The sequence below is a fragment of the Arachis stenosperma genome, chromosome 3 (assembly GCF_014773155.1).
Source record: "Arachis stenosperma cultivar V10309 chromosome 3, arast.V10309.gnm1.PFL2, whole genome shotgun sequence".
In the NCBI taxonomy this organism is placed as follows: domain Eukaryota; kingdom Viridiplantae; phylum Streptophyta; class Magnoliopsida; order Fabales; family Fabaceae; genus Arachis; species Arachis stenosperma.
In genome coordinates this window covers 28,060,553-28,204,731 of record NC_080379.1, presented here as the reverse complement: position 1 = coordinate 28,204,731, position 144,179 = coordinate 28,060,553, and the positions used below count along the sequence as shown (strand labels likewise).

The window sequence follows — 144,179 nt, the reverse complement described above, 5'->3', positions numbered from 1 at the left end:
ACTAGTGTTTGAACGCCAATAAGTCATTCCTCCAGGGTGTGATTTTTCTTCTACTATTTTTTATTCTGTTTTTAATTTTAGTATTTTTTCGTGACTCCACATGATCATGAACCTAATAAAACATAAAAGAATAATAAAAATAAAATAAAATTAGATAAATAAAAATTGGGTTGCCTCCCAATAAGCACTTCTTTAATGTCAATAGCTTGACAGTGGGCTCTCATGGAGCCTCACAGGTGATCAGGTCAACGTTGTAGACTTCCAACACCAAACTTAGAGTTTGGATGTGGGGATTCAACACCAAACTTAGAGTTTGGCTGTGGCCTCTCAACACCAAACTTAGAGTTTGATTGTGGGGGCTTTGTTTGACTCTGTACTGAGAGAAGCTTTTCATGCTTCCTCTCCATTGTTAAAGAAGAAGATCCTTGAGCCTTAAACACAAGGTAGTCCTCATTCAATTGAAGGACTAATTCTCCTCTGTTAACATCTATCACAGCTCCTGCTGTGGCTAGGAAAGGTCTTCCAAGGATGATGCATTAATCCTCCTCCTTTCTAGTGTCTAAGATAATGAAATCAGCAGGGATGTAAAGGCCTTCAACCTTTACCAACACGTCCTCTACCAATCTATAAGCTTGTCTTACTGACTTGTCTGCCAATTGTAATGAAAATATGACAGGCTGTACCTCAATGATCCCCAGCTTCTCCATTACAAAGAGTGGCATAAGATTTATGCTTGATCCCAGGTCACACAGAGCCTTTTCAAAGGTCATGGTGCCTATGGTACAGGGTGTTAAGAATTTGCCAGGATCTTGTCTCTTTTGAGGTAAGGTTTGTTAAACCCATGTATCTAGTTCACTGAGGAGCAAGGGAGGTTCACCTTCCCAAGTCTCATTACCAAATAACTTGACATTCAGCTTCATGATAGCTCCTAGATATTGAGCAACTTGCTCTCCAATTACATCTTCATCCTCTTCAGAGGAAGAATAGTCTTCAGAGCTCATGAATGGCAGAAGGAGGTTTAATGGGATCTCTATGGTCTCTATATGAGCCTCAGATTCCCTTGGGTCCTCAATAGGGAACTCCTTCTTGCTTGAGAGACGTCCCATGAGGTATTCCTCATTGGAATTCACGTCCTCTCCTTCCTTTCTAGGTTCGGCCATGTTGATTATATCAATGGTCTTGCACTCTCTTTTTGGATTCTCTTCAGTATTGCTTAGGAGAGTACTAGGAGGAGTTTCAGTGATTTTCTTACTCAGCTGGCCCACTTGTGCCTCCAGATTTCTGATAGAGGACCTTGTTTCACTCATGAAACTTAAAGTGGCCTTAAACAGATCAGAGACTAAATTTGCTAAGTTAGAGGTACTCTGTTCATAATTCTCTGTCTGTTGCTGAGAAGATGATGGATAAGGCTTGATATTGCTGAGCCTATTTCTTCCACCATTATTAAAGCCTTGTTGAGGCTTTTGTTGATCCTTCCATGAGAAATTTGGATGATTTCTCCATGATAAATTATAGGTGTTTCCATAAGGTTCACTCATGTAATTTACCTCTGCCATTGCAGGGTTCTCAGGATCATAAGCTTCTTCATCAGAAGATGCCTCTTTAGTGCTGTTGGATGCATTTTGCCATCCATTCAGACTTTGAGAAATCATGTTGACTTGCTGAGTCAACATTTTGTTCTGATCCAATATGGCATATAGAGCATCAATTTCAAGAACTTCCTTTCTTTGAGGTGTTCCATTATTCATAGAATTTCTCTCAGAAGTGTACATGAACTGGTTATTTGCAACCATGTCAATAAGTTCTTGAGCCTCTGCAGGCGTTTTCTTTAGGTGAATGGATCCACCTGCAGAATGGTCCAGTGACATCTTAGAGAACTCAGATAGACCATAATATAATATATCTATCATGGTCCATTCTGAAAACATGTCAGAAGGACATCTTTTGGTCATCTGCTTGTATGTTTCCCAAGCTTCATAGAGGGATTCACCATCTTTTTGTTTGAAGGTCTGAACATCCACTCTAAGCTTGCTCAGCTTTTGAGGATGAAAGAATTTAGCCAAGAAGACCATGACCAGCTTATCCCAGGAGTCCAGGCTATCTTTAGGTTGAGAGTCCAACCATGCTCTAGCTCTGTCTCTTACAACAAAAGGGGAAAGCATGAGCCTGTAGACTTCAGGATCTACTCCATTAGTCTTAACAGTCTCACAGATCTGCAAGAACTCAGTTAAGAACTGGTAGGAATCTTCTGATGGAAGTCCATGAAACTTGCAGTTCTATTGCATTAGAACAACTAATTGAGGTTTTAGCTCAAAATTGTTTGCTTCAATGGCAGAAATTGAGATGCTTCTTCCATCAAACTTGGAAGTAGGTGTAGTATAATCACCAAGCATCCTTTTTGCATTATTATTGTTAGGTTCGGCTGCCATCTCCTTTTCTTGTTCGAAAATTTCAGCAAGGTTGTCTCTAGATTGTTGTAATTTAGCTTCTATTAGTTTCCTCTTCAGAGTCCTTTCAGGTTCTGGATCAGCTTCAACAAGAATACCTTTTTCCTTGTTCCTGCTCATATGAAAGAGAAGATAACAGAAAAAGAAGAGGAATCCTCTATGTCACAGTAAAGAGGTTCCTTATTTTTAGTAGAAGAAGAAAGGGAATAAAGAAAGGAGAATCCAAACACAAAGGTGAGGATAGGGGCAGTGATTTGAGATGAAGAGAAGTGTTAGTGAATGAATAAATAAATAGAATAAGATGAGAGATAGAAGTTTTCGAAAATAATTTTGAAAAGGAGTTAATGATTTTCGAAAATTAAGATAAGAAATAAAATTAAAATTAAAATTTAAAACAATTAATTAATTAAAAAAAGAATTTTTGAAAAAGAGGGAGGTATTTTCGAAAATTAGAGAGAGAAAAGTTGTTAGGTGGTTTTGAAAAAGATAAGAAATAAACAAAAAGTCAACTAGTTAGTTGAAAAAGATTTGAAAATCAAATTTGAAAAGATAAGAAGATAAGAAGATAAGAAGTTAGAAAAGATATTTTAAAATCAAATTTTTGAAAAAAGATAAAATTTTGAAAAAAGATATGACATAAAAGATAAAATAAAAAGATATGATTAAAAAGACATGGTTAGAAAAGATTTAATTTTTAAAATTAAAATTAATTACTTAACTAACAAGAAACTAAAAGATAAGATTCTAGAATTTAAAGATTGAACCTTTCTTAACAAGAAAGTAACAAACTTCAAATTTTTGAACCAATCACATTACTTGTTAGTTAAGTTTCGAAAATTTTGAAATAAAATTAAGAAAAGATTTTGAAAATAATTTTTGAAATTTTCGAAAATCATGAAAGAAAAATGAAAAAGATTTGAATTTTGAAAAAGTTTTAAAAAGATAAGATTTTATTAAAATTTAAAAATTTGACTTGACTTATAAGAACTAACTAATTTTAAAATTATTTTGACTAAGTCAACCCAAATTTTTGAAATTTTGAGAGAAAAAAGGAAAAGATATTTTTTTATTTTTGAATTTTTAATGATGAGAGAGAAAAACACAAATATGACCCAAAACATGAAAATTTTGGATCAAAACCAATGATGCATGCAAGAACACTATGAATGTCAAGATGAACACCAAGAACACTTTGAATATCATGATGAACATCAAGAACATATTTTTGAAAAATCTTTGATGCAAAGAAAACATGTAAGACACCAAACTTAGAAATCTTTAATGCTTAGACAATATGAATGCAAAGATGCACATGAAAAACAATAAAAGACACAAAACAAGAAAACATCAAGATCAAACAAGAAGACTTACCAAGAACAACTTGAAGATCATGAGGAACACTATGAATGCATGAATTTTCAAAAATTGCAAGAACAAAATGAATATGCAATTGACACCAAACTTAAAACATGACACAAGACTCAAACAAGAAACACACAGATATTTTTTATTTTTATAATTTTATTATGTTTTTTGGATTTTATTTTATTTTTTCGAAAACATATAGGAAAAAGGAAGTAATGAATTCAAAGTCCTCAATCAAAATTCCAGGAATCATACTAGGTTAGTCTAAAGCTTGATGGCCAGCTAAGCTTCAGCATACCATTTTGAAACTCTAGAATTCATTCTTAAAAACTCTGAAGTATTTTTCGAAAATAGAGGGAGAATTTTGAAAAATATTTTTGAAAACTTTTTGAAAAGAAAATAAAAAAAATTACATAATCTAAACAACAAGATGAACCGTCAGTTGTCCAAACTAGAACAATCCCCGGCAACGGCGCCAAAAACTTGATACACGAAATTGTGATCATTAACAATGGCGCCAAAAACTTGGTAGCGCTCTCAAACGTGAATCACACTTAGTCACAACTCCGCACAACTAACTAGCAAGTGCACTGGGTCGTCCAAGTAATACCTTACGTGAGTAAGGGTCGATCCCACGGAGATTGTTGGTATGAAGCAAGCTATGGTCATCTTGTAAATCTCAGTTAGGCGGATAGTAAATGTTATGGAGTTTTTGAATAATAAATAAAGCAGAAAATAAAGATAGAGTTACTCATGTAATTCAATGGTGGGAATTTCACATAAGTGTATGGAGATGCTTGTCCCTGTTGGATCTCTGCTTTCCTACTGCCTTCCTTCAATCCTTCTTATTCCTTTCCATGGCAAGCTGTATGTAGGGCATCACTGTTGTCAATGGCTACATCCCATCCTCTCAGTGAAAAAGGTCCAAATGCTCTGTCACGGCATGGTTAATCATTTGTCGGTTCTCGATCATGTTGGAATAGAATCCCTTGATTCTTTTGCGTTTGTCATCACGCCCAACAATCGCGAGTTTGAAGCTCGTCACAGTCATTCAATCCCTAAATCCTACTCGGAATACCACAGACAAGGTTTAGACTTTCCGGATTCTCATGAATGCCGCCGTCAATCTAGCTTATACCACGAAGATTCTGATTAAGGAATCCAAGAGATATGCGCCGTGTCTAAAGTAGAACGGAAGTGGTTGTCAGTCACGTGTTCATAGGTGAGAATGATGATGAGTGTCACGGATCATCACATTCATCATGTTGAAGTGCAATGAATATCTTAGAACAGGAATAGCTGAATTGAATAGAAAATAGTAGTAATTGCATTAAAACTTGAGGTACAGCAGAGCTCCACACCCTTAATCTATGGTGTGTAGAAACTTCACCGTTGAAAATACATAAGTGATGAAGGTTCAGGCATGGCCGAATGGCCAGCCCCTAACGTAATCAAAAGACCGAACGGTCAAAAGACCCTGAATACAATAGTAAAAAGTCCTATTTATACTAGACTAGCTACTAGGATTTACAGAAGTAAGTGATTGACGCAGAAATCCACTTCCGGAGCCCACTTGGTGTGTGCTTGGGCTGAGCTTAAACTTTACACGAGCTGAGGCTTCTTTTGGAGTTGAACACCAAGTTGTAATGTGTTTTTGGCGTTCAACTCTGGTTCGTGACGTGTTTCTGGCGTTTGACTCTAGAATGCAGCATGGAACTGGCGTTGAGCGCCAGTTTACGTCATCTAATCACGAATAAAGTATAAACTATTATATATTGCTGGAAAGCTCTGGATGTCTAGTTTTTAAAGCCGTTGAGAGAGCGCTATTTGGAGTTCTGTAACTCCAGAAAATCTATTTCGAGTGTAGGGAGGTCAGATTCCAACAGCATCAGCAGTCCTTTGTCAGCCTCCTTATCAGAGTTTTGCTCAGGTCCCTCAATTTCAGCCAGAAATTACCTGAAATCACTGAAAAATACACAAACTCGTAGTAAAGTCTAGAAATGTGAATTTAGCATAAAAACTAATGAAAACATCCCTAAAAGTAACTATATTACACTAAAAACTATCTAAAAACAGTGCCAAAAAGCGTATAAATTATCCGCTCATCACCAGACCTAGTCAGACATTTATATCCCTTGTGTTGATTATCATAGCCAAGAAATAGGCATAATTTTTATCTGTAGTCCATCTTTCGCTTGTTGTATGGTCTTAAATATGAATAGCAGCCACACCTGAAAAATCTTAAAGAATGATAATCTGGTTTTTGATTGAAAATTATCTCACATGGTGTCTTTGATTGCAACACAGGAGTTGGTAGTCTACTCATGAGATGTATAGTAGTTGTGAATGCATCTTTCCAAAATTGAAATGGTAGACCAGCTGTTGCAAGCAAAGACAAGCCAATCTCTATGATGTGTCTATGTTTGCGTTTAACACTACCTTGTTGCTCGTGTGTGTATAGACACACCAACCTGTGAACAATACCCTAATTTTGAAGAAAAGAGGTAAAAGCTTGTGGCAAGAATTCCAAGCCATGGTCAGTTTTAAGAGATTTTATCTTGAAATATGTTTCTACTTCCATTAAGTGTTTGAAGTTTTGAAAAGCAAATAAAGCTTGGGATTTATTAGTTAAAAGAAAAATGCAATTAAACTTAGAGAAAGCATCAATAAAAAACGTAAAGTATTTGAAGCCATTCTTAGAAGCTATTGGTGAAGGTCCCTAGATATCTTTATATACTAATTCTAAAGGATGAGTGTAGGTATGTTCAGATGAGTGAAAGGGTTGTTTGTGCAATTTAGCAAGGGAACAAAACTCACAAACCATATAAATGTTTGGATTATAGTCAGATTTTATGTCTCATTATTTAAGAACAGTTTTAATCTCACAATGTCCAAGTCTCTTATGCCATATTTCAAAATTATTAGGTGAATACAAAATAGCATTAAAGGCAATAAGAGAGGAAATAGCAGTGGAAAGAGCATCATTATGATGGGCAGTGTTAATATTTGTATGTAAGAATGGTCCATAGCACACATCAGAAGCATTATTAGATCCAAAATTCAAAGAACTATCAATCTTGACATCATAATTGAAATGGTTTATAGACTTGGACTCAGATTTATTCGTATTTATTGAAGACTCATGGATGCTTCTGGACACAGCATCCAAATTTGGAAACAAATAAAGGTTATTATGACAAGAATTATACTTAAAATCAACAGAAGATGACACAAGAAAATTATTCAAACTAAGTCTTAGAACAACTAAATCTCGAAGCTTGTAGATTTCTCCCTCAACAGTGTCATGGAAAAGAAGCTTCTGGGAATCCTGGTCACAAACAGCACAATATTTAGGCCAAAACTCAAAATAAACGTGATTATCTTCTGTGAATTTTGATACACTTAAAATATTTTGTGTTATAGTATGTGCATGAAGAAGATTAGTCAGTTTATAATACATATTATGAGAACGATCATATAATAAAGAAAAACCGATAGTAGGAACAGAGATACCTTGTCCATTACCGACAAAGAGGTCTGGACCCTGAGTATTATAACTGAAATTCAGGAGAATAGTGTAATCATTGGTGACTGGCACCAGAATCGGGGTACCATGATGACCATGCGAGATATAATAGTGCTGTGTAATAGGGGTGAGGTTGATGGAAAGTGGGTGATGGTGGAGGTGGTGGGGCTGAATTTTCATAAGGAAATGGAGTGGCATTTGCATTTTGGGAAGGATTATTCTGGAAGTTTTGATCAAAGCAGAAGTAGCATGTTTGCATAACATGATCGAGACGGCCACAAAGTTGGCATTGATGGCGAAGAGAGGTAAATCTTCTTCCTCTCCCAAATCTGCCACCTCTCCCACGACGAGCAAAAGTGCCTTTGCCATTGGTGTCAAAAAACATAGAGGATTGAGTTAAGTTGGCCATAGGTATACCTGATTCTAGTCACTTGAAGTGATCTAGCGTATCTTCATATGCTGTCAAGAATGATTCTGCCTCAACTATAGTAAAGGAAGATAGTCTAGACATTACAGATGAGATATAGCCAAAATATTTCTTTGGAAGCCCATCAAGAATAATCTGGATATGATCATTATCTGGAACTTGATATCCAATGGAAAAAAGGCATCAACAATCTATCGAATATTTGCAGGATATTCCTTTACAGAACCAGTTTTTTCCCACAAATCTCAATTGCGACTTTAGATCTCATTTGCGACTTTAGACTTTGAATTTTGGTATTGGATGTGATGTTGAAGTAAGATTGGATGATGATCCATGCCTCATGAAATTGAGTGCACTAAGTAACCTTTTTCTTGAACAAAATGGAGATGGAGGCAAGGAGCCAAGTAAGAAGCGCAAGATCCTTCTTTTTCCATTCTTTGAAAATCTGATATTTAGTGTTTGCTGCTTTTTCGGCATCGGTGCTGAAGCATGGAGGAACTTTGATCCATTGAGATGATCTTGCATCTCAAGAATCTCTACTATTAAAAGAACTTGTTGAGACCAGGTGGAGAAATTATTCTATTTCAATTTATCAGCTAGTAGTACGAGTGAAGCTTTGGTTTAATTGTTAGCAAGAATTAACGCTATTGTTGAAGAAATTACCAAAGAAATTTTGTGCAGTATATAAAGAATAGAAGGGAGAAGAGAAGATGAAAGCAATAACGAAAAAAATGGAGAGGAATTTAGGCTCTTGATTCTATATTAGGGTTTGTACTAAGAAGTATGAAGAAAACAAAGAGAAAAATAGAGAAGAGAAATGGAATTGTGAATTGCAAAAATAAATGTACTCTCCTTTAATAACGTATACTCAGCCAATATATATACAACACCTTATGTACACTTAATCGAACTATGACTAACTTACTCACTAATCGGAAGAAAAATATAATAATAAAAAATACAATTATAAAAAATGAATAAGAATAATGAAAAAAATAAAAAAATAAGTTGTGTCTTTTGTTAGTGTTTATTTGTCTTTCCTGTCAAGATAGATACAAAATATACTACTTCAATATTTTTAGGTACAATATCTCTGTTAATGTCTTGTACCTGTAAACAAACACAGCAGTAGGGATAGAATGGAAATAAAGATATTTTTGCGAAGAATTTATAAATGGAGACGAGGACTCTATCTTCCATTCCCTAGAAACCACGCCCCAAAAATAATTATATATTAAACCAAAGTATAATAAAAAAGAATTGGTTGTGACGTAATAAAATTTAAATAGTAGACACAATTTTATAAGATATTGAAGGTTCTCAATGGCATAGAGAAGGGGGGTTGAATCTATGGCCTCTTTTAATCTTGTACACTTTAACTTCAAACTGGATTTAAATCAGAATTGCTGTTGAATTTGCAATGTTGATTATGCAAGAGACAATTTTATTTTGTTTCATATCGAATGAAAACAGAAATAGAGTAGAGAAGAGTAAATGACACAGCCATGTATCTTAGTTCAACCACTATGTGTAATGTGGCCTCACATTATCATTTGGTTCTTGATATTTGCACCCATGTTGGCCATTGGATCTTTGCTCCAAATTGTGAAGCTTGATTTTTTTAGACCTGACTCTTGATACCAATTGAAGGTTCTCAATGGCCTAAAGAAGGGAGGGTTGAATCTATGGTCTCTTTATATCTTGTACACTTTAACTTCAAACTGAATTTAAATCAAAGTTGCTGTTGAGTCTGCATTGTTGATTATGTAGGAGACAATTTTATGTTGTTTCATATCGAATCAAAACAAAAACATACCAGAGAAGAGTAAATGACACAGCCATATATCTTGGTTCAACCACCATATATAATGTGGCTTACATCCAGTCTCTACCACAATTGTGGTGAAATTTTTACTATCTTTCTCAAAGATTACAAATATCGATTTCCAAGGATTCTACCCAATCCTAGTAGGAACAAACCAAACTTCAACCCAAGCTTGATTTGGCCAGGTTCACTTCCTAGACTTTCAACCACTAAGTGCTCACACAATTTAGTAAGAAAATCCTTTCAAGATCATGAATACAAAACAGAAATATATACAAAAGAGTTTGACATAATTTCTAAATTTTTTTCAAGATTACTCTCTTTGTCATTCTTCTCAATGGCTTTTCTAATACCTCACATATTTGTATTTTTCCATTGAATGAAAAAAAGAAAGATAAAACTGAAGAACAAAAATTTAAATGTAAAACCATGAAGGAGAAAAGGGTATAGTAAAAATGCTATGAAGACCCAAACAGTATGCTTTTTTTCCTTACTTCAATTTTTGGTCGTTTATCTTTTTATGCAAGAGTAAAGCTTTCAAAACTTGAGTTTGATTGAACATATTTGACTTTGTTTTTCTTCTCCATAAATCAGAGTAGACACAGAGAAGAAATAGAACAGCAGTAGTGATTAGAGTTGGCTTGAATCCTTACATAACTACTTCTCTTTCTTCCTTTTTCATTGACTTCAAGGATCTCTCCAAGTTTTAATTGTGACCTTTGATTTGAAACAGAGAAGGACAACCTCTATTTTCTTCTTCTTATCCGAAAATGTGTAGCAAAAAGATGACAGCTTTAATAAGTTAGAGTGGTTATACAAAGATGACAACTTTTTTCTTTAATTTGCCTATGAACCAAATCAGATTTGATTTTATTTTTTGGTTCCAACTCTTAACTGTTTTCTCTCTTGTCTTTTTAATGTCAAGACTTGGTGATTCACTTTTTTTCATTACTTAAACCCAATCTGAAGATCTCTTTTTGCTTGTGAAACTTCTTTTCTTCCTTAAGGACAAAAAAGAGAAGTGAGTACTTGGTTAGAGAGATAGACACAGTTACGGACTTGAAAAGAAGGAAAATAACTCTTACGAGTAACTGATTAGGTTTCTACCATTCGGTTCACGATTGTTTAAAATATTATAGTGATGGTTAAAGATATTTTATGTTGGATTTATTTCTTACTAGGTGAACTTCTCTTTTTTTTCTCTTTCATATCCCAAAATTGATATATATATATGATGTGTTAGAAAATTATTATTTATATATATATATATATATATATATATATATATATATATATATATATGATGTGTTAGAAAATTATTAATTTTTTAATTTATTTATGAATAATATATATTAATTATAATTATAAATTAAATTATAAATTAAATTATTTTACATTAAATTACTTTTAGAACAGTAATTTTATTTATTGTTATAAATGGTAAATTGAATACAACAACAAACAACAACAACAAAGCCTTGTCCCACTAAGTGGGGTCGCCTACATGAATCAAACGACGCCATTGTGCTCTGTCATGTATCATGTCTACAGAGAGACCGTTTACATGTAGATCTCGTTTGACCACCTCACGGATGGTCTTCTTAGGTCTTCCTCTGCCTTTCGCTCTTTGTCCATCTTCCATCTCATCCACCCTCCTGACTGGATGTTCTATCGGTCTTCTTCCCACATGTCCAAACCACCTGAGATGCGATTCAACCATCTTTTCCACAATGGGTGCTACTCCAACTCTCTCCCTTATATCTTCATTCCTTATTTTATCCAATCGCGTATGACCACTCATCCATCTCAACATCTTCATCTCTGCCACACTCAGCTTATGTTCGTGCTCCTCTTTAGCCGCCCAACACTCCGTACCATACAGCATAGCCGGTCTTATAGCGGTGCGATAGAATTTACCTTTAAGTTTTAAAGGCACTTTGTTGTCGCATATAAAACCAGATGCACTCCGCCATTTTGACCAACCTGCTTGGATCCTATGATTTACATCATGTTCAATCTCTCCATTATCCTGTATGATGCACCCAAGATACTTAAAACTTTTAACTTTTCGTAGGATGTTTTCTCCAATCTTCACCTCTATATTGGAGTTTTCCCTTCTCAGACTGAACTTACATTCCATATATTCCGTCTTGTTACGGCTTATGCGCAGACCATACACTTCTAGAGCTTCTCTCCATAACTCCAACTTCTTATTTAGGTCTTCCCTTGACTTTCCCATAAGGACGATATCATCGTCAAAAAGCATGCACCATGGCACAGGCTCTTGGATGTGCTCTGTGAGTACTTCCAAGACTAATGTGAAAATGTATGGACTTAAGGATGATCCCTGGTGTAATCTTATACCAATAGGGAATTCCTCTGTCACACCACCTTGAGTCTTCACACTAGTTGTGGCCCCATCATACATGTCTTTAATTGCCCGTATATATGCGATCCTTACTCTCCTCTTTTCTAAAACCTTCCATAAGACCTCCCTTGGTACCCTATCATACGCTTTTTCCAAATCAATAAACACCATGTGCAGATCCCTTTTATTACTACGATACCTCTCCATCATCCTTCTTAATAGGTATATCGCTTCAGTGGTAGATCTGCCTGGCATAAATCTAAATTGGTTCTCTGTTACTTGTGTCTCTTTTCTCAACCTCCGTTCTATCACCCTTTCCCATAACTTCATAGTATGACTCATAAGCTTAATCCCTCTATAGTTTCCGCAACTTTGTATATCCCCCTTATTCTTGTAGATAGGTACCAAGGTGCTCTTTCTCCACTCATCAGGCATCTTCTTTGACCTTAAAATCTCATTAAAAAGCTTGGTTAACCAGTTGATGCCTTTTCCTCCAAGACCCTTCCAAACCTCAATCGGGATATTATCAGGTCCTACTGCCCTGCCATTTTTCATCTGCTTTAGAGCCTCTTTTACCTCGAAGTCTCGAATCCTTCGATAGTAGTCAAAGTTTTGATCTTCTTCCCTTGTGCATAATCGACCAAGGCTCAGAAGAGTCTTCTGTCTCTCATTAAATAACTCGTAGAAGTAGCTCTTCCACCTTTCATTAATCTTCTCTTCTTGAGCCAACACCTCTCCATCCTTATCCTTTATGCACTTAACCTGATCCAAATCTCTCGTTATTCTTTCCCGACTCTTTGCGATTCTATATATACATTTTTCTCCTTCTTTCGTGCCCAAAGACTGGTAGAGACCCTCATATGCTCTTGTCCTTGCTTCACTTACAGCCACTTTTGTCTCTTTCTTAGCCGCCTTATATTTTTCCCAGTTATCTGCATTGCGGCATAAAGACCACTCTTTAAAGCATTCCCTTTTTATCTTTATCTTTTCTTGTATACTCGCATTCCACCACCAGGACTCTTTGTCTCTTGGTCCTATTCCTTTAGATTCACCAAAACTTTCTTTTGCTGTTCTTCTAATAACTTTTGCCACCTCCCTCCACATCTCTTCCACGCTTCCATTCCCATCTCACTTTGCCTCTTCTCCTACCCGTCTTAGGAAGCTTCTTTGTTCCTCACCTTTCATCCGCCACCACCTCGTCCTTGGGTTCTTCGTGTGATGTCTTTTCCTCAACTTTTGCTCAACGTGAAAATCCATGACGAGCACCCTATGTTGTGTTGTCAAACTCTCTCCCGGGATAATTTTACAGTTAATGCAAAATTTCCGGTCGACTCTCCTCAACAAGAAGAAGTCGATTTGAGAGCTTGTCATGTCACTCTTATAGGTTATAAGATGTTAGTCTCTCTTTTTAAAACATGTATTTGCGATGAGAAGATCAAAAGTTGAGGAAAAGTCCAAAATAGTTTTACCCTCGGCATTGATCACCCCGAAACCATGGCCTCCGTGAATACTCCCATATCCAGTCACTTCTCTCCCAACATGGCCATTTAAATCTCCTCCTAAGAAAATCTTATCTCCCAAAGGTATGCCTTGAACCAAACTCTCTAGATCCTCCCAAAACCTTATCTTGTGTTGTTCGTCCGAACCCACTTGCGGTGCATAGGCGCTAATCACATGGAAAGCACCTCCCTCCACCACAAGTTTGATAGAGATGATCCGATCTCCCACCCTCTTGACATCCACTACGTCCTTCTTCCACTGCTTATCCACAATTATTCCAACCCCATTCCTATTCTTCACCTTTCCTGTATACCAAAGTTTGAAACCAGAAGTATCCAACTTCATAGCCTTTACACCAACCCATTTCGTTTCTTGTAGGCACATAATGTTAATCTTCCTCCTTGTCATGGTGTCCACCACCTCCATGGACTTTCCTGTTAGAGTGCCTATGTTCCATGTCCCAAATCTCAACCTTCTGTCGCTTCGACCTTTACCTTTTCCTTTGTGAACTAGCTTATTTACCCTCGTCCGTTCACGAAAACGCGAGAACCCTTGCTCATTTAACACTACATCCGGGCACCGATGCAGCGGCTCTTGCTTCGACACCGTACTCGAGCCATACGGCGCGTTGCTTCCGGGCAACAACTTAGCTTTAGCGCAATAATGTCTTTGATTCATGTCATGGGGGTTCGGCTATATTTTTACGTTGGTTGCCGAAGACCTAACACAACCCTCCTCCTTTATCCGGGCTTGGGACCGGCTATGTACCGCAAGTGTAACATAGGCGGAGTTAAAATGGTAAATTGAATAAGTTATTATTATTTTTTATTTAGAATTAAATGAGAATAAAATCAGACATACTATTTATTTAGGTTTTAGTGTTTAATGAGTGTCACATTCAAATATAAATAGTAATTTTAGGACTTTGATCCCCAAATAAAGTTATTTTCGTAACACTTATGACGATGTGGATGACAGGGGCTTGGAGAATGGAGCTCGGGCTATTGATGATGAAGCCAGTGACAATGATGATTTAACGTTGGAGGAGCAGGTGCTAGAAAATAAAAGAACATGGGACTTAGCAAGGGAATTAGGAGCAATGCTGTATAACGAAGAAGATGACATTATAGCGATCCTTCAGCAGTAGAACAAAGAAATTGCTCTGAAAAAAAAGCTGGCGAAACAAAGGGTAAAATCGAGGCAGAGTAGACCCAAATCTTATAAAAATGTGTGCTATAAATTATTTAAATGATTTTTAGCTCTTGAAATATTAGGGGATTGAGGGGGGATGGGAAGCTCAGGATGATAAAGAACCTGAGAAGCAGTTGTAGACTAAACATGCTAGGCCTGGTGGAGACTAAGAGACAGGTAGTGGTGCGGGTTGGGATTTTATTGAATCTAATGGTGCATCTGGTGGGTTGTTATTAATATGGGATGATGAATTTTTTAAAATAAGAAATAACCACAAAGGAGAGAGATGGTTGTGTGTTGAAGGGGAGATGTTGAAGTATAATTTTAATTGTGCTTTCATTCTGGTGTATGGTGTGCACACTAGAGATGAAAAACTTGTTATTTGGGAGGAGTTGAGCTACATAGCTGGCTTATGTCAGGTTCCTTGCTACTTCATGGGGGACTTTATTGAGATTATACAGGTGGAAGAAAGATGGGACACAGATACTTTACCCTTGTCAACTGAAGACTTTAAGAATTGGATACATGACATGGGTGTGGTGGACTTGCCGATTACTGACGCAAGTTTACATGGTTTAGAGGTCGATCATGCAGCCGTATTAATAGGGTTCTAGTTAGCTTGGAATGGCTTGAAAAATTTTCCGGAGACTCGGATGCGAGGTGGTCCTAGGGGCTTGTTTGACCATTGTCCTATTATAGTGGAAGAAAGGAGGCGAAGCGATGGGCCGAGGCCGTTCAGGAGTCTTGACTCGTGGTTTACCCATGAAGGTTTCCTGAGAATTGTCAAAGAGGAATGGAGAGACTTAGGAGAGGCACAGTTCACGGATAAATTGAAGGCTATGACAGTTTCTCTAGGAAGATGGCATAAAAATAACTTTAGGGATATGGATAAGAAAATCATGAAGTTTGAGGAAGATATCAAGAAGATTGATGACATGGTGGGTGATGGTGTTTGTGATGGAACAATTGAGGCAAGAAGAAAGGCGCTTGTGAATTGCTATGAGAAATGGTATGTAAGGAAGGAGCTTGGTGGACGAAATTATGATTCGTACTCTTTGTACTTGTACGAAATTTAATTCGAGATAATAGCTCTTTACTATGTGTGGATACAACTCTGTTCAACTAACCAGCAAGTGTACTGGGTCGTCCAAGTAATAAACCTTACGTGAGTAAGGGTCGATCCCACAAAGATTGTTGGTATGAAGCAAGCTATGGTCATCTTGTAAATCCCAGTCAGGTAGAGTCAAATGTAATTGGATTAGATATTTAAAAGATAAATAAAATAAAGGGATAGAAATATTTATGTAAATTAATAGTGGGAATTTCAGATAAGCGTATGGAGATACTGTGCCCTTTCTTTTTCTACTTTCCTACTTCTTCCTTCAATCCTTCTTACTCCTTTCCATGGCAATCTATATGTAGGGCATCACCGTTGTCAATGGCTACATCCCATCCTCTCAGTGAAAAAGGTCCAAATGCTCTGTCACAGCACGGCTAATCATCTGTCGGTTCTCAATCAGGTTGGAATAGAATCCCTTGATTCTTTTGCGTCTGTCACTAACGCCCAGCCTTCAGGAGTTTGAAGCTCATCACAGTCATTCAATCCCGGAATCCTACTCGGAATACCACAGACAAGGTTAGACTTTTCGGGTTCCCATGAATGCTACCATCAATTCTAGCTTATACCACGAAGATTCTGATTAAGGAATCCAAGAGATATGCGCCCGGTCTAAGGTAGAACGGAAGTGGTTGTCAGTCACGCGCGTTCATAGGTGAGAATGATGATGAGTGTCACGGATCCTCACATTCATCAAGTTGAATTGCAGCGAATATCTTAGAACAGGAATAAATGAAATTTATAGGAAAAGAGTAGTAATTGCATTAAAACTTGAGGTACAGCAGAGCTCCACACCCTTAATCTATGGTGTGTAGAAACTCCACCGTTGAAAATACATAAGTGAAAGGTTCATGCATGGCCGAATGGCCAGCCCCCAAAACGTGATCAATAGTCTCTTAAGATGAAAAATAAAACAAAACTGAGACCAAAGATGTCTAATACAATAGTAAATTATCCTATTTATACTAGACTAGCTTCTAGGGTTTACATGAGTAAGTAATTGATGCATAAATCCACTTCCGGGGCCCACTTGGTGTGTGTTTGGGCTGAGCTTGATCTATCCACAAGCTGAGGCTTCTTTTGGAGTTGAACGCCAAGTTGTAACGTGTTTTGGGCGTTCAACTCCGGGTCGTGTCGTGTTTCTGGCGTTTTACTCCAGACAGCAGCATGGAACTAGCGTTGAGCGCCAGTTTACGTCGTCAATTCCCGAATAAAGTATAGACTATTATATATTGCTGGAAAGCTCTGAATGTCTACCTTCCAACGCCATTAAGAGCGCGCTATTTGGAGTTCTGTAGCTCTAGAAAATTCATTTTGAGTGCAGGGAGGTCAGATTCCAACAGTATCAGCAGTCCTTTGTCAGCCTCCTATCAGAGTTTTGCTCAAGTCCCTCAATTTCAACCAGAATTTACCTGAAATCACAGAAAAACACAAAAACTCATAGTAAAGTCCAGAAATATGAATTTATCATAAAAACTAATGAAAACATCCCTAAAAGTAGCTTGAACTTACTAAAAACTACCTAAAAACAATGCCAAAAAGCGTATAAATTATCCGCTCATCACAACACCAAACTTAAATTGTTGCTTGTCCCCAAGCAACTAAAAATCAATTAGGATAAAAAGAAGAGAATATACTATAAATCTCAAAATATCAATGAATATTAATTCTAATTAGATGAGCGGGACTTGTAGCTTTTTGCTTCTGAACAGTTTTGGCATCTCACTTTTTCCTTTGAAGTTCAGAATGATTGGCTTCTCTAGGAACTTTAGAATTTCGAATAGTGTTATTGATTCTCCTAGTTAAGTATGTTGATTCTTGAACACAGCTACTTTTATGAGTCTTGGCCGTGGCCCTAAGCATTTTGTTTTCTAGTATTACCACCGGATACATAAATGCCACAGATGCATGACTGGGTGAACCTTTTCAGATTGTGACTCAGCTTTGCTAAAGTCCCCAGTTAGAGGTGTCCAGAGCTCTTAAGCACACTCTTTTGCTTTGGATCACGACTTTAACCACTCAGTCTCAAGCTTTTCACTTGGACCTGCATGACACAAGCACATGGTTAGGGACAGCTTAGTTTAGCCGCTTAGGCCTGGATTTTATTTCCTTGGGCCCTCCTATCCATTGATGCTCAAATCCTTGGATCCTTTTTACCCTTGCCTTTTGGTTTTAAGAGCTATTGGCTTTTTCGGCTTGCTTTTTCTTTTTCTTTCTATATATATATATATATATATATATATATATATATATATATATATATATATATATATATATTTTCGCAAGCCTTTGCTTTTTCACTGCTTTTTCTTGCTTCAAGAATCAATTTTATGATTTTTCAGATCATCAATAACATTTCTCTTTGTTCATCATTCTTTCAAGAGCCAACAGTTTTAACATTCATAAACAACAAGATCAAAAATATGCACTGTTCAAGCATTCATTCAGAAAACAAAAAGTATTGTCACCACATCAATATAATTAAACTAAACTCAAGGATAATTTCGAAATTCATGTACTTCTTGTTCTTTTGAATTAAAACATTTTTCATTTAAGAGAGGTGAAGGATTAATGGAATTATTCATAACTTTAAGACATAGTTACTAAACACTAATGATCATGAAGTAGAGACACAAAACATAGATAAACATATAATATAAAAACCGAACAGCAGAAAAGTAAGAACAAGGAATAAATCCACCTTAGTGGCGTCTTCTTCTTGAAGGACCAACAATGTCCTTAAACTCTTCTATGTCCCTTCCTTGCCTTTGTTGCTCCTCCCTCATTGCTCTTTGATCTTCTCTTATTTCATGGAGAATGACGGAGTGCTCATGATGTTCCACCCTTAATTGTTCCACATTGTAACTCAAATCTTCTAGGAAAGTGTTGAGTCGTTCCCAATAGTTGTTGGGAGAAAAGTGCATCCCTTGAGGCATCTCAGGGATTTCTTGATGATGAGCTTCCTCATGCATCTCTTGAGATCCGTGGAGGGTCTCTCTTACTTGCTCCATCCTCTTCTTGGTGATGGGCTTATCCTCTTCAATGAGGATGTCTCCTTCTATGATAACTCCAGCTGAGTAATATAGATGGCAAATAAGATGAGGAAAAGCTAGCCTTGCCATGGTGGAGGGCTTTTCGGCTATTTTGTAGAATTCATGGGAGATGACTTCATGAACTTCTACTTCCTCTCCAATCATGATGCTATGAATCATGATGGCCCGATCCACAGTAACTTCAGATCGGTTGCTAGTGGGGATGATGGAGCGTTGAATGAACTCTAACCATCCTCTAGCCACAGGCTTGAGGTCCAGTCTTCTTAGTTAAACTGGCTTACTTTTTGAGTCTCTTTTCCATTGAGCTCCTTCCACACATATGTCCATAAGGACTTGGTCTAACCTTTGATTAAAGTTGACCCTTCTAGTGTAGGGGCGTTCATCTCCTTGCATCATGGGCAAGTGGAATGCCAACCTCACATTTTCCGGACTAAAATCTAAGTATTTTCCCCGAACCATTGTGAGATAATTCTTTAGACTCGGATTCATACTTTGATCATGGTTCTTAGTGATCCATGCATTGACATAGAATTCTTAAACCATTAAGATTCCAACTTGTTGCATGGGGTTGGTTAGGACTTCCCAACCTCTTCTTCGGATCTCATGTCGGATCTCTGGATACTCATTTTTCTTTAGCTTGAAAGGGACCTCGGGGATCACCTTCTTCTTTGCCACAACATCATAGAAGTGGTCTTGATGGCTTTTGGAGATGAATCTTTCCATCTCCCATGACTCGGAGGTGGAAGCTTTTGTCTTCCCTTTTCCTTTTCTAAAGGATTCTCCGGCCTTAGGTGCCATTGATGGTAATGGAAAAACAAAAAGATTATGCTTTGACCACACCAAACTTAAAATATTGCTCGCCCTCGAGCAAGAGAAGAAAGAAGAGAAGAAGAAGAAGAAGAAAATATGGAGGAGAGTGAGAGATGGTGTTTCGGCCAAGGTGTAGAAGAGGGGGTTTGTGTTGTGTGAAAATGAAGTAGAATAGAAGGGTATATATAGGGAGGGGAGAGGGTGTAGTTTCGGTCATTTAGGGTGGGTTTGGGTGGGAAAGTTTTTTGAATTTTGAAGGTGGGTGGGGTTTATGGGGAAGAGTGGATGGATGTGAGTGGTGAAGGGGGTAATTGGGAAGAGAGATTGAAGTTGTTGGGAAGTGTGTTTTGGGGAAGAGTGTTATAGGATTAGGAAGTAAGGTGGAAATATGTTAGGTGGGGATCCTGTGGGGTCCACAGATCCTGAGATGATCCTGTGGGATCCACAGATTCTGAGGTGTCAAGGATTTACATCCCTGCACCAATTAGGCATGTAAAATGCCTTTGCATACCATTTTGGCATTTAAACGCCGAGGTGATGCACGTTTTGGGCGTTCAACGCCCAGATGTAGCATGTTTCTGGCGTTGAACGCCAGTTCCATGCTTGTTCCCGGCGTTCAGCGCCAGCTTTCCCCAAGACACATTCCTGGCATTCAAACGCCAGGATGTTGCTTGTTTCTGGCGTTTAGCGCCAGATTCATGCTCTGTTCTGGCATTGAACGCCAGCCAGATGCTCCTTACTGGCGTTGAACGCCAGTATGTCTTCCCTCCAGGGTGTGATTTTTCTTCTGCTATTTTTGATTCTGTTTTTAATTTTTTATATTTTTTTTCGTGACTCCACATGATCATGCACCTAATAAAACATAAAAAACCAATAAAGAAATAAAAATTAAAATTAGATAAAAATTGGATTGCCTCCCAATAAGCGCTTCTTTAATGTCAATAGGTTGACAGTGGGTCTCATGGAGCCACACAGGTGATCAGGTCAATGTTGTAAAACTCCCAACACCAAACTTAGAGTTTGGATATGGGGTCTTAACACCAAACTTAGTGTTTGGTTATGGCCTCCCAACACCAAACTTAGAGTTTGACTGTGGGGGCTCTGTTTGACTCTGTACTGAGAGAAGCTCTTCATGCTTACTCTCCTTTGTCACAGAGGGATGGCCATGTGCCTTAAACACAAGGTAGTCCCCATTCAATTGAAGGACTAATTCACCTCTGTTAACATCTATCACAGCTCCTGCTGTGGCTAGGAAAGGTCTTCCAAGGATGATGCACTCATCCTCTTCCTTCTTAGTATCTAAGATTATGAAATCAGCAGGGATGTAAAGGCCTTCAACCTTTACTAACACGTCCTCTACTAATCCATAAGCTTGTCTTAATGACTTGTCTGCCAATTGTAATGAGAACAAGGCAGGTTGTACCTCAATGATCCCCAGCTTCTCCATTACAGAGAGTGGCATAAGATTTATTCCTGACCCCAGATCACACAGAGCTTTTTCAAAGGTCATGGTGCCTATGGTACAAGGTATTAGGAATTTGCCAGGATCTTGTCTCTTTTGAGGTAAAATTTTCTGAATCCATGTATTTAGTTCACTAATGAGCAAGGGGGGTTCACCTTCTCAAGTCTCGTTACCAAACAACTTGGCATTCAGCTTCATGATAGCTCCTAGATATTGAGCAACTTGCTCTCCAGTTACATCTAAATCCTCTTCTGAGGAAGAACAGTCTTCAGAACTCATGAATGGCAGAAGGAGATTTAGTGGAATCTCTATGGTCTCTATATGAGCCTCAGATTCCTTTGGATTCTTAATAGGAAACTCCTTCTTGCTTGAGAGACGTCCCAGGAGGTCCTCCTCACTAGGATTTTCGTCCTTCTCCTCCTTTGTGCATTTGGCCATATTGATCACATCTATGGCCTTGCACTCTCCTTTTGGATTCTCTTCTGTATTGCTTGGGAGAATACTGGGAGGAGTTTCAATGACTTTCTTACTCAGCTGGCCCACTTGTGCCTCCAGATTTCTAATGGAGGATCTTGTTTCACTCATGAGACAGAAAGTGGCTTTTGACAGATCAAAGACTAAGTTTGCTAAATTAGAGGGGCTCTGTTCAGAATTTTCTGTCTGTTGCTGAGAAGATGATGGAAAAGGCTTGTTATTACTGAGCCTATTTCTTCCACCATTATTAAAGCCTTGTTGAGGCTTTTGTTGATCCTTCCATGAGAAATTTGGATGATTTCTCCATGATGAGTTATAGGTGTTTCCATAAGGTTCATCCATGTAATTTACCTCTGCTATTGCAGGGTTCTCTGGATCATAAGCTTCTTCAGAAGCTGCCTATTTAGTACTGTTGGATGCATTTTGCCATCCATTCAGACTTTGAGAAATCATGTTGACTTGCTAAGTCAACACTTTGTTCTGAGCCAATATGGCATTCAGAGCATCAATTTCAAGAACTCCCTTCCTCTGAGGCGTCCCATTATTCACGGAATTCCTCTCAGAAGTGTACATGAATTGGTTATTTGCAACCATGTCAATAAGTTCTTGAGCTTCTGCAGGCGTTTCCTTTAGGTGAATGGATCCACCTGCAGAATGGTCCAGTGACATTTTTGAAAACTCAGATAGACCATAATAGAATATATCTAATATGGTCCATTCTGAAAACATGTCAGATGGATACCTTTTGGTTAGCTGCTTGTATCTTTCCCAAGCTTCATAGAGGGATTCACCATCCTTTTGCTTGAAGGTCTGAACATCCACTCTAAGCTTGCTCAGCTTTTGAGGAGGAAAGAATTTATCCAAGAAAGCCGTGACCAGCTTATCCCAGGAGTCCAGGCTATCTTTAGGTTGTGAGTCTAACCATATTCTAGCTCTGTCTCTTACAGTAAAAGGGAAAAGCATGAGCCTGTAGACTTCAGGATCTACTCTATTTGTCTTAACAGTCTCGCAAATCTACAAGAACTCAGTTAAAAACTAGTAAGGATCTTCAGATGGAAGTCCATAAATCTTGCAGTTCTGTTGCATTAAAGCAACTAGTTGAGGTTTGAGCTCAAAATTGTTGGCTCCAATGGCAGGAATGGAGATGCTTCTTCCATCAAATTTGGACGTTGGTTTTGTGAAATCACCAAGCATTCTCCTTGCATTATTGTTGTTGGGTTCGGCTGCCATCTCCTTCTCTTGTTCGAGAATTTCTGAAAGGTTGTTTCTGGATTGTTGTAATTTAGCTTCTCTTAGTTTCCTCTTCAGAGTCCTTTCAGGTTCTGGATCAGCTTCAACAAGAGTGTCTTTTTCCTTGTTCCTGCTCATATGAAAGAGAAGAAAACAAGAAAAGAAAGAGGAATCCTCTATGTCACAATATAGAGATTCCTTTATGTTAGTAGAAGAAGAAAAGAATAGAAGAAGGAAAAGTGAAGAATCCAAACACAAGGGATAGACTGGGTTCGGATTTTTGGGTGAAGGGAGGTGAAGAGTAGTGTTAGTAAATAACTAATAAAATAGAAGAAGAGAAGAGAGGGAGAATTCGAAAATTAATTTTTGAAAAGGAGTTAGTAATTTTGAAAATTAAAGATAAGATATAATTAAAATTAAAATTTAAAACAATTAATTAATTAAGAAGAATTTTTGAAAAAGGGATGAGATATTTTCAAAAATTAGAGAGGGAAAAGTAGTTAGGTGGTTTTGAAAAAGATAAGAAGCAAACAAAAAGTCAAATAGTTAGTTGAAAAAGATATTAAGATCAAATTTGAAAAGATAAGAAGATAAGAAGTTAGATAAGATATTTTGAAATCAAATTTTTGAAAAAGATAAAATTTTGAAAAAGATTTGATATAAAAGATAAGATAAGATAGATTTAATTTTTAAAATTAATTTCTTAACTAACAAGAAATTAAAAGATATGATTCTAGAATTCAAAGATTGAACCTCTCTTAACAAGAAAGTAACAAACTTCAAATTTTTTAATCAATCACATTAATTGTTAGTGTAATTTTGAAATTTTGAAATAAAATTAAGAAAAAGATTTTGAAAATTTTTTTAAAAAAGAATTTTTTTAAAATTTTCAGAAAAAAGGAAAAAAAATGGAAAAGATATGATTTTTGAAAAAATTTTTGAAAAGATAAGATTTTTAAGATTGAAAATTTTGACTTGACTTGTAAGAAACAACTAATTCTAAAAATTTTTGACTAAGTCAACTCAAATTTTCGAAAATTATAAGAAAAATAAGGAAAAGATATTTTTTATTTTTGAAATTTTAATTATGAGAGAGAAAAACACAATTATGACCCAAAACTTAAAAATTTTGGATCAAAACACATGATGCATGCACGAACACTATGAATGTCAAGATGAACACCAAGAACACTTTGAAGATCATGATGAACATCAAGAACATATTTTTGAAAAAAAAAATTTAATGCAAAGAAAACATGCAAGACACCAAACTTAGAAATCTTTAATGCATGGACTCTAACAAACGAAAAATGCATATGAAAAACAACAAACAACACAAAACAAGAAAACATCAAGATCAAACAAGAAGACTTGTCAAGAACAACTTGAAGATCATGAAGAACACCATGAATGCATGAATTTTCGAAAAATGCAAGAAAAATTTTTAAAGCATGCAATTGACACCAAACCTAAAAATTGACTCAAAACTCAAACAAGAAATACAAAATATTTTTTGATTTTTTTGATTTTATGATTTTTTTTGGTATTTTTATTTTTTTCGAAAATATTCTTTAGAAAAACGAAAATAAAGGAAAAAAAATTTTTTGAAAATTTTTTGAAAAGAAAATTACCTAATCTGAGCAACAAGATGAACCGTCAGTTGTCCAAACTCGAACAATCCCTGGCAACGGCGCCAAAAACTTGGTGGACGAAATTGTGATTCGTACTCTTTGTACTTGCATGAAATTTAATTCGAGATAATAGCTCTTTACTATGTGTGGACACAACTTCGTTCAACTAACCAGCAAGTGTACTGGGTCGTCCAAGTAATAAACATTATGTGAGTAAGGGTCGATCCCACAGAGATTGTTGGTATGAAGCAAGCTATGGTCATCTTGTAAATCTCAGTCAGGTAGAGTCAAATGTAATTGGATTAGATATTTAAAAGATAAATAAAATAAAGGTATAGAAATACTTATGTAAATTAATAGTGGGAATTTCAGATAAGCGTATGGAGATACTGTGCCCTTTCTTTTTCTACTTTCATACTTCTTCCTTCAATCCTTCAATCCTTCTTACTCCTTTCCATGGCAAGCTGTATGTAGGGCATCACCGTTGTCAATGGCTACATCCCATCCTCTCAGTGAAAAAGGTCCAAATACTCTGTCACAGCACGGCTAATCATCTGTCGGTTCTCAATCAGGTTGGAATAGAATCCCTTGATTCTTTTGCCTCTGTCACTAACGCCCAGCCTTCAGGAGTTTGAAGCTCGTCACAGTCATTCAATCCCGGAATCCTACTCAGAATACCACAGACAAGGTTAGACGTTCCGGGTTCCCATGAATGCTGCCATCAATTCTAGCTTATACCACGAAGATTCTGATTAAGGAATCCAAGAGATATGCGCCTGGTCTAAGGTAGAACGGAAGTGGTTGTCAGTCACGCGCGTTCATAGGTGAGAATGATGATGAGTGTCACGGATCATCACATTCATCAAGTTGAAGTGCAGCGAATATCTTAGAACAGGAATAAATGAAATTTATAGGAAAAGAGTAGTAATTGCATTAAAACTTGAGGTACAGCAGAGCTCCACACCCTTAATCTATGGTGTGTAGAAACTCCACCGTTGAAAATACATAAGTGAAAGGTTCAGGCATGGCCGAATGGCCAGCCCCCAAAACGTGATCAATAGTCTCTTAAGATGAAGAATAAAACAAAACTGAGACCAAAGATATCTAATACAATAGTAAATTATCCTATTTATACTAGACTAGCTACTAGGGTTTACATGAGTAAGTAATTGATGCATAAATCCACTTTCAGGGCCCACTTGGTGTGTGTTTGGGCTGAGCTTGATCTATCCACAAGCTGAGGCTTCTTTTGGAGTTGAACGCCAAGTTGTAACGTGTTTTGGGCGTTCAACTCCGGGTCGTGACGTGTTTCTGGCGTTTTACTCCAGACAACAGCATGGAACTGGCGTTGAGCGCCAGTTTACGTCATCAATTCCCGAATAAAGTATGGACTATTATATATTACTGGAAAGCTCTGGATGTCTACCTTCCAACGCCGTTGAGAGCGTGCCATTTGGAGTTCTGTAGCCCCAGAAAATCCATTTCGAGTGCAGGGAGGTCAGATTCCAACAATATCAGCAGTCATTTGTCAGCCTCCTATCAGAGTTTTGCTCAAGTCCCTCAATTTCAGCCAGAATTTACCTGAAATCACAGAAAAACACATAAAATCATAGTAAAGTCCAGAAATATGAATTTATCATAAAAACTAATGAAAACATTCCTAAAAGTAGCTTGAACTTACTAAAAACTACCTAAAAATAATGCCAAAAAGCGTATAAATTATCCGCTCATCAGAGCTACATTGAAGGTAGATGTCACGATCTAGACATGTGAAGGACATTGATAAGAATACGAGGTAATTTCACAATTTAGCCTCTGCGAGAAGGAGAAACAATAGGATTGATGCGTTGCTAATTAATGGAAGATTGATAAGGAATCAAGCTCGGATTAAGATTGCGATTAGAGACTTCTACAAGAGTTTGTATCATCAGGAAGAGACTCCTTTGGTGGGGTTCAGGGACGGGTTGGTGGAAATGATTGGTGTAGATGATGCTTTGGCTTTGGAAGTGCTGTCGAATCCTCAAGAGATTAAAGAAGCAGTTTGGGATTGTGAATCTTGCAAGGCGCCAGGAAGTGATGGGTATAACATGAACTTTATAAAGAGGTGTTGGGCTGATTTTACGGTAGCAGTGATGGACTTTTTCCTTACGTTCAAGCTGCCAGTGGATGCGAATCTCACTTGGGTGACACTGGCCCCTAAGTTCACTAGTGCAAAGAAAATCAAAGACCTGAGACCGATCAGTATGGTGGGTTGTGTGTATAAAGTCATTTCAAAAATACTGGTTAGGAGGATGCGAGAAATCATGCCATGACTGGTAGGTGAGACACAGAGCGCTTTTGTCAAGGGACGGAAGATTCATGATGGGGCTCTTATTGCGTGCGAAACTGTTCAATGGATAAAGGAGAGGAAGAAGGAAGCGGTAATAATAAAGTTAGACTTTCAGAAAGCGTATGATAGAGTCAAGTGGAGTTTGGTAGACCTTGTATTGCAAAAGATGGGCTTTGGACATAGATGGAGGAGTTGGGTTATGGAGTGTGTAGGTACGAGCTCCATGTCAGTGCTGATAAATGGATCGCCATCTAAACCTTTTAAGATGGAAAGAGGTTTGCGACAAGGGGACCCGCTGTCGCCATTTCTTTTTGTACTTGTAGTTGATGTTCTACATAGGATGTTTGGAGAGTCGGTGAGAAATGGGAGAATATCGCCATTACTGGTGGGTAGAGACCATGTCGAGTTATCACATCTTCAGTTTGCGGATGATACCGTTCTTTTCTACCCCCCGGAGGAAGAAACCATAAAGAACTATAGGAGGATCCTTCATTGCTTTGAGCTTATCTCGGGGCTGAGTATTAATTTTGATAAGTCTAGCTTGATTCCTATTAACAGTGATGTTCAGTGGGTACAGCTTATGTGCAGTGTACTGGGCTGTAAGGAAGCATCTTTTCCGGTAAAATACTTGGGGATCCAACTAGGAACGAATCCGAGGTTGGTGAAGACTTGGAAGCCCATTATAGAAAAAGTGGAGGAGAAGCTGAGCATCTGGAAAGCTAAGGTACTCAATAAGGCGGGTAAGCTGGTGCTTATTAGATCAGTTTTGAACAGTCTGCCTATCTATTATTTGAGTTTGTATAAAATGCCAAAAGATGTTGCAGAAAAATGGATTTTTCTACAGAGACGATTTCTATGGATAAGGAGGATGGTAGGCTTGATATGGCCATGATCAGGTGGGAGGTGGTGCAGGCTCCCAAGAAGCTAGGTGGATTAGGTGTCGGGGATGCCATGGTGCGCAACACAGCCCTTCTATTTAAGTGGTGGTGGAGTTTTTCGAAGGAGGATTGTCCTTTATGGAAGAAGGTGGTGTGCTCTTGCAACAATCTAAATCCCAATGTGATACTGTCATCCCAAGCATTACCCACTCGGGGGGGGCCATGGAAGGATATCTGCCAAATATAGTTTAAGAATCAACAAGTAAGGCAGAAGATGATTAATGGATTGTCTATGGAGATTGGTGATGGAAGAGGAACTCGATTCTGGGAGGATAGCTAGTTGCATGGTGGGCCCCTGAAAGATAATTTTTCGAGACTCTTCTCAGTTTCAAACCAAAGAGGATCTGTCATAAGGGATTGTGGATTTTGGGACGGGATAGAGTGGAGGTGGAATTTCCAATGGAGGCGAGAGCTATTCCAATAGGAGTTGGACCTAGTGCACCAGCTGCATGAAACATTAAGGCTGGTTAATCTTGTGTATGACAGAGAGGATAGAGTGGTGTAGAAATTTGATAAGCAGGGTGTATTTTCTACTAACTCCTTTGTGCAGGAATTGCAGGTGGAATTGCTCTCGGAGGATATAGCGAGTTTCAGCTTTACTAGGACAGTTTGGAAGAGTCTAGTGCCACCAAGAGTTGAATTGTTTATGTAGTTTATCTTGACTGGAAGGGTCAATACTAAGGAGAGGCTGAGTCGATTGGGAATGGTTAACCAAGAGGATGTGACCTGTGTGTTGTGCAATAAAGGTGTTAAATTTGTTCACCACTTGTTTCTTGCTTGTGAATTCTCTTGGCAGGTTTGGTGTGCTTGACTATCTTTTTGTTGGAAGGCAATGGTCATGTCCAGGGACACTAAAGGAACATTTTCAGAGTTGGACTGAGTTATCAACTAGTAAGCAGGAACGTAAAAGGTGGATGGTATCTTTCTGTGCTATTATTTGGAATATCTGGCTTGAAAGGAATAGGAGGATTTTTCAGAATAATAGAAAAGGGGTTGACGATATAATCTACCTGGTGTTCATGAACTTTAAGGAGTGGTTACATGTGAATTCCTTCTGTTGTTGATGGCAATGCCAAAGATGACAGGGAGTAGCATGTAGTTTTCCTGGTTAGTTTATGCCTTAGTCTGGTGTCGTTCTTTATGGTCTGTTCTCTTTACTCCACTTATTGTGTTGAGCTCTTTCATTAAAAAAAAAATATTTTGCAGGTTGGAGTTTAGTTTGTTTAAAAGTTAGATAAATTTATGGATATATTAAAAGTTTTTTTTGGTAAATTATAACTTAGTAAAATAATAAATTTAAAAATATTAGTCGAATACGTACCATAAGCATAACTAAACAGGAATAATTACAGGAATTCCATATTTCCATTCTTAGATAATGCAATTGCGTTTCATACGAAAACGTTAGTAATAAGCTATACTGTACTATCAGACTAGCAGTTGACTTGTTTGATATTTCCCATGTGGAATAATTAGAGAATTGAAATTCCCATAAAAGGCATAATTAATGAACAACTCCATTATCATCAATCCTTTAATTAATAATATCATACCAACATAATTTCAATTCTTTGCCCCACATATTGCATCCCCATTTGCGAGGTATGAAGCCACTTTGTTTCTTTAATGGCATCCACATCAATATATAGATACCTTAGAGGGAAAATTGAAGCCACTTTGTTTCTTTAATGGCATCCAGATCAACAGATACCTTAGAGGGAAAATTAAATTCGTAGGTGATTTAAGATACTAAAATATTTATTTGGGTTTAGTTTACAAGTTCCCCAGAATCATTAATTGAGCAAATTTTTATAAAAAATATAAAATTTTAATTTTAATATGTTTGTTATATATTTATAAAAATAAAAATTTAAATTTTTTTAATAATTTAAAGATAAATATTATTTTATTCTCTAACATTTAGATCAAATTTTAATTTAATTTTTAATATTTCAAACATCTTATTTCAATTTCAAAAAATTTAATATTGTCCCACCATTAAATTTACAATAATGTTAAGAAAACAAAAAATAATCAATTTTAAGTAGTCCAAACATGCTTTATTTAATATTTATTTATTGCATGGTGGATTAAATAAAATAAAAAATGATAAATGTTAATCATTTTTCGCTAAGAATTATCATCCGCATACAAGCGTTTCCCATATAGGTCTTTATAAGTCATTTATATTCATGCGTTTCGTACCGTTACTGCACCTTCTTCTTCATCAACACCACCTCTTCCTCCTCCTCGTCTTCCTCCTTCTTTTTTCATTGGAATTTCTTCTCCTCCTTTCTTTTTCTCTTTCTCATCCATCATAAGTTATCTCATTGTTGAAAATAATGAATAATTCAGGTTCAAATTGTCAATTGAACTAGAACGAAATTGATTATTGTTTTGAATCCAATCAAGTGGCTGAAGTGTGGTTCAATACAAAAGAAAAAAATGTAGCATTAGAGGAAACATTTTTCTGTATTTGTAGTAAATTTGGGTGTAACACGAAGATATTTGGGTATAACACGAAAATATTTAGGTATATTTTTATTCTGATAAATTTTGCATAATTCAAAACTCTTCCTCTTCCCTCTTCTCATCTTCTGCTGCTTTTTTTCTTTATTCATCTTTTTCTTTTTGTTTTACCTTCTCAAGTTTCTTCTTGTTTTACTCTCTTAACAAGAATAAAAACAAAAAAAATCAAACAAAGAAGAAGAAGAAACACGTAATGCTGCAAAATTACTTGGAAGATGATGAATTTACAATCATTTAACTAAAAGAAAGAAAGATATAAGGAAAAAGGAAGAAGAAAAATGCAGCATTAGAGGAAACATTTTTCTGTATTTGCAGCAAATTTGGGTATAACACAAAGATATTTGGGTGTATTTTAAGAATTTTAGGTGTATTTTTATTCTGATAAGTTCTGCATAATTCAAAACACTTCCTCTTCCTCCTCCTCATCTTCTGTTGTTTCTTCTTTTTTTTCATCATCATCACCATCTTCTTCTTCTTCTTTTTTTCTTATTCATCTTTTTCTTTTTGTTTTATCTTCTCAAGTTTCTTCTTATTTTACTCTCTTAACAAGAATAAAAATGAAAAAATCAAACAAAGAAGAAGAAGAAACATATAATACTGCAAAATTACTTGGAAGATGATGAGCTTACATTTATTTAACTAAAAGAAAGAAAGAAATAGGGAAAAAAAGAAGAAAAAATGCAGTATTAGAGAAAATATTTTTCTGTATTTGCAGCAAATTTGGGTATAACACGAAGATATTTGGGGGTAATACGAAGATATTTGGGTGTATTTTTATTCTAATGAGTTCTGCATAATTTAAAACTCTTCCTCTTCCTCTTTCTCATCTTCTGCTGCTGCTTCTTCTTCTTCATCTTCTTATTTCATATTCTCATAATTCTTCTTGGGAGGAAAAAATTAAACAGAAAAGAAAGAAATACATAATGTTGCAAAATCAATAGAAAGAGATGGAGAAAAAAATGCAGCAACAACAAGAGTAGCAAAAAATGACGATGAAGATGAAACACGTGAAAAAAAAGGAGGAAAAACGCAAAGAAAAATGAGAAGAAGAAGGAACAGGAGGAGGAGGAGGAAGAACGCGAAGCGCGCTATGAAAACCATTGAGTCACGCGCGTGTTGACACGTTCGTATGGGTAAGCATTTTTTTTGTTGGGTTTGGCCCAATTTATATGACTTATAAACCAAAATGATTCGTATGTATAACACTTCTCTTTGGCTAATATTTTTTTTACTAAACATTTCCATAAATTTGACACAAATAACTTTTAATCATAACACAAATATTTGATGAGCCATTTTTTTTCGTTTGGTTCTACTTTTTCGAACTGAGCGTAGTTCAATCATTTATGATTCAATTTATGCATTTTAAACTATATATCAATACGCCAATTTGCACATATTTTAAAGTCCGAAACTAAGGTTGTGTTGTTTAGTATCTATGCCCATACGAGATATAGAATTGGCGGACTTTTTTAATTTAAATAAAATAAATTAATTATTTATTAAAATAAATCGTAATACACAATTTTATCGTTTTATACATTTAATTATATTTTTACTGGTAACAAAAATAAAAAAGCAAATTACAAAATTTACGCTGATGTTGACAGCAAAAGTAGTGCATAATTTTTTTTTACATTTTTACTATTGCTACCAATGACAATAACCTAATATTTTTGCTTCCCTTGACAATGAAAATAGGCATGTAAATTCTCTTTTGTGACCTGTAAAATTGTAGGAATTTTTTCTCTTATTTTCGAGGTCCATGACAACGAAAATAGGATATATATATTTTGGAATTTGATGGATACAAAAATAGAAGTATTAACGTTCAAAAACTTTTCTATAAATATTAAAATAGTGCATAACAAATTTATCACAATCACACACTTCTATCTATCATTTTTTTCATCTCTATCTCTCATTCTTCTCCTTTTTCTCTTAGATTTTGTTTGATGGAGAAAAGAAATAGAAAGAAATGAAATTGAGTGAAAAGAAATAGAAAAGAAAGAAATTGAGATGAAATTTAATTTTTATTGGTATGCTTGGATGAAAGAAAAATAAGATAAAAAGAGATTGAAGGATAGTTAATTTATGGTGTTTGTTTGAAAAGAAAAGTAGAGAAAAAAAATAAAATTATATAATGACAATTTTGTTCTTTATACTATATAGAAATGTTATTATGTATATGATTATATAATATATTTAATAATTTTATTAAATAATAATAACAAAATTTAACTACATTTTTAATATAACAAGTTATGAATATAAATTTTATAAATATAGTATATAATAATAAAATTTAGGTAAATAAAATTACACTTTTATGTGACCAAAATCACAAATGTAATTATTTGTGTGTTTGTAAATGTACTTGTAAAAAGTTCATTTTAAAGTGTGTATACACTATAATTTGTGTCATTCTTGTTACCGTAAAATTAAATTTAATTTGTATGTGTGCCAAAAATACAACACATTCTTATATTTCTAAAGAACACAAAGATAACTATTTGTTTGTGTGTTATTTGACAACTATAATATATGCTTTCTAAATAGATAATGTGTGCATATATGACGAAATTATGTGTTATTTAGCAAAAATAGTGTATTTTGTGAAAATTTAAATTGTGCTTATATGGAAAATTGTATAATTATATGAAAAAAAATTGTAATATTTTTGAAATATTTATTATATATAAAAAATAGTTACACTACTCTATAGTTTATACACATGTCATTTCACCAACTCTAATGAATGTTATAAATCAAAATGTTTGCATGTTATTATTGGAGCATTTTATCAAATATTCTAAAGATATAAAAATAAAAAAATAATAAACCAAACCAAAATAATCTCTGTCCATATATCTCAAAATTCAATCACAAACACACATATCCATGGATATACAGAGTGAAATGTGAAATAGTAAGAGCAAAATAAAAACTTACCTAATTTGTTAAGTAGACACAAAATGATGTGACGACTAGACTAGTTGTGCAGTATGAATGAATAAACAATGGCTAACAACTACAGAGGTTGACAGTGTTGGAATTGAGTAGTATGAATGGCTGAATTGCAGGGTTGAAGAAGAGTTAGTTTTTGAAGAAAGGAGAATGGCAGGGTTTAGAATAATGAGTAAAATAATTTTTTCCTTCCATTTTCTCGCACAAATTGGAATGAAGATTTTTTCATAGTCCTATTTACTTTTTTGCACTGTTCATTATTTTCTTTTGTATTTTCCATCCAAACCAAACAGATAAAATTTGACATTTTTTCTCATTTACTTTCCTTTCACATTCATTCTCTCCTAATTTCTATCGAAACAAACACTGTGTTAAAATTATCACAAAATGACAATAAAATGCATTAATGTTGTTTATCCAAATGCAACAATTAGATGTAACAATAATGGTGCATCTTTTGAATACAATGATCGAGTTACAATGCAAACATGGTAGTTACAGTCATTAAGTTTGATTATGGTGAACATATGTTTATTGGAGAGGAAACACATAAGAAAATAGGATACTGATTTCTATTTGTCGATGAAGTCGAAGAGTGTATTAAAAAGTGTTTTGACCTAAAGATGACGAGCATGTTCGTGCTATGTTTGAAGTGCATGAGAAGCTTGTGGTACAACAAGTGATGGAGACTTCCAATTGAGGTCGTAGACATAGGTGAAAGATTTTTATCTTCATGTTCAAGCATGTCGAGTTTTATGCCAGGACCGAGCCACAGTCGAGGAACCGACATTGGGAAGCTGAGGGAAGCATTTTTTGTATTACCACCGAATGCTGGGTTTTTAGAAGACTCAGAGATAGATGAGAACTGGGTTGAAACTGGTTCTGAGAATGATAGTGATGACGAGATGGAATATGTTTCAAAAACACAATATTCTGAATTTACACAATCATGGTTTATCTTGCCACCACCACCTCCTCTTTCCCCTCGTTCGCCAGTTCCAAGCTATGATTCTACATTGGACCTTGATGCTATGAAGATTGATCCGTTGCCTTTTGGTCCCAGGGGCCCTGATGAATACAACTTAGATGGGAGTGTGGAGTTGCGACTCGGGCATAGATTCTATAACAGAGTCTGTGCACCTAGCCATAAAAATTTAAAGCATTTGGAGAAGTATTGAGTATTGGATAATTGAGTTTGATCAGATGAAGTACCACGTTCATTACAAGTATTATGCAGCTAGTTGTAGATTGAGCATTCAAGTTGCTTATCAGTAGAACCTTGATATTGGGAAGTTCATAAGTACGAGGCATAGCATACATGTTTGACAATAACTACGTTCCAAGATCATGCACAACTGGATAGCAACCTTATCTGCAAGGTAATATTTTTCATGATAGAAAGTAATCCATCTACTAAAACAAGGGTGCTTGAAGATGATACGGAGGGAAGTTACAAGTTCAAGGTATTGTACAGAAAAGTTTGGATGACAAAACAAAAAGCAATTGGTAAGATTTATGGAGATTGAGAAGAGTTATACAACTAACTTTCGAGGTTGTAGAATGCAATAAAGCGTTGTTGGCCGGTATGGTGCATCATCTCAAACTTGTTCCATATTATTGAGTTAATCTTTGGGACTTTAACTCTATCCAATTCAATAAAGTATTCTGAACATTTTCTCCTTGAAATGAAGTATTTAAATATTGCAAGCCTCTTATATCTATGGATGACACTCAACTTTATGTAAAGTATAGATGGATTTTATTAATGATCATTGCATAAGATGGAAACTCAAACATCCTTCCTATCGGATTTGCATTGTTTGAGTAAGAGACAACTAAATCATGATCTTTCTTTTTAAAGAATTTGTGCCAGCATGTTACCTCATAGCAAGGCATCCTCATAATATCCGACAAGGCTGGAGCAATTCAGGCAGCAATTGAGGTAGACGTAAATGGGTGGACACTTCCTTCCGCATACCATGCCTATTGTACTCGTCATATGGCTGCCAACTTCATGTCTAAGTTTAAGTGTAAAGAAAGAAGCGAGACTTGGTCAATGTCATACATTTTCCAACCAAGGTTACCAATACTACTTGAGAGCTCTAGAAAAAAAAAACAAGAAATGACTACTTGGGCAAACACCTTCAAGAAGAAAGTTTGGTTGCAATATTGTGATTTGGCCATATAATATGGCCACATGACAACTAACATTTCTAAATGCGTTAATGTTGTTTGAAGGGGGCACATAATCTATCTGTTGCAGCTATTGTCCAATCTATATATATGTAACTATAGAACTTATTTGTGCAAAAGGAGAGAAAAGCACATGCACAACTCAATGTTTGCCAACATATATTCGCAGCATTTGATAAGTGATATAAAAAAGAATGGAGACAATCCCCAGGATGATGATAAATGAATGCAACCAAGGGCATTCTATATTTGTTGTGGAGGAGGTTGAGTCATGCAATGGATGGACTCTTCGCTCGTACCGGGTTTATATGGAGGATTGCAGTTGTGATTGTGGGCTATTTCAAGCTTTACATTATCCTTGCCATCATGCAATAGCGGCGTGTGAAGCTATGAGGATTGATTAAATAAGATACGTGAATTTAGTTAAAACTATGGAGTATGTATTTAAGGTCTACGAGATGGAATTTTCACCTTTTCCAGATGAACGCCTTTAAGGTGAATGGAATGCACAACATGTTAGCTCCAACCTACTCATGAGACAATCATTAAAGGGAAGACTAGTGTTGACATGGATCCACAACGATATGAAGAAGATGGAGCTAATGCCCAAGCATCGATGTGGCTTATGTAGCCAACTAGGCATACAAGAAGGTAGTGCCCTATCCTAGCATTTAGGTCGAGTGGTTAATTTGTACTATTTTGTTATGATTTGTACTTGCTTTATGCTTTAAGTATTATGTTATATTACAAATTGATGATTATTTAATCGGTGAATGTTAACTAAAAGCAAAGTCTACATTAATGTTAACATAAAACAAGTTCAATATTAAAACTTCAACCAATAAAGAGTACTACATGAAATACTGATAATAAAGCAAACCTAAACCTTTAACATGAGTACTTTCTGCCACACCCTCTATCACGACCTCTATCTCGACCTCTGCCTCAACTATCTCGTAGCACTCATGGGTCCCACATCCAGGTGGATGTGCCTCGTGTCTAGGCCATTGCAGGAGCTCTTGTTGTGGTAGAACTAACTGCTAGAGGTCGTACTGTAGTAGAACTGGATGTGAAAGATGTGGCTGTGATCCTAGAATGGAAAAGTTAAATAAACTTGCACCACTATAGACAGAGGCATCTGTAATTCAAAGAATAATTCGAATACTAGACATGTGCCTTCCAGTGGCGACAGAAACAATGATAATAGAGTCCACTCCGACGTGGTTGCTGGGATCGGAGGCTGTGTGAACACCTGTTGAGCTGACTATGACTCTCGTCCCTGGTGATACCTAGTCGCTAGTCTCCAAAACTCCTCATCAGAGACATCGGCCAAGTCAAATATCTCATCCATATCAACGTATACGTCCTCATGCTTCTGCAGTGTCCGTCCCTCCCTTAGGTGGCTCCTCCTCTTGGTGGTACTTAGGGGTGAAAAAAGGCCAGGTAGCCTGCCAAGGGCCTACAGCCTGGCCTGTGTTAGCTTGACCTGGCCTGGCCTGTTATAAAATAGGCACATGCTCAGGTTTTTATAAAAGCCTTAATATGTTAATAGGTCAGACCCAGGCTCACTAATTAGCATTATTGGCCTGTCAAGTTGGCTTGGGCCTGTTAACATATAATTACATATATAAATAATTTTTTTATTATTAACAAAATTATGAGATATTTTAAATTTATTATATTTAATTATAAATACTTTTATATATTTTAAAAATCTTATAAATATTAAATATGACATATTACATATAAATATTTTTATTAAAAAATAGTTTTTTAAATAATATTTTTATTTTTGTAAAAAAAAATTATAAGGCCTTTTAATAGGTTTCAGACCAAGCCAAGTTTAGTACTTTAAAAAAAAGTCTATAGCAAGCTTCAGGCCAGGCTCAAGCCAATTAACTACATGACAGGCCAGGCCTGTTAAGAACAAAGCCTGGCCTGGCCAAGCCTGTTAAGAACAAAGCCTGGCCAGGCCAGGCCTGTTTCCACCCCTAGTAGTACTCGACAACTTTCTCTTTCTCTACATCAAGCTGAGCCCTGCCCTGCCCTGCCTACACCTTGCACCGGTGCGTGCCCGTATCTACCTATACCTAAGATCAGGATAGTCATCAAAAAGGGTCTAAGACACACAAGGTAGGCCATAAGCAGGGCAACCTTTAGGAAGAACATATATCAACACCGCATCCTGTCGAGACAAGAACCTACTATGACAAGCATGACCCCACCAAATGAAGTACTCAATTGACGGTCACATATCTGCCACAGGGATGACAATCGCCTGACGCTAAAGCTCAAATCGTTCTTTCTAAGTACCATACTAGTCAGCAAGCTTAGTCAACCCCCACTTTTTCCTCAAGTTTGACATTCACATGCAATAGACCGTTGATGTTTACTGGTGGCTCTAGATTGTGCTATTGTCCGCCAAACTGACATGACACTTGGTCAGCATAGTGAAATTCTACATGTTGGAAGTAGACAATATGCACCACGACCATCCAACTTAGCCTCTCACAGTCACTCCTAATCCATGGCGGTGAATAAGCTTGCAACTACATTGAATCGTAAGCCATCTACCAAAACTGCAATGACAAGTGTATAGTTGAGAAGACAACAAAGTATCAAAGAGTAATAAATAACGAATTAAAAATAATAAATTATATATCTTGTCAAAAGTGATAAAGTCCAACTGCTACCTCCATCCTAGCAATCTTTGTCCTATCTTGTCTATATGCTACCATGGCAACCCACCCAACCTAAGAAAAAATTATACAAAAATTTTAAGCATGGTGTTAATACAAAAAAATAGTATGATAAATGTCAAAGAATTTAAAATCAACTCCTAACCTCATAGCTAACATAAATGACAATGTATCTTTGTTCGGGGGACACAGTTTAGGAATCTATGATATTTCCAAGATAGAAGACTGGTGATACAACCTACTAAACCACCCACCTTACGATTGATAGCCATGTATAGAGAGTGGTAAGTCAATGCAAGCATTGTCAATCCCATGAGTATGACCGACACCTCTCCAAGTCAAGGAGTAACAGGATCCACTTGATATACACGGTGGCACTAGACTTGTTAGTCATCAGCAAACCATTAATGAACCTAAGGATATAACACTATGCATACTATCTAAGAACATCGGGCGATACATCTACTGGCATGTTCCTTAGCCGAGTCTTCATCAATGTCATTCGTACGACTCCAAATGTGCTTCACCCCTGAACCTATATCGTCGTGGAGGCATGGCTCCAAGTGCATTTGTGACCAACTCCCATGGATCGTGGCCATACCATCTCTGAAAATTCTGTACGCACCCTTTAATTGGCGCTCCATCTGTGCATAAACCAAGATAATATACAATATCCTGAAGGATAATTATGCACTCTCTCTATGACATGTGAAAAGTATTCGTTTCAGTACGCCACCTCTTCACAAAAATAGATAATAACAAGTTATCAAAAGTGAAGTCTCTCGTACGTGCAACATCCAAAAAAGATGCCTCCTCGAGAAAAGGGATGAGTACGTCTAGTGGTCTATCAACTAAATCCCTATTCCTCCTAGAAAATAGGACTCTACGACTCTGTTGAAAATTAAATAAATTATGTAAACAAAAAGTAAATAAGTCTAATAATTTAATAATAAATATAACCTAAGAAATTTAATAATCATATAATATATACACACTCCTAATAAATTAATAAGTCTAATTCTAAGCAAATAAGTAAAATAAAACTAAATAAACATATATTAAATTACATATACTATTTTATTTTTCTATTTGCTAATCTAAAAAAATAAATATAAAATTTATATCTCTATCATCTTAACAACTAAAAATTAGTACTAACATACATTAATAAGTTTATATTCATATTAGTTTAAACAAAAATAAATATCAAAAATTTAATTTTCATAACTAAAAAAAAAATTATTTTCAAAAATTTATAATAACCTGCTCATTTAGATGGCTCACAATACAATGTGTTTGTCTTTATTCAGTCGATTAATATCATTATTGTGCGACATTTTCTGCCAGTCTTTTTCTCCTCTCTTCCATTTTTCACTTATTTCTCTTCGGTTAATCCCTCTCACTCAAATAAAAAATTTTGCAAATGAAACTCATTGGAAAACGCTGGACGCTATTTATAGCCGCAACTACTATGCTTTCGCTAGCAATAAATGCGCAAACAAGACATATTCTCTTCCTGGTTTTTGTTGGCAACAACAACAAAAACAAACAAACTTCTATGTTGTTTTCATTACCAACACTAACATAAACCTTGTAATTTGCGTTTTTGCTTTCTTTTTTTTTTTGCCCGTAAAAATATAACTAAATATGTAAAATAGTAAACTTGTGTATTATGATTTATTTCAATAAATAATTAATTTATTTTATTTAAATAAAAAATCCCACCATTATTGTCTACTGAAATAAATCATAACACACAATTTATGAAGGACATAATGACAAATAATTACTCACGAAAGATTTGTGTTTTATGTCTCTGCAAAATATTAAGACAAATTTCTGAGTTGAGAAACTAAGTTTTGTACAATTTTAGTCATTCATTATTTTTATAATTACAACCTTACTATTTTCATCTTCAACCTCATTTCCTCTCCACTCACTCTCTGTTTCTTCTTTCTCGGAGGGTAGCCTTCTCTGCCCTCTATCACCGCTCACTGCAAGAAAAATAATGAGTACTGTCGAATTTACTGTAATTATAGAGTTGATGGAATAAACGGTATTGAAAACCGTTTACTGGTGGATTATTTTTGTCCAACGTTAATTACTGGTAGATTTTTCGTTAATTTTTTCAATAGATTTGTTGAAACTGAGTTGATTATTACTGTTGGATTAATTTGACGGTAACTTTGGCATGATTTCACGTGCTTAGACGGTAAGTTACTGTTGGATTTATTTGTCGGTAAATTCTACGTATTTTTTCTTTTTTTTGGCATAGTTAAGTCACAATTAGTAGTCAAATTAAAATTCTTGTTAACAAAATTGTTAGCAGAAATCTAAAATTACTAGAAATTAATAAATTATTCTATTAAAAATAAATAATTTGATTGTAATAAAATGTCACAGAAGTACAATGAAGTAGACAAAAAAATAAATCCATAAATCCTACAGATCCCGGTAATCATTGTCGTCGTCGTCGGGGTCCCCCTGTTGAGGCAGCAGAGTAGGTGTTGATGTCGATGCCCCGCTAGCAGTGTTGCTGCCTCTAGCGCACATCTGCTGGTTGTACACCTCTATCTGCTCTTACAAATGATCTAGCTGCTCCAGCTTCTTTGTCAGATCCGAGCTGATAGCAATGACTCCTCCCACGCGTGTAAGAAGGTCGTTGTACCTCTGCTCATACTGCTCCGCTTGTTAGTGAAGCTCCTATGTCAGCTTTTGCACCTCCTCCCTCAAGTCGATAACTTCCTGGGGATCGGCAGGGATGGTGGCAGAGACAGAGGAAGTCGCCAACATGGAGGAGCAGAAGCCACTGGTGAAGAATGATCCCAACCCGAAGCAGTGATTCTTATGGGATTTAGAGGTCGTCTCACCCCAAACCCTATCAGGATCTACCACTGAGGTCTCAGAGCCAGCTTCATCGTTCTAACTAGGCGGCTGAAATTGATGTATCATGGTATCCAACCTCTGCGTGTAATCCTTTTGTGTCACACGTTGTGATTAGGATAACAGTTAATTGACTTTAAACCAAATAAATTTGAAACTTAGGATTAATTTAAACTCACATAATGGGCCGCAAACCGCTCGTCAGCAAACCTTGTTGGCCTTCAAGGTATAATTATACTTGAAGGTCTTCACCAGTGTCGCCTCACAATCCAACGACTTAGACTATAAATTATATCAACCAATAAAATAAATAAACAAATTAAACAACTATTTCAAGTAACTACTAAAAATTAAAAAATTACCAAACTACTTACTAGTCTGTTCTTTGTCTTTATGAAGGTTGTCGACCCACCCGTATACATCGATGACCTTTAGCGACGTTCGTCAGACAGCGATGCTTGAACCCCTCATCATTTCTAAAATGGGCCTCTAGTTCATTCTTGATGGATGGATGGATCCAGATCATTAGGTGGTCGCGCCCCTGACGAACGCGCTCATCATTTGCTGAAGTCGTTTAGCTACCCAGTAATCGTAGATCTTCCTAATCATGAGATTATGTTCCTCATCCCATATGAATTTCAACTGTACAAAGTAATTTAACAACATTAATTAGTTAGAATAAAATACAGTTCAAATAGAGTTAATTGATTCATTGGGTTCTTACGGCCCACTTCCGAAACTATCACTCGCTGGTCTCAACCGAGATCTTCGTGTAGCTCGACCACGGGTGATCGTACATGTGCAAGCATTGTTGTTTGGTGCAAACCTATCAGAGAAAGACCTAATATTAACAAACACATAAACACAGAAACTTAAGACTAAAAAATTGTATATACTCACACCTGCATGCCACCGGGCCAAATCTTCAGCCGGATGACGGGCGGTGGTGGTGGGGCATCCTGTTGGGGGTATTGGAGGAATCACCCACTGCGATATCTATCGCTAGATTTGTAGGGGGCATAGCAGAAGGAAACACGCAGTTCGGGTTTAGAACCATGATGAATTACTGGTCTGCTAGACCTGCCTGTGACGTCACAGGGGTTGATGGGATAGTCGGGGTATAGTGCGATGACTGAACAGTCCTTGAAAAATCGGTGAAAACCCTCCCTCTACTACGACCACAAGACCCACTCGATCTAACTTCTACTACCACTCATCATGTTTACAAAGAGAATATATTATTAACACTAGTTATCATAACTACTATTAACACTAATCAGTATATATACTACACAAATCATTCAACAAAACTCTCCAAAAATATTGGACATAACCTCCCCTTAAATTGGACATATACACCTTTACGGTTTCCACAAATCCAACCAATCTCAATCCACAGCATCAGTTAACACTCAATTAATTTTATATAAATTAAACTCAACAAAACATATTTATTCACATCATGCTAAAGTAAAATCGTCACCTTATTAGAGTATTATATCAATAAAATTTAAATGCTATGTAAATTGTATATCTATCAATAAGTAAAATATAAGTCTACAATAGTTCACATTCTAAGTATCCATATAACACAACCCAAAAAAAGAAAATAATATGTAATGAGTTGCTCTCTTTTCTTTTTTAATCTCTACAAGGATTTTTTTGCGACAACAAAATAGACTTGTATGCATCTGCTTTGTCTTCCTTCCGTCATCGCATCATCATCGTCTCCTCCTTTCTCTCAACCTATCTTCAGCGGTTTCTTCTCATCCTTATTCACCAATGTTGTCTCCGTCGCAAACCTCTACCTCCTAGATTTAATTTGTATTTATTTGAATCTTTATTTTATTAAAAAACTGAATATGTATATACTATTTATTTGGGATGTATGAGATTGAAAAATTTTGGTTAATTGTATACATATTAAATTTAATATAGATCTGAATTTTATTGCTTTTGTGTTTAATTAAATGATAATGTTAAAGAAATAAAAAAAATTAAAATTTATCTTATTTAATATTTATTAATTATTATAATAATTAATTAATATTAAATAAATAAGATATATTTTGACTATTTTAGTTAATTTTTTTTATTATCAAATATTTTTATTAGTTAAAAATGTAATGCCATTGATGATAACTACGGAAAGAGTGAGAAGGACAAAAATACGGGTGGTTCTTCATTTGGGGGAGGGGGAAGGGATATTTCATGTCTTTGCAACTAAATAGATCTAATATTAAACTATAGTGAAAATTCAGGTGAAGTCGACTTTAGGTAAAGTTGATATCTGAGAATCGTTAGATAAAAATTTTGTCAAATTAATCAAATTATCTAATAGCTCTTAAATATCAATTTCACGTGAAATCGACTACACCTAAATTTTTCCCTTAAACTATTTTATTGTGTTTATATCTATAGTTATCATAATTGAAAAGTCATGGTTTTTAATTACACGCCTGTAGTCAAAATTTTAACCCGTGATAAAATATTGTAGTGGTTTTACCTTATTTTTTATTGTTAACACTTGCCTTTATTCTTGTACGTTCTAATCTCAAATAAAAGAATGATATACAATAGCTGAGCTATTACTAGAATTCCATTGTCAGGTCTTTCCTTTCTCCCATGTTTTTCAACATAAATTGTATAGTCTAGTTACTTTATGTTTCGTTTGGTTAGTGTCTCCTTTATTTTGAGTAAGTTATATGCCAGTTTGGATAAATAATTTAAATAAATTCTTTTGAAAAAGGAACTTAAAATATAAGGATTTTTATTAAAAATAGTTTATAAATAAGTTATTTTGTGTTTGAATTTTTAGTTATAAAAATACTTATTTTAAAGTTGTAACGTTTGGATAAATAATTCAAAAAATAAATTTTTTTTATAAAAAGAGAATGAATATTAAATAACCATGATAACAAATACTTTCCAATATTGAATGTTTATTTTACATAACTTAATCACTAATATTGTGTATGATATGATAGGTGAAAATAAAAAATAAATATAAAATGCGTGTCAATGTATATTTTATTGCTTTTTTTATTTTTTATTTTTACTCCTATTAGAACTCTCTTTTCCTTTATTGAGGTCAATAACTTGTTATAATTAACTATGAAAATAATAATAAGCTATAAAATTACATATGAAAAAAATAAAATTAAAACTGAAATTTCATACCACACTTGAATACAAATTTACTAATAAAAAATAGTGATAAAATGATAAAAAAAATAGTTAGAAGGAATATATGCAATAAGTTGTTCAGATGTAATATTGTCTGAAAATGTGGAGTATCAATACTTTCATCAGATGTTACGTAAAAATGGTGAGACTTGGAGCATTGCGTGAGAATGATGGTGGAAGGCGAGTGCTTCTAGCAGACCTTGTGTAAAAATGGTGATGAAGGGTCAGTATTTTTCATAAAATCAAGAAGGAAAATAGATTTTTTGTTTTAAAATTAATTTTTTTTAAGTAAGTGGTAGAATGACTTCTCAAAAAGCAAGAAGTCATATATTTCTACTTCTTTCAAAAGATGCAAATTAACTTTTCGAAAAGTTAAAAGTTTTTTTTAAAATAATGCCAAACACATAAATTGTGACTTTTCATAATCTAAAAATTAAAAAAAATAGCTTCTGCTACTTTCCAAACGAACTCATAGTCTTATTAGCTTAATGATCTGGTCACGGTGGTTTTTGAAACAAATGTCACAGTTATTTTATATCAAATTGAAAAACATTGACCATAAAATTATAATCACATATTTTAGAACACTGCAAATTAATATAAATGAAATAATATAAAAAATTAACTTTTTTAATTATAAAAATCTGTTTTTTATGAATTTAGTGTTTAGAGATTTATAATTTAAAATTAAAAGTTAAAATTTTTTTATTTAGGATTTAAAACTTAAAATAAATAAAATAAGGTTTAATTATTTCAAAGACTTTTATAGTTTCACTAAATTTTCAATTAGGTCCTTATATTTTTTTTTAATTGAATTTCTATGTTATATCAAAATTTGTAATTAAGCCCCTACGTGACAAAAATGTTGGAATTAATGAAATATTCTGTTAAATTATAATAAATATTCAATCAAGTGATATGCATATTCGTTTTGTTTAACGAATTATTTCGCTAATTCCAACAGTTTTATTACAGTAAAGATTTAATTACAAAATTTGATATAGTATAAAGACTTAATAAAAAAATTATAGAGACTAAAATTCAATAACACTATAAAAACTGACAGAGTAATTAAATCATAAAATAATTTTAAAAATTGACTGATATTTTGTTAAAAAAATTAATTTCCTAATATTACCCATGTAAATTAGCTAAAAACAATTAGAAATCACAACACATAACGATATAACTAAAATCAAAACACAGCAACTCAGAATTGAGGAATAATTCAAAATGAAGGCACATTTCATCAAGACACAGCAACTCAATATTGTTTACTAGAAAAGCAAAAGAGAAAAAAAAGAACCTAACAGCAAAGAAATATTAGTTTGGAAATTTTATTCCTAATATAATTCCTATAAAATCTTACATATATCAAATTAACAACCAACAAAATCTAAAGTTTCAAAAGTAGAGGTTTAAATATTAGAATGGAAATATACCAAATCAAAATTAAAATGTTAAAGATGATAGAGTCATCAACACACTTACACACAGCCCAATAATTTTATTTGGTGTTTAAGAAACACTTTTGTTTCTGAGATGGTAGCAACTTATCCAATAAGGTTTGAATTAAAAGGGACCATTATCATGCATTCACATCTAAATAAAAAAATCAATTGGATGGAAAAAGGATCTTCCATCGATAACAAGAGCACGTTGACTAGTTGACTTTGATAAAGCATAACACACTGGATTAACTAGTACTTCTTACAATATTATCCAAAGTTTGAACTTCGAAGTGGTGGAGGCCCCCATGTCATGCACTAAGGCTGGTTTATTTTTAAGAAGGGAATAGGATAAGACATTGAGAATAAAATAAGATAAAATATTAATAAATAGAGATATAAAATTTTGTGTTTTTATATTTTATTTATCAATAAATTAAAATAAATTATAAAAATTTAATTTATTTTTATTTTTTATTAAAAAATTTTGAGATAAAAAATATAATAATAAAAAATATAATTATGAAAAATTAACAAAAAATAAAAAAAATAAAAAATAAGTTGTGTCTCTTATTAATGTTTCTGTATTTTTTCTGTTAGGATGAACACAAAATACACTAATTTAATATTTCTCGATACATTATTTGTGTCTATCTTTTCTCTACGAAACACAATTTTATATCTCTATGTCCTGTCTCTATAAACAAATAAGTCTAAAGTATCTCCAGTTGAAATAATTTCCCCTTATTTCCACTCCAAAAGAATTGTATATATATAGTAGTTATTGCATGCCTCCAATGCAATCCTTGTAAACGTTTCTTCTTTCATTTCTATGTCATCACACATACACTTTAAAGCTAAACTAGTGTGCAATCATCATGACGATGATGACTACTACTTCGTTTATCCAATTTCACCAAATAATTTTTTTCTTACTCATTCTCACTTTATGGAACTCTCAAGTAACAATGTCACGCAGACTATTTGAGTCTACATGCACAAGAGAGAGACATGAGAAATGGATGGAAGAATATGGAAAAGTGTATAAGGATGGTGAAGAGAAAGAAAGAAGGTTCCGAATATTCAAGAACAATGTTGAGTTCATTGAGTCCTTCAATGGGGCTGGGGACAAAAGTTTCAAGCTTAGTGTTAACCGATTTGCGGACCTAAGCGTTGAAGAGTTCAAGGCTTCTCTTAATGGCCTTCCCAAGAGTAATTGGCCGGGGACGACCATGGAATTCAAAACGAAGCCGTTTCGGCATGAGAATGTAACTGACATTCCAGAAACTGTGGACTGGAGGAAAAGAGGAGTTGTTACACCAATCAAGGACCAAGGCGGATGTTGTATGTAATTTTTTTTAAAAGCATCATGCATTGTTATTACGTTGATGGTGCATTATTTCGTTATAAGAGACATTTAAGTCATAAACTCATACAGTAACAATAACCAAAATAAATTTTGATGGAATTATGTGATCATAATAATTGGATGATAGAAAGGACAATAAAAATTGGCATAAGAGATAAAGATATAGAATATATAAAAATTAAATTTTGCTAAGTTATATATGACTTAAAAACATAGATTAAGAACGTCATAAAAGAATATAAAAAACATTAAAAAATTTTATTATATTTTTAAAATGTGTCCTTAAGATAAGATTAGCTGAATCCAAAAAATTATAAAAAAATCAATTTTTAGTTTACTAAAATTTAAAATTTAAAATAGATAAAATATTTCAAAAAAAAATTATGTTAGCTGAAAAAATTAGTTCCTTAATATTACTCTAATTTATAAAAGTTTGATTTGAAGCATCAATTTTATGCTAATAATTAAGTAAGTGGTTACTAATTCTATGTATATAAATGCCTAATTTTAGTAAAACCACTAGGGTTGAACTCATTTAAATTTGTTACTAATTCTATATATATAATCTTTAGATAATATAAAATTGGACCAACTATTTCATTCAATACGAATAATTTTAGCAATAGAATTTTGATTTCTATTTTTCTAGTATTCTATTTAATTTAATGACAAAAATTATGATGTTAGTCTATAAGTCTATAACTATAACTATAACTAATATATATTACAAACATTATATGCTAATATTCTTCAATTCTTGTATTGAAAACAGATAGTTGTTGGGCGTTTTCAACTGTGGCCTCAATTGAAGGTATTCACAAAATAACTACAGGTAAATTGGTGTCTCTCTCAGAGCAAGAACTAGTAGATTGTGTCAGAGGCGACACAACAGGATGCAAAGGTGGTTATATGGAAGACGCATTTAGATTCATTGTAAAGAAAGGAGGAATAACGAGTGAGTCAAACTACCCTTACAAAGGAGTTGATAAGACTTGTAAGGCAAATGAGAAGGAAACAAGAAAACACAATGTAGCTAAGATAAAAGGGTTCGAGAAGGTTCCTTCCAATAACGAAAAGGCTCTTCTCAAAGCTGTGGCAAAACAACCAGTGTCGGTTTATGTTCAAGCTGGTGGGGATGATTTTCAATTTTATTCCAGTGGTATTTTTACTGGGAAGTGTGGAATTGAGCCAGATCATGCCGTTACGGTAGTTGGTTATGGTAAAGCTAAGGATGGTACTAAGTATTGGATAATAAAGAATTCATGGGGTACTGATTGGGGAGAGAAAGGGTACATGAGGATAGAGAGAGATATTCATGCCAAAGAAGGGTTATGCGGAATTGCCAACAATCCCTCGTATCCAATTATTTAACCCAGTGTCATTTTCTTTTGATTTTTTTTTTCTAAGTGTGCGTAATCGTCGCTGCGTGTGGGATATGTCAGTATATGTCTACCGAATATATTACAGGGAGCCAATGGCCTAAGAAGTATTAGAGATATAACCATTAGTGTTACATTGTCTTGTCAGGTTACGCTTTTGGGATGAATGGTTTCAAATATAGTATTAGAATTCTAGATTTGAAAAGTCAAGAGTTCGATCCTCGGTGAATCCTAAAATTAGTTTAATTTTTTACGGTATATTAATATTAAGTGGGACTCACTATATGTAGGTGGGGTTCGGCATGTTTACGAGAAATTAATATATCATGACCGAAAAAACAAGACAAATATATATATATGTCGGGTCAACTCGGGTGTGAAAAGATGAGTACAAATAATATATGAAAAGTGATAGAGTTAATAATTTTTGTGATTTATAATCATTAAGTAATTATTAATAATATTTTTAAAGATATCAGATTTTATCTAATAATATAAAATTATTTTTTTTAGTTATATGTTGATATAAATTTAATAAAATTGTTGTTTCTTAGACTTTTTTATAATATATATAACAAAATGGTATGTTACGTCTGCGAGTACTATATATATATATATGGAGCTTGCCAAGCTTTTGACTATATAATTCTCTCTATATTTTAATAATCATCATATCATATGTAATTTATTAAACTAAATCAGTTTTTAACGCGGGTCATTAATAATAATAATAATTTCATAAAACAAAATCAGAGAATCATATATATCACTGGTCAAAATTAGTAAACGGCCGTTATTGTAAAAATGAAGAGTGGCCAAATAGGGATTTGCTTCTCGGCTAGGGTTTTTCTCGCTGAAGTACTTTTTTCGATTTGATGAGATCGATTATCAAAAGTCTATACCAATTGTATGTGTTCAAACAAGGCATAATGAACGGCCGTAATCATGGTAGAGCTATGGAGATTTAGGATAGTGTAGGAGAGGAGATAGAAGGAGTCATTGTTTTTGGAAATGTAGATATTGAAAAGGGTCTACAGATTTGTACCAAAAGTTTAATTAGTCAAATTCTGGTAGACTGCTCTTTCATATATTATATATATTACTACTGTTGCTGCTCTGTTGCACGTGAACTTAGTGCAGGACTCTTAATTAGTATTTTTAATTTAATTAACTATAGCTAACTTAATATACTGGAGTATTAGCTAACATCCCCCTTTAAATGGGAACATACAAATTATATGTTTCCAACTTGATCATGAGGAAGCGGAATTGCAGCGTAGGAAGTGCCTTCGTTAGAATGTTTGCGACTTGATGCTTTTTGGGAATGAACATGAACAAGCTTTATTATCTCCGATTCAACTTTTTTTCAGATGAAGTGACAATCAATTTTTACCTACTTTGACCTCTCATGAAGTGAAGGGTTCGTGGCCATATGAATGGTTGAAATGTTATAGCAAAAGAGTAGGAGCGGAGCTAAATGAAAGATTAGAGGAGAGCAAAAAATATTTATATAATAAAATAAAACTAAAATAAAATTTTAAGAAGGGGTTAAACTGAAATTTACATATAATTTACATGTAAAAAATTAAAATTAGGAGGGGCCACTGCCTTCCTTTGCTACAATGTAGCTCTGTCCCTGCAAAAGAGTATTATTGAACTAATTTTAACGTTCATAAACTTGAACAAAGAAATTACGAAAACTATTTCACACGCGGCTTTAGCAAGGGCTTTATACTCAGTTTTGGTTAAGCTGTGAGAGACTACATTTTGTTTCTTACTCTCTCATGAGATCAAGGAGTCTCCAAGAAAGGTGCAGTAATCGGTGGCGGTGGATCAACGTGTGTTCAAACAACTTTTTCAATCTGCATCGGCATAGAAAGAGATGTTAAACTTGGAATTGGATGAGAAGAGGAGACCTTAACCAGGAGCACCTTTTAAGTACCGAAGACATTATGGGCTGCATGGAGATGTGGCATGCGAGGATCGAACATGAATTGGTACTATAATGAACGTGATATCGGGTCTGGATATGGTCAGGTACATTAATCTGCCAATCAGTCTTCGGTAGCTTGAAGCATTTGGAATTGGGTCTCCTACTTCTACAGCTTGAATCTTCAAGCTGTCTTTTATAGGTATCAATGCTGGCTTACAATCAAGGTAACCAGTATCTTCGAGGAGGAAAAGGATATACTTCTTTTGTGTTAAGAAATTCCTTGCTTTGAGCGAACTAATTCCAGACCCAAGAAAAACTTTACATCACCCAAAATTTTCAATTTAAAAATTGATTGTAGCTGTTCTTTAAATTTTCTCACTAGTTCATGTCTTGGTCCAGCGATAATAATGTCGTCGACATAAACAATTAGGAAAGTGGTATCATTTTCCCGCCCAATGAAAACAACGAGTAATCCTGCTTGCATTGCTTGAACCCATCCTAAGTCAAGGTTGTGCGAAATTTGGTGAACCACTGCCTCAATGTTTGTCGAACGCCATAAAAAATTTTCACAAGCTTGCATACTAGACCTTGTTTTCTTTTTGGATGTCCAAGAGATAAGTTCATGTACACCTCTTAGTTCAACTCGTCATTTAGAAAGGCGTTGTTGATGTCAGGTTTCAACATGGTCCAATGCTTTACAGCTGCAATGGTGAGAAGAATGCGCAATGTAGTGATTTTAGCAACAGAATTGAATGTATCCTTAAAATCAATGCATGACTGTTGTGTAAAATCTTTCGCCACGAATCGAGCTTTATAGCACTCTAGAGTTCCATCTGCATGCATCTTGGCATTATAGACCCATCTGCACCCTATGGTGTGTTTACCCTTTGGTAGAGGAAACAATTCCCAGGTTTTGTTGGTTTCGAGTGCGTCGAGTTCTTCAGCCATGGCATGGTGCCACTCATCATATTTCACTGCCTAATGGTAAGATTGAGGTTCTGGGACAGCATTAGCGTGAGCAAAGTTGTGATGATAGGTGAGGTTCAACCTACGATTACTAATGTAGTTGGTAATTGAATATGGTGAAGTGGTAGAGCATACATAATCAATTAAGTAGAAAGGAAGGTGTGGATGTCTGGACAAACGACAAAGTGATTGAGAAATAGATTCGGTAACTCTATTTAAAAAAGAGTGGAAGACTTTGACTATGGTTCTACAAATTTGAGGCTAAGGATGTGTGGTACAAATCCTAAAAGAATTTTATATATTTTTAAAATTTATTCATTTTTATATATCTATATTATATTATATATTTATTATTATTATTATTATTATTATTATTATTGGCATATATATATATATATATATATATATATATATATATATATATATATATATATACCTTGGGGTGGGTAGGGACGGATTCACCCCAAATTCGACTCCATCCCACTTCGAATTAGGTTATTACCCAATCCGACTGAGTAGGGGGCAAGTTGGGTACCCACGAATTTGGATATTGTTGTCAAGTCTCACATTACGTGCATAAATTTTTTTTAAAAGTGGAAAAGATAAACCCTTTACCAACATAGAGATACAAACATAAACATTTTGAAAATCATGATAGACTTAGCCTATCACAAAAGTAACCAACAAAATATCATATAGTGGCTATTTAGAAATTAGTTTATCAAAAAAGACAGTCTACATTTGTTTATATATAAATCTAAGAGTACATTTTTAGTTCTTCATAAGAGGTCTAAATCCAAGAATAGGAGGATGAAGTTGAAGAATCTTGATGAGGTTGCTATTGCCATAGTTTCAGTTATGACTCCACCTTATCCACTTGATTTAGGCACCGTAGATCTACTAGGAATATTAGACACAATATTATTAGAAAGTTGTGTAATAGATGAAACATGAGGCCTTAAAAAAAGGTCAACGATGGAAGAATTTTGATGCACTACAAAAATTGAAACAAATGTAGATTTAGTTGGTAGCCTAACAATTGGGTGTTTTATCCTTTGTGATAAGATATGGTCTATAGGGGTGGGAGGTTTTAAGTTGATAATTTCATATGCTCCCTATAAATAACAAAATTGTTTTTATATATCACACAATTATTTATATCCTGTAATGACATAATTCTAATTGGGAGAAAGATTATAACTTCTTCTTGGGGAGAAAACTGTGAAAATGGGATTTCATTCCCTTGTGCTATTAGTGTCATTCTCTTTAGAGTTGATTTAGGTAGTTTTTTTTCTTTTTTTTTTTTGGTCTTTGTCTAGAGTTACAAACAACATACAATTTATATATATAAAGATTACGAGCATATCTTTGAAATATACTTTTGAAAACTACTCACCACTGAACCTATGGTAGTTCCTAACATCCTACAACATTGTCATTTTGACTATCTCTCTCTACTACTAGGACCTGTATAAATCATTATTCAAAAATGATATATTAAATACCTTACCATTATATTTACAGACAATTAAACCCCTGACTAATACATAATGTAATACTTAAACCCTTAATCATTTCTTAAATAAGATAAATCGTACCCTAAAGTAACAATACTTGTGTGGTATTTGTAGAGTTCATTGATACAATATTTTTCTTGTTAGCTCTTCTTTTCTTCTTGGTCATATGCTTTCAATTAGAATCTTTTGAGGGATTGGAACAAGTTTGGTAGTAATTGTTCTTTTGGCCACACTTGTTATAGGTCACTTCAAATGTCTTTTTAGCCTTATTAAAATGTATCTCTCCTTTAACAAAATGAATTCTTTTCTTCATTTTTAGAAGATGAGTAGATTTCTTAATTGAGAGAGGTAATTAATGACTTAGGTGAATCAGTTGGCACCCAGTATTCTTTACTGTTGATTAATTTGATGCAATGTTAGTAGATTGATCTGATATTGTCCATTGTGAGCCACATGTGCACGAAGTCCTCTAACTTTAGCTCCATCTTAGTCATGGATGCAACAACATGCTTGCAGGTAGAAGTTCTATTTTATAAGTTTACTCCAACTTTGTGTCTTTGCCTATGAGCTTCAAAAAATATTTCATTATTGTCTTCAGCCCAGATTGCTATCCACTTGGGGCTGACATGCCAATGTAATTCTCTAACTTCTTTTTGTTCACAACTCTTTTCTTCATAATGTAAGACCTCAAGTGCTTACACATTGTAAGTATTGACTTTCTCCTGTAATCGACAATCTTAACGTTTTATACCTCGCACATATTATTTGTAATATTATCAATTTTTGATTCATGGAAAATAATCTTTACCCTACATAGCAGGATCAAACCTCTGCGTATACTCTTAGGCTCCCTCATTTATCTGCTTTAACTTTTCTATGGATGTGCTAAATTCTTGGAATGTTTTGCACTTAAAACACTTCAATATCCTCTACATATACTCTTATATGTGCATTAGGCATCACTTTCTATTCTAAGCCCTTTCATAATCAGAAAAACAACAATACAAGAGAGTTACATAAATTAAATAAAATCATAAATAAGTACATAATAACATATCATACATGAATATGAACAATTTAGGTTGTAGAATTTATTTTTTATTGATTTAAAATAAAATTCTTTTCAAATTGTATTACCTCTTTTAGGTCTTCCTGCAAGAATGTCAAGAACCACTTCCAAGTGTCCTTGCATTTATTAGGAACCACTGCATATGCAATGACATAGAAGTGGTTATTGGCATCTTGTCCCACTACACTTAGAAGCTATCCACCATACTAGCTTTTCAAGAAGGAGCCTTCCAATTCAATCAGTGGTCTACATCCCTCCTTAAACCTTTTTTGGGAGCATCCAAACTGATATATAACCTATCAAATAGTGGCAAAGATTCAGATTGGAGATTGTCTCCATTAGAATTGTTGATCCAGAATTACTTTTATGCAATTCCATTAGATAATCACGTACCTTTTTATATTATGCTCTTTCATTTTCGATCATAACTTCTCTTATAACCTTCTCTAGCTGTCATTTTTGGGTTAAGTTGAACATTTTACTCCTCTATCATATAATCTATGACTTTTCTTAATTTAAGGTCAGGTTGTATGAGAAGTCTCTTAACCAATTTTTTAACCACCTAAGATCTGTCAACCAAATTACTATCAAAATATCTTTCTACAAGAGTGCTCATTATATAAAGTTTTTATTTGGAAAGCAACTTTTTGCACTATTTCAAGTGAAAACCAACCAAGGACAATTTTTATTTGTTCAAGCTACCCTCACTCTATGTTTCTCATTCTTAACATACAATATATCTTTACCCTCGTAAACAAAATAATTCTTCAAAGCTTTGTTGAAGACTTTTATAGTGAAAAAGATTTGTCCAACCTTAAATTCTACCTCACCATATTCAGAGTCTCCATTAAAAGAATCATAAATTGTCTTGCCTTCATCTTCAAATGATATTAGGCTATTAAACATTTCACTTTCATAGTCATAAAGTTTCTCAAAATCACTGTCCAATTCTGCTGTAGTTGGGTTAGGTATGAAATCTTCAGCTCCATCAGCCACATTAGCTACATGTCCACTAAGTCCCCCTCCAACGGACTCACTTCTCCTAGACCTTCTTGGACTTTTCACATCTAGCCCAGGCTCACTATTCTCATCTTATATTCTCTATTTATTCATCTCATCTCTAAGTACAAAATTTTTTTTAGTACTAGAGTATTTTTTAGAGACTTTTTTCTTAGTAATTTTTGGGACATCTTTGGCCTACTATTTGTTGAGTTAATCCCTTTCTTAGAAGCACCAGTCTTATTACTTTCTTTAGGTGACACCCCTTTTTTAATAGGACTCTTTATCTTTTTCTTCTCTTTAAACTATTGTCATTGCTACTATTATCATACTAATATCTAAGAAGCGAAGGCTTATAACCCTCATTCTCAATACTTTTAAATTCATCACTAGAGAAAGATGATGATGAATTAGAGAGTGTCTTCTCACTCAAAATCACAGTTTTCTCCCTAACTCTAATATCAATTACCTTTGGCAGATTCACAAGTTGATTGAAATAGATATAAAACTCATCCACGTCTCTATTTTTAAGAAGAGCTTCCCTCAGTTCATTAATCTCTCCATTCTCTAAATGACATGAAGCCCAAATTCCATATCAAAATTAGTCACATCATATCAGTACATAGTCTTATATTTTAAGTAGCCTAACTCTTTAAATAAAATTACCAAATCAAAAAGATTAATTAGGTCAACATTTAATGGTAAAAACTTTTGAACTTTTTCATACAAATAGTGTAGAACTTCTTCATTGTCTTTCTTAAAATTTTTCTCTTGATGAAACACAAGGACAACCAGATATTTAACCATCTAAAAAATTAAAAGGCCTAAGTTAAATCCTAATTAAAAACTCTAAATATATTACACAAGCATTTTAATCTGATCTTATTATAAACACTTAATTCTATTACTTTATTTTAACTTTGTTTAATTTATTACATAAAGAATTATTTTTAAACAAAGCTCTTCACTTTCATATTATTTAAATTCAGAAAACTCCTAGGACATGATAATACACAAAATATTTTAATATTTCTAAACCTTAACCATAGCTGAATTCAGACAACAATAGTTGCATGTCATACTCAATATCACACACATAAAAAGAGAGAGGGACAACGAAATATACCTCTACACTTCGTGACATCAACAACAACCATCCAAACTTCGCTAGTAGCGCCGTCCAAGTTCCATCAACTTCATCGTGAGAGACTCCGTCAACAATCTTGTGAGCACATCCCTCCAACTTTGCACACTCACAACTGCCTCAAAGGAGGAAAAGGTTCCTCTACTAGGATTTTCTTATAATTGTTAGAGAGGGTCTAGGGAGTTTTATAGAAAAATCTATAAGGCGTAAAACGAAACATCTTCTGGAAGAACAAAATAGTATTATTTGTGCTCACATGGAAAAAGATAGATATGCTCTTGTCCTTTCTAATAAGTTACGTGGGTCTCTAATCTCCACCTCACAACCTTAACTCTCTAGCTAAGCAGGTTAATGAGATATATAAACAAGTTTCGTTATTCTTTGATGACAAAAGTAATAGAAGGACCGCATTGGCAGACAGAATATAGAAATAGGGAACGAAGTAAATACTTTTTTTTTTGTTAAGGGTCGTGTTGTTATTCAGGCAAATGAACAGTATTAAATTAGTACTTTACTCTTAAAATAAATTTTATTTATTTATGTAATTTGTCCAATAAAATTAATTTTGGATAAACCACAAAAAATATACTTGAGTTATTTTATCACTAATAAAAATATTCTTGAATTTTGTCATTAATAAAAATATCTTTAAAATTGTTTAAAAACATGACAAAAATACATGTGTAAAATTAAAAGTTTTACTTTTATGTTAACAAAAATTATTTGATAATATTTTTGTCAGCAGTAGGATAATTCGAATTCATTTTTAGTAATTTATCCATCGAACTTAAATCAAAATTATAAAATTCCCACCTAATAAAATCATAAATTTAATAATAATCAATTTTTATTTTATTGTTTTACAAATCTTTTCAACTTTTTTATCTTTTGCCGATTATCGTAGTGGCACTTCAACGCCAAAACAAAACTAAAAGGCACTTGCAAATTACAACACAAGCGTTTACCAAAAAAAGAAAATTACAATTTACAACTTACAAGACGAGGCAAGCAAGTGACAAACCATGCAATGCAACACCTGTGCACGTGAGGACACGTGCCACCTCTAGTGAAACCCAATTCGTCCTCGTTCTTTTCCCCCTCATAGATTCATCTCAGGGTTCGTGCAGATTCTTTTGAATGTCTTTGGCTGTGACACTGCCATGTCAGCAACACCACCCTTCTACGCCAAAATTTCTCCCTCCGCAAATATTGCAAAATACTCCATTTTCCACTCTCAACAATATCCAACAACCACCCACAATTATCATTATTATACTCAATTTCGGTAGAGACTTGGTATTGGAATGGCTCAGTTACTCTCTCCAGTCCAAAATCCTTCACTGAGTCTGTGTCCAAGAACCACATCATCATGGCGTGTAATGCCAAACGCTGCAAATTCTTGGAGCTTCGTAACACACAATGGTAACAGAAGAGGCTTCAATTTTGGAAGGCTCAGAGTTGCCGCTGAGGAATCTTTTTCTACCACTGATGCTGTTGCTGATGACTATTATGCAGTTTTGGGCTTGGTAATTGATCAAATTCTATTTCTTTTTTTTTTTTCACTTCTTATTAGTTTTGCATAAATTATTAAAAAACGGAAGGAAAATTACTAGAAGTAATGAAATTCTGACACTTGGTTAAAGAGTCAAAGTTTCTTTTTATTTTGACCATTAATGTTCATCAAAATATTATGGTTCACTTATCAGTTGGAATAGTGGTAGTTTCTTTTAGCCAACTAACTAATTCTTTTCCAATTATAGTTACTAAGTTCGTAATATGATTTGTGAAAATCTTAATCATAAAAGCTTCAATAAATTTAAAATCCACTAAAAAAAATGAAATGAAACTAATAAAAATTTATTGTTTGGTGGAATTTACTAGCTTCCGGACGCTACACCGGCACAGATCAAGAAGGCCTATTATAATTGTATGAAAGCTTGTCACCCTGATTTGAGTGGCAATGACCCGGAGACTACAAATTTCTGCACATTCATCAATGAAGTCTATGCAGTATTTTTCATTTTTAATATCTTAAATTATGTTCATTGAAACTTTACCCTATGTTTTCTCCATTGTAAATTGACTATTGCAGTGTGCAGGTGCTAAGCGATCCTGTTCAACGCATGGTTTACGACGAAATTCACGGCTATTCTTTGACATCAATAAATCCCTTCCTCGATGATTCTAGCCCAAAGGATCATGCTTTTGTTGATGAATTCAGCTGCATAGGTACTTTTTAACTTAGTTTTGCAATGATATATCTAGAAAGTTATGTTATGTAAGTTGAAAAATTCCTGTTATGTTGCAAAATTCCTGAACAGGATGCAAAAATTGTGCCAATGTGGCCCCTGATGTGTTTTCAATAGAAGAGGACTTTGGAAGAGCCAGAGTATACAGCCAATGTGGGAACCCTGAATTAGTTCAACAAGCAATTGATACTTGGTATTATTATTATTATTATTTTCTCTCTGCATGACTCTAATTGATTATTAATCATCCATTTTGGTCACTTGTTGCAACTTTCTTTCTGAGGATTTAATTAAAGCATGATATAAGTATAATTGAGCCACCTCAATTTTTCATTACTGTCTGAGGTATCTAATATCTTTTTCTTATACTGATCTTAGTTAAAAAAAAAAAAGAAGAAGAGAAACATATTCAAGTCATGATGAGAAATCCATACGACATCGTATAAACTAACATTTCGAGTGATTTGCAAAACATAAACACAATAATATAGCACATGAACTCCAGATTCAACACACAATAATAGACAAGCTAAACTCTCAAAATTTTTGGCTATTCATTTTACCAAAATGAAAGAAAGAAAAATATAGTGTTATTCAGTATAGGGATGCATTATGTAAGCATGTCAATTGAATTTTCATGAAAGCATGCGAATCACATGTTTTGATATTCGTCCTTTGTCAACAATATACATACGTATCGAAACATCCAAGGGTTAACTCATTCAACTGATCATTAATTCCAAATGCAGAACCTTCATTTGTAGTTAAAATCCATTATGAGGTATAACAAGGTACCATTACACCAGGATTCAGTTTCATGTTTATATGTGAAACAAGAACTTTTCCTCCTCAAGTTTCTAGATGATATATATTATTATCTGTTGATGCTATTAGATCTTAGAACTTCATAACCTTTGGTATGATAATGTTGCAAAAAAAGCCTCCTTCTGTAGGATCTTGAGCCATCAGTGAGATACTAATCTCGAAGAGCTAGAATTCTAACCTTGTGAAGCAACTAAGCCGATCGAGATTGTTGATTTCTTTTATTTTTTATTTTTCAAGCCCTGTTGACTGCATTCATTGGACTTCAGCTGCACAATTGTCACTACTTGAAGACGAGATGCGCCGTGTAGAGAGAGTTAATGTAAGAAGTCCGTTTCTTCCTTCAATTTTTTTTCCTCTTATGATCTCTATTCATGAGTTTTCTGTCTTCATCTTCTTTGTTTTATACCTCTCTGCAGGTTGCCCTAATGCTTTCTGGTATGGGGTCAGCATCAAGTGATGTTTTCAGAATGGTAAGTTATTTGCATGTTCAAAGTTTTTCTTATAACTTCTTAATTTGCATTTTGTTGAGGGGGTTCAATAGACTTTCTCAGTTTGAAATATGCTTGAAATGACCATATTCTGCATGCTCCGAAACCTGACTGAATTACCTTGAATTTTCAACTTAAAACATCTAAGTATCATTAGCTAAGGAATCAAACTCAAATGGTTTTAAATTGTGGTTGCGATTTCGGTTGCTTCAACTTCAAGCATAAAGGTGTGATTGTTTATGTTCACAACTTAAAATTAGCTTTTGATACGGCCCATAATGCTATGGATTAATAGAATCGTTTTCAGGATATTATACTTCATAGTGTACCATATATGTGCGGATTATTTACGCGTTCTACTTCTTCTTAACTTGATCTTATGACAGGCAAGTAGCAGATGGGAAAAGAGGCAAGCAAAAGTCTTGGTAATAAATCTTATATTCTGATTTATCTTTCCACAAAAAAACCATGTCCTGAATTGAATACTTTATTAATGTGATGAGTTTCTTGAAGGAGCAAGCAAAAGTGAGAATGATGAAGCAGAAGGGTACTGATGCAACAAACTCATACTGGGACAACTTATGGGCAAAACCAAAAGAATACCAAAGTTCAGGTATGGCCATGTCAAACTGCAAAAACTGGTGTAACTTGACACATACTTGAACCTATAACTAAATTGTCATTCCAAGGTTTCCCTTCATTTTTTGATATAGCAATTTAGAAATATTTTATGGCCTAGACACACTTTCAATATTAGATTGAATGTGAGACCCATCGTATATAGATCACACACCACATTCAATGGTGAGGAGGGATAAATTATTGCATTCTCATCATGGAGCATTTGGAATATGCTTCTTTCATTTATAAAGTGACATTTCGAATAAAAATACGAATCTATTCATAATAAATGGTAATATATTCTGCCACTTTGTAAATGAATGACACACAATCCACCTAAATATGCAATAATTTCTCGATTGAGAGGTCGTGTGCAGTAGAATAAACTACAAGATGTAATAATGAATACAAATTACACATTTACACATTGAACAACTGATATGACTAGTTATGCCTTATGATTTGGTTTATGTATTAGTTATTGTATTAGTCTTTTATAATTTAACCAAATTTTTTATTAGTTATTTTTTAAAAGAAAAATACAATCATTCTAGAATATGTGTTTTTAGAATATTCCATTCCGAGCAATGCTAGGGGGCCAGCAATTTTTGTGATTGTCAGCCATCAACTAGCCATTAATGATGATTTGATGGTGTGAGATTTCATCCAATGGCTCACCTTCCTCTACTGGTTACATGCTGGCCAAAATTCAATAAAACTGCTGGCCCCTAGACTTTTCCATTCCATAATTCATTCTACGTCAAACATAAAAACGAATAATTCAAAAAAAAATATTTTTTAACAAAAAATAATTAGAAAGGGCCTAATTAAAAGTTTTGATTTAGTATAGGATTTTAATTACAAACTTTTAAACTATAAAAATATAATTAAAAATTTGATGAAATTATAAAGATTAACAGATATTTTTTTTTCACAACTACCAAAATATGAGAGATATATATTCTCTATGCAAATTGGCAGTTATGATATTTGAGATGTTAATAATTTATTGCAGAGGAGGAAGTGAAAGAAAGAGCAAAAAGAGCTGCTGCTGCTGCTAGAAGATGGAGGGAGTACTCAAGAAGGGGTGTTGATAAGCCTCCAACTTTTAAGCTTCCAGAAGCTGCCTCAAGCAACGACAACTGACCCAATATTTTACACTCTATCTTCTATGTAACTACAAATCCCCTGTAATTAATTCATCCATTGACCATAGTCTAAAATTAAATCATGCAAGTCTATTTCTTATTGTATATGCAACAACTCTAGTCAAGTAAATATAACACGTTATTTACAAGGGTAAGATATAATAATAATAATATAATAATAGAAGAAATTTACTTTACTTCAATGTGCTTTTATTATGACTTTATGGAGATTTGTTTAAAAATAGTCCAACAGTGATGGAATTCCAACTAATTAAGCTGTTTCATTTAAATTGTCAACTTCTTGATTCAAACAACAATATTGTGAGCTGTTGTTAGATTAGCAAAATTTTTGTTTCGTCATCGACGTATCTTCCATTTTAAATAGTCGTGAATGAGGGGAGAATATTCTCTCACAAATACCATAGCACACTCATCCTTCTTATCCAATCCAGTTAACCGCAACTGGGTTTTTCTTTTCCAAATCATGTCATTCTCATTCGTACTCAGAATATTGGTCGATTTATTTTTTTAAAAATATACTATAAAATATGAACACGAATTTTAATTTGTTATAAGACACGGAAATACAATGTATATATAAAATATAAAATAATTTTTAAATAAATTACAATAATATATAAAAATTTTATAGATATTAAAATATAAATTAATGTTTTAAGTGTTTTTAATGTATTTGTGATTTTAATAAATAATAATATATAATATTTTTTAAAAAATAAAGATTCATGATAAGATTGGATACGATAACATATGATAATATTTAAGTGTGTTCAAGCGTGTTCAGATAAGTATTTTTTTATTAAGAGACAATTAGATACAGAAGACACACATGTGAGTGTCGTGTTCACATGAACATGACTTCATTAAAAAATTGTAGCATTTATATTTATTAAATCAACTTACAAATGACTATTAATAAGTATAATCAATAATAATTGTATTTGATAAAATAACTTTTAAAATATAAATAAATCATAATAAACATAAATATAAAGATATACAAAATTGTATATTTATGAATATATTAGGTTATATTAAATTTTTTTCATTTTAATAAATATAAACTAACTTTAAAAAATACATCTTTAAGTACTTTTAAAATACTTCTAATTTTTTAACTGCAAGTACAAAAATATTAGTTTTTTTATTTACCAAATATAAAAAAGATATTTGTGCTTTTAGAAAGCACAAATACATTTTCAAAATATTTTACTAAATCAAGACTATATTTCATCGATACTGTATACAAATACAAGGTATAATAATTTGTAAACTATGAAATATAAATATGAGAAAATATTATATTTAAATGTGAAATAGTAATAAAAATTGATCCAACTGGAGAAATATTTTTAAGCTAACAAATAAATTAGTTTAACTTTGGTTTGAAAACAGTTGTTTGTCAAGTTTTTCCTATTTTACAAAAATAAACTACATAGTATATAATATGAGATTTATTATTTTATAAGGATTGACTAATTTGGATGCATTGAGATCGATAATATTTTTTTGCATAATATTTTACTAGTAAGTACTTAAAAGAGTCCAATAAATACTGGCGAAATATCTTAAATTGTTAAGGAATAGTAGTGTTTTATGCCTTACGATATATAGACCGATCTATCATATATATAGCCCCGTATTTATAAAACACACCCACACAGTTATTCTTTCTATTTCTATTTTTAAATACTAACATCATAAAGATGCTCTAAGAGACATCATCCCCTACAATAATGAAAATATATTATTAATTTATGAGTCAACCATTTCTCCTATTCTCTTCCACTTTAGCCCAACCAATCTTATTATTCACGAAACAACATAATTTAAGTTGTTGATGAGGTCCCCGTGTCAACTACGCTAACGGCACCTGTCTAATGTTATTTGTATTGCTCAGTTATTGAATAAAGAAACAAAAAATTAATTGAAGGTGAAAAATATCTTTATATCAACTTTGAATTTGAATAAACAAATCAAGATTCTTCAGAGGAAGAAAACAAATTTACCCTGCCAAGATGGCAAAATCAACTAGTACAGGAATGTCCAAAACGCAAATCAAGGTTACTTTACTCTCAAGAATTATCTCTCTTTATGAATAAACTTCAAAATGAGTTTTGAACATTCAAATCCTTATACTTTATATCTCTATATCCATTTTATCCCTCTTGAATTTTATAGCGATTCGAGTCCATCTCTAAAATCCTCAATTGCAGCCTAAACAAAAATGGGGACAAAAATAAAAAGGAAAATAGAGAAAAATAAATCTTGGTAAAAAATTTTACATATTGGATAAAAGATATCTACAATTAAGATTTTTTATTAAACAAAAAAAAAGATAAATACATAATAACAAAAAAAAGTAAAGTATTTTTTTAGATGAAATTTTACATACGATTATTTATGTGATTACAATTTAATCAAATATATTAAATTATCTTACAATTTTTAACTATTAATTTCACATAAAAATAACTTAAAGGTGAATTTCGGGCCGAGGGTTATCTTACAATAGATGCAACTGTATGAGCCCAAGACTTAAGATTGTGCTTCATGTCATTCTCATTTCCCAAAACTGGCACCCTCCAATTGAACAATGAAATATTTCTAATCTCCTTTTGTTCATAAAAATCCCAAGCCTCTGATAAATAAGGCTTAGAATTCGAAACCAAAGCAATTTCATCGTTTTTGTTCTGTTCTTCGTTTTCTTCTCTTCCCAGTCTTTGCAACCCAGGTATCAAAGAAACCAACCTTGAATCTCTATCTTCTTCAGTGAACACAAAACCCAAATCCATAAACCCTTTCAGCTCCTGAAACTCAAGTTCCGTTAAGCTCTTGCTGCTGTAAAAATTGCCTCTGTTCTTGAATCTTCTTCTTTTGACAGTGCGTTGGTTTTCATGGATTCTAGAACTTTCCACTGCGAATTCTCTTACGTCTGTTCCGGAAGGAATTGTCCTCAGTTTCTGTAAAGGGAGGACGGAATTCGGCGACGGCGAATCGGAGAAAACAGATGCCGTGTATCCCAAGTTTTGATCACTGAAGGACCTGAATTCAAGTGTATTATTAGCTGCTTTTGCAACTTCTTCTATGAGCTTTATATGAATCACTTGTTCTTCTTCTTTTCCTTCTTCCACCACCTTCTTATTATGGGAATATTGATCAAGTTTTGAAAGGGCTTTGTTGCTTAAGATTGTAGTCTCAAACCAATAGGAGTCTAGGAGTTTCAGAACTTGTTCAGCACCAACCATTCTTTTTTTTTTTTTTTTTTTTGATTTTTGAACTTTGAAATATGGATTCAACTAAAATATGAGGAGGTTGAAGAATATCTATAAATAATGATGAGTAGTTTTTTTTGGAGATAAGAAGAGAAATTGTGCGACTATTTGTTTATTATTTCTGAGTGGCATATTACATTGATTGCCACTGGCACTGCCCAAAAGTTTTATTATTATTTTTGGTGCTGAACACGCTAGCTTTATTTATTTATATTCTCATTTTATTCGAATATGCAACCTTGGAAGCTTAATGAAAATTTCTTTTGTTTGTCGGGTTTCATGGATATGACAAAACTCATATCCCGATATACATTTCTTTTTTGGAAAATTGGACAATGAAAATATTTTGTTTTTCTTCCATTAATATGCAATTTCGAAACATTGAAAGTCAAGGTTCCAAAGTTTGATTACAATGATCTAATGGTAGAATTTGGATCGTCTAAATTTTAAATTTTTGTTTTAAAAAATAAAGTATAATTTTTTTATTTTTAAATAATTTTTTTTAATATTTTTTTATCTCATTTATAAAATAAATGAAAAGAGATTATATTATTTTTTTAAATAAAATTTAAAATTTAAAAAATATAAATTCCTAGTTGCAGATTATAAATTTGTAAAATTGGAATACAAAATTTTAATAATCTACTTCTTCAGTTCTATTTAAAATACCCACAACTACGAATATAACTCTTAAATCACTTTCAATTTTAAAATAAATTTTTAAGATTTCAATTTTATTTCTAAGTTTAAAACACTTTATTGCGCTAAATTAAATTCAAATACTTTAAATTTATTAAATGCTCTTCAAAATATATCCCTTTAATTAGAAGTAATCCAATATAAACTCATTTTATTTACCAATTTCTTAAAATTAACTTTAGCTTCACTTTAAGTTTAAAAACTCTTCTCGAAATATTTAAAATCATTCTTGGTTTTAAAATTCTTTTAACAAGATTCAAGGTCATATCAATTAGAAATTAATAACCCTAATTGAAAATCCCAAAAAATATTTGTCCTCAAATACATTACTTTAATTACTCTAAAATTTTTAAAAGTACTCAAGACATATCTTTTTTGATAAAATTAATCAAACCATACTCATTTTCCTTTATTACCCTTTAAGATTTCTATCCAAACTACATTTCTCAAACTCTTTTTAACAGTTTCAAAATCAAATCATTATTCAATATAAAAATATATATAAGTCGAAATTCCAACACAAAATTCCTTTCTCATATATATATATATATATTCTCAGACTCTTTTCAACAGTTTCAAAACCAAATCATTATTCAATATAAATATATATAAGTCAAAATTCCAACCCAAAATTTCTTTCTCATATATATATATATATATATATACACGATTTTCAACATAAAATTACTTTTCAATATAAACAAACATTTCACCTTTCAAATCAGTTTTCATTAATAACCACATGCTAACTCAAGAATCAATGATTTAGTCAGATAAACAGTCAAGGCATACAATAATTAATAACCATAGTTACTTTTCAATATAAACAAACATTTCACCTTTCAAATCAGTTTTCATTAATAACCACATGCTAACTCAAGAAATCAATGATTTAGTCAGGTAAACAGTCAAGGCATACAATAATTAATAACCATAGTTACGCCACCTGTCGTCAGACAATCTCTTTATTAACTTATCTTATAAAAAATAAAATACAATTTTTTACACTTGTTCAAAGCATATAATACTTCATTTTACTTGTTTGCAATCGAAAACATTCAGAAATTGCCAAGAATTGGCGCAAGAAATGGTAGACGGATCCAAACTCAAGTAAGCAAAAGTATTAGTGGACCATTTAACTCCTTACAGTCAATACGAGTTGCCCTACACAATAATCTATGCAAATACGCGAGGCATGCCAAACTCCAACTAAATTGTATGATCCCAGCGAAGTTACAGAGCAACGGCAGAAATTTTTAGTGCACCGATGCACCCGACTTGTCTCCAAATAGAAGACACTTTACATACCTCTTAATGTGAATATTATCAATCAAGACTAAGCGATCTTTCAAACCCCTAAACCACGTCAACTTTATGAAGCTTTCTCTACAATTCGTCTTCCTTGGTACAACCCCAAACTGCTGCAAGCATTCGGCCTCTAAGGCCTCAAAACTACTCATGGTCGGTCCTATAACCGGAAGACCATTTGTTGGCAGATCAAGAATTATCGCCACATCCTCAAATATCACAGCATACTCACCAACCGAAAAATACCCCTCAACAATTTGGTTGTATCGATTCGGCAACATTAAGTGGTCACATGTCAACATCCATAAACTTTACAATATCACATTTTCATTATAAATACCAGTATAAATAATTATATTATTAACTTTTTCAAACATACATACTAAATCTGTTATACAAAAATTCTACATTTATATTTATTAGCTTATAACAATAATTAATAAACTTTAAATAAATTTAAAATATAAATCTAATTATTATTTTTACATACATTAAAAATATATTTTCTAACGTCTAAAATCTATTTATTTTATAATAATAACTATTATTCATTTCCTATTTATAACCAGAATGACTTTCATAATCACAAATTATTTATAAAATTCATATATGTTTTTTACAATAGCACAAACATCTAAAATTTATTTATTTTGCAATAATAATTATTATTCATTTCTTATTTATACAACCAGAGTAATTTTAATAATCATAAATTATTTATAAAGGCCAATTCTATGATGCCTATCAATTGTTGCCTAACTTTTGCCTAATTTACCTTTTGTGGTATGTTTTGAATTTTTAAAAATATTTTATTTTTATGTCTTTCAAATTAAATATTAATCTTTAACCCTTTATAGTAAATAGGCACCACTTTTTAGGCACCATAGCATTCACCATTTATAAAATTGATATATATTTTTTATAACCTTTAACATTATATATGTATTTTAAAAACCAACGTTAATAATAATCATAAATAATATATTAAATTTATATTTTAAATTTAGTGTTACTAATTTATTGTCTAAATTACACTAAATTACACTAAATTTAGTTATTTATAATCATAAATAATTTATTAAATTTATACTTCTCTAGAAAGGCCCTGAACCGGCCCCTAGAGTCCTAACTAACTTTCGAATTCAAACGTTCCTCTTATCTTAGCCAGATAAGATAAAGATAAGATAACCACCATCACCTATAAATAGAGGACCCAAGTCCCCTCAGGTATTCATTCATTCCTCATACTTTCACCTCTTAGATCTATTCTGACTTGAGCATCGGAGTGTCTTTGCAGGTACCTCCCCTCCTCTCCATCCGGACAACCCAACATCTGACTCGACCCACGGGTTCCCGATCCTCCTCCTAGGTTGAATCAGAACTATTCTGTACATTGGCGCCGTCTGTGGGGAACTGCGACGGTCGAACCAGATGGAGGGTATCTTGGACGAAAATCCATCAAGCCAAGACGACTCCAGACCACGTCATCCCACCCCAGAACAATAGGAGGTCATGAACCAAGCCCGGATGGCCAGTACCATCCACCGAACAAACGAGCACATAGTCACAGATCCACAACATCCCGAGAAAGCAAGGGACAAAGCGACACAGATCATTCAAGATCTCTGCCTCCGAGTCCAGGAACTTGAAGGTAAACTCACCGACAAAGGAAAATACGCCAACCAACACGGAAGCCAGGCAACGTCCAGGCCACGATCCTATCGTGGAAGGTCGCCAACACGGCAACATGATAGAAGAGATGATCGTAGCACCTCACACAACTACCGGCACGAGAAGTCGCCAGAACGGCGACACAGCAAAAAACACCACCGCAGCGCATCCCACGATCTGAACCGTCAGCACGATTCAGACGAAGACCCGAGACATCGGCACACAAAGCGCACGAGAAACGACCATGTCATAATGGGAGCCACGCCCTTCACGGAGAGAATCTTAAGAGCGAAGCTCCCCAGAGGCTTCGACAAACCCACCGATATGAAGTACGACGGAAGTAAAGACCCTCAAGAGCACCTAACGGCTTTCGAGGCCAGAATGAACTTAGAAGGAGCATCCGACGCAGTCCGATGCAGAGCCTTCCCGGTGACCCTTGTCGGACCGGCGATCAAATGGTTCAACGCCCTCCCAAACGGATCTATAACCAGCTTCCACGACATCACAAGAAAATTCATGGCCCAATTCACGACCCGAATCACCAAGGCCAAACACCCCATCAGCTTGCTAGGGGTCACACAGAAACAAGAAGAATCTACAAGAAAATACCTCGACCGCTTCAACGACGAATGCCTGACGGTCGACGGGCTCACGGACTCCGTTGCCAGCCTCTGCCTAACCAACGGACTCATGAATGAAGACTTTCGCAAACATCTCACCACTAAACCAGTATGGACCATGCACGAAATCCAGAACGTCGCCAGAGATTACATCAACGACGAGGAGGTCAGCCAGGTCGTCGCTGCCAACAAGCGGCAGCACGCCGCTACCCAACACAGCAACCCGACTCCCCGTCATAACCCACCACCCAAAGAAAACCAACGAGACCCCCTCAAGCCAACCCACCGACCACCAAGAATAGAAAAATTCTCCAATTACACCCCCTAACAGCACCGATTACTGAGATATACCACCAAATAGCAGATCGAGGCGTCATCCCCAAAGCCCGACCACTCAAGGAAAGAACAGGAGGGAACAAAGCCCTCTACTGCGACTACCACCGAGGTTACAGTCACAAAACACAAGATTGTTTTTACCTTAAAGACGCTATCGAACAGGCCATACGAGACGGCAAACTCCCGGAGTTCGCCAAATTCATCAGAGAGCCAAGGCGCGCCAACATCGACAAGTCACCAGAAAGAGAAGGGCGCAACCCAAGAACCCAAAAGCCGCCCCCCAGGGAAAACCCCGAAGAGGATCCGACCATCATAGTGAACGTCATCACAGGCAAGGACGTACCAAACAAGTCAAAGCTATCAATGAAAAAGGACCTCAAGATAATGGCCGTCAGGCACCACGACCCAGTCACCCTAGCCGACAGCACGATAACTTTCTTACCGGAAGACTGCCAACACGGCACGTCGGCCGAAGACGCCCCCTTCGTCATATCGGCTCGAATCGGAACAGGGCTAGTAAAGAGAATACTGGTAGACACTGGCGCCGACTCTAACATCCTCTTCCGAGGAGCTTTCGACAAACTCGGGCTCCGCAACGACAACCTCCAAACACACCGTCACGGCGTCACGGGCCTCGGAGACAACTTCCTCAAACCAGACGGGTCGGTCACCCTTCCCATCACCATAGTAACAAACAATCAGAGAAAGACGATCTTGTCCGAATTCGTAGTCCTAAAAGACTCCACAGCCTATAACGTCATTCTCGGGAGAAAAACGATCAACGACTTCTCCGCAGTCATCTTCACCAAATACCTCCTCATGAAGTTCAGGGCCGACGACGGCACCATCGGAACCATTCACGGAGACCGGGAAGTCGCGGCCGAATGCGACAACAATAGCTTAGCCCTAAGAAAGAAATCCCGGGACGCAGCCGGAATATTCCTTGTCGACCTAGACGCACGACTAGACGGCCAACCTAGACCGGAACCAGAAGGAGACATGGAAAAACTACAGATAGGGCCAACCAAAGAAGAATACACTTTCATCAACAGAAACCTCCCATACGACCTCAAAGAAGAACTCTCCCAACTTCTAAAACAAAACAGAGACTTATTCGCATTTACACCAGCCGATATGCCGGGAATAAGCCCCGACCTTATGTCTCACCATCTGGCAGTGGACCCCCTAGCCAAACCAGTGGCACAAAGAAGACGGAAAATGTCACCAGATCGAGCCGCCGAGGTCCAAAAACAGGTGAAAGCCCTACTCGAAGCCAACTTCATCCGAGAACTCCCTTATACGACATGGCTGTCCAACGTTGTACTAGTAAGAAAATCTAACAGGAAATGGCGAATGTGCGTCGACTACACAGATCTCAACAAAGCATGCCCAAAGGACGCCTTCCCCTTACCGAACATCGACGGGCTAGTGGATACGGCGTCCGGCCACCGATACCTCAGCTTCATGGACGCATATTCCGGCTACAACCAGATCCCGATGCACCGACCAGACGAAGAAAAAACAGCATTCATCACCCCGGACGGAACCTACTGCTATAGAGTAATGCCCTTCGGCTTAAAAAACGCAGGAGCCACCTACCAGCGACTCGTTAACAAGATATTTCGCAACCTATCCGGAAACAAAATAGAAGTCTACATTGATGATATGCTCGCCAAAACGGAATCCGGGGAGCAACTAACCGACGACCTCAAGGTAATAATGGACACCCTACGAGAACACCAAATGCGATTCAACCCAACAAAATGTGCCTTCGGAATGGAAGCAGGAAAATTCCTCGGCTTCATGATCACGCAACGCGGAGTTGAGGCCAACCCAGAAAAATACCGTGCCGTCCTTGAGATGACAAGTCCCAAAAACCTCAAAGAAATCCAAAAACTCACCGGCCGACTAACCGCACTATCCCGGTTCCTCGGGGCATCAGCCCAAAAGGCAATTCCTTTTTTTCAAACTTATGAAAAAAGGAACCCCCTTCAAATGGGAGACAGAATGCGAAGAAGCCTTCCAACACTTCAAAAGGGTTCTAGCGGAGCCTCCAATCCTCGCGAAACCCCAAACAGGGGAAACACTATACCTGTACCTCTCCATAACGGAAGAAACAATCGCCGCAGCACTCGTCCGGGAAAACGAGAAAAAAGAACAAAAACCCATATACTTCATAAGCAAGGTCCTACAGGATACGGAAGCTCGTTACTCACGCCTGGAAAAGCTAGCTTTCGCACTCCTCTCGGCTTCCCGACGGCTACGACAATACTTCCAAGCTCACCCCATAACGGTCCGAACCGACCAAGCGGTCAAACAGGTATTACAAAAACCCGACCTAGCAGGAAGGATGCTAGCATGGTCCATCGAGTTATCCCAATTCCAGGTAAGGTTCGAACCCCGAAACGCCATCAAAGCGCAGGCCTTGACCGATTTCATCGCCGAGATGACCCCGATCAAACCCACACCCGAACCATGGAAACTGCACGTCGACGGCTCATCAAACTCCACTCACGGAGGCGCCGGAATTATACTCGAGAACCAAAACGGGATCATAATCGAACAATCAATACGATACGACTTTCCAGTATCCAATAACCAAGCAGAATACGAAGCCCTCTTGGCAGGCCTCACCCTAGCCCGGGAAGTCGACGCCAAGGTACTCGAAGTAAATACCGACTCCCAGGTGGTCTGTTCCCAAATAAACGGAAGCTACCAAACCCGGGAGCCCTTACTCCAACAATACATCAACAAGGTAAATGAATTGAAGGAAGGATTCGAAAACATTACCATACAACACGTCCCCAGGGAACGAAACGCCAGGGCGGACCTGCTTTCCAAACTAGCCAGCACAACATCGGGACACGGTAACAGATCGCTAATCCAGGAGATCGTTAGGTCGCCTTCCGTATCAGCAACAATCAGCGCACACCTAACATCCTCAAACCGGGAGTCCTGGACATACCCAATCCTACAGTACCTCCTTAACGGAACCCTACCAGCAGACCCAAAAGAGGAAAGGCGAATAAAAAGAGAAGCCGCCAACTACACCATCATAGCAGGACAACTATACAAACGCGGATTCTCGCAGCCCCTACTCAAATGTGTCGAACCCGGGAACACGGAATACATACTTCGCGAGATCCACGAAGGCTGCTGCGGTCACCACATCGGAGGAAAAACGCTAGCTCAAAAAATCATCAGGGCTGGCTATTTCTGGCCCACGATCATTCGAGATTCCATACAATTAACAAAAAGCTGCGACAAATGCCAAAGGCACGCCAATATGCACCAAGCTGCCCCGCACCAACTCAGCATTATATCGGCAGAACAGCCATTCGGCAGTTGGGGAATCGACCTCGTCGGGCCCTTCCCCACAGCACCCGGCCAACTCAGATATCTCATCGTCGCCATAGACTACTACACCAAATGGATTGAAGCCGAGCCCCTGGCCTCCATAACAGCGACCCAATGCCGAAAATTCGTCTGGCGGCAGATCATTACCCGATTTGGAATCCCCGAAGTCATCATCTCGGACAACGGAACCCAGTTCACCGACAAAAAATTCAGAGAACTCCTAGAAGGATTGCACATATCCCATCGCTTCAGCTCGGTAGAACATCCCCAAACAAACGGGCAGGTAGAATCCGCCAACAAAATAATCGTTAAAGGACTCAAGAAACGACTCGACGAAGCCAAGGGACTATGGGCAGAAGAGTTGGGATCAGTCCTATGGTCGTACCGAACAACACCCCAAACGAGCACGGGAGAAACGCCCTTCCGACTAACATACGGCGTGGAAGCAGTCATTCCAGTGGAAATCGGAGACTCCAGCCCCAGGAAAACGGTCGGAGGTAACGACGAAGAAGCAGAACGAGACCTCGTGGACGAAGAAAGAAACATAGCTCACGTCAAAGAGTTAGCACTCAAACAAAGAATCAGCCTAAGGTACAACCACGGCGTCATCCGACGAGAATTTGCGGACGACGACCTCGTCCTACGACGAAACGACATCGGTCCCTCGACCCCAAGAGAAGGAAAGCTCGCCCTCAACTGGGAAGGACCATACAGAATCAAGGCCGTAATTGGAAAAGGAGCATATAAACTCGAACGACTAGACGGCAGCGAAATACCAAGAACTTGGAACGCAGCCAACTTGCGAAGATACTACACTTAAATAAGTCACTCTTTACTTTTTTTCGTTTAAACACCCTTTATTTTCTTTTATTTTTTATTGTCTTTTAGAACCTCGGGCACTCTTTCCCTCACGAAGGGTTTTAACGAGGCCCAAACTATTCAAATAAAATTTTTTACAAGTTATTTTCACTTCATCCCCATTACAAGTCACTACTGTTCCTCAAAGCACGGAACGAAGACACGGCCATCGCTGGAGGACTGATCACCCTCCAGGCCGAACACACGGATATCCAAAAAACCGACCAAACGAACGGTTACGATAAAACAAACGCTCAAAAAATTGCAGAAAGGCCCGAACGGCCAAATAAAAGCCACAAACGGATCATACAAAAGGCCCGGACGGCCGAAAATGCCATTAAACGGTCCCCAAAAAGTCAAACGGCCCTTGGCCAATCCAAAATATTCAGAAACAAACAAAGTTCAAAATAAAATACAAGAAAACTACTCAATATCAACAATCCGACCATCACGGACGGTCTTAAACGCTCCCATCACGGACACATCTACACCAGGGGCCAACACCAGAGCCTGAGCCTTCATCGTCTCCTCGGTAGCAGCAACGGCATCCCTAGCATCAGCCAACAGAGCCGACTTCTCCTTCTTTAGAGCTTCGACCTCAGCCTTCAGAGTTTCCGACTCAGCGAGAAGCAAGGCAGCCTGAGAACTCGCATCCGAGGCTCGCTTGCGCTCCTCCGCCAATTGAGAAAGAAGCGAAGTCTCAATACCGGCAAGTCGGAGAATCTCCGCCCCGGCATCCTCTGAAGACTTCGCCGCTTTCTCCTTTGCAGTATTGGCGACCTGGAGCTCCTCCTTCAATTTAGTCACATCAGCCTGAGCCTGCCGAAGCTTCTTCTCCAACAAACCCGCTTGGGCCATCACGGGCTCAGCCTTCCGAACAACCACAGCAGAGCGAAGAAGGGCACGGTAAACCGACTCAGCCTGGAACGAGACGTCACAGTCATCAAAAAATGACTCCGTTCCAGGCATCAAGTTCTGATCAATGAAGCCCGTGGCGTCGAAATGTCGGTCCATCACACTAGGGACCAGACCCTCACCTTCAAAGGTCTCGCTAACCGGCTCCTCAGCCCTACTCCTCTTCCGAGAAGCCTCAGCACCCGTCAACACGACCACCTCAGGCGAACCAGGAGGAACTTGAGCCCCAGTAGGCACCCCCGAAGAAACCACCCCCTGAGAGGGAACCTGAGAATCCACAGCCGGATTCGAAACAGGAGTCGACGGAGACGACGATCCCTCCTCCCGAACCAACGCTGCCTTCAGCCTTGCCAAGGTAGTCAGCTCGCCAGCCATCTCAACTGAAAGAAATCAATAGAAGAGTCAAAAAAAAAGAGGAACACACCAATATATGTCCGACAAGCCTCGGGATCCCCCCATAACGTCTCGAGGATTCAACGGGCGTTCACCAAACAAATGCCACAAAACTTTGGCAATATCCTTATCCTCCCGAGACAAATCATCATAGGAGATCTTCGTCAAGACCGACGGCCCGGCACCAAAGTTCCAGTACGTCGGAAACCGGCGCTCGCCCTCCAAGGTAAGCCAAAACGGGTGGTGCCCCCGAACGGGACGCACCTTAAAGTACTCCCATTTAAACCCATGAAACGAATCCTCAAACAACCCAAAGATCCGGCGATGAGGCTGAGCACGGAAAGACATATATCCTTTCTTGTGCTTCCCCTCCTTAGTCGGAAGAGTGCACAAGAAAAGAAAAAGGAAAACGGGAACCGAAGCCGGGAGATCGAGATACTGGCACACCAACTCAAAACACCGAACGGCCGCCCAGCTGTTCGGGTGAAGCTGAGACGGTGCCACGGAACACCGACTAAGTAAACCCTGAACAAATGGCAAAAATGGGAACCGCACACCAAGCCGAGTAAACATGGATTCATAAACCCACATCCAGTCCGGCACGGTGGGTGAACGGAGGTTCAAATAGCAAACGCGCTCGTCGGCATCAGGGAGCACGAGCTCGTATCGCCCCTCCTCTTCACCACCACCACAAATTGCCCCCTGATCGCGGAGCCGTTGGAGATCACCCTCCGTCATCCGCGACGGAACACCCCATACATCGCTGGTCACCCAACCATAGCGATTGGGAACGCCCCTGGAAGGGGCTACTGGGGCACCCACACCCTCATTTCTCCGACGCTGCATACCTAAAACAGGGAGGAGCACCACCATCAGCCTACCAACTCTACACAATATCAAAGTTAAAAACCTAAACACCACTACAATCAAAGTAGAAAACGGCGGTGCTCAGCCCCTTCCCCAAACTCAACAAAAACACCAAACACAGCAAAACAAAACAAAACAGAACAGGCATGCACAAACAAGTCTGAAAGAAAACAGGAAAACAAAGAAGAAGCAGGAGTGGCACCAGAGAGCAAAAACCACCAAGGAGTTTATCAGAAAATGAAGAAGTTCCTTTTGAAAAGAAAAAACGAACGAGGGAAATAAAAACCGAAGCGAAACGGTTTCAAAAAGAAGAGCAAAAAGACACAACTAACCCTGGACACAATAAAAACTCACGGGGGCAAAAGAGAGAAAATCTCCCCCACAATAAATGCCCTCTCGGAAAAGCAAACTAATCAATTACGCCTCAAAGGACTCAAACAGGCGCAGCAGGCACGGAAAGGTCACGTCAAGACCAAAATACGGTCAAGACGAATCTTTTACCAAACGAAATCGAGAAACCGACCTCGTCGCCAAACGAACACTCGACCAGCACCGGAGACAGTAAGAAACGTCTCAGACTCTTAGCGACAAACCGACCTTACTCGCTCTCCCGCTACGGGGGCAACTGTTACGGATCTGGCCCACGAATCCCGGACCCGTGACCGAGCTCGAACCCGGTTTCTCGGGGTAACCCGTTTCATCTCTCTAGAAAGGCCCTGAACCGGCCCCTAGAGTCCTAACTAACTTTCGAATTCAAACGTTCCTCTTATCTTAGCCAGATAAGATAAAGATAAGATAACCACCATCACCTATAAATAGAGGACCCAAGTCTCCTCAGGTATTCATTCATTCCTCATACTTTCACCTCTTAGATCTATTCTGACTTGAGCGTCGGAGTGTCTTTGCAGGTACCTCCCCTCCTCTCCATCCGGACAACCCAACATCTGACTCGACCCGCGGGTTCCCGATCCTCCTCCTAGGTTGAATCAGAACTATTCTGTACAATTGGATAATAAAAATTTACATAAGTTAGATGCCGAAAATAATTAACAATATAAAACTTTAATTGATTTACTTCTTTTATTTTTGATCTTTATGGCATTATTTTTAAATTTGTTTTATGCTGCTTTGATGGTCCAACAATAGCTAAAAATGAAGAGAGTAATGGGGTTGGAGGATCAGCCGTTCAAGAAAGTGTATGAGAGTGAAAGTGATGAGTGCTGGGAGGGGCCGGGAATGATATTTGAATGGTGTAGAAAACAACGAAGCCAATCCTAGGAACCCGCTGCATGCACACTTTGTAAAATTTGAGAAATTAGTAAATAATTAGTAAATAAATTAATTATTTTCTAGAAAATTAGAAAATAAAATTTTATAGTTTAAAGAGATAGAGAAAATTAAAATAAGAATTTTGACATTAATTTTAAAGAATTTGGCTCAAAATTGGATCGAACGGACTAAATTGAACGAACTGAGTCCAAATAGGCCTAAGTCCACACACCCAACTCCTATATAAAGGCAAGCTTCAGCCTTTCTTCTTCCTTCCCATTGAATTCATGTAGCAGGGAAGTAGAAGGAAACTAAAACACATGAAACCTATTCCACTTCAAACTTTAATCTTCCTTCCCATTAGAATATTTTTGTGAAAATTTGATTTTTGGCCGAACTTTGGTGAGACATAACTCGACTTTCGGACCTCTAAATGATTTCAAACTAGTTTCATAAGAAAATTGGGTCTGTGAAATTTACGCCGTTCGAAGAACAGATGAAAAATATTTTAAAATAAAAAAGTTATGTGCGTCAGAAATTTGGAGGGCGAAGCTAAAATTCTGCAGACTTAGCCATTTATGGCCGAACTGCAGTGTATGCGTACGCATACCCCTCATTCGCGAAGGGTTGTTTTTGTCCAGTGTACATGCGTACGCGGACAAGGCTATGCGTATGCGAAATGAGCTAAATTGCACTCCCACGCATACGTGTGGCCCCTATTTCAGCAAAAATGAATTTTTGTATTTTAAAGTTCAAATCTCAACCTCTAAACATCTATTTTCATTCCTTTGGCCCTAGATCTTATTAGTAAATCTATTAATAGGATGAAGTTAGGAAAAATGTGGTAACTTAGAGATGAAGAAATATTTTTAAAAGATAATATGTGGTTGGAGAAGATGGTACTTGATTTGATAAAGATGATGAAAGTGGTGTATGAGGCAATTAAGAGAGTAATGTAAAATTGAGAACGATGTATGAGAGAATTGATGAAGTTAATTAATTGAGAATAATAAAATATATGATTAATGAGTAAGTGATTATAATTTATTGAGGAAGTGTGGTAATGTTGTGAGTATGTCGGAGATGTATATGTAAGCTAAAGATTGAATATTATTGAGCTTGGGTGTTGTTTCCTCCATGTCAGCTTGGGATTCGTCCCATGGATAATATTGAGCTTGGAGTGTTGTCTCTCCCATGTTAGTTTGGGATTCTGTCCATGGTTATCAATGAGCTTGGGGTGTTGTCTCCCCCATGTCAGCTTGGAATTCTTTCCATGGTTAATTTCTGAGATTGAGACTGCGTGTATAAAGGAACTGTCCATGTTTAGCTATCGGGACATGTCGGATTGGCTACGTAATCGACAAGTGATATCAATAGCCATAAGACAGGCATGCATCATATGCATATTTTTTGAATTACTTGCTTGTGCATTAATTGGAATTGCCTAAGTGATTATAATATACTATGTGTTTTATTTGCTATTTGTATTACTTGTATTATACCTGTGTTTGCTATTGTCTGCTTGTTTGTCTTTGTAATTTCACCGGAGATGGAGAAACGGAAGAAAGGCAGAGAGATTTAGGGTTCTAGTTTAGTATTAGTTAGATTTAAGGAATTTATTAAGTTTAGAAAGTCTTAGAGAACCACCCTGATTTATGGTTTCTGTTTTAGTTCTTTAATTTTTATAATTTGAGTGTCGGCATTCTAGGATTGCCTATAGCTTTTCTGGGACCTTATTTATTATATATGTGGGTACCTTAACCATACCGAGAAACCCCGGTTCTCATCCCATACAATATTATTATTTTTCAGATGTAGGTTGAGAAGTACCATTTTGTATTCTGGAGACTCTGATGAAGCGAAGAACTCTTGGGACTCAGAGGTGTATCTTGTTTATATTTATATATGTATATAGATTCTCCACCCTTGTATTTTGTATTTTTTTCTTCTTAGAGGTTGACTTGGAGAAATAGGTGTTTTGGTCATATATTTGGGGTTACCCTTTTGGGTTATATATATATGCTTTGGCGAGCCGAGTCAGAAGCCTTGCTATATATATCTTTGGGATTCTTCTCTCATATTTATCGTTTTTGCGAGTGATGCGATTTTCTGTTTAACATTTTGCTTAACTTTTTTTTCTACAGGCTTCTATTTAAAATTCTTTTCAACTATTATTATATATATATTTTTACTTTTAGAGGTCATACTACCTCACCATCTCAGTTTTATGACTTAAGCATACGATTCTGTGTGGTAGAATGTTACACACCACGTGAACGTCAGTATGCAAATCGGACGGTCCGATTTGTATACCATCCAATTACTGTAATCGGACCATTCAATTACTCTCCCTTTTATTAGACCATCCAATTTACTTCACACAGTTATCACAACCCAATAAAACACCTTATACTCTTAACCATGTCATACATCAACACTTACTCCATATTAAAATTAAAAACTTCTGCAAAAACGACACCAAATTCCATTCATTCCGATTCTTTTGTAAAATCTCTCTTAGTCTCTTACCATTGTAGTGAAAGAGAGTGAGTGATTGTTGAGGAGTGATGGCTAAGGGTCAAGAAAAGGATGATAAGGATCGGAGGGAGTTAGGGGTTAGAGAAAATACGAATGGAATTGCTAGTCCCAGTGCTTCATCACAAATCTTTTTCAATCACTTTATGGCCTTTTAAAATACTCCACTCTTAAAAATGTATGTTTTCAGTTTTACCATTCATTATGTCATAATACCTAAAATATTTAGCTTTAAGAACTTTAGCGACTAAAGATCGAGATTGCGTAACTAATTTCCAACATTGTTTGCAACAAAACATAGTAAGGTTTTGGACTCTTAAATTTTTAAAGAAAAATGTTATTTGTACAACAAAATCAGTCACTAAAATTAGTCATTAATATATTTGTGTATAAATACATGTGTGATTTAATTTATTTTTATAATGCATTTATATTTTAAAAGTGACTAATTTTAATATACACGTACCATAATCTATTTTTAAATACTAGATCAATTCCTTTTTTCTTAGTTCTTGTCATAACTTTTCAGTTAATCCATGACATTCTATGTTCTGTTTTTTTTTGTGCTACCAAAATTATTATATAAATTAAAACAAAATTATTCTACGTTTCACATCTACAAAAATCGAAATTTTTTATTATAAAATAAAAATTTTTATTTCTAAAACCAAATTAAAATAACATTATGTTTTAAATTTTTTGTTTTGAAGTTTTTATGAAGTTTATTCTACTCTTTGACGAATTTCACCGATTTTTTCAAAATTCATCTAATCCTTCCACAAACTTCTAGAAATTACACAAAATTCACTTAAAAGATAGACGAACTTCCTTATACTGTGTTAAGTGTGTTTCCACTCCTCTTTTTTGTATGGCAAATTTTTTGTGTCTATAATTTTAGTGTCGAAATTATCGAATTTATCTTTTATTATAACTTTTAAATATTAAAAAATTATTTATTTTTACATTTTTAATTTAAATATTAATTTTTATCTCTTTTTAATGAATTAAGTAAGTATATATAAGTACCATAACATACAATTTTTTTATTATATTTATTTTAATTCCTCTATCTTACACCATAATTAAATATTTATTTTACTACAAAAATATTAATTAGTATGTAAAAATTATTTATTAAAAGTAATTTTATAGTACTTATTAATATTTTTTATGATACTCATTAATATTTTTATAGTATAACAAATATTTTTTTTATTTTAAATTTTATTAATATTAATGTATCAATGCTCGTTATCATGCTTATTGATTAAATCTTTTATACAAATTTAATGAATACACACATTAATGCGTACAGTAGTATTAATTAAATTTAAAATAAATAATATTCATTATAATATAAAATATTAAAAAAATACTATAAAAAATCAACTATATTAAATTTATATTAAAATTAGTCACTACAATCAACTTCTAAAATAATATATAAATATATATATATATATATATATATATATATATATATATATATTAAAAATATTAGTTATACATAAAAATTAATCACTAAAATTAACCATTATATATTTATGTATAAATATAAATAATTTAATTTATTTTTAATATATATTTTATATTTTAATATATATTTATTTTAATGATTAATTTTAATATATATCTAATATAATTAAAAAAATATTAATAAATAATTATTTTATTATACTTATTAATATTTTTATAATGTAATAAATATTTAAATACAATTTAAAATAGAAGAATATGGATAAACAAAATAAAAAGGGGGCATCTAGTGTACAGATGCACTTGTAAAGACTTTTGTCTTTTATGGTTTTGAAAGCGTGTCACTAAAAGTGTTACTTAAAGAGAAAGTGTTACCCTTAATCGTTAACTTGGCTCTGATACCAATTTTTCAATATCTTTTTCAGAATTGCTCTGATACCAATTTTTTAATATCTTTTTCAGATTTTTATAGTTTTTCAATCTTGTTTTAGTTTATAATATTCTTTTTTGCATGGATTAAAATCTTTTATCTGTTTGTCTTTTTCTTTAATATAATTTTTTAAATCCTCAAAAATTTCTTTTATTTCTACATTTTTTGTTGTTTCTAAATATCTTTTTAATTTTTCAACTTCATTCTCCATTTTTTCTTTTAACAACTTTAATTCTTTTAAGTCATAATATGGTTTTTCAGACATTTATAAATTTTTTAAGTTTAGCTCCAACTTGTTTATATTTGTTCTTATTTCTATCCTTTTTATTATAAGGTCATTAATTTCGAACTGAAGATTATTTAATTCCCTCTTATACTCCTTTATTTTACTTTTTAATTTTTTCGTCCTTTTTCTTTTTATTTTGTTTTCTGGTCTTTCAATCTTTGTATACTTCACTATTTATCTTAGTATTTCTGCAAATTCTATCATCGATTCATCACTATTTTCTAGAGATTCTATTAATTTTTCTAACTCTTCAACTTCTCTTTTCAATTTGTCATAGATTATTTTTAGAGCTTTAAATGCTCCTTGATTTATTTCAGAAAACTGTAAATAATTCAACCGATTTTCTCTTTCAAAGAGCTCTTGTTTCTTGTCTTGATAGGTTACATATATTTTTTCTTTATTTATTGTCATAACTTAGTGTTTAGGGTTTCATTTAATTTTTCGACCTTTTTTGTTAATTCTTTTATTTCAGAATTTTCTTCTTTAGACTTTAACTTAGATAAACTTAAAGGGCTATTAATTTTGGATTCTCTTATTTGAAAATTCGATGAAAATAATTTTCCTGATGGTTCTTTTAGTAAAAGAACTGGGTTTTCAATAGCTTTATATTTTGGTATTTCTGTCTTTACAATTTTCTGAAATAATTCATCAACATAAATTCTTTTTCTGTTTTTAAAAATTATACTATGATGACTATTTGTTAAAGCATAATTTATTGCATATGTAATTGAAAATGGTTCATCATCTTGTTCCATTAGATTCTTTCTGTGAAATTTATAAGTTAAACTTATAGATCTTCCAAGATTTTCAGTTGACAAAGGTATAGCATATCCAAGATGGGCATTGAATTTAACATTTACGTTTGCCAAGTTTCCATGAACAATTCCAATTATTTGATCTATTGGGTCATCAGTAATTCTTTTGTCACAGATAGCTAGGCTTATTGGTGAATTAATTCCTTTCATATATGTGGATTTGATTAAGACTTGTATAGTACTAATATGAATCCATCCAATTTTAGATCTTTTTTGTTGATCCTTAATTTTCTCAATCTGTTTACTCAATTCTTCATCATTTATCAAAGCTATTTCAAGTTCTCCATTGGCAAATTTTATCTTTATAGGGGCTTCAAGTTGAATTTTTCCATAGTATATTATATTTTTTCTATTAAAAACTTCTTTTAAAAGATTTTGTTTATTAAAATTTTCATTTGATTTGAGATTTAATTCTGTTTTTAGAACAGCCTGTTTTTCATTATCTAATAATGCAGATAATCTATAATAGTCAGATTCTTCCGTTAATTCTAAACTTTCTAAATAATTCATAACTAAGAGATTAGGATAAAGGCGTACCTTTCTGGAGAAAAACTTCTTTTATTTAGAATATTTTACATAAGATGTTTTTTATCTCCAGAGGGGAGATTGTAGATACTAACTCCAGAGGGGAGTTTAGAATTGGTTTTTCCTAAGGGAATTCTTCTTCAAACTATAGAATCGCCTCGGCAGCTTCCTCTTTGCTCTCCTAGCATATGAGTACTCTTAGCCTCCTGCTTTCTATGGTTTGATGATCTCTACAATTGCCTAAGAAACCTATTTATAATGGTTGGGTCTGATGGACAATTCCCATCCTTACCCTTCTTATGACGTCATTGCTTACGTCATTGTTTATTATCTTGCACCAGCTACATTGTTGGTGCTCTATGACCTAAGCGCTTACGTCATTATGCAATAATGTTGAGAGATGCTTCAGATGTGCTGTCCTCTTCTTTCATTATGTGGCCTTCAGATGCGTTGTCTCCTTCCTTTATCATGTGGGTTGATTCCGTTTCATTATTGCTTTCTTTAGATAACTCTGAGACACATAGCTGGCACTTGTGGTCTTCTCTGTCTTTTATCAAATAGCAGAGATTCCTTTTTATCCCTTCGGGGAGCTTTTCTAAGAGCCCAGATAAGTTGTAGAATGCTGATTCAAATTTCACTAAGAGTCTCATCTCTCTTTCTTCAATTTCATTCTTTTTACTGGATACAAGCAAAGTATTTCTGCTTTTATAATTGATTCTTGTGTGAGATTCCCTTGTTATCCTTTGAGTTCTTTCGAAGACCCTTGCTAGTGTGCTGGCTAGTCTTCCTTCATGACTGTAGATTGTTAAATCTTGAACTTGATCAATTGGTTGAAAATTTCCTGGGAAGACGGACATGAAGATTACTTGATGTGCTGGAACCAAGCATTCTTCTTCTTCATTAAAAATAGGTTGACTATTCGTAAATTTTAGGGATATATCCCTTGGATTTACGTTGTCAATCATATTTTTAAATCTCTTTACTGCATCAACGAATCCTGCAGGAAACTCACTAATAATTTTTAAATCATTAAAAATTAAAATTGTATCAATTAATCCATACTGGAAAAACTGATAGGTGTCAGACGGGGAAGCATCTGGAAATATAACCTGCTTTGTTAGCTGTTCTTTGGCAATAGGATAATATCCCAAGATTGCCCTTTTTTCTTCAGTCCAATTTAGGACTATGTTAAGGGTTTCTCTGAGATTTGATCTACAGACCCTTTTCTTTTCCTTGATTTCAACCCTTGTAGGAATGTTTCTTATTATCCCTGTTCTCTGGGTTTGAATTGGAGCTTTATCTACTCTTTTTAGGGTTTGCTCTGGATGAAGAGCTTCATATTTCCTGAAGGATTCTTTTGCTTCTTCCAGTGATAAAAACCCTCCTTTATAAATTATCCTTGATTGATGTGTAAATGGTGCTGCTTTTTCCCAGGCATCATATACTCCTTTCATGGGGCCATTATAAATTACATAATATTTTTTATCTTGGGTGGATTTTTTGATAATTTCAGCAATTGTTTTGTTTTCTGGAATTTTTTCTTCACCTGATTTGTCCACCACGCTTAGCTGGCTGAACTCTGATGGTTTTGGTTGTTGTGTTGATTTCATTGCTTCGATGGCCTTCTTGAGGGATTGGATCTGTATCCTTATTTGCTGACAATGCTTGCATTTTTCGAGTTCTTGTTCGTATTTTTGAATTTCTTGATCTAATGCGTTGTAGACGAACTCCATTCTCTTGTTAATGTATCTGCAATAACATTTTTGTCACCCTTAATATATTCAATTTTTATTGGATATTGTAACAAAAATAATTGCCATCTTACCAATCGTCCATGATTATAATCAACTTTTAAATTATATCGTATAAAACCTGTTAGGTAACTTGAATCTGTCCTTAATGTAAATTCTTTGGGTAGTAAATCGATTTTCCATTTCTTAAGAGATTTAATTGCTGCCAGAGTTTCCTTTTCATGAGTGGTATATCTCTGTTCTGTTGGAGTAAAAGTTCCTGAAATATACCTGCAAAGTAATTCCTTTGGGGGATATTTAGAATCTAGTGATTCTTTTTCTTGTTCTAAGCTTTTTATAGCTTTCTTAGCTTTTAGACATCCTGACCAGGTTATGTCTGAGGCATCTGTTTCTACTAGTAAGTAGTCATTTTCTTCTGGAATATAAAGTTCTGGAAGTTTTTCACATAATTCTTTAATTCTTTGAATTTGCATACTATCTTTTTCATCCCATTTCCATTCTTTTTTAGTACTTATTTTTGGAAATAAGCTTTTAGTGTATTCTGTTATATTCTTTAAAAATCCTTGATCAGAAATATAATTTATACACCCTAAAAATCTTTGTAATTGTTTTCTATCTTCTATTTTATTAGGAAATAAATTTACTTTTTCTAAAACATTTGGTTGTAGTTTTAGCTTTCCTTCAGTGGATAAAATTAATCCAAGAAACTCTATTTCTTGTTTTGCTATTCTTGCTTTCTTTTTGCTAAGAACTAATCCTTTTTCTTTACATCTTTCTAAAACTATTAATAATTTTTGAAGATGATCTTCTTTATCCTGTTTTGTAAAGATTAGTATATCATCAATGTATACTAAAACAAATTCATTTAACTCTTTTAGATTTTCTTCCATAAATCTTTGATAAATACCTGGGGCTTGTTTTAATCCGAATGGTAATACATTCCATTCATAGAGTAACACACTTGTTGATTCTTTTGTTGGGCAAGTAAAAGCAGTTAATTTCTTTGTTTCTTTGTCTAAACGAAGTTGCCAATATCCTGATTTTGCATCAAGAGATGAAAACCAAGTTGCTCCTTTGATTTTTTCTAAAATAGAATCTTTTCTTGGAAGTTTATGAGCATCACCAATAGTTGCTTCATTCATTTTTTTATAGTTTATTACCATTCTTCGTTTTCCCCTTTTAATTTCATTATTGTTTTCAACGTAAAAAGCTGAAGCCGCATGAGGACTTTTACTTAATCTTATAATTCCTTTTTCCAAAAGATATTTACATTCTAGTGAGAACTCTTCTCTATCTCTTGCGGAATAAGGAATTTTATTTGGAACATTTATCTCTTTTGTGGGTTCTTTTAATTTAATGCTTACTAATTCGTTATTTGTATTTTTAATATCTAAAGGATTTTCAGCACAAATTTCATTCAAAAGTTCTTCTATCTTTATTTCAAGATTATTTTTTGGAATATTTATCTGAAAGTATAGATTTAAATAACATGTTTCTAATATAGAAAATATTTTAAATTTTAAGATCTTATCTATAGTAGTAGTTGGTATTTTTATACGTTTTAATTTTTGATTTATTGAAGAATCATGTGGAGCTTTTAAAACTATATATGTTAATTCTTGAATGAATGGATGATATAGCTTTAAAAAGTTATTTCCTATGATAAAATCCATTCCAGAATCTAACATATATATAGATGGAACAATGAATCTATAATTTTGAATAAAAATTTCAACTATCTCTGCTTTTTGGTCAATTTTATGTATTGATTTATCAGCTATTCTAACTCTTAATGGTTTCTTTAATTTTTTCCAATCAAGTTTTATATTTGAACTAGCAAAGCATTGTGTTGCTCCAGAATCTATGAAAGCATTTATAAATTTTTCTGTTATTTTTATAGTAATAAATGTAGCATTATTACTCAGTCTCTGAGTCTGTTTCTGAGACATATTCAAAAATATAGTCCAAGTTATCATCAGATTCTTCTAATGGTTCCATGAGACAAGACTTAGCAATTTCTATTTGTTTAGTAAGATCCTTTTTATCCTTCTTTTTTGGGCATTCATTTGCGTAGTGTCCTTCTTCTTGGCAGTACCAACATTTACAATTTTCTTTTTTATTCGGGCAATAGTTATTTCTTTGTCTTTTGTTTTTATTGTTATTTTCTTTCCTAAAATATCTCTTTTTTCTCCAGTTTGGATAGTATTTTCTTCTTCTAAATTGATATTTTCTTTTTCTTTGAAAATTTTTATTAAGACCATATTTTTGAGGTATCTCTTCATTATCCTGACAGCAAATTCTAATTATATTTGCAAATCTTTTTTGAGTTGCTTCTTGCATACAACGTTCTTTTATTTCCTCTCTTATTGCAGGGGTTGCTCCACCAAAATTATTTTCAATTGTTCCTCTATTTATTTCTCTTATAAATCTTCCCATTATAAATTCATTAGCAGGATATGGAAGTTTCGTTATATACATACTGAGATAATGATTTTTATCTTCTTCTTTTAATTTGTAATAATGTATTCTATATTCACATATATAAGACTCCACATTACATAAATCATATATCTGAATATTAGCTAAATGGTTTTTTGCTTCTTGATATTCTTTATTATAGACTTCTTGTCTATGATCTATAATATTTTTTCCAAAAAATTCTTTATATAGAATCATCATTATATATAATATCTTATCATAAGCTGTTGTTTTTGTTTCTAATTCTTCTATTATTTGGTTTTTTATTGATGTCATATAATCTCTTATAGTTCCTTTAGTATGAAATCCTATGTAATTCCAAATGTCTCTTCCAGACAATTCACTAAGTTTTGGATTAGTAAAGGCTTCTAATAAGAAGGAATTCAACCAGTTTTCGAAAATTTCTTTTTCGTTCTTTTTGCAGTCTAAATCGAACATTCTTTCTCCTTCCATTTCCTGGATTTTAGGAACGTATTTTGATGGTATTTTTGTATATTTTGAATCTTTATTTATAAATCCTTTTTTAAAAGCATAATTATCAAAACCTGTTTCCCATTTAAATTGAGATTGATTATCCTTAGATGTTCCAGCTTCATTTTTTACTTGTATTGGTATTGCTGGTTCTTCGTCACTTGAATAGTCTAGAATGTGTTCTTCATTTTCTATATTTTCATCATTTACTAATTCTTCTTCTATTTGAAAACCATGTTCCATAATATTATTTTCTTGAGCCATTTTTAATTGTTTAAAAAGTATTGTAACTTCTTCTAATTTTTCTTCAATATTCATAATTTCAATGGTGGTTTTACTTTTAACTCTGTTATGTTGATTATATTTTGAAAATTTTCTTCTTTGGGATTCTCTTTTTCCTTATTTCTTTGAAATTTTATAGATACTAATATTTCTTCAAGCATATCTACTATAGAATTTAATTGTGGGTTAAAAGTATGATGAAGATGTGGGGAATCATTTCCATGGTAGCATTTTTTAGAAATTCCATATGAAAAATAAGTTTTTTCAGGTTTTTGAAGTCCCTCAATAAAACTTATAGTAAAATAAAGATTTTGAGAAAAATCATTTTGTATTGATTTTAAGAATTCAGTGTCATTACAATTAACATTGGTTAAAATTATTAATTTTTGATCTATTAGTTTTGATAATTTAATTATTTCTTCTCTTAAATCTTCTAATTTACTTTTTTCCATTAGGTGACGCTTTTCTTTGTAAAGGGCTACGGTTTTAAGTTAAAAGTGTGGTTTTAGAATGTGTGGTTTAGATTTTGCCACATAAGCACATCTTTAAAACAACATCTTTACCATATATTTCACCAAATAAAAAAGGGAGGAATAAAAAAAAAGTTGAGAGCACAGTACCAAAAAATTTTATATTACATGCCATTGCTCAATATATACTAAGGAAATAAAAAATTTTTGTTATAAATATTCATGGAGGTAGATTAATCTTGTCATTCATAAGTCATAACGTATATTTAATTACTTTTAGATAAATGAAGAATTAAATCTCAAAAGTGATTCTTCAAATTAAAAATGATTTATATTCATTTCTAAAATTGCACTTCAGAATTTAGAGTAGTTCTTCAAGCAATTTCTATCAACGAGTCATCATCGAAAAGCTGACCTAAACTCGTTTCTTACACGTTGGCAAGATCCAAATGAGGCTGTAATTGATTTGGCCCTTAAATTGAGCCAAACTACGTCGTTTCATTCTTTAAGCACATAAATCCTTCCCTCAACGATAATCCAACACTTTCTCTCCCTCCCAAAACACGAGCAGAGATCTTTTTCTCTCCTTGTTCCTCTTCAATGGTGCTGCTCTGAGTGTTTTGATTACATTCAAAATCAGCTGGTCTCCAAAGTCAGCTTCATCATCGTCGTTGTTGAGAGTGTGTGTTCAAAATCCTATATCTGATCACCATACACGGCGATAATGGCCGCGAAGAAGGGGGGACAGAGGAGGGGAAGGGGAAAGATGGGGGAGCTTGAGGAAGCGGAGGAAGGAGAGGATCTCCGGAGGCGAGGTGGAGACGGGGGAGGCAGCGTTGCAGGAGCGGGAGGCCACGGAGAAGGAGGTTGAGCGGTTGAGGAACGCTGTGAGGAGGCAGAGGATACTTGAGGTTTCTCGAGAAAAGACCGAGAGGAAGAGGATGCTTGATGAACGCTCCAATTAGTGGTCCACTTTTGTTTGTTTTTTATCTTTTCATTTGTATATTTTGTCCTAATTTCTGTGTATTGTGCTTGATGATTGTTAAAAAGTAGAGAACATATTACATAGCAGAAAATTGGTAGAATTTGTCTTACCCTAATTTGTGTATATATAGAAAGGTCAGTGAGGTCTTGTTAAGGACAATATCTGAGATGCAAGTAAAGTAGTATAATAGCTAGTGCTAGAGATATGATTTATGTTTAGAAATATGCGTTTAATGATAAGAGGTGAAATTAAAATGTAATTAAATATGATTTCTATTTAAAAGGAAGGTTTATATACTTTTGTCTATGCTGGTGATATGTTTGAAGCAACAAAACAGCTGCAACAATAAGCCTTTTTTCTATTGGTGGGATCGGCTACACACTCTCTTAACGATGATGACAAAACCAACCATGGAGACTAGTCGATTTTGAACGGAATCGCTGCAGTGAGAGAGCACTCAGAGCAGCGCTATTGAAGAGGAATGAATCCACATCAACTTTTCGATGGCGCTTCGTGGACAGAAATTGTTTGGAAGACTATTCTGAGTTTCATAGTGTAATTTCAAGAATGAATATAGGTAAGTAGGTAACAATTAATTTAAAAGACTATTTTAAAATTCGAACTTAATTTAAGTGACCACTTTAAAATTTAACTGATGAAATTTATCGAGGAGTACCTATTTTCAGAGTTCTTTAAAGGATTATGTGAATTTTGCAAGATAAGTTCGTCGATGGTTGCGCGAACCTGATGAGAATCCAAAAGAATAGTTATTTTGGTTAGATTTATTTTCGGAAGTAAAGATTTTTTTTGTTTTATAATAAAAAAATTTCACAAAATTCACGCGCACGCGCACGCGCACGCGCGTGCTATTCCCCACACCCTCGGTGCTGCCAGCTGGCACCTAGGTCGGTTCACTCGGTTGGCCAACCTTATCCAATTTCATATTAAAGTTTTACTAACCTCACCTGCAGTTACTCACTCACTTACCCCTTACCGCTAAATCTCACAGCAGCAGCGATTTTGCAATGACGGTCCCTTCTTCACCTTTGACCTTACACGTGCCAAATCAAGCTCTCATTGGTCTGTGCCGCGATTCCTTTTGCCTCTGAAACTGTAGATAAGAGGTGCACGATTATGTTGTGCTTTAGAAAAAGATAATAAAGAAATAAAAAGAGATACCAACTAATATTTTTGTTTAAAATAAATAAAATTAAGGTATTTTCCAGTCATCACATCTCTTGAATAATAATATTTTTAAATTATTTAACTATATGAATTAATGCGTAAAACTAAAAACTAAAAGGTTTATATTATTAATTAATTCTCTGAATATTCATTATTTCCTAGCGCTTTCCTATTTCATCATCATAATAATTCGTTTGTTATTTTTTATTTTATTATTATTGTTCTCATTTTTGTGGGAGAGAAGAATAAGGAGAAGGAGAACGAAGAAGAAAAGAGTTGAGAATTGAGATCTTGCGAAATAAGAAACCCTAGTTTTTTTTCCTTTCCCTTTTTAGGTGTTATCTGCAGAAATTTTCCCAATTGAATTCAGCTCCAACCTGCTACTGTCACCAATAAGGATTCTTTGGTCATTGTTTCAATCGCTACAGGTATGTTTTAATTCCCCATTTTCCCAATTCCTTTGCTCCATTTCTGTGTTGCTTAGAATGAGGGTAAAGAACAAAAGGTTTCTATTTTCATTTTATGTGGTCGGATTTTGTTGTCTTTGATCTTATTGTTATGGGAATCGACGGGGTTTGGTTGGTATAATGCATGTTTTCTTGTTTGTGATGTAATATAGCCTATGTTGGAACACTGTCAAACGTTGGAATGCTTCTTTATCGAATTATATTGCATATGTGTATGCGCTATGTGTCTGCATTTGGGTAAATTGCAAATAATTTTTCAGCACAAATGACTAGCCAAGAGTAAGTGTTCTTGGTTATCATCAGTTCATGAATCTTACCTTCGCTTGTTAATGTTTATGCTTACGCCCTCTTGTGTATGTTGGTTGTGAGTTTCATTGTTTACTTGTGTATTCAAATGATGAATGATTTTAATATTGGTGTTCTTTTTGTCAATTTTGTAGAGTAAGTCAGTTTTTTGGATTGTGTGCAATTAAGACGACGCAAAGATGATGTCAAGGTCGTATACAAATCTCTTAGATTTGGCTTCTGGGAATTTCCCGGCAATGGGGAATTCGTTTAAAGAACGGCGGCGGATGCCAAGGGTTATGAGTGTACCTGGGATTGTCACAGAAGTAGATGATGATCAGGCAGTTAGTGTTTCTTCTGATAACCCGTCAACTGTTTCTACAGATAGAATGATCATTGTAGCAAATCAGCTACCTTTAAAAGCAAAGCGACGAGAGGACAACCAAGGTTGGAATTTCAGTTGGAATGAGGATTCCTTGCTTTTACAACTCAAGGATGGACTTCCAGAAGAGATGGAGGTTCTTTATGTTGGATCATTGCGTGTTGACATTGACCCAGCTGAGCAGGATGATGTGTCACAGTATTTGTTGGATAAATTCAAATGTGTTCCTACTTTTCTACCCTCTGATGTTTTGGCAAAGTTTTATGATGGCTTCTGTAAAAGGCAGTTATGGCCACTTTTTCATTACATGTTACCATTTTCAACCGCTAAGAGCCACCGTTTTGATCGATCTTTATGGGAAGCCTATGTGCTAGCAAATAAGCTATTTTTTCAAAAGGTAGTTGAAATAATAAACCCAGAAGATGATTTTATTTGGGTTCATGATTATCATTTGATGGTGCTGCCAACCTTTATAAGAAGGCGCTTTAACAGGGTTAAACTGGGATTTTTCCTGCATAGTCCCTTTCCTTCATCAGAGATATATAGGACTCTTCCTGTCAGGGAGGAGATACTTAAAGCATTACTCAACTCTGATATCATTGGATTCCACACGTTTGACTATGCTCGTCATTTCCTTTCTTGCTGTAGTCGTATGCTGGGTCTGGAGTATCAGTCAAAGAGGGGCTATCTAGGATTGGAATATTATGGAAGGACTATCAGTATTAAGATTATGCCTGTAGGGATTCACATGGGTCGAATTGAAACCGTTATGAAGATGGCAGATGAGGAGTGCAAGGCAAGGGAGCTCAAACAGCAATTTGAAGGGAAAACCATTTTGCTTGGTGTTGATGATATGGACATTTTTAAAGGTATAAATTTGAAGATTTTGGCTATGGAGCAAATGCTCAAACAACACCCCAAATGGCAAGGAAGAGCTGTTCTGGTCCAGGTTGTAAATCCTGCAAGGGGAAAAGGGATACATCTAGATGAGATACGTGCTGAAATAGAAGAAAGCTGCAGCAGGATTAACAGAATGTATGGACGGCCTGGTTATGAACCAATTATTTTTATTGATAGATCAGTTTCAGTTGCTGAAAAGGTTGCCTATTACAGCCTTGCTGAGTGTGTTATTGTCACAGCTGTGAGAGATGGGATGAATCTAACTCCTTATGAATATATTGCTTGTAGACAGGGAATATCTGGTAATGGTTCATGTTCCGATATTAGAAGCCCAAAGAAGAGTATGTTAGTAATATCAGAATTTATTGGGTGTTCTCCATCACTCAGTGGGGCTATACGTGTCAATCCATGGAATGTTGAGGCCACTGCAGAGGCAATGAACGAGGCTATCTCAATGAGTGATGGAGAGAAGCAGTTGCGGCATGAAAAGCACTACCGGTATGTTAGCACACATGATGTAGCATATTGGTCACGTAGTTTCTTGCAGGACATGGAGAGGGCTTGCGCTGACCTTCTAAGAAAAAGATGTTGGGGAATTGGTCTTAGTTTTGGATTTAGAGTTGTAGCACTTGACCCAAATTTTCGTAAGCTCTCAATTGATGCTATGGTTTCATCTTACAAGAGGGCAAGGAGTAGGGCCATTTTGTTGGACTATGATGGTACGGTGATGCCACAGAATTCCATTAATAAGAGTCCAAGCAATGAGGTTATCTCTCTTTTGGACACGCTTTGTGCAGACCCCAGAAATGTAGTTTTCATTGTTAGCGGAAGGGGGAGGAATAGCTTAAGTGATTGGTTCTTACCCTGCAAAAATCTGGGAATTGCCGCAGAACATGGTTACTTTTTGAGGTATGATCTTTGCTATTACTTACTGTATGGGTCATATCAAACATTTACGCACATAACTTATGCTATAAGTTGGAAGGGGCCTTTTGTCTGAATATGAAAAATGATGTTAATTTCCTTTTGTTACTCTTGTGGTAGTTTTCTTCCCAATCCAAATTTGGCAGTATTTAGTCATTTAATCTAATTGGAAATCCTTTTATCTCTGCTTTGACAAATGCTTTTAACAAGTCGTTTTACCCTGTATAAGTTTAAATTAGTCATGAGAAGTGAGAAAACCCAAGATTAAATAGATCTAGGTATTCTTGTAAGTAGAGGTGATCAAATCTAGAAACTAAATTCAGTAAATACTACTTTTTTATTTATTCCTATCCAAAATTAAATAAAAAGGGGTGTAATTATATATATTGAGGGCATTCTTGTAAATATATGTGCATTTGCATTTTGCTTCAGTATAGTTTCTTATCTCTTGACATTCAGTCATATGTTCTCTTTTATGATGAGGCGACGTTTTAAGAAATTTGAGCACATTTCAGATGGTCGCAAAGTGCACAATGGGAAATTTGTGGTAAGAACATGGACTTTGGATGGATGCAGATTGCTGAACCCGTGATGAAACTCTACACAGAGGCAACTGATGGGTCCAACATTGAAACAAAGGAAAGTGCTTTGGTCTGGCAATACCGGGACGCAGATCTTGGTTTCGGATCTTCTCAAGCTAAGGAAATGTTGGATCATCTAGAAAGTGTTTTAGCCAATGAGCCCGTTGCCGTGAAGAGTGGCCAGTTCATTGTTGAAGTAAAACCCCAGGTATATATAATTTCTTTAAATCATTATCTAATAAAACCCGGATAAGCACTTAATAGCAAATGGTATCAGCAGCAGAGATCATTCATGCCTTGCCAGCAATTTTATTATTGGAGTGTTCATTTCAGCCATTGAGTGACAAATATTAGAGGAAAAGAAAGAAAAAAGGAAAAAAAAAAAAGAAAAAAAGGGACATGTGCAGCCATAAAGGTTTAAAATTTGTTGATTGTCAAATTATAGGCAGGGTGGAACTTTATTTAATATATAAGAAAAAGAAATTTTGGAGATTCTTATAGTTCATTTGGTTGAACTACAAGCATATAGTAGAACTCTTCCATCAACTTGACCTGTGAACCTGAGCCGTTTAATCATAATATCTTTTGTTTATTTTTTTTTTTAAAAACATTGGCATAAACTCTTATGGTTAAGATTGCTATTGTGGACCCTGATGAGAGGTGACCTGCTTCATGTTGAATACATCTGTCAATGTTTTTCTTTTCAGGATGTGAGCAAAGGCTTAGTTGCCGAAAGGATATTTTCATCAATGGCAGAGAATGGCAAACAGGCTGATTTTGTGTTGTGTGTTGGTGATGATAGATCAGATGAAGACATGTTTGAAATAATCAGTAGTTCAATCTCAAGAAATATTCTTTCAGCCAATTCTTCTGTATTTGCCTGCACAGTTGGACAAAAACCAAGCAAAGCTAAGTATTATCTGGATGATACTACTGAAGTAATAAGCATGCTTGAATCTTTGGCAGAAGAATCAGATTCTTCACCCGACTTAGAAGAAATTGGAGATTCTTTTCAAAGGCAAGTGAGATTATCATGAGGTTTCTCCTGACTTTTTAGATAAAATGATTTGTTTAATTGGGTGTAATATTCGTGGGTGAGCTATCATTTGGGGCGTTGGGCTGAGAATGCTTTCATAATTTTTTTTTCTTTTCCTTTTTTTTCCCCAATCTATTTCTTTTTTTATTATTATTTTTAATTTCTTCAATTATATATTACATATATTTTTGGGATAATCCCGTCATTGGTTTTCTGTTCTTGTCATTGATAACTCTAGTTGGAAGAGTAGGGAAAGATGTTATACTGGCATTCTGTAACAAAGGAAGCAAAAAGTGGAAGCTCTTATTTGCCTTCCCAACATTTCCAAATATATTTAGACAGTTGATTCACTTGATTGGATATAGAAATGCAATTATTTCAATTTTTTTTACGTAATTAACAAAAGTTAGAGAAGTAAATAGGAGGATAGAATAATAGCATAGCTAGGCTACATGGGAAATGGATATTTTCATATTAAAATTTTATGTACTTCTTTCATTTGTTAATTGAATGTTTTCATGGTTAATATTTGGATTTAATTTAATTTGTGTTTATGTGTATCTATATGAATATATAGAAAAAAATTGTATTATATACATATTTAACTAGAGTAAGGCATGGGCGATGCACATAGGAATAACGAAAGTCAATATACTATAATCGTGGATTAGTGTAAAATTATAAACATTAATGTTACATGACTATTAAAATTAAGTCATTAAAATTAATTATTAGTATAAAAGATATGTTGAAATATAAAATATATTTTAAAATATAAAATATATATTAATATATGTATTTATATATAAATACAGAGTAATTAATTGCAGTGTATAAATACATTTTTTAATTGTAAATGTACCATGAAATGCAATGGAGATGAAAATAAACTATACTTACATGAGATGCATAGAAAGAAAAAAAAAAGACAAAAAAGAAAATAGTTAAACAAACTATATATTAAAATAAAAAATAAAAATATCTTGGAGTGGAATAAAATTATAATAATATAAAGTATAGTTATCAAAATTGAACCGATAATTAATTTGATTATACGATTGGGTTACTGGGTCATTGATTCGACTGGTAAATCACTGATTTATAAAATTAAAAGTTAAATGCATATTTTTAAAAATATAGTAATAACAATTAAATATCAATTCTTAGATATAATTTATACTGCAAAAAGAGATAATAAATTAGTTACTAGTACAAAATATTTCTCAATTTAAATGAACAAAAAAAAATAATAACACAATCAATATCAATATATCAATATATTTATATACTATGTGTTGTTACTTGTTTGGTATTCATGTAAATCTATACTTAAAAGAATAAAAAAAAATAAAAATTCATTCATGGTTTTATATATATATATATATATATATTGTCATATATATTAGTAAGAAATAAGTTAGCATAGTGGCAAAGGGGAGGTTGTGTGCACAAGCTACCCCATATTCAAACCTTGCTTTTAAGATTTTGGGGTTGTAGAGGAGGGAGCTCTTATGATGGTTCGGTGGCTCGCGGGTGTACTATGAATCTGCGACGGGTCTAGTACGGTCTGAAGTGCGAACTGATAAGTTTTCAACGGATTTAATCATCGTTGACCGGTTCGAATACAAATCCGATCTAGTCTATCAATTGAACCGATCAGACCACCAATTTTTCGATCGATTCGGTCGGCTTGGTTCAGTTCAGATAACTATAATATAAAATGGTGAATTTGTATTCCACTTAAGTGGGTGATGTGAATGTTGATAATATTTTTAGTTAAGTTATATTTTTTTATATATGATTTTTGGAGAATCAATTTCACTTATGTATTGAAATCAAATGTTATTGTCTATTTAATATGTTAGTTGTTCATGTCATATTTAACAGTGAGATAATATTGAATCCATTTGAAACTTTTTGAGATTAAAATAAAATGTTTAAAACGTTAAGGATCAAACTAAAATTTAGACAAAATATTGGGAAATCAAAATAATACTTTACCCTGTAAATTTTTTTCTATGTCTTTTTTCACATTTAATTTTTGCTTCACCTATATTATTCATCGTTTATACCATCTTAACTTTTGGCACAAGATATTGTTATCTTTGTCATTCAAATATCATTATTTTATGATATATGATTAATTATTTATGATATTTAAGTAATCCAATTTATGTTTATCTTTATAAATTAATAATGAGGATGATGATTGGTTAGAAATTTTGACTGTGATACTCAACCAAGTTGGGTGTTTGTTTTTCTGATGAACCTTGGCTTGAAAAGACTCTAAATTTGTATTATCACTTCAGTTATCTTTTTTAATTTTGCCATTTTTACTTCTGGCAATTGGTTTGTTCCTCAATACAGTGGAGAGTAGTTTCACAGAGTTGAAGTTATTAATTATCAATGCATTTGTGATTGTTTAGGATAGGTCCATGATCTTTTAGAGTAAAGGAATGACTTCAACCTCAGTTGTGCCTCAAAAAAGCCTTTGACTAGTTTGGCTGCTTTGATCTGGGCATGCATACCTCTTTCGCTTGGGGATTTCTGGATCCATTAGATCGACATAAATGAATATTTGAAGGCTTTTACATTTAGCAAGGAGGATGACATTATGGTACTTTTCTTGTACAACCTTTTCTCTTTTGACAATTTTCATGATTTTTTGATATGTGATGTACTTCTTCAATAGTAGCACCACTGGGATTCCCTGGATCTAATTTAGGTTTTGTTTTTCCTTTGGTGTCATTGCAGGCCAAGTCGAAGTGTATGATTTACCACTTCATCTTAAAGGATTGGGTATCAGAATGTTTTGATGGCGATGAACAAAGTGATGTGGTCATTAGGTGCGACTTTTTTCTCATAAACACTTATGAGTTCATCATTATGATACTTTTTCTCAATGTGTTAATCCTAGAGCATTAGTAAATTGGAGGAACATGGTGCTCAATATCCCAACTAAAATCATGGCGGTGGGGGGTTTGGTGTTGGTAAGGGATCGTCAGATAAGCTTGGGAGCAAGAAAGGTAATAGCTGGGAGGGGATTTGTTATCTAGCTCTCTAAGACTATGTTTGTTGGAAAGAAAGAAATTGAGTAGATTTTTATTTTTTTTAGATGTGTTTGGATGAAAGAAAAATAAGAAGGAAAGAAATGTTATAAAAAGATAATTTTACTCTTGTATTATAAAATATATTAAAAAAATTGAAAAAAAAATTGGTATGTCTCGTTCACTTTTTTACATCATTCAACTTTTTTTCTTTAATTTCTCTTCTCAACCAAACAATGAAAAATAATCATTTTTCTTCTAATTTTATTTTCTCTCTTTTCTTTCCTTCTCATTTTCTCTCAAACAAACATAACCTAAGAGCGATTTGGATGTTGAGTGTCTCCTACTTCTTGGCTTCAATGAGGTTGGATTTTCCTCTTATGGTCATAGATAGTCATACACATAGTTTTGGATCTTGATATTGTTTTTTTAGTTAAACTCCTTTTGAAATGAGTCTATTTCCATAATTCTTTTATGAGGGTTATTAGGATTGTCTAGGATTGTAGGTAATCTATTTGAGGGTGGTTCGTGCTGAAACAATCTATATGATCTTTTTGTTGAAACTCTTTTGGTTTTTGTATGATGGAGAACATGTTGACACAATTTTTAAGTAAGATTAGAATTACCTCTCGGAGTCATAGAACATTAATTTTTAGGATTGAGACACGAGACTGTGGATCTCCTTGATCCTGGTTAGTGTCTCAACGCGGTGGCAATGTACCTACAAGAAACTATAACACTCAAGTCAATGATTGTTTAAGAGGTATAAAGATTAAAAGTAGATATTATACCTTGATCATGTATTAGATCATTTATTTGTAATATTTGGAGAGTAAATGTACTAAACAAAATCTCAAGTATCCAACAAGATCAGCTCCATTTGAGAGAATCTTTAGCAAATAAGCAGGGAGCGAACACACAGAACTTTTTCGAAACCAAAAGGCAAGTAAAAATTTTAGAATATTAAAAAAAAATCCTTTACAGTATTTGTGGATAATATTCCACAATTGGTGAATCTTCAATGGGTATGGGAAGTATTTATCAAGGAGAGACAAGATGTTGTTGTCTTTTTATCGAAAAAAAACAGTTGAGCACTCCTCATGAATTTGCTTTTGTTAAATATGCCTTCAAGAACCATACACATAGGGTAGTTTATAACCTTGAAGGCTGGGAAATAAAGAGTATAATTATTAGTGTCTGTTACCTAGATTATTTCTTTATCAATAATAGGTTTATCATTGTAATTATTTTTTAGTGAGAGTACATAAAAAGTACATAGTATATAAGTAATTATTTTTTTAGTGAGAGTACATAAAAAGTACATAGTATATAAGGTGTAATAACTCAACAAATATTTTCTAAAGTAATTTTCATTCTCTCCAACACTGAGAAGAACATATTTCTCTCCCTCTCTTAATCCCTTCTAGTTCATCAAACCATCAACATCACAGCTTGAACAGTTTAGGGCATGACATTTTCTTCATGGTGCGGTGAGCGTAGATAGGTGAAGTATAGTTTTCTGCTAAGAAGGGCGTCTGCAAGCAAGCGACGTTCTAGATCATGTATAATAACGGCGTCTTTCTCATCTTGATTTAACAGTATCGGAACCATTAGTCGCACGCACAGGAACCCCACGTATGTGGGAAAGGACTAATCTTACCCACCCAACAGTTGTGGTGTCTAAGACTTTGAAACGGAGAATTGGTTCCTCGGATCCTGGAACCTTCACTAACATATCCGTAGCTTCCATTGTATGTGCTTTAACGAACCCTTTACCCTTCTTGAATCCGTTTGGGGAGTCTCATTCATCTTATACCAGTTCGTTCCAAGGATCAACTTGCTGATTTTCTTACCAAAACTCAGTCACCGGGTCCTTTTCTTGATAATGTTTTTAAGCTAGGATTGTTAGATTTACACACTTCTAGCTTGCGGGAGGGTGTTACCTAGATTATTTCTTTATCAATAATAGGTTTACGTAATTATTTTTTAGTGAGAATACATAAAAAGTACATAGTATATAAGGTGTAATAACTAAACAAATATTTTCTAAGGTGATTTTCATTCTCTCCAACAATGAGAAGAACTTATTTCTCTCCCTCTCTTAATCCCTTCTGGTTCATCAAACCATCAACATCACAGCTTGAACAGTTTAGGGCATGACATTTTCTTCAGTGGCAGTAGCTAAATACGAGAGAGATGTTAATAAGAAATCTAGTTATAGGGTCAATCCTAGTAGTTACCACATGAGGAGCAACAAAATACTCAAAGAAAGAAGGAGACAAGATATACAAGTTATGATAGATCTTTCAAACATGTCCTTATAGGTTCTGATTATGAAAAAAAAATGATTATAAAGTGGTTGAGAAGTACGAAGATATGCAGGAGACTCTCCAATCTTCTTTCCTGTTGTATTATTTCGGAGAAATAAAGAGATGGTCTGAGGATGAATCTTATAAAACAAGGAGTGAGGAGAAATTTTTGTAATATTGTAGAGGTCTGGGGTGCTATTATGAAATGAGACAAAAATTCTTTTCAAGGTCAAAGCTTCAATTTGATACATGTCATGGCGGAAACTACATGGGTGTTGATATACAAGATAAAGTTCAGTTGGAAGTAAATGAAGCAAAATATGAGATCTTTGTTGAGAAGAGGTATGACAATTTTCGGGTTGATGGTGGCAACATTGTGAGAGTAAAAAATAGAAGAAGGATGAACGAATATGAAAATGAGATACCTATGGCGGTAGCAAAGCCAAACACAAAGGGTTAGAGAAGATAGACAATGATGGGAAGGGAAAAGGGGAACAACATAGTAAATGACGTGGGTGCAATTTATGATTTGTTGGTAGTCTTGGCCTCGAGGAGAAGCAATGGAAAATGATATGGGTGAACTTCTAGATATACAAGACATGAAACTAAGAAATAGTATTGATAGTTCAATCTCAACTAAATACATAGAAGATGATAAATATACAGATGAAGTGATACAAAAAACTCAATTTGGCTTAGTTGGTTGCCCAAGTCAAAGAGTGATTTAAAATAAAGTGGAACGAGTTGTAGTAACTCATAAAGTGGATGATGATGAATTAGTGTCTACTCCTCTATATCCACCGAACTTTTAAAAAGATACTAAAAATGAGCGCCTTCATAATAGGACGAGTAAGGGCAACAAAAAGTCAAGAAGAGTAGGGTTGCAATATGTCCTAGTGCCACAGATGAAGAAAAAGGAGTGCAAATCATCAAGATCTAGAAGAAGATTAAGAGTAGAAATTGATGCCAAAAAATGTTTAATGAAAAAGAGCAAAGACAAATAGTTCTAGAAACAAAAAGAGAGCCATATAAAAAATATCAGTAAAAACAAAAAGAAACAACACAATTTCTCACTAAAATGAAAAGTGAGTAAGGTGAGACCATAGCAATGAAACAGAAGAAGTAAAGTCCCAAGATAAAACTATTAAAATTGTGAGAGTAAGAATTCAATTAAAGATGACTTGCAATGATGATGAAGCAGTAGTAGCGTATCTCATAGAGGAGCTTGTTAAAACTAACAAGGATGAGAAACCTATTAGAACAAGATCAAGATGAAGAAGAAGGACTAGCCGAAGCCAAGTAGGCGGCAACAACTAAGGCCTTCATTTACATGAAAAGTGAAAAACTCTAGCAAAGGACAGTCTTTATACGTGGGTGTTATTAGTCTTGCTTGATTGGTGCTTTTGTGAAGAGTTATTGTCAAATTTTATTAAGGATAAATTTGTCAAAAGAATTATTTTAATATTAAATATAACGTTGGGGTTATTTTGAACCAAAAAATGGGTTAAAGACAATTTTAATTTTGACTATAAACCTTTAGGACTAAAACAATACTTATCCTAAAGATTGAGTATTATTTTAGTCCTTATGATTTTAGCTGAAAATCGAAATTGTCTCTAACATTTTTTTTATGTTAAAAATCGTTCCTATCATTAATTTTAGTTTTAAAATCATCTTTCAAATCTCAAACATTTTTTCAAGATAAAATTGCATCTTCATCTTGTTTTCATTTTTTCACTCTCACAAAGTTTTTTATGTATCTTTCGTCACTTATAACGTAACAAATGAAAATAGTCACCAAGATGGTTGCTTGAAGGTCTAACATTAGCATAAGTTTAATAACAAAGAATGAATAAACTACCATATGTACCTATAAAAGATACAAACACTGTTGTACCCATTAAATAAGAAAAGAGTAAAGTATCGTTTTTGTCCCCAACGTTTGGGGTAAGTTCTATTTGTGTCCCTAACGTTTAAATCGTTCTATTTGTATCCTTAACGTTTATAAAAATGATTCAATGTTATCCTACTATCAATTATACTAACAAATCAGATTATATTTTTCAATTATTCTCACTTGGATGTATTCATTCTCAATTAGGTCTCACTTGGATGTGTTCGATTTTAATATTATACCCACTATTTGTGTTTAGATTCAATTATGTCCCTAGAAAAGTGAATTATGTAAATGTTGTAGGAATTAGTTTCAACATTTGATGAGCTATTTTTCGGAGTAGATCATCGATTCTATCCCAGACATTTGTATTCTAACTTTAAGAAGAGATTTTTAAAACTCTAACTAAAGTGCTCATGATGTGTAATTGGCGGCAGGATAACATTGAATCACTTTAAAAAACGCTAGGGATACAAATAGGACGATTTAAACGTTAAGGACACAAATAGGATTTACCCCAAATGTTGGGGACAAAAACGATACTTTACTCAATAAGAAAACGACCATTATACAAAAAAAAAATGGGTTCTGTGTGATAGAAATATCCAAACCTTAAAAAACTATTCAAAAATCCTAAATTGCCCTTCTCTTCATCATTGCCACCATCATCCTCTCTCACTCACTCACACACTCTCTCTCTCTATATCTCTTTCTCTCTCTAAATCTTCTTTCAACTCTTCGGTAAGTGTCTCAATTTCAAAAACTTAGTTTCAAAGCCAAACCATGAAGCAGCATCCCTAAATTCACTTCACCCATTGCGACCACCATAGGAACCATTGTGACCATAGTAGCAATATCAGGAACCGAACCTTCATCACCACTACCATTCAACAAAACTTCCTTAAACAGACCACAAATCTCACCAAAAAGTCTATTCTCCGAGAACATAAGCATAATCGAGTTCCACGAAACCAAGTTTCTTCGAGACATTTTTTCAAACACCTTGAACGCACTCTCCACAAACCCACACTTACCATACATAACAATAAACGCATTTCCCACAAAAGAATCAGAGCACAGTCCCAGCTTCAAAGCAAGCGCGTGAAGCGCTTCCCTGAGCTCCACCTCTATGAGCCCAACACAGGCCTTGACAGCACACGACAGCGTGAAATTGTACCATACATAACAATAAGCGCATTTCCCACAAAAGAATCAGAGCACAGTCCCAGCTTCAAAGCAAGCGCGTGAAGCGCTTCCCTAAGCTCCACCTCTATGAGCCCAACCTGCCTTGACAGCACACGACAGCGTGAAATTGTCCGGCAGAAGTCCTGCCACAGAGACCAATTCAACGAAGAGCAAAATGACGTAGCGGTAGAGCGCGTAGCTGCTGAGAAGCGCATTGTAGAGGAATATGTCCTTCTTATTGGAAAAATTGTGGAACACTGAGCGTAATTTGGAGGGTGAGACGCATACGCGGGGTACATGGTGATTAAGTGGGTGATGAGAAACTTGACAAAATTTGAAGGAAGAAGGAACCAAATGAAAGGATAGGAGAAAAGAAGGAAGGAGAAAGGGAGGAGATCGTCGGCGGGGCACTCACTGAAGAGTTTGGAGAGAGAGAGAGAGAGAGAGAGAGAGAGAGAGAGAGAGAGAGAGAGAGAGAGAGAGAGAGAGAGAGAGAGAGAGAGAGAGAGAGAGAGAGAGAGAGAGAGAGAGAGAGAGAGAGAGAGAGAGAGAGAGAGAGAGAGAGAGAGAGGGGGGGCAATTTGGGTTTTTGAATAGTATTTTAGAGTTTGGGTATTTCTGTCATACGAAACCCATTTTTTATAGATACAATGATCGTTTTCTTATTTGATGGGTATATTTATTAGCGTTTATATCTGTTATGGGTACATATAATTTATGTTAAGATTTTAAGCAATTATCCTAGTGAATATTTTCTTTTGTAATGTCGTGAGTGAAAAAGGATGAATAAAAGATTTTGTGAGAATGAAAAAAAAATGCAATTTTATCTTTAAAAAATATTTAAAATCAAAAAGATCATTTTAAAACTAAAATTAATATTAGGAACAATTTTAAATATAATAAATGTTAACAACGATTTTAATTTTAGGCCAAAACTATAAACACAAAAATGATGTTGAACTATTATTATTAGGGAGATTTTATAGTATGGATGGCATAAAACTTCCGTACTTAAAAGTTCTAGGTGTATCAGTATCACCCTTTTGTGCAATGCGTGATTAGGACCTGAGAACACAATACATCAGTTTGATGGGATAAGACAACAACAATGCTTTCCTAAAATTATTTGCCTCATTTTAGACTTATTAGTGTTAATGAGATTTGCCTAATAAAAATGTTGGTTTAATATTTTTGCTAATGTGCTTAATGTGCAAAACGAATGGTTTGGGCCTAATAAAACGATTTTAGCCTTTTAAGCATTAATTTAAGTGAATATTAACTATAATATTAAAGAATATACAACGCATATAACCAAAATATTATCTGTTACTGTTCATGTGGATTATATAATTCACAAAGAAATTTTATATTAGGTTCTGAGTTTAATAGGAGGTTGTCTGGGGATTTGTCTTTAATAACCTCAAGTGTTTTGAGCATTTGTGATGTGCACAATATATAAATTATAAATATGACTCATAAGGGGGTTTAATAATAATTATTAATTTTTTATATTCACTCAAATGTTTTTAAAATTCATTTTGAGCCACCCTAATTTCTTTACCCCAAACTCACTGCATTCTCCTTTCTATACACAGAACCACTATTACCGCCACCACTACTTTTCTCTGGATCTGTGTTGTAGCCGTCCAGCCCAGCAATTGCTGCTGTTCTCAGTCCCTCTCCCGGCGTCGTTTTTAGCCTCTCTCTCTCCGCGTCGTTCATTCTCGGTATCTCTCTTTGCGTCGTTCGTTCTCAAACTCGGAGTGCCGTCGTCGTGCACCCGCATCGTTCTCCCTCCTCAGTGGCATCGTCCTTAGCAAGTAGCGGCGACGTAGGTCTCAGTTCCAATGGATCCTCAACCTCATGCATAAATTTGCTTCATTGATTTAATTCAATTTTTTTGTTCCATTTATCTTATTGTTCAATTTTTTGTATTTGCTTCATTGATTTCATTCAATGGTTGTTTTCTGTTATATGTTTGTTCGAATTTTTCTTGTTCTGTTTATGAGGGTTACAAAATTTTGGAATTTGTTTTTATGAGTCTGATTTCAATTTCTGTGTTTATGATTCTATTTTTGATTTGTTAATGCAGCTTGATTTTTTATTTTTTATTTTTTAGTGCATTTATGGTTCTACATATTTTGTAGAATATCCACATACATGATACATCCATTTGGTTGCATATTGATGCAGATTCGCTCCGCACTTCTAATCTGGGATGGACTCATTTGACCTGGGTGGTTACTGCTAGTGCCAAGATACATGCAGTGTGTTGGAGTTGCTGGATTATATATTCAATAAATTTTAGTTTCTAAAATATAGCACTTTTTGCAATCAAACTTAATCTATGGTATTTTGTATTTCTAGCTATCAGAATAATGTAATGCAATGATGTACTTCTTCATATATCGTTCTAAATTGTTTTCAGAATAATATATTCCTCTTTAAATATCTTTATAAATATACTTTGATAAAGAGTTTTAACATAATACAATCTTATTTTAACCAGAATTAGCTATTAGCAAGGTTGCTCACTCGTCTGAATTAACCAAACTGTAATTATGGAAGCGGAACATGATCTTCAATGACAACAAAATAAAACCATTCATGGATCCTATTACACCAAGCATAAGTTGAGTTAGAAAGTGAAAACTATGCCGAAAATTGGCAAGATCATTTCAAATTGAAAGCATTGCAACAAATTTCTTGCATATAGCCTAGTGAGGTATCATGAGTTATTGGAAGTAGGGTTTGATTTTAAGCCACCACTTATGAAGTTATTGGAATCTGGCAACTTAGACCTCTGTTCCACTCTTTTGGTACATTACATCCATTTACATTACCATTGTTTTCAGGGATGAGCATAATGCCGATCCAGTTGCTGCTGTAGAATTTCTGGCTAAATATTGCAAATAGGCTGTGGTAACTTTGGGCAATAATGGATGCATAAATCAGCAAAATTCACCATGTATAGGAGCATGGGACTAGTTATTTGCCAAAAATGTTTTTACTGTGTCATAATGAATGCATATTAGACACATTATTATGATCTAAATTGAAAAATCGTTAAGATAAAGTTCATGTTTTCTTGGTAGTTTTACATTTGTGACACTCATAATGTGAACTAGCTTATAGCTCATGTGATTAATGATCTAATATCTATTTGCTATCATGAACTATGTTTCTCTTTCCATGTTAGGTGGTACGTGTCCCAGCCATAGGGGAAGCAAAAGCTATAGATGTTACTGAAGCAGGAGACCTTTTTGCTAGTGGATTTTGTACGAAATGGTCCCTTGAAGAATGTTGCAAAATAGGTGCATGTAGTGGCGGATCTGTTACCCGCTCTCTTGGTGGTGAGGTGACATTAGAGAATCGGCAATGGCTATACAAGCAGATGCAGATAAGAGATCTTCACATATGAAAAGTTTCAGGAACAAGATGGAAAAGTTCCAAGAAAATGATGCCAAATTGAATGCCTGCTATTTACTACAAAACATCCAGAATAAAAATCAAAACATTTTTTTTTTTAAATTATAGATCAAGTTTACAGTAATTATTGACATAACTGATAACATACATATTATAATCAGATCCTAGAACTAGAATGCCATAAACTTTAATTGCATTTGTATAAATATTAGATACCAACATCAAAATCCAAAATAATGGTCAAGCTTCTTTTCTTCTATTTATTTGTTTGACTTTCTTAATAACCTTTTCTATTGAAGCAAAGAAACAACAAAAACAACCTCCATAGTTAAACAAGAACCACCATCAAAATCAGAACTAACCCATCATCTCCATTGCCCCCAATAGTGAGATTCCCAGAAATAGTAAACATCACCTACCACAAAAGAATCTCCATTTTTCAAACATTAAATCAAAATATATAACAAAAGAAACTTTATTAAAAAAAAATTTGGAAAAGGGGGTAAGTACCTGTTTGCGTTCCCTGGACCTAGCAGCAGACTCTTGATCATGTGTCTCTGCTTCTGAAGAGTGGCCTTGTCTACTGGTTCCTCCCCCGCCCTTCTTTTCCCCTTTGCCACCGCAGCTGCCCCTCCTGATTATTACTATTTCTTTTTCAAAATTAACACAGGTAGATCAGAGTACTCACAAGCTTAATCGCAACCTCTTCATTTTTCTGAATATTGGTACCCACACAAAAATTATTAAAATACATTAATCTGATAAACCATAAAAAGAGAAAGCTCACCGAGGACGTCGCGAAAAGGAAGAAGGCAGACGTAAAGGGGGTAGGAAAAGAAAGGAGGTTCATCGTGATGTGGAAAAAGACAGAAGATAGTGGGTGGAGGAAAAAGCGGAGAGACGTCGCGGAGAGACGTCGCGAAGAGGAAGAAGGCAGACGCGTTTGACGAAGAAGACAGAGGAAGTTGGCGGAGGAAGGGCTCATCGTTGTAGCAAGTAGGCTTTAATGCTAAAATTTTATAATGGGCAAATTGTAAAATATCAAAATAGTTATTGTATTTAAGTGTAATTTTTAATAAATTAATAATAATTTAAATATAAACCATTAGATTGTTTGTCAGTCTAATCTAACGCTTTAAATTGAATGGTGCATCCAATAAGTTCATAAGAAGTGGGCTGATTTTAGTCAGACCCGATTGTCTGGAATCACTTCACATAATATGACGAATATGAATGTCATACATTATTAAATAAATACTAATATACTATATTAAATAATATAAATGTTTGGTAATTAAAGAAAATCAGCCAAAATCAATCATACCTTACCTTATTTAGTATTCATTAATTGTTGCGATAATTAATGCAACAATTAATGAATGCTAAATAAGGCAAGTTCTGGCTGTTTTTTTTTGTTTACCTAGCATTACCCATTAAATAATACGTACGTGAGTTTAATCACAATAATAACAAAGGACTCGATTGCATAATTAATTAATTAACCAATATAATTTATATAAACCATGCATATATGCTTTTATTTATTAAAGCCATATGTTTGCATAGAAGCATATGGAGCTCCAAAGATGTGATTACAGAGAGATTATTGAAGTGATATTAATGTGTTAAATTTAATTTAATATTATATATGCATGTTTACTCTAAACTAATTAAATTGATGAGAAATATTAGAAAGTTAAATTGATGAGAAATATTAGAAAGTGATTAGAATTTATTATTTTTAATAATTACTTAACTATTAACTTAATTTTTTTAATTTAGTTTTTTTAGTCTAATAATCCAACAACATACTTTATTTTAGGGGTGTTTGCGGTACGGTTTAGTTCGATTTTTTAGAGAAAAGTCATCCGATCTAATAGTTTAATTAAACTGCGGTTCGGTTTGGTTTGATTTTTTTCTCAAGACCATCCGAACCAAACCAAACCCATTAAAATCGGTTTGGTTTGGTTCGATTTTGTTCGGTTTTTTCAATCAACTCAAAGAAAAGCCTGCCATACTATTTCACAAAATTATAACATTAAAATCATCTAACACAAATACGCAATAACTAACAAAAGTCTTGTTTCAATGAAATTCAACGACAAAAGAAATTAAAATAAATGAAACTTAGAATTACAATTTCACAAACATGTCAAGGAATTCCTAAATGTAGTAAAACAAATGAACTAACTCTATTAAATGACACAAAATAACACAAGACTAAATGAAGTGTCATTGCATTATGCAAGAAAATAACACATCTAAAGGTATATTACAAACAATAAAATTCTTCCTTCTATTTTTAATACCATTATATCAATATATTTAGAATGTTGAAGACATCTTTCATAGTACAAAGAACTTCATAACTTGCATTTGAAATGCACTTTTTCACAAAAAATGCAGGCAATACATAAATACATTGTGTCCACCTAGTTCTCTTGAAACTAAAAGCCACAACCGAGACGCGTAGAAAGACCAATTACCTTAGACAATTGCACCTTCTGTTCATCAATTATATTGATTCCAAGTTCTCTTCTTATATCCTGCCAAAGACCAATACCAAATAATGAACAACAAATACTAGGAATCAACAACAATGAACAATGAACAAGAATGAACAAATAATTAAAAAAAAAGAAGCAGAAACACAACAAAATAAAAAATTACTAGCATTCGGCAACAATGAACAATGAACAACAATCAGCAACAATGAACAAATAGATTGAACAGAAATTGAATACAAATAAATCACAAAATCAACTCAAAACAAGCAAAATAAGTGCAGAAAACCAAAATTCAATTCAGAATCACATAATCACAGAATCAGAATCACAGAACTTGAACTAAGCAAAACAAGCAAATTTGAACCCAGCAACTCAGAAGCACAGAATCAGAGTTATTAACAAGAAATTAACGAAACCCTAAACAAATCCAGCAACTCAGAATCATAGAAATTATAATTAACAAAATCAAACCCTAACTATTTCATAATTATAAACCCAATATGTCTAATTGCTTCAGATACATAGAGGGAGAGAAAATCAAACCTGAAGTCAAGTGGACGGGAAGGAGGAAGAGCACTGGAAGAAGGCCAACCGGTGGCTGCTGTGTTGTGGGTGGCCAGGTCAGAAATGCAGCAGTACTGCTATGGGTGGCCACAAACGGTGCTGCGGGTGGCCAGATCGGTCCTGTTGGTGGCGCTGGGGTGCCGCTGAATGGTGCTGGACTGTTGGGTGGTGTAGTGTCTACGACCGCGAGGGTGGTGCTGGCTGGGGCTGGGTGGTGCTGTCCGTGAGGAGGGGCTGGGAAGAAGGGTCCAGTGGCGCTGGGAGAAAGGCTTTAATGGCGCTACGAGGTGGTGGGAGGAAGGGGTTCGCCAGCTGGGGAGGTGCTGCAAGAAGATGGATTCACCGCCGGCCTTGGGTTTCTTCGAGTGAGAATGAGAGTGAGTGCAGAGTGAAATTGAGAGAGTGAGAGTAGAGAGAGGCTAGGTTTACGTTTGGGGGTGGGGGGGGGGGGGGGGGGGTTAGGTTAGGTCACGTTAATTGGGGGTTAGGTTTGTACGGTTTTGTATAATATCGGTTCGGTTCGGTTTTTATTGTCAGAACCAAAAACCGAACCGAACTGCAATAAAAACAGCAAAATATGTTTTTTTTTTTTCGATTTTTTCAGTTTTTAGTTTGTTCGGTTTTTTGTTTTTTCGGTTCGGTTGATCGATTTAGTTCGGTCTAAATCGGTTTTGAACTCTCCTACTTTATCTTATACTTTTAAACAATTGTGAGGAGGAAGAGGAATAAGATTCATAGTTTGATTAGGGGTGGGAATGGATAGGGTAGGGTTGGGTTTGAAGCCAACCCTAATCCTATTCGCGGGTTGAGATTTTTATATAAACTCAACCCTACCCTACCCGCGGGTTGAGAATATCTCAACCCTAACCCTACTCGCTCTTAACCTGCAGGTACCCGATCGACCCTACCCGCGGGTTACAAAAAAAGATGCAACATTATTATATAACTTGATGATAATTTAAAATAGAACTGACTTTTATGTAAAAAAAAAAAAAATTAAATTATCAATTAATGATCTTCTTTTAATGACTAAGGATCTTTTGCATTTAGTGAGAGGTCTTTGGTTCAACATCCACTTAAAACATATTTTTATATAAGTATATAACATATACATATATAGGGTACGGGTTGGTCGGGTAGGGTTAAGGTACAACCCGTACGAGAACCCTACCCACACCCTATCCTACCCGTTGCGGATCGGGTTGGCAACTCTACCCGACTGGGTGGGGTCGAGTTGGATACCCGTGGCTTGAGTTGGATACCCGCGGGTAGGGTACATGTTGCCACCCCTAAGTTTGATGCTTAAAGATGACACTTGGTCAAAGGATGAGAGTGTCCTTAAAGCGAAAGTTAACACGTATTTCTAGCGGTTGTTCTGTTCTAGAGAGGATGTGATAATTGATGGTTTGAAGGATATCCTTCTTCGACAGCTTAGTCAAGATGCGTGCTTTAGATTGCAAGAAGATGTCACGTTTGAAGAAGTTAGAAAAGCGTTCATGAAGATGAGTTCGTTGGCTGGCACGGATGGTTTTCAAGTGATATTTTTTAAAGAATATTGGGATGTAGTGGGATAGATGTGTGGAAGATTGTGAGGCAAGCTTTTATAGGGGGATGTATTAACAATCATTTCTTTGAGACTTTGATTGTTCTTATTCCAAAAGTGGATAATCTGATAAATATGAAGGAATTTAGGCCGAGTAGCTTATGTAATATTATCTACAAAATTATTACTACGATTCTGGTGAATTGGTTACACCCATTCCTTTCTGAGGTGATTAGCCCGTTGCAAGGCGAAGTTATCCTGGAAGAGAAACTAGTGAGAACATTATTATTGCTCAAGAAATTCTTCATTTTATGCGGAAGACAAAGTCCAAGAAATAGGGGTGAAAATTCTTCATTTTATGCGGAAGACAAAGTCCAAGAAATAGGGGTGAACGCGGATCGGATATGGCCAAAATTTTGATCCGATCCGTACTAAAATCATCGGATCGGATCCAATATCTGCAGTTTTTAAGTTTGGATCTGATCCGCACATTTGCGGATCGGATCAGATCGGATATCGGATATATCCGCAAAACACAAAAATATTTTTAAAAGCTTATTTTTATTAAAAAAATATCAATAAAATTCATTTTTTCTATTCTTTTAAATATGTTTATTTTTAAAATAATATTAGACATACATTTCTTAAATAATAAATTAAAATAATACAACATATATATGATAATTATTAGTTGAAATAAAATATAAAAATAATATTTATTTATTTATTTCTTTATTTTTGCGGATATGCGGATCGGATATGCGAATATCTACACAAAATCCGAAATCCGATCCGATCCGATAGCCTTGCGGATCGGATCCATATCCGCAATTTTCGGATCGAATTTTGATAAATACTGCGGATATGCGGATCGGATCCGATCCATGAACACCCCTACCAAGAAAGGAAAATTGCTTTCAAGATTGATCTTAAGAAGGCTTACGATAGAGTTGATTGGTGTTTTTTAGAACATTCACTGAAGAGTTTTGGATTCCCAGCTACAATTGTCAGGCTTATTATGCATTATGTGTGCTCTTCTTCCTTGTCCATTCTATGAAATGGGGAAAGGCTTCAAAGTTTTAAACCTCTAAGGGGTTATTAAAGGATTGAACAAGTAACTTCTAATTGGATCTTCTAATTAGATTGGCCAAACTTTTGCAAGAGGAAGGATGTGAATCTTGAAATAATAAAGAACAGTAAAATAGAGTATTTGGTGTGAATGAATGCTTATGAAGATAGAGAAACAAACAGTGAATAAAGATGCTAAAGGCTTCGAGGATATTTAACTTTCAGAAAAGAAAATCCTGATATTTATTTACTTTAATTCATGCAAGATACTTTAACGATGAATCATATATAATCAAATCTTAATTCCTTGACAATTCAATTTCTCTTTAACTTTTCTAATCATCAATTCCTTGGTCAATTAATTAAAAAAAGAGGTTAAACACAATCCCGATTTAACGTCGCACAACTTGTAAAAAATTTAGTCAAGTTGAAAAATTATGAGAAAGAGTTTCAAGCAAATCCCAATATTAAATTTTCCAAAGTAATAACAAAATCTAAGATAGAATTAGAATATTTTCCAATATTTCTAACCATTAAGATGAGAATGAAACTCAATTCATAAAAAAGTATCAATGTATTAATCAAAATAGAATAAACAATCACATTACCAATCCATGAAAATTAAATAGAGCTCCTAAACCTTAACGAAAGAGAGTTAGTTACTCATGATGAATAGAAAAACAAAAACTAATGAATAAGATGCTGGATGTTAGATGATCCCTCTCGTGAATCATCTCTTCCTTATTTATATCATAAGTCCTATCCTATAATTCAAATTCAAACTAGACTTGCGCTAGACTTGGGACATTGACGCCAGACTTGGATGCATTTTGGACCCTTGAGAGGGACAAAATCACTTGAAGTTGGGGCCGGTCTTAGGCGTTGGGCACCCAGTATGTTGAAGATTCTCTGAAGTTGGGCGCCCACTCTTGGCGCTGGGCTTGAGCCTTCCAATTCCATCGAAAGCGCTGGGCGTTGCTTCCTTTGACATTGGACTTGTGAATTTGGGCGCTGGGTGCCCTCTTTGATAATTCTTAGGCGTCCAGTGCCCGTTTTTCTGAGAGTTCAATATTGTACCTTTTTTTATTTGCTTCTCTTCTCCTAATTACTTTTAAAACTAATCTTAGATGCACAATAATTTTAAAATAACTTCAAATATATGATTAGCCATGAAAGCTTTATTAAAAACGTAAGAACTTCAAATTAAACATAAGAAAACTACTTAAAAAGATAAGAAAAATGACTAGAGATGTTAAGGCATCACAACACCAAGCTTAAAACTTTGCTTGTCCTCAAGTAAAAAAAGGATAAACATAGGTTATCTTAGTGATAAGAATTGAAGAGTTTATCAATTCAAGTCCAAGTTGGATATTTAAAATAGAAAGTGAGGTTTATAATAATCCTTATGATCACATGTGGACTTTTTTTATCTTGATGAATTTTGCATACTTAAGAATTAAGAATATTCAAAAACTCAATTTAGGATTATATTATGAGAATTCTTTTATAATTTTATGATCTTAAAAGCATCTTACTTTTCAAAGAGTTTGACTTCTTTTTTTAACTGGGGTGGATGCTTGAGATTTTTTACTCTAAGTGTTTTGTCTTAAGAAATCTCTTAGTATAGGTTTTCAATTGATAATTCCGAACCAGTTGGCTCAAGTTATCGGGTGATAAAGCACCCCTCGGATCTAATCACCCAAGCCTCTCCTCGACACAATCAACACCACAAGTACATAACTATAAAATCTTTTCATTCATCCAGACATAAGTGCCCAAAGCCCCCTTGAATAGTTGAATTCTAAATGCTTTATCTCAAGGCAACTCTTAATATAGGTTTTCAATCGATAATCTCGAATCAGTTGGTTCAAGTTATCGGATGATAAGGCACCCATCTGATTCACTTACTCCAAGTCTCTTCTTAACACAAAAGCATCACAAGCACATAATTGGACTCTAATCATTGATTTTTAGAGCCTTAATATTCTTTTGCCTTAGTGTTCTTCTGTTTTTGATCTCCCTCTTCTTTTTTTTTTTTTATGTGAAAAATCACTGCTTCATGGTTTGAAGCTTGGATTCTCATAATACATTTCTAGATTTTGTTTTTGAAGATTCTATCTCCTTTTCTGCAAGATTCCATATATCTTGGGTCCATTAATATAATCACATACTTCTACAAGTCTCCCACTTTTATTTTAATCTCTTTTTTATTCGTCAATTATTTTCATTTAAAAACTCTCTTTTTACATATTCAATTTGTTTACCTTGTTTGATGACTGAACTACTTCAGCAAACCAATTTCGTTTCTCCTGCTCCATCTTTCTCGATGATGCTTCAGTTTCGTTTTGGAGGGAAGGAAACTCTAATTTTTGTAAAGGAGTTAAGGATAATATATAGTAATTTATTTCTTTCAAAAAGATTTTTAATAAGAATTTAAAATTTGTAAAACGACGTCGTTTTTATGGTTAGGAATTTTTTTGTCTTGTAAATTTTAGCATTCTTCTAGTATGACACCATAACAGATACCTGGATATTGTTACAACCACGTCAGTCAATTCTATTTAATTTGTGAGAGGTAAATAAACAAAAAAATAAAATTATTTTCTGTTTATGAAAATTAAAGACTATTTTGTATTTAAATTTAGTCAAAAATGTATTTATCAAAAACTTAAAAAGAAAAAGACTTTTCTATACTTTTTTTCAAAAAAAAAAAATTCAAACAAACCAAGTTCAAGCAAGCATAAGCCTACATCTAAACCAGAGAGTTCCCGTTAACCCAGTTCGCCAAGTCTGAGCTCTTCTCACTTCTCAGTTCTCACTTCACTCTCTCTCATACTCTGTACCAAGGTTTGAAAAACCGAACCGATTATCAAACCACTCTAGTCACTGGTTCACTGGTTCACTAGTCCAACCGGTGGTTCAACCGGAAAAACCATTTTAGAATAAAATAATAAATAAATTATAAACAAACATCCTAAAATATCTTCCAAATTTAAAACACTACACAAAAAATCATCAACCAAATTCATATGATCTTATCAAAATACAAACTCAAAATTTAAATAGTAAAAAGAAATATCTAAATATTAAATTTTGACTTTGAAGGTTAACAGGATCACTTAACATCTCAAATTCTAATTTAGAAATATCAGGAGACAAAGGATTATCAATTTCAAAAAAATGTTGGGCTAGTTCAGTTAGAAAATGTTGATCATTTTGTGGTATTATAACATATCACCAACTACCGATACACTTTGACTCTCCTTCCACTACCATCATCATCATTCATCAGTTTGATTTCCATTTTTAACATTCAGCAACAACCAATACAAAACAGCAGCATAACAACAACAGTGCCATAACAAAACAGCAGCTTAACAAGTCATTAATTACAAATTCAAATTCAAAACACTAATCAATGATCACGCAATCACAGTATCATAACAAAACAGCAGCATAATAATAACAGCAGCTTAACAAGTCACTAATCAAAAATTCCAAATTCAAAACACTTTATCAGTAGTGCCATAATAAAAGAGCAGCATAACAACAACAGCAGCAGCACAACAAGGGAGAAAAGAACAATGAAAGTCACAAAAGAAATTAGCAGATCTCACTGCTCAGAATACATTGTAGAGGAACAAGGCAGCCTTCTCTAATCATTGATCACAACAGGTAATCAGATAAATAAGAACAAGTTTACAGGGTTGAGTGAGAAAACTTCTTGTTGAAGTCATCGACTTGGGCTAAGTGAAATCCTCCACATTAGAAATATAAGGAGAGGGTAAGGAGATCAAACTACATTTGCAGCTTAAGCCTTATAACAAGGCAAGTATACTAAAATGTTAATAATACTTAAGAACAAACATGTTCCTGTTCAATTTATCATGTAGTTAATGTCTGAATTGGAAACATAGATTCATAGTAAATAGCTATGCACTAATTTGATATATTTAAAACTTAGTATGTCATGTGTCTATAATCATCTATATTTAAACACCAAGAAAGTAACCATTTATACAGAAACGCTAAAATCAAAACAGGAAGATAGATGAACATTTAAAACCGTAAAACCCACTTTTCGCATCACTTTGCCATTTAAAACCGTAAAAGTAAAACAAACATTTCAGATGAACATGTTACTGTGATGAAGGTCACTGTCGGGAAGGACTTGGAGGACTCCCCTGACTGCGATGCACGAAGACTCGAGGAGACAAACTCCTGACTGCGACAGATGGCGACAAACACTAATCAGTGATCACAGAATCACAGTGCCATAACAAGTAACAGAAATCATAAATCAGCAGCATTACAAAAGACCCAAGAAATCAAAAATCACAAATTCAACCTCAAAACCCTGAAACAGAGTAACAGACTCAACAGAAATCAGTAAATCACAGTTTCACTAACCTTCCAATGACAGCAGGAAGACGAAGACACGACGGCGACACGACGGCGCACCAGCTGGAGGCCTCGACCAGCGATTTCACCTGGGAATGGACGACGTGCCGAGCTAGAAGGAGGAGGCCGTGGAGACGACCGGCAACCGGCGAGCCGCGGAAGCGCTGAGGACCTGGGGACGGCGGCGCAATGAACGGCTAGGGTTTTCCTTTGCTTCAGATAGGCCAGGGCTTGCACGAATGATTGGGGAAGGAAGGGGGGTTGTTTGCGAATGGTTCTGGGTTTAATTTTTTTTTTTTTTTTACAAATAAACAAAACGGCGTCGTTTTCGAGCGGTTTTAAGTATTGGACCGGACCGTTATTACTGCCGGTTCTCGGTTGAACCGGTTCGACCAGCCGGTCCGGTCCGATTTTCAGAACCTTGCTCTGTACACAGTACACACACAACAGTGGCGGCACTGAAGCTTCTCCTCTCCCAAGCTCGCCGCCACCATTTCCTCTTCAAACACCCTTGGCGCTTCCACTCCCCATTCTCCCTCACCTCTCACAGACCCCTCTCTTCTTCCTCGCCACTACCACAATATCAACAAGACTCACCGAACCCACCACAAGACCCTCCTCAAAGGAGACCCTCCTTCCAATCCGTCCCAATCCATCCCGTTTCCTACCCTCTCAAACCCAAAGACCTGGCGCCCCAACAAACCGAATCCTCGGAGCCTCAGTTCCTCGCCGCCCGGTGTCGGCCGAGGGCCAGGAGGAGTCGCAGCGGGGATGAACAAGGGAGGACATTTGGTACGTGACGGACGCGCCTTCGATTGAGCCGGTTTCTTATGCTCCGAGAGTGGCGCCGCTGCCGGAGGATAAGGTCGGCGATGATCCGGGTGTTGTGACCGCGGAAGAGAGGAATGAGGAAGCGGAGAAAGAGAGGAGGATGCTTGAGGTTGAGGATGAGATAAGGAAGAAGATGGAGGAGGAGAAGATGAAGGTGCCTTTTCCGATGCTGATCATGCCCAAGCGCAATGAGACTCCCCCTGTCCTTGATTTGAACGAGGCCATTCGCCAGGTTAAGGTTGGATCATATGTTCTTGTTATCGAAATTGCAGTTTTGAATTCATTTTTGAGTTTGATTTCCATTCGCTGTGTGTGGATAACTGTTTTAGTGCATGCTTGGTATGTATATCTCAAAATCAATTTCAAGAAAAAATAATCCATACACACACTTAGATTGACATTGACATTGTATCAACTATCAAGTGTGCTGCCAGGTGCGTTTTAGTAATTTCTTTGAGATAGTGGATGGGGAAGTTTATTTCGGGAACAGATTTTGATTTGAAGAAAGAAAAATGACGATGTTTCGGATTTTCTCTTTTTCATTTGCCTTTAGACTCCCAAATATTAGGTGGTTAGGTTGTGTAGATTTCTTATGTTCTTTCTTCAGTGAATATTCATCTTGGGATCCAGGTAGCCTACCCTATGGGAGAAGGATTAGTTATTGGTGTTGCTGACTTGCTTTTGCTTCAGTAGGATTTGTTCTTGGCCCAATTTTAGTTTTAGGTGATTGGTGCTAATAGAGAAGGTAGAGGTTGAAAAAAAAAAATTATTTGAATAGTTTTGGCTGCCTTAGCAACTTGTATAGACCATTGAAGATAGTACTCTTCTGAGATAACTTGTAAGTTATGCATTTTGAGAAGTTAAAAAGGGAAAATAAAAATCTTTTGTGAGACTAGGGTAAACACTAGTAGGTCATTTCTTTTCAGACAGCAATCTATACTGAAATTCTACATTTAAGTGGACTTAAAATTATTGCTGCTAGTAGGTAGCATGTAGGTATATAATATGCATTTATCTGTCTCTTCCTATAAAAGTTAGTGTAGTAATTATAGCAATAGAAGTTGTAGAAGTAACAGCCATAAGTCATAGATATATCATATATGGATGGAGAAGTGTACTAATGTTACTTTCTTTCTGAGAGGACAATTACAAAATTCTGGTGGGATTTAAATTTAACACTGCTATACTGTGTAGATACCTGCAAAACATGTAAAAAAGTGACACTTTAATTTTAGCAACAACTAAAAGGTGTTGCAAAGATTGTTTAGCCACCATAGCCGCTGTAGGCATAGGCACCATAGACTCCATATGTATTCAAATTTTTCAAGTATCATGATGTGTAACAACAGTATTGTGCCTTCTTTCCTTTTTTTTTTCCCTTTTTTATGGGGTGTGTGATTTGTAAATTATTGGATTTTAAAGTTTTGCTTGGTGCCAGTTGCTATTTTTTGGTATGGACTCTACTTATTGGCCGTCGGCCTCCTGCTGATCCTTTGAATGAATCTTCTCGAGTTCTTGACTTCTTATATTAAATGATCCATGACTTACTATTATTTGAATATATTTTAAATATTGTTCAGGTCAGTGCCAAGGCAAAGTTTGATGAAACTGTTGAAGCAAATGTAAGATTGGGTATCGATTCAAAGCGAACAGAATTGGTATGAGTCAGGATATATCAATTCCATTTCTTTTAACTGTCTCACGTCTTATTTGCGTGGCTAACTTTTTTAAGTTGACATAACGGCATGAGCTTTGAAAGTATGACTTGTTGTCCATGTATTACATATATCGTATGAGTGGTAGTCTCAATACATCAGAGAGAGAGAATATGATTATTATCCCACAGATTCTGCAAATTCCTTCTTTATACGTATAACTGCCATGTGATAAGAAGACTTCCTGTAGGACTTCAAATTATCCACTTCGAATCACCTATCATATATGCTTGTATGTGCTTCATTAATAGTTAAATTTTGAGGTCCAATTTACATTATATTTACCAAACATGGAACATCTGCATGTTTTTATTTTGATAATAGCATTAGCTTTGCATGGGAATTTTTTTTCCTAAAGAATATATAAATATTATATTTGACTGAGATAGTCCTTTTAAAGCTTTTTTGGTTCTTTGTTGGACCAGGAAAGAGTGAAGAAATTTATTATCCTTGATGCTTGTGGTACAAAACTGCTCTAACATTGCTTCAGTCAAACTCATTTGCCCAATCCCACTTTTTTTTTTTTTTTGGGGGGGGGGGGGGGGGGGGGGTCTTAACTGTTCTAAGCATTGCATGCTTTAAATTATTTATTATGTTGAGTGCATTTCTCTCAAAAAGAAAAAAAAATTTCAGGACTGCTAAGTGAAAATGATATTTTTTATTCTTTTGCTTCTACATCCATATCATTGCTAGATGATTTTTTTTTCCGTCTTGTTATATGGCGTTCTGTTAATTCATTCCTCCTGAAGATAATGGTTTCAACTCTGGCAGGCAGTTCGTGGTACTGTGATTCTGCCTCATGGTGCTCCAAAGGTAACCTGTGATTATTAATTACTGCATATAATGCTTGGTTTGTAGTCTAATTATTTATATCTTTCAGGCTGTCAGTGTGGCTGTTTTTGCAGAAGGGGCAGAAGCAGAAGACGCTAGAAATGCTGGAGCTGATTTAGTTGGTGGCAAAGAACTTATTGAGGAGATTGCTAGTAAGGAACTGATCTCTCTCTCTCTTCTGTGTGTGTGTGTGTGTATTGTTCATCATATGAATTGGTATTATAGTTTTTTCCCTTGAGATTCAGATTTTCATAGTTTTTGACATGTCAAACTCGGGCGTGCTGATCTAGGTAAATGTGTTTTATTCATCACATGCTTATGTTAGTTATGAGACATTTGTGTGCCATTAGTTATGCAGAGGAGATATTAAGCTCATCTTCTATGTTTTAGCAATGATAACTTTTTAGTTTTGATGCCAATAATATAAAACCCTAAGCTATGTGTTAGGCTTTTTTGTTTTTTGTGCTTATGTTATTCGTATCTAATAGAATTTGTATTTGTATTAATTACTACAGGTGGTAATAATAAACTTAAAGTTGACAAGTGCTTCTCAACTCCTGGAATGGCACCTCATCTTGGAAAGGTATTTTGAATCTGTCATCTGAATGATTGGTTGGTTTTTCTGAAATATGAAGCTTATGCAAACTATTTATGCAGATAGCACAATATCTTAGAAAGCGCAGGCTGATGCCAGACAAGAAAGTAAGCTTTTCCAATGCTTATTGACTTTCTAATTTTCATTTTGAACGGCATGGCATGAGTAGATCGTATTGACTCGTGATTGCAAATATGTTTTACAGCTAGGTACTCTGACTAGTGATATTGCTGGTCAACTGAAAGAACTAAGGCAAGGCCGCGTTGAGTTTAAGATGGAAAGTAAATCAATTTTGCATATTGGACTGGGAAAGGTGAAATCATGTTCTCCTTGAACTCCATATGGGAATTGCTATGCTGCACGAGATGTAATCTTATACTTAAAAGTACTATTTGCAGGTAAGCTACAAAGAAGAGGCTTTACGAGAGAATATTGGCGCATTTATGAATGCTGTTTTGCTTGCCAAGCCTGCTGGATTAAAGAAGAGTAAGTAGCACATATCCTTGTGCTATTTTTTTTTTTTTATCCGGGAAAATATGATTTACCACTACCTACTGGGAAAGGAAATTTTCATGTTTTAGCTCCTGAAATAGTGGAGTTGCATGTTAATAGTTGGTCACAAAAAATAACCAAGCACACTAAAAAGTTAAGTCTAAAATTTTTTTAAACACTCCCATGTCTCAACCTTGGCAGCGAACACAAGAATTTGACCTTTATGAAGACTACAATGTATATATATGAGACTGTTAATATTGAATGGTAGCACATAAATAACGTATACTGGTATTGTAGTTTTACTGTTACAATGGAAGATTTCACTTGGTTTTTCATTGAAATGTTGATCTTATCTATATAATTGATAGCATTCAAGCTGGATTCCCTAACATAAATCACAGTATTTTGACATGTTCTTAAGTCAGATTTATCCTTTGCACTAATGCTGATATTTCTTTTTGACTTGTATAGCTTAAGCCTGTGGTTTTCCTGGAATCCTGTTGTCACCTTCCATGATTGGTTGGGTACTAGTGTTTATTTTTCTTACAACTGGAAAAGTCATTGGAATAAATTGCTAACTGAAAATTCAGGTTATTACCCTTGCCGTGCGTTGCAAGAAATTCTGTAGGAGGTGTTAATATAAACTAGGTTCTAGATTTTAAATAAACAATATGGTATCATTTTAAGACAACCATAAGTATGACTGAGAAAGGTTAAGGATATTATATATCAAAATTAGGTTTATTTTAGGGCAAGCTTACTGTAGAGAATGAGACATTGATAGTTCATTAGGTGCATGTGATGGTAATGCAGATTCACACAGATATTCACATATTTGGAATGATGATTCTGTTTTGCATGGAGGATTAAACTTCGAATGCTTGATCCTGGTTTTATTTTGTTTAACATGATCACCAAGTTCATGTGTTAGTGTTACATTTATTTCTATTATCCAACACTTTTTCTTTTTTGCTGATCAGCTTCCAAATATGCTGGGTATGTGCTTTCTGTCCATCTAAGCAGCACGGTAAGCTCGAATTTTGTTCTCCTATCTTCTATTTTACTTCACTGCTATCTTGGTCTTTGCTTAACCACCAGAATATTATAGAAATGAATCATCTCCTGGTGCTACAGTGCCTTGTAGCCTGATTCCTACTATTAGTCCTAGGTTAGATGGACTATACAGTTCAGAATTTTTTATTAACTTGGAATATTTGTGCTGAGGATCATCAATTCAGAAAAACTGATAATGCACATTTTCTCATTCTTGTATATCTGCTTTCTTTCTTTCAAGTTGCTAAGTCAGTGCAATGTTGTTGTTGCAGATGGGGCCAGGAGTACCTGTTTCAATACAATCGCTATCCAAAGCAGCCGATAATTACAGGAAAGTGCACGTGGTATGAGTCAGTGGATGAGCGCAGTTATTATGGTCTCTCAACGTGACTTGTAAGTTTTGGTAACAAAATGTTTGCTTAGTTTTTTTGTTTGAATTGATTTTAGGTGGTTTCATTTTAGATGTATGTGTCAATAATTACTTGGAATAGTAACATTTTTGTGCGAACTAGTGGAATAGTGACCTTGTAAAATATAGGTTACCGAATTTAGTTTAAAGAAAAACATTGAGCTAACCTTTTGGTCGCTAGTGTCCGGGTTTAGCTAGTGGCATGCTTGCTGATCTTTAATCTTAATGAATTTTTTTTCTTTCAAATTGGTATTTGAAGATCACTTGGGAGTTAATGTAATATGTTACATGATGACATCTACTAATAAAGTCTAAACTTGGTTTGAAGAAAAAAAAAATGCTTAATACTAAACATTGGTCATCAGATTAGGTATTATGTATTCGTGTGTATTTAACTATTTATAAGTGTTGTTTTACTCATTCTCTTTAACAAAGTGGTCGAGTATAAAAGTAATCATTTTTTTTTTGCAGTAGAACATTATATTTTTCATGAGAACATACCATTATAAATTTTATACTTTTGTTTCGGTTTTGATTATAAACTAGCTTTTAATTTGTGCATCAGTTGTTAAATAAATGTTTAATTATAAGTGTGTTTTATATAATTAAGTTCAATATGTATTATGGTAAACTTAAATTCCTTAAATAATTGAAATTGCTATCATTAATGTTATTCATGCTCAGAGATTAAAATAATCGAAACTCGTTTAGGATAGAAACTAAAATTAGAAATACATATAAGATATATCCGAGATGTAAGCCACGAATCCTATAATACGACGGTAAAAACCGAGATATTTTCTAACTTACTATTACTATTGGATTCTCTTATGGTAAATTCCATGACAATGCTGGCAGAGAAATTTGGACAACAATGAATGTGTTTCTAGTAGTACATGCACTTTCAATGCTTGTCTCAACAAATCCAACTCCTTATAAATCTTTTTGTGATTCTCTTATGAAGATGATGCTATCAGCCAAAAATATGTACCATAGTATGGGTTTTTAGATATGTTCAGTAAGTACAACCAAAATTAGTGTGGAAAATTATGGACTTAAATATTATGCAAAAATTTCTTTAAAGTTAATTGTGATGCGAGTGTTTTTTCGGACTCTCATGTAGCGGGGTTTGGTGGCATTATACGAAATCATTATGACACTTGGGTGTGGGATAGTTCAGGACATCTGCCATATGATTCAGTCTTTAAAAATGAGCCTTTAGCAATCTAGAATGGTCTTATGCTTGTGTGGAAAGTTAGCTGTGATACGTTTTTTTAAGGTGTATCTCTTGCTGGAAAGTATAAAATATTATGAATTATGTTGCAGGTGATAATATGAGGAGATGTTAAACAAGAATTGGAAAGTGCCTTTCAATTGGGTTTGAAGAGATGCTAATGTTGTTACTGACTGGCTGGCCAAGACACGAGCTAAGAGTGTTTATTCCTATTTGATGTGGATTCGGCCGAGTGAGGATCTCTTGCAGATTTTGATAAAGGAATTTGCTGTTTAGGTTTCTGTTGTGTTCTTGCTTTGTTGCTTATTTAGATTTTCTTAGACACTGAAGAAAATACCACCATGGGATCCCAACCTAGTTATAAGTTATAACTCAATCATATGTACGCACTTGTACAAATATATAGAAGAAAAATATTCAAGGACCATTAGAATTTATTTTTTTGGTTATCACTTTTAACCATCAACCTAATTCTTTTAGTCTAGTAATCTAACAACATATTTTTATTTCATACTTTTAAATATTGATGGTTAACTGTTGATTAAAAATAAATTTTGCTGGTCTTCTAGCATTCTTCTATATAAAATATTTGCTTCCCTCTTCTCTAAAACCCTTTAAAGAACTTATCTTGACACCTTATCATACAAATTTTCTAAAAGTTAATAAACATAACGTGTATATCCTTCTGGTTTTTCTTTCACATATTCATGTTTTTCTTTCATTCTATAATATAGATTCAATTGGATGGTAGGATTGTTCCTTGAAATACCTCCAAAACAGGATTGTCTTATATGATATGTACCTACTTTAACTTCTCTTGTATACAAAGGCTTTATATTAAGAATATATGACAAATAGTTGAAGTTGAAGTAGGTGCAGATTATAGTAGTTATATAAGATAACCCTATCTTTTGGAGGTATTTCAAAGAACAATTTTACAATCTAATCAAGTATTTACTTCATAATGAGAGAAAAGCATGAATGTGATATTAGATATTCTTCGGGAACAAAGCAAATTAATAGTTTCAAGCTTGGGAGGCATATTTTAGAGATTGAAAAATATATACATTCATACACATGCCGTTGTCTAATAAATTCTGCTTTTGGGATAAAAGGCTCTCGACACTAAGTGCAAGTTTTGAAATTGCCTCCATTGCAATTGATTGAGTATTAAGTCAATTTTCTTTGAGAAATTTAGGTAGTTGTAAGCAATTTCAACCATAGCCGCAAGAGAAGGTATCCCCCGTAGTCCCCTACCAAATAACTAAATGTCCTTTCAAGGTTTCCAAAATGATAGGGTAACCAGCTAGGTCAGTTTCTATTGATGCCGGCAATGGAAGTTTCATGTTTTACCCAAGTGGAATTTTTATCGGAGAATGTAGAACTCCGCTAGCGCTTTTTCTTTTTAATATTAGAGAAGGATATGTGTTTTGCTATATTATGAAGATAAAGGTGTATCACGAAATTATGGAGGACAGATAGAAAAAACTTGAGTGTCAGATTTATGGTTATACAAAAAATTTGATGGTTAAATTTGTGTTTAAAATTTTTTTTATTATTTTAAACATACAAATATGAGGTCAAATACATTTAAAGTCATTGAATTTATGGTCATTGTTTTTAATTTTTATTAAAATATATTTAATAAAGATATTAAAATAATTAATTTCATATAACCATAAAAAATATATACAAATAATAATACTTTTTAAAAAATAAAATCATATAATAATTAAAATTTAAAAATAGTCTATTTCAATATATTATAATTTTATTTTTGAGATAATTATCAGTAAATATATCTAATAAATAAATTAAAAATAAACTACTAGATAATCGTTTTTAAATATATAAATTGTACTGTTTTATTTTCGTGCAGGAAACGGAGCCATTTGCATTGCGCATGCGGGCTTATCAATCCAGGTTATTTTCTTTTCGATTTGTGCAGTCATCAAATTTATTTAGAGGAATTTAAGTCGGTAACTAACGGCACCTTAATTAAATCATTTTTAGTAGAAGTATAAAATTATTCTACCTATTTCCACTGCCACTCTATCCTCTTCTCCCACCACCACCACCATCACGTTAACATTCACTTTCGTTTTATTTTCCCACCATTTTTATGGGATGGCTCTTGTTCCCACTTGCAATCTTCACCCTTTCTTTGATTCCTTCAACACTATCCCCAGGCTTCACACTCTTTGCTTCTTCAGGTACTCTTCTTATTCTTTTTCTTCAATTCACTGCTCTGATAAGCTCACTTTCTGCGCAACACGGAACTGGGTCTTGTGCCATTCAATTAATGGAACAATACCCTCTAAGAATTCTAGTCTTTTTGGTGTGAAAAACATAATATTTCAATGTAAGGGTTTGTGTAGTGATAGTTGGTTGAAACGTTGGAACGAGCCTAACAAAAACACTCGTCCAAAACAGCCATGTGCTCTTTTGGATTATCAAGGTTCTGGAAATGGGCATTCATCGAAATCTGGTTTTGTGAGTTCTGATGATGATTATGATTATGATTATGATGATAGAGGTGGTGATGGAAGCAGTGGTGGTAGTACTATGGATAGGATTGTGGAGAAATTGAAGAAATTTGGGTATGTTGATGATGATAAGATTGAGAAGCAAGATAGAAGGGAAGAGAGGGTAATAGAAAAAGGATCCGTGGAGGATATATTTTACGTGGAGGAAGGGATATTGCCCAATACACGAGGCGGGTTTTCACCGGAGTCTCCATTTGGAATTGGAAACATTGTGAGTGATAGGGAGGTGAGGTTTCCATGGGAGAAGCCAATAGATAAAGAGAAAGAAGAGGAAGAGAGGTATAATCGAAGAAGGAGGGAAAGTAAGACTTCTCTTGCAGAACTGACTCTTCCAGAGTCGGAATTGAGGAGGCTGAGGCGCTTGACTTTCGAGAAGAAGCATAAGACCAGAGTTGGGGGTGGTGGGGTTACTCAAGGTCTTGTGGACAAGATTCATGAGAGGTGGAAGGAGTCGGAGATTGTTAGGCTGAAATTCGAAGGGGAAGCTGCACTTAACATGAAGAGGATGCACGAGCTATTGGAGGTTTGCCTTGTACCTTTAGCTTAGTTTCATGTATATAAGTCTTCTATGTTTAGTTTAGCTTCATCTATAATTTATAATGATAATTAGATTCAAATGCAATAGTGTATTGAAGGTAACAGTGTCTTTTGTGAAGCATAGGTAAACTTGTCGTAGATGAATTGAATAGCATTCTATAGACACCTTCCCTTTCTTGGTGCTATAGTTGGACATCCAAGGTCAAATCTGTCCCTATGACATGTTCTGATATTCTTAAAAGGTTTTGATGTGAAACATGATATTTCTTTTTCACAAATTTGTTTCATATACTGATGAATTCTTGTGACATTTTCTAGAATTCGAGAGAACACTTCCTCTCTTTTGGATTTGGATACATTTCTTGATCAACCACATCTCTTGTTAGAATAATTCCGGTTATCCTTAGGGATTTGTTTGAATGTTGAATGCTCTACGATTACATGTTCAACTTGCTTCTTCTGACTGCTGTTGTTTTGTTTATGTATTTTCTTCTCTTTTATATTTTTGGGGTGTGGATATATTCTTCATTGGTCATCAATAACCTTAGCCTTATTCTTATTCTTGATTATTTTAAAATCACATTCAGAGGAAAACTGGTGGTCTCGTGGTTTGGAGGTCTGGCAACTCTGTTTCCTTGTACAGGGGTGTGAGCTATGAAGTTCCTTCAATACAACAGAACAAGTGGATATATGGGAAAAGAGGGAGTTCTTCAGTGCAACAGAACAAACAGATATATGGAAAAAGCGAGAATTCTTTTAAGTCTTTACCAGCACCTTCTCATCATTCATTGGAAAAGCATTCTGACATTGCTTCTAATTTTGGGACAAGTCCACATTTGGAAAAAATGGAAGCTACTGATGACCAAAAGGAAAAAAATTTGCTTCCAGAAGTTAGTTACGAAGATGAAGTAGACAAATTTTTGGATACTCTAGGCCCTAGATACACAGATTGGCCTGGGAGTGAGCCGTTGCCAGTTGATGCAGATATGCTTCCGGCAACTATTCCTGGTTATGAGCCTCCATTCAGAGTTCTTCCCTTTGGAGTGAGACCCTCGCTTGGTCAAACAGAGGCAACTTCTCTACGAAGGATCGCAAGGACCCTTCCTCCACATTTTGCTTTAGGTTAGCAATCAATTCTCTTGTTCATGTGAAGTATATAGTTTTGTGCTGATTATAAATTAATCATTGTGTATAGGTAGAAACAGACAACTTCAAGGATTAGCTACAGCCATGATTAAATTATGGGAAAAAATTTCTATTGCAAAGGTTGCACTCAAACGCGGTGTGCCGCTAACTACAAGCGAGAGAATGGCAGAAGAGATCAAGGTGATAAAGGATAAATCATGTCTTTTCCAGTTCCACTTGTAAAAATGTTGACTTTTCCGCAGTTTTTTCTTCAACGTTATTTTTATTACGTATGCCTTTCATAACAAAAAAACTTCTCCCATGTTAAAAAAATGTACTGTTTTGTCCCCATAATTTGCTAATGGCAGCTTCCTTTAGGAGACATGAAATGTCTTTAAGGGGTCGAGACTGCTCCACAACTTATGTTTGTAAGACTTGAGGGATTCAACTCTTATAGGTGGAAGGCAGGCGATGGATTTGTATCTCTAACAAGTTTTAGTGATATCAAGTTATTTTGAAGCTATCATATTATAAAAGGGATTTTGGAAAAATATAGATAGTTAATAAGTTAAATATAAAATTATGAACTAAATGTATATTAATGTATAGAAGTCAGTCAGATGGCCTTGCAAGTTGCATTTAGATTAGTGTTGGATGGACTTTACATGCATCAACAAATCTAGTTACAGACAATTACTGAAATAATAATAAATGATTGCTTGTTATATGCTGTTGATAAATTATTACTTTTTTCCCCCCAGAAATTGACAGGTGGTGTACTACTCTCGAGGAATAAATACTTCTTGGTCTTTTATCGGGGAAAGAATTTTTTGTCAGCAACAGTCACACAAGCCCTGAAGGAGAGGGAAAGAATGGCAAAAGCAATGCAAGATGAGGAAGAACAAGCAAGATTGAGAGCGTCATCTTTGGTCTTACCAACTATGAATAATTCAGAGATATCTGCAGAGGCTGGGACCCTTGGTGAAACTTTGGATGCAGATGCAAAATGGGGAAAGACCTTGGACGAACATCACAAACAAAAAATAATGAGAGAAGTAGAACTACAGCGACATACCACAGTTGTTAACAAGTTAGAACGAAATCTGTTTCTGGTAAGTGAATAGAAATCTCTTATCAACTTGCTAATGGATTTCATGTTAAGTCACTTCCATGATTGAGAAAAATGATAGTTCCCTAAGGGTTTTCTTACAGGCAGTAAAGCAATGAATAATGAAGGCAATAGACCAAGTTTACCGGAGAAAAAAATATTTATTACTTATTTTGTACCTGACACTCATCCGTACATTATCAACAAGTTTAAACACTTTTTATAACTGCTAAGCTTGTTTAATTTCCAACGTGCTTATTATGACTCTAAATAAGGCCTTATCACCAATGCTTATAGATATTATGTTTGATGTGAAAAAAGTGCCTTGGAGTTTTTTACATTCTTCTTGTCTTCTTCGATGACCTAACTCCACTCTAGGATTATTTCCAACTTGCCATATATATGATTGTGATTGATCCTCGGATTTTCACTTATACCAGGCTGAAAGAAAGGTAATGAGAGCTGAACGAGCCTTGATGAAAGTGGAGTCATCTTTGATGCCATCGGAACCCAAATCAGACCCTGAAAGCATAACTGACGAAGAGAGGTTTATGTTTCGCAAATTAGGATTGCGGATGAAAGCCTTCTTACTTCTTGGTAAGAGCATATAAAATTGTCTCAATTTATTTCAGGACCACTTTGGTTCATTTCACCTTTAGCAAAGGGCGGAAGGGAAGAAATCAGGGTGTCCTTGGTTAGAGAGTAAGGGTGGGATAGTAAATTTGATTAAAACTACACATGATGCTTATCCATAAAACAAATTTGAATCAAATTTGTTTTATATGAACCTGATTTTTGGTGTCAGGTAGACGTGGAGTTTTTGATGGTACAATTGAGAACATGCACCTGCACTGGAAATATAGGGAACTGGTTAAGATAATTGTGAAGGCTAAAACCTTTGATCAAGTGAAAAAGGTCGCATTGGCACTCGAAGCCGAGAGTGGAGGCATTTTAGTTTCGGTTGACAAAGTTTCAAAAGGATATGCTATAGTTGTTTACCGGGGAAAGGACTACCAGCGACCTTTAACTCTAAGACCGAAGAATCTTTTGACAAAGAGAAAGGCTCTAGCACGGTCAATTGAGCTCCAACGACGTGAGGTATTGATACAAACTTTTGTTTCGTGATATCTAATATCAATCTTCATGCAAAATCCAAAAACACTTGTAGGTCTCTCTAATTAATTGATAATTTATCCTAATTTTCTTCTAGTATTGTACTTAGTACAATGCATGCTCTTTTTTAATTTCCCTTTTCCACTGATAACAGGCTCTCTTGAAGCATATTTCAAATTTGCAAAAGAAAGTGGAGAACATAAGATCTGAAATAGTATGTACCTACCTTCTGATCTTGTATCTTTAGCATATTGCAAGCAAAATTGTATTATGGGAAGCAGACTGTACTCATATTTTGCTTATTTCACTTTTGATAGAAACAAGTGGAGACTGTAAAGGACCATGGAGATGAAGAATTGTATGACAAATTAGAATCTGCTTATGCTAGCAACGATGATGACTCTGAGGTTGCTCTCTCTCTCTCTCTCTCTCTCTCTCTCTCTCTCTCTCTCTCTCTCTCTCTCTCTCTCTCTCTCTCTCGTTTTATTTTTAATTTTTATTTTTGGTTAATATGTTATTTATGTATAGGTGGAAGATGGCGAGGAAGGAGATGAGGCATATCTTGAGACCTATAATAGTGAAAGCGACAGTGAAGACAATGAAAGTGATAATAATTTGTATACTTCAACTGAGCAATTTGCATCACAAAGTTGAAAGGTAAAAAGACATGTCTGAACTCTTAAGACTATTTCTACCATTTATGGAACAGTATACATTGAATTTGAACACATGCTGAATGTGGATAAACATAATAACTCTTTCTGATCAAGCCACTAAAGAAAAGACTTAGTGCCATGTGTGTCAAAGGACATGTTATGCAGTCATGATAAGAATCGAATTAGACAAAGAATTATTGAAAATTGTATGTACGTACTTTTTGTTCATAATGGAGCTCTCTGAGTTGAATTAGTTAATAGATCTTTTTTGTTTATGTTTTAAAAATTCAGGTTCAGTATTATGAGCTTATATAAATGAAGGAAATAACTGCTGATTTTGAGGCTTAAGGATTTGATGATATTGTTGGTGTTTACTGTTTACCCCCCAACATTAAAGATAATAAGTATGTTCTTAGAGGGAGTGTTTGGAATTCTTTGGAATTGGAATTAATTTTATTTGTAAATCAATTCATTATTTGGAATTGATAAAAAGTATGAATTGATTTGATTTGTAAATCTATTGATATACTTTTTAACTAATTTTGAATCATCTCAAAGATTTCACTAGAATTAAAATGATTTGTTATTTTAGAAGTGTAAAGAAAAGGGATTTGAGAGGGAGATGACACTTCGATAATGGTATAGGATTGTGTAATATAATTGAAGAATAAATGATAAAAATGTAAAATCTTACCTCAAAATCAATTTAATTCTCGTTACTTTACAATCCCCAGTTATAAGCAAGAAAAGTCCACATTGTGGACTCCATATTGCATTATAAATGCAGAAAAAAAAAGCATCTTGATCGATTTGGCTGGCTGCAATGGTTAATGTTACAAATAATGGTTATTGGTGGAAATAGATCTTCTCAATTTTTTTTTTAAATTGAGGGAGTAAAGTTTTATCTCTAACTTTTAAATGCTTTTTCTTTCATGTTTTCTCTTGGTCTCCCACTTATAAAATGTATGATGAGAGATCATATTTTACCCCTTCAAGTGAAAACAAAAAATTGAGAGGATCCAACCCCGTTGGTTGGTTACTGCTTCTTGTTGGATTTTCCTATTTTCAGAATTGTTTCCCTTAACCATTTATGATGACTTGTCCTGGAAGATGATAGAATAATTTCCTTCGAAACAGAACCAGGTTCCATTGTAAGGCTTGGTTCCTTGTAAAGTTCATAGATGGAATCAGCTTCCACATTCAAACCTCCTATCATCTCCAAGCATTTGATATCTTCAGGATCTACTAACAGGTTATGATCATCATCCTTCCACTCTATGAGCTGTGTTGTATGACAAGAGAACATAGTTACCATTTTATCATCTTAATGTATCATAGTGTAATGTCAATATTTTTTCATGACAAGGTTGAGTAGAATATTGTTCATATGATTTTAATTTCCTTTGGTGGACCATCAACAGCATTTGTGCAATAGAGCCTAGCATTATCAACAAGTTTGCAGTATCTTATAATGCATTAGCAAACCTTTTGTGAGATTTCAACTGTGAATTCACCCTCACTGCTCTCCCATTCATAATAGCTCTCCCGTCAAAATCCCAGTAAGAAATGTTAAATTATGATACAAACTCGAAAATAGTAATAATTTAGCAGAATTCTTCACTCACAAGAAAATATATATACCTACCTAATGCCTCGAACAATAGCAAGATAGCCATCACAAACTACACCAACTAACTCTATTCTGTAAGGCTTTTGATCACGGGGTTCTCCATTATTGTTCTCTTCTGGTTGTTCTTCTTCTGCCTCATTCACTTGCTCCCAGAAGTTTTTGGTAATACTTCCGTCTTCAGCTACGTTATAGCCGAGTTCCATTCGGTACCTGCATTTGTGAACATTTCTTGCCATGGAGATAGTCTCTGCTCCACAAAAGGCTCCCATGATAAGGTTCCATCCATGATCACATCTCTCCCTTCATTTAGAGCTCTCACCAGCAGAGATGATGCTGCATCAGTCGACGATTGGTGCACCTGTTTCAGATTTCCAGAGTTCAATGTGTTCATTAGTTAAAAGCTAGTTTGTAATGATTTAAAATGTATAACTAATAATCTTATAGGAATTTTATCAAAGCTACAAAAGGACAATGCTTTAAGATTTGAAAGTAGTAAACTATCGTTTTTTTTTACAATGAAAGATTTAAGTACTGACAATATAATTACAAAAGATGTCCAATAATTCAATACATATTAAATATTGGGTTAGTTCGACAAAACTACCATCAGTGGCAGATTACTGTACCTGTATCAGATGTTGATAGTCCAATGTTATCATTTGTTAAAAGCTGGTTTATAATGTAACTAACCCATCAGATATCCAAATATTTAGAAAGAATCAATTGGATCCTTCATTCACTTTTGGGTATCGTACCTCAACCTCCAGGTTAACCTTGATCAGAGCACAACTTTGCCTAATGTAAGACTCGATATGTAAACAGAACAACAACACAATCCAATATGTAAACAATTAAAAGAAAAAAATGAGCTTGCAATCATAAAGCACAACGCAATTGGAATACCACTCCTAAAAACTTAAAGAGAAACAGGGAAAAGAGTTTACTTGATTGTTCCAGTTCCAGTTCCACCATTTTTTTTTTTACCTGCAATCACTCCATCCTTTTTGTACTCTACATCTTTCTCCAACAAAACCAGAGGACTCTTCAACAAAGGGGCAAGTCAATGAAAGTAAATTTTGAAATAATGCCCTCTCTTTTGGGAACCACAAAGTCAGAGGACTCCTTTTTTGTTTTTTAATATCCTCTGTCACCTTACTTGCTCATGTTTTAGACTTGAATTACCAATATTTCTTTTCAATCTGACAAAGTTCTTGAACAACATCATCGTAGTATTTCACATTTGCTGCTAAAAATCCAACTAATAGAATTATGTAGTTGTCTAAAACTCTAAAATGATATGTCAACATTTGAGATTTAGCTGTTCGATTATGAAAGTTACATTCATTCAAAAGCAATGATCCAATCAAATGAAACAACCATTGCATGTAACTGAACTTGAAAAGCTGGATCAAATTAAAACGAAGGCCTTGTGAAAAGGGAACGAAATATCACACTACTTGAAACAACTAAACATTAGCATCCTTCAATGTTGATATTATAATCACATCTCTTCAGCTTCACGCGATAGAATTATATGTATATAACTAATTCATGTATTAGAAACAGGAAAAGTAAATTTTAGTTTTCTTCTACATCATTTGAGAGGGAAAAAAATCTATTCAGAGTAACTGAGCAACTAAAGGAGCGAGAAATGCACGTTAGGGTTCGAAAGAAACGGGTGTGACGGAGTTTCGGTGCGACGGAAATTTAGTACAATGAAGGTTCGGTGCGATGTAGCATTTGGATGGGATGGTGTGGAGGCGCAGAAGTGTTATGTGAAATGAGGAGCTCCTGATGACAAACCCTTATTTTAATATTTTTCGACGGAATATTTTAAATTATAGACAAATTTTTTAAATATAATAATTTAATAAAATGCAGTATTTTGTTCGTTTAAATACAGATAAATTTTTTGTTGGTAATTATTTCCCACGAAAACACACTAATTTTTTGACAGAATTGTCGATAAATTTTTTTTTCTGTTTGTAATTCATGCTAATTCTTTTTTTTTTTGCCGATGAAAATTCCCTTACAAAATATGTCTGTATTTTTGCGGAATAAAATCTGTAAGAAAAATCCATCTATAATAAGTAGTTTTCTAGTAGTGTACAATAATATCTTAATTTGACACAATAAAAATAACAATTCATAAACTATATTCAAAGAATAATTTCAAAGTCTAGAACGGCAATATAAAATAAGCAGCTATTAGAAATTCACATGACCTATCTCCTATCCAACAATATAAATTAGGAAGCTTATCACCTATACCACTGTACTTTCATGACTAATCTTCCGATATTTATGACCAGAGATTAATATTAAAGGATTCGTGTGGTCCAGATCTAGTGTAGATATGGTGGGCATGATTTTTTGGAAGTCCACGAGTGGTCTGCAATAGGTCTCTCCTTTCCCCAGTTTGGCTTGACGCGATTCCGCTTTAGTGAGCAGTTAGTTGAGCCGATTATATCTCCTCTACATCCTACATTTGTCACCTTATAACAAAAATGGAACAATCTAAGATCCTCTGCAAGAGGAGATGAACAATCATCACTCTTCATTTAATCTTATCTTGCATTCAAAATCACATTCTTCATCCAATCCTAATTTTCATTCCAAATGCGTGCCTAGTTCATTTTCCGCTAAAATGTTTCCGATCCACAATTTCCATAATTTCAACTCAAACCTACTCAAAATCCTCTCCTCTCAATTCTCATCAACTGAACAAACAACACTTCAAATGCTCAAACCATTCTTTCTAACAACTAAAATGGCAAACTCACATTCTTACTCTCCTTAACTTTCCTATAAATTGAAAATTAACAGCAACAGTATACTGGCGAGGGGGAGACAGCAGCGACGGCGAGCCGCGCCGGACGAGGACGCGACGACAACGACGAGGGACGCACAGAGACGCCACGACGCAGCGCAAGCGAGCCACAAACGAAGGCGACGACGCAACGACGGAGACGCAGAGGAGCCGGCGATTGTGAGTGTGAGAGAGAGAGTGCCTCTTGCCCTCCACTTCTTTGACCTCGAGGGTTGGGTTAGCTAGGTTTTTTTTTTTAATTTCGAACCGGTCGGGTTATAAAAATCACTGGTTCGCCAGTTTTCAATAAAATCAGCCAATTCGAACCGGTTTGCGTCAGTTTTTTCCTTTCTACGATCCAAAGCCTCAACCGGACTGGATTTGTATCCGGTTCACCAATTTTTCAATCCAATGATCCAATTTGATTCTAACAATTATGCATATGTCTTTGTGTAGTATTAATTGTTTTGAGACATTTTTTCTTTTGAAGTCAAAAGGAATAATAATAATAATAATAATAATAATAATAATAATAATAATAATAATAATTATTATTATTATTATTATTATTATTATTATTATTTTTTTTTTTTTTTCGATAGATTGGACAACCCCCAATTCTAAGTTTCATACTCACACACACCACACCCACACATACAAGATATCCTCTTTTTCTTAGTCAAGTTTGTACTAGATGAGGCTCGAACCCAAGACCTTTTAGTAAGAAAGCGGAACATATGCCACTTAAGCTAAGGCTCATTGGCAATAATAATTATCAAGGTTGCGAGAACCGGACCGGTCATTAAACCGGTCGAATAACTGGTTTAATAGTTCAATGGTTCAATCGTGGTCGAACCGTGATCGAACCGATTTAGTTAAATATAAAATAAAATTATTAAAAATACAATATAGTACAATCATAAATTTAAGAATACATCATATTTAGTTCCACAATGTGAATTCTATATTCTGTAATTTCTTCTAAATTTTTTCAATCATTCATATAATAATAAAATTTAAAATTTCATAACCCACCCACTAACTAAACTATATCTCATCTCATCATTAAAATTCTACATTCAAATTCAAAGATTACAATTTATAACTAAAAGAAATCATGGCTTAAAATACTATATCCATATTCAATCAACAATCACCAATAATCAATAATAATATCAATAATTACTTAATTAGACAAAACTCACTCAATTAATGCCAAATTACTAATTAGAAATAGCTATGGACCAATCTCAGCAGCAATATTTTCTCAAGATGTGCAAAACAAACTATCCCCTGCCCGCTTAAAACCCAGAAATAGCTATGGACCAATCTCAGCAGCAATATTTTCTAAAGATGTGCAAAACAAACTATTCCCTGCCCCCTTAAAATCCAACTTCATGTTTCAGCCATTACAACAAAATAAAAACCTCAGCTATTATAGCAAAATTCAGAATTACAGCAATTCAAAATCTAAAATTATATCAATTCTGTTCAGCATTATAAAATTATACCAAAATTCAATTCAGCATTCAAAATCCAGGTTCTAAAATTCTATCAAAATTATGAGGATAATTAGAAGAATACATTACAGAATATAGAATTTCACAGTGTGATCACTAGTTTTCAACATTTATTCTCTATACTCTGTTACCACTGTATTCCATTAACAGAAACATGGAGAAGATTACAAATTCCATAAACAATGTAGTGAAGCAATGCATCATAGCACTATCAATTGATAATTTAAAAAAATCAGCAACAAACAAGTGAAGCAACTCAGAAATCAGAATAAATAAAATTAACAAATAATCAATGACTCATTCCACACACAATAGAGGAAACAAATAAAAAACTAAGTGAAAAAGGGAGAAAATCAGTGAAAATAAAGAAGACTACGAAGAAGATGTTGAGGAACGACGAGGATTGAAGAACTCACGGCGACGGTGAAGAGTCCAATTCGGCACGGGTACGTTCGCACTTCGCAGAGCGTGGTGCTCGACACACAGAGAGAGAGAGATGGCTCGAAGACAGAGGCATGTTGATGACAAGAAAGAGGCGGCCGATGACGGCGAGGACAGAGGCGGGCTTCACGACGAGCACAGAGACAGTGAGGAGAAGAGTGGCGGCGGCTGAGACTGAGAGTGAGAGAGACACTGAAACAACGAGAAGAAGCCATGCACATCAACTCAAACATAGCTCCACTGCCTTCTTCCTCCGCCGCTTCCGAGGGCTCCGTCCATTCTTCCGCTCCTCTCCAAAGCTGCCACCTTTGAGATTAGGGATTTTGCCAGTTGAGAGTGAGACTGAGAGTGAGCGAGAAGGGAGAGGGGCATTTGGGGGGTCTTCACGCGTTTCTTTTTTTTTTAACAAAACGGCACCATTTTGATGTGAATGAGAGAACCGGGCCTTCAAAAAACCGATCGGTTCATCCGGTTCACCGGTTAACCACCGATTTGACCGGTTTTTTATTGGTTTTTCGCAGACAGGTTTTAGGCATTAACCGGACCGGCTAACTGACCGGTTTCCGGTTAATCCGATCGAACCGACCGGTCCAGTCCAGTTTTCAAAACATTGATAATTATTCATACCCTGACCCAACACAATGGTCAGGCCCAATCAACACAAAAAGGCCTAAGCCAAAAGTTTGGTCTTCGCCGTTCACCCGACCTTCCCAAAGAGGTCGGATTCGACAATAGCTGGCAGATAATACCTATTCAAATAAGTAACTGCTTCCTCAAATCTCTCACCCACTTCTAGAAGAGATATCCTAACAACCCTAAGATAAAGGGACGGTTATCCACCATCAGAAGTGGAACTACACCAACGGTGGTTATTGGAACACCACTATAAATACATTGACACACTCAGGTAAACTTAGGTTTCAATACGCTCAAAACCTGCTTAACCCTTTGCTGACTTAGGCATCAGAGTGTCTTTGCAGGTACCACCCCCTATTTTTTCAAACACACAACTCGGACGGTAGTTCCTAGACGTAAATCAAGTCGGATACCACATTCTTCTAACGTCCAGGCCTTTCATTCAAGTCCAATCCATCTATTTCAGGTTACCCACGTAACATTGGTGCCGTTGCCGGGGACCTGGGAGATCAACTCATAATGGTGGATGACCAAAATGAAGACAGACATACTGAATCGGAATTTGAGCAAGAGCATCAAGATGCAGTCAACAATGACAGAGCAATAATATCTCTGCAAGGAGCGGACAAACAACATAGAGAAGGTCCCTCAAGCGTTCAAGACTCAAGAAGAATCTCCTCTGAAGTGCACGAACCAGAGAAGGAGGGACAACCTCACTCCACCGATCTCATGGGGCTGCTACACGGCCACCAAGGACGGCTAGAACAGTTGGAACAAGAGCTAGAACAACAGCGCAAAGCAAAAAAAAACCTAAGGAGAGAAGTTGAGCGACAAAGAGAGCTCGAAGAAAAGCTCTTAAGACTAGAATCCAACCTCCGAGATAGGAATTTTTGCGCTGATCGAAAAAACACCCCATTGGGGGAACAGACCCGTTCAGTGAAGATATCATGAGAGCTAAGGTTCCTAGAAACATTAAAAGCCCCGACATGGATCTGTTTGACGAAACTACCTACCCAAAACACCACCTCAGCAACTTCAAAAGTTGGATGTACTTAGCCAATGCCTCAGATGCTACTCGCTGCAAATCCTTTCCGACTACTTTAACAAAGGCGGCGATGAAGTGGTTCGACAGCCTTCCCCCTAGGTCGGTAACTAGCTTTAATAACCTCTCGCGTAAGTTCCTTACGTGCTTTTCAATTCAGAAAGACAAAGTCAAGCATGCACCTAGCCTACTAAGAGTAAAACAGGAGGATGGAGAACTCCTGAGAGACTACATGGAAAGGTTCAACAAGGCATGCTTAGAAATCCAAGATCTCCCCACTGAAGTTGTGATCATGGGCCTAGTAAATGGACTCCGAGAAGGAACCTTCTCTTAGTCCATCTCGAAAAGGCACCCGACCTCTTTGAGCGATGTACAAGAAAGAGCGAAAAAGTACATCAACATGGAAGAAAACGTCAGGCTGCGGGAGACGAATGGGAAATCCGAGCTCCTTCACCCATCAAAAGAGAAGGAGACGGGAGCCCAAGAAAAAAGAAGTTGAGTCAGAAAGTCCCAAAAGATATCATTTATATACTCTTTTACGAGTTTCTCTAGTCGACGTATACAGAGAAATTTGCCACACTGAAAAGCTATCTCCCCCCACGACCCATCAAGAATAAAAAGGGGGGAAGTCGTAGCAAATATTGTGAGTACCATAAGCTGTATGGTCACTCCACCAATGATTGTTACAACCTAACGAATGTGATAGAAAAGCTGGCTAGGGAAGGTCGGTTGGACAAATATCTCATGAAAAGGTCGGACAATCGGAAAAAAAGGAAAATGGATGACGAAAGTCATGGACAAAGGAGTCCGCCCCCACAAACCCCCGAAAGACACATTCATATGATATCGGTAGGTTTTGCAGGTGGAGGAGTGACGAAGTCATCTCAGAAAAGGCATTTGAAAGAAGTTTACGGGGTCGGGAATCAAGGTCCCGACCTACCCCACTGTCTATTTCATTCACCAAGGAAGATGGAGAAGGTATTGCACCTAGGCATGATGACCCAGTAGTAATCACAATGATTCTCGCCAACGCTCATCTACACAGAACTCTGGTGGACCAAGGGAGCTCCGCAGACATCCTGTTCAAACCAGCATTTGACAAACTGGGATTGGAGGAGAAGGAGTTAAGGGCTTACCCAGATACTCTCTTCGGATTGGGGGGTACTCCAATTAAGCCACTAGGATTCATCTCCCTACATACAACTTTTGGAAGGGGAGGGAGATCCAAGACTCTGAGCATTGACTTTATAGTCGTCGATGTGGGCTCTTCCTATAATGCCCTAATAGGCAGGACAACCCTAAATTGACTTGGAGCAGTAGTTTCTACCCCCCATCTTTGTATGAAGTTTCCAACGCCAGAGTGGATCGCCACCATTAGAGGAGATCAGAAGCTAGCAAGAAACTGTTACAACAAAAGCCTGAACCTGAGAGGTAAAGGCAAAAAAGTCAATACCATTGAGCTCGGAGGAGTACGAGCTAAAGAAGAGCTACGACCACAACCCGAAGGAAAGACTGAAGAGGTGCAGATCGGGCAAGAGGCCGGAAAGAATACCAATATAGGAGCCAATTTAGCAGAAGATATGAAGCAGAATTTGACAAAGTTCTTACAAAAAAATTTTGACCTCTTTGCCTGGAAAGCCTCCAACATTCTTGGGATAGATCCTGAACTCATGTCACACAAATTGGCTGTGTACCTGGGATCCCGACCTGTCCAACAGAGAAGACGGAAGCTCGGACCCGAACGGACACAAGTGGTTGAAGAGCAAGTACAAGCTCTGCTAGAAGCATGCTTTATCAGAGAAGTTAAGTATCTGACCTAGCTGGCGAATGTGGTGTTGGTCAAAAAATAGAACGGCAAGTGGAGGATGTGTGTTGATTACACCGATCTCAACAAAGCATGCCCAAAAGATCCATATCCCCTTCCAAATATTGATGCCCTAGTAGTTTCCAGCTCGGGATATCAATTTTGTCGTTCGTAGATGCATACTCGGGATATAATCAAATCCCAATGTACAAGTCGGATCAGGAGAAAATGTCTTTTATCACACCTAGGGCAAATAAGTGCTATGTGGTCATGCCCTTCAAGTTAAAAAATGCAGGAGCCACATACCAAACGTTAATGAATAAGGTGTTTGCATCTCACCTTGGGGGTTTAATGGAAGTGTACGTGGATGATATGCTAATAAAAACCAAGCATGAGGTCAACCTCCTGACCAACCTTTCACAAGTCTTCAGCACCATAAGGACGCATGAGATGATACTAAATCCCGCAAAATGCACCTTTGCAGTAGAGGCTGAAAAATTTCTAGGATTTATGCTAACACAAAGGGGGATAGAGGCTAACCCCGACAAGTGTAGATCAATCCTAGAGATGAAAAGTCTGGCTTGCCTGAAAGAAGTCCAGCAGTTAAACGACCGACTTGCAGTTCTGTCCAGATTTCTAGCTGGATCAGCATTGAGATCCCTTCCACTCTTTTCTCTACTAAGGAAAGGATACCAGTTCGAATGGACTCTTGAATGCGAGGAAGCTTTTCAGGAGTTCAAAAGGTTTTTAAGCCAACCTAAAATTGGAGAAGAACTCATCTTGTATTTGGTTGTCGCTGAGAAAGCTGTGGCGTCAGCATTAATACGAGAAGACGAGATCGGGCAGCATCCTTTCTACTTTACCAGCAAAGTTCTACAAGGCCCTGAGTTAAAGTATCAAAAACTCGAGAAGTTTACGTATGCCTTAATAGTGGCGTCTAGAAGGCTATGGCCTTATTTTCAAGCTCACACAATAAAAGTCCAAACGAACCAACCTATGAAGCAAATCCTTTTAAAAACAGATGTTGCAGGCAGAATGGTTCAGCAGGCTATAGAGCTATCCGAGTTTGACCTGAAGTATGAAACTCGGACGGCAATTAAAGCTCAATGCCTGACCAAATTCATGGCAGAATACGCAGGAGAGCAAGAGGAAGCCTCTACCGCCTGGGAAATATACGTGGATGGTTCGTCCAACAAAGTCAGAAGTAGTGCAGGCATTATACTGGTCAACTGAGAAGGAACTCAAATAGAAGTCTCCTTAAAATTTGAATTCCTAGCCTCCAACAATCAGGCAGAATATGAAGTATTGATTGCCAGACTGAAACTAGTAGAAGAAGTCGGTGCCACCAAAGAAGCGATCTTCAGTGACTCTCAGGTGGTGACCCCACAAATTAATGGAGAATATCAAGCCAAAGACCCAAATATGAAAAAGTACTTAGAAAAAACTATGGAACTTCTTAGGCGATTCTTAGAGACCGAGGTTAGACACAAAACTTGGGAGGTTAACAGCATAGCCGATGCCCTCTCCAAGTTGGCAAGTACGAAACTAGGAGGAAATACAAAAGCCTGGTCCAAGAATCTCTCCAAGAGCCCTCAGTCACCAAGAGTCCAAGACGGGAACTAAACAAGAAGTCTTAGAGGTTTTCAGCTTAGACCTCGGGTGGATGACTCTACTAATCGAATATATAAAATTTGATATCCTATCCGAGAAGGACAAGAAAGCGAAAAAGATCCGGAGGAAAGCACAGAGTTATACCTTGGTAAAAAATGCCCTCTATAGAAGAGGTATATGCAGACTATTGTTGAAATGCGTCCTGACTTCAAAAACAGAAGAAGTCCTGGAAGAAGTGCATAGCGGCATATGCGGCAATCATCTCGGAGCAAGGTCTTTGGCCAGAAAAGTTATCCGAGATGGATTCTACTGGCCGACCTTACAAAAAGATGCCGCCGACTTCGCAAAGAAATGTAAGCCATGCCAACTGCTTGCCAACTTTCATGTTGCTCCCTCTGAAGAGCTTATCAGTATAACTTCCCCATGGCCTTTTGCAAAATGGAGATTGGACCTACTCGGACCTTTTTTCCAAGCACCTGGGCAAGTGAAATACCTCATAGTGGGAGTGGACTACTTCACGAAGTCAATTGAAGCAGAACCATTAGCCACTATCATAGAACAGAAAAGCTAAAAGTTCCTCTACAAGAATATCATTACCAGGTATGGAATCTTCCACTCCATCACCACAGATAATGGTACTCAGTTCACCGACTCCACATTCAGGAATTTAGTAGCCAGTATGAAAATAAAATATCAGTTTACCTCGGTAGAGCATCCACAAGCAAATGGGCAAGCTGAAGCAGCTAATAAAGTTATACTGGCAAGACTGAAGAAAAGGCTTCAAGAAGCAAAGGGAGCCTGGGCTGAAGAACTTCCTTAAGTATTGTGGTCCTATCGAACCACACACCACTCAACAACTAGGGAGACACCCTTCTGACTCGCTTATGGCATAGAAGCTTTGATCCCAGTTGAAGTCAACGAGCAAAGTCCAAGGGTGAGGTTCTATGATGAGGTCGGCAATATTCAAGCACACAAAGAAGAACTCGAACTACTTCCAGAAGTTCGAGAACAAGCCCAGATAAGGGAAGCAGTGCTCAAGCAATGGATGACAAGTAGATACAACAAGAAAGTCATTCATAGAAACTTCACCTCAGACGACTTGATTTTGATTCGTAATAACATCAAAGTAAACAAGTCAGGTGAAGGAAAGCTCGCTGCCAATTGGAAGGGGCCATACAGGATCATTGAAATACTCTGAAAAGGGTATTACAAAGTATCTGACTTGAATGGTATCGAGCTCCCCAGGTCGTGGCACGCCTGCAACAAGAGGACATATTATAGTTAGAAGCGAACTCCGCTCCCTGATGTACTCTTTTTCCCGACTTCACGGTTT

General features: G+C 35.2%; 8 protein-coding genes and 1 long non-coding RNA gene across 14 annotated transcripts; 7 read left to right on the top strand and 2 right to left on the bottom strand.

Moving 5' to 3' along the window:
* Window positions 1-46,455: 46,455 nt before the first annotated feature.
* LOC130970193 (zingipain-2-like) lies at window positions 46,456-48,426 on the top strand. Its single transcript, XM_057896189.1, has 2 exons — window positions 46,456-46,942; window positions 47,740-48,426. Exons 1-2 carry the CDS (start codon window positions 46,477-46,479, stop codon window positions 48,336-48,338), a joined length of 1,065 nt encoding a protein of 354 aa, XP_057752172.1. The 5' UTR covers window positions 46,456-46,476; the 3' UTR covers window positions 48,339-48,426.
* Window positions 48,427-57,111: 8,685 nt separating this feature from the next.
* LOC130967884 (chaperone protein dnaJ C76, chloroplastic) lies at window positions 57,112-61,454 on the top strand. The gene is made up of 9 exons (XM_057892923.1): window positions 57,112-57,500; window positions 57,856-57,984; window positions 58,074-58,203; window positions 58,296-58,416; window positions 59,286-59,367; window positions 59,465-59,518; window positions 59,923-59,961; window positions 60,050-60,149; window positions 61,173-61,454. The coding sequence occupies exons 1-9, from the start codon at window positions 57,279-57,281 to the stop codon at window positions 61,301-61,303; spliced, it is 1,008 nt and encodes a 335-aa protein (XP_057748906.1). The 5' UTR covers window positions 57,112-57,278; the 3' UTR covers window positions 61,304-61,454.
* Window positions 61,455-63,712: 2,258 nt separating this feature from the next.
* Window positions 63,713-64,622, bottom strand: LOC130969477 (uncharacterized). The gene has a single exon (XM_057895216.1). It carries the CDS (start codon window positions 64,572-64,574, stop codon window positions 63,828-63,830), a length of 747 nt encoding a protein of 248 aa, XP_057751199.1. The 5' UTR covers window positions 64,575-64,622; the 3' UTR covers window positions 63,713-63,827.
* A 3,513-nt stretch (window positions 64,623-68,135) lies between these two features.
* Window positions 68,136-73,412, top strand: LOC130965775 (uncharacterized). The gene is made up of 3 exons (XM_057890536.1): window positions 68,136-69,132; window positions 69,231-71,102; window positions 71,218-73,412. Exons 1-3 carry the CDS (start codon window positions 68,136-68,138, stop codon window positions 73,410-73,412), a joined length of 5,064 nt encoding a protein of 1,687 aa, XP_057746519.1.
* A 17,351-nt stretch (window positions 73,413-90,763) lies between these two features.
* On the top strand, window positions 90,764-95,508 carry LOC130968172 (probable alpha,alpha-trehalose-phosphate synthase [UDP-forming] 7). The gene is made up of 4 exons (XM_057893289.1): window positions 90,764-91,011; window positions 91,491-93,526; window positions 94,057-94,330; window positions 94,830-95,508. Exons 2-4 carry the CDS (start codon window positions 91,536-91,538, stop codon window positions 95,157-95,159), a joined length of 2,595 nt encoding a protein of 864 aa, XP_057749272.1. The 5' UTR covers window positions 90,764-91,011; window positions 91,491-91,535; the 3' UTR covers window positions 95,160-95,508.
* Window positions 95,509-105,058: 9,550 nt separating this feature from the next.
* Window positions 105,059-106,044, top strand: LOC130968964 (uncharacterized). The gene is made up of 2 exons (XR_009081756.1): window positions 105,059-105,424; window positions 105,787-106,044. It is a non-coding gene; the product is annotated as an uncharacterized LOC130968964 (long non-coding RNA).
* Window positions 106,045-117,585: 11,541 nt separating this feature from the next.
* On the top strand, window positions 117,586-124,814 carry LOC130968963 (uncharacterized). 2 transcript variants are annotated; one of them, XM_057894497.1, is made up of 11 exons: window positions 117,586-118,168; window positions 119,517-119,594; window positions 120,423-120,464; window positions 120,532-120,634; window positions 120,998-121,065; window positions 121,140-121,184; window positions 121,283-121,390; window positions 121,476-121,563; window positions 122,553-122,599; window positions 122,898-123,018; window positions 124,361-124,814. In XM_057894497.1, the coding sequence occupies exons 1-10, from the start codon at window positions 118,037-118,039 to the stop codon at window positions 122,973-122,975; spliced, it is 789 nt and encodes a 262-aa protein (XP_057750480.1). In that variant the 5' UTR covers window positions 117,586-118,036; the 3' UTR covers window positions 122,976-123,018; window positions 124,361-124,814. The 2 variants fall into 2 exon arrangements, with proteins under 2 accessions (XP_057750480.1, XP_057750479.1); XM_057894496.1 differs by having other exon boundaries at window positions 117,590-118,174; window positions 124,361-124,812.
* Window positions 124,815-126,265: 1,451 nt separating this feature from the next.
* LOC130968958 (CRM-domain containing factor CFM3A, chloroplastic/mitochondrial) lies at window positions 126,266-132,858 on the top strand. 5 transcript variants are annotated; one of them, XM_057894485.1, is made up of 11 exons: window positions 126,273-126,481; window positions 126,647-127,337; window positions 127,939-128,473; window positions 128,547-128,677; window positions 129,238-129,588; window positions 130,025-130,181; window positions 130,390-130,682; window positions 130,852-130,911; window positions 131,015-131,104; window positions 131,226-131,354; window positions 132,491-132,856. In XM_057894485.1, the coding sequence occupies exons 1-10, from the start codon at window positions 126,396-126,398 to the stop codon at window positions 131,349-131,351; spliced, it is 2,520 nt and encodes an 839-aa protein (XP_057750468.1). In that variant the 5' UTR covers window positions 126,273-126,395; the 3' UTR covers window positions 131,352-131,354; window positions 132,491-132,856. The 5 variants fall into 5 exon arrangements, 4 of the variants coding, with proteins under 4 accessions (XP_057750466.1, XP_057750467.1, XP_057750468.1 ...); XM_057894486.1 differs by having other exon boundaries at window positions 126,803-127,337; window positions 132,491-132,854; XM_057894483.1 differs by having other exon boundaries at window positions 126,269-127,337; window positions 132,491-132,858.
* On the bottom strand, window positions 132,390-134,208 carry LOC130965774 (calmodulin calcium-dependent NAD kinase-like). Its single transcript, XM_057890535.1, has 7 exons — window positions 134,140-134,208; window positions 133,928-134,025; window positions 133,588-133,609; window positions 133,194-133,341; window positions 132,999-133,113; window positions 132,839-132,893; window positions 132,390-132,635 (listed from the first exon to the last, which is right to left on the bottom strand). The coding sequence occupies exons 1-7, from the start codon at window positions 134,206-134,208 to the stop codon at window positions 132,390-132,392; spliced, it is 753 nt and encodes a 250-aa protein (XP_057746518.1).
* Between the last annotated feature and the right edge of the window lie 9,971 nt (window positions 134,209-144,179).

Bases quoted from the DNA above. Each gene is read 5' to 3' on its own strand.
- LOC130965775 (XM_057890536.1), top strand. From the start codon at position 68,136: ATGGCCAGTACCATCCACCGAACAAACGAGCACATAGTCACAGATCCA. The intron at 69,133-69,230 runs GTCATAACCCAC...ACCCCCTAACAG, and splicing joins ACACAGCAACCCGACTCCCC to CACCGATTACTGAGATATAC. The intron at 71,103-71,217 runs GTCCCAAAAACC...TTATGAAAAAAG, and splicing joins TGCCGTCCTTGAGATGACAA to GAACCCCCTTCAAATGGGAG.
- LOC130970193 (XM_057896189.1), top strand. From the start codon at position 46,477: ATGACGATGATGACTACTACTTCGTTTATCCAATTTCACCAAATAATT. The intron at 46,943-47,739 runs GTATGTAATTTT...TATTGAAAACAG, and splicing joins CAAGGACCAAGGCGGATGTT to ATAGTTGTTGGGCGTTTTCA.
- LOC130969477 (XM_057895216.1), bottom strand. From the start codon at position 64,574: ATGGTTGGTGCTGAACAAGTTCTGAAACTCCTAGACTCCTATTGGTTT.
- LOC130967884 (XM_057892923.1), top strand. From the start codon at position 57,279: ATGGCTCAGTTACTCTCTCCAGTCCAAAATCCTTCACTGAGTCTGTGT. The intron at 58,204-58,295 runs GTACTTTTTAAC...ATTCCTGAACAG, and splicing joins TGATGAATTCAGCTGCATAG to GATGCAAAAATTGTGCCAAT. The intron at 59,962-60,049 runs GTAATAAATCTT...AGTTTCTTGAAG, and splicing joins AGAGGCAAGCAAAAGTCTTG to GAGCAAGCAAAAGTGAGAAT.
- LOC130968958 (XM_057894483.1), top strand. From the start codon at position 126,396: ATGGCTCTTGTTCCCACTTGCAATCTTCACCCTTTCTTTGATTCCTTC. The intron at 129,589-130,024 runs GTAAGTGAATAG...CACTTATACCAG, and splicing joins TAGAACGAAATCTGTTTCTG to GCTGAAAGAAAGGTAATGAG. The intron at 130,912-131,014 runs GTATGTACCTAC...CACTTTTGATAG, and splicing joins AGAACATAAGATCTGAAATA to AAACAAGTGGAGACTGTAAA.
- LOC130965774 (XM_057890535.1), bottom strand. From the start codon at position 134,208: ATGATGTTGTTCAAGAACTTTGTCAGATTGAAAAGAAATATTGGTAAT. The intron at 134,026-134,139 runs GTAAGGTGACAG...CCTTTGTTGAAG, and splicing joins CAAGTCTAAAACATGAGCAA to AGTCCTCTGGTTTTGTTGGA. The intron at 133,114-133,193 runs GTACCGAATGGA...TGAATGAGGCAG, and splicing joins AGAAATGTTCACAAATGCAG to AAGAAGAACAACCAGAAGAG.
- LOC130968172 (XM_057893289.1), top strand. From the start codon at position 91,536: ATGATGTCAAGGTCGTATACAAATCTCTTAGATTTGGCTTCTGGGAAT. The intron at 93,527-94,056 runs GTATGATCTTTG...AGCACATTTCAG, and splicing joins GAACATGGTTACTTTTTGAG to ATGGTCGCAAAGTGCACAAT. The intron at 94,331-94,829 runs GTATATATAATT...TTTTCTTTTCAG, and splicing joins TTGTTGAAGTAAAACCCCAG to GATGTGAGCAAAGGCTTAGT.
- LOC130968963 (XM_057894496.1), top strand. From the start codon at position 118,037: ATGCTTGAGGTTGAGGATGAGATAAGGAAGAAGATGGAGGAGGAGAAG. The intron at 118,175-119,516 runs GTTGGATCATAT...AATATTGTTCAG, and splicing joins AGGCCATTCGCCAGGTTAAG to GTCAGTGCCAAGGCAAAGTT. The intron at 122,600-122,897 runs GTAAGCTCGAAT...TTGTTGTTGCAG, and splicing joins CTGTCCATCTAAGCAGCACG to ATGGGGCCAGGAGTACCTGT.